The 117,866-nt window shown below is 35.8% G+C and overlaps 1 protein-coding gene across 1 annotated transcript; it reads right to left on the bottom strand.

Annotated features, from left to right (window-relative positions):
• Positions 1–1,243: 1,243 nt before the first annotated feature.
• Positions 1,244–106,758, bottom strand: LOC140154417 (uncharacterized). The gene is given in 8 exon segments (XM_072176984.1): positions 1,244–3,849; positions 9,114–10,470; positions 14,678–16,774; positions 19,991–20,245; positions 20,248–20,739; positions 24,207–24,365; positions 26,822–27,062; positions 106,290–106,758. Coding segments are annotated over 7 exon segments (4,692 nt in total). The 5' UTR covers positions 106,388–106,758; the 3' UTR covers positions 1,244–3,849; positions 9,114–9,120.
• Positions 106,759–117,866: the final 11,108 nt, after the last annotated feature.

Here is a 117,866-nt window from a genome sequence, read left to right as displayed (position 1 = left end):
CATTAGCAAATTATAGAGGTCCTGCATGTGATGTATTCCCCACAATCATGGGCAAATGCTCAATTCTGTTCAACAAAAGCATACCGTCGTTGGGCAGGAAAAACCTGCTATGTGCTAGTGGCCCCTGAACATGTTTAAAACAAAACTACCAGCACCAGCAGGTTACATAGGAAGTTTTGCTTTAAACATGTTCAAGGGACAATGACAAATGTGAGGTGTTTCTTGCCCAAGGATGATACCAATTATATCTCTAATATTGGGTTATTCCAGTTGAAATCCACACACTCCCTTTAGAAGACATGACCTTAATTTTCAAATGGGGTTACCTCAATGGATGACTCCATTTGAACTTTTGAAGTCTACACCCTCTGTGTGGGGGATTAAGGTCATGTCTTCCATAGGGGGTGTGTGAATTTCAACTGGAATAGCCCATTACACCAGAGTTCAGATGCAAAAGGATATAAACACCATTTTTCAAACTTTTTGAGTTAAGGCCACCAACCAATATCTGCCTTATTATAATGCTTGGTTTTAAGACAGCCTGCTTTAAAAATGCCAAGGTTAACTTTTAAAACTATGATCAAAAGTAGCAAAGATTTTCTTATTATTTTCTTTATATGTGTACATCTATATCAAAACGATGCAATTGTCGGCTGCTGTTACAGAATGTTCTCTGTATCCTAAACCATGTGACTTGAGGATGATTTGAAGTGACCACCACTTGAGATGAGTCTGGTATTTATTCCTAGCAATTATGTAAAAAGAGACACATGTAGCAGCCGACAAGTGCATCCTTTTGATATGTATGTACACATATCTGACTAGTTATATTTGCCTATTTCTCAAATTGAGAAATATGAATTTTGCATCTGAACTTTTCAAATCGTTTACTTGAAGTAAACTAGTAATAAAGCATGCAGGACCTCTATTGCAGGTACTTCATGATAACCATTTTTCCATGTTTTGAAGTCAACAACTGTAACCCAAACGCCTGCTACATCCATTACCTCTGGCGTTCTTCCCCATCACACACACATACCTGTATATTACATCATGACCAAGTTCTTTATATTATAGGCTTACACTATACACATTACTCCTAGCTCATAGATCACTGCTGTGTTTTTGAAGCAATTTATACATGTTGTTTGATAGTAAACAACTGAAACATTAGCAAATGTGTTACAATTCAGCTACAGAAGAATGTGTTTAAAAGGTTCAGTACAAAATTGGCTAAAATCTGTCACATAGGGTTAGTTGAAAGCACAGATTTTCCACAAACATGCACTGTGTAATGCTACACCCCTCCATTTACACATTGTGTAAAAGTAAGCAATTTGAATGATTAATTCTGTTGTGCAGAGATAACTGTAAATTATTCAACTTTCAAAATTCCAAATTCAATTATGTAAACCTATACACAAAAGAAATGAAATTGCATATTTTAATTTTTGCAATAGCTGTCTGCAGTGTGAGAAGAAAAAGGCCTTGAAATACCGTCACCTTTACACAACATAGTAAATGTACTCACTTTATACATTCAATTGAATTTGAATGACAATACAAAGGCCATTGATCTATTGAACTACATTAAAACACATATGTCATGACAACTACAACCTCATATTTTGCACCTGTTTGAATACTATTTCACCTCTTTGTTGCCATGGTTATCACACATTCTGATATAAAATTGGATCGATTGAGCCCATATTTATTGGTCGAGCTACAAGTTTTAAAATATTGGACGAGATGTAGTCGTGTCCAATATTTTAAAACTCATAGCGAGATCAATAAATATTGGGCGTAAAGCATCCAATTTTATCATTATTATGTTTTGGATCCAATATTTTCACACACTTGGACTCATCAAAACATAATAATGATCAGAATTGTTACCCAGAAACAACCAGTTATTTAGCTCAACTGGTGTTCCTTTTCCTATATCCTGCATGAAATAGCAATTTGCCTGTTTGACGTTACCATGGCAACATATATGTTGTTTACCAAACTTCAATGGAAAATTTGAATGCCAAACAAAATGGAAGCATTACACCGGAACAACAATTATGCCTATTCTCTCAGATGCTTTGTGAATATTAATGATTGATCACTGCTAAGTAATTGCAGGCTTACAACTCCTTTTACACATTCAATATGAATTAATTGTAATATTTCAGGAATTAGTAACACACTGACAGGCATATAACAAGTGATTAATCAAAGAACATGTATTACAATGTAAGGGAAAAAAGTGACAAAACATAATGTTGCAGCAAAAAACATTATACACTTGTGGTGAAGTAGTTGATTTGACCCAGATAACCAAAACAACTTGTTACACCCCAGGCAAAATGGGCAATTCCATTCGAAATCCACACTACCCCTGTGGAAGATTTTGGAAACATGTTCCACAGAGGGAGTATAAATCTTAAATGGAATTACCACATTAGGCAGCTCCACTTGAATATCATTCACCCTCTGAGAAAGATTCAACCTGATAATCTTCCACAGAGGGAGGCTGAGTTTTAAATGGAGCTGCTAATGTGTTCATTCCATTTGAAATTCATACTCCTCCTGTGGAAGATATTTTCAAAATCATCCACAGGGGCAGTGTGAATTTCAAATGAAATACCCCATTGTTTTTGCAAGTTATTCTTTAAATAGAACTAACATTAATGTAAGAGTGGTTATGTAACCAGGCCAAATCAACTACTTGAACTGGATAATTTACAGAGACAATACAATGGTAGTAGTATTACTTGCAGCAATGTATTTTACAGATTACTTGGTGTGGGAGTAACAATTCAGCCATATACCCCACAATGATTTTGAAAAATAGAATGTCTTTTATACATGCACGAGGTTTCACAATATGACACTTTATTTTGTAAGGAATCATTTGACACAATTTTCCTATTCAAATTAATTGCATCATATTCCTCTAGGCTTCAAAATGAGTTCTCACTATTAAATGACTAGTAAAACTCAGATTTAGCCTAACTTAACTATGCTAAATGTGGCTAGTACTTACATGTTAGGCTTTTAATACAATTGAAGAATTCCTGAATTTTATTACACTTGATCTTTTAAATGAAAAGCCATTGAACTTTTGTACGGACCTGCCATATTGCTCCCAAAACGAGGTTTTCCCTGCAAATGCATGCGCAAAAAAAGTATTTTTGTTTTTTGCATTTTTCTCGCGATGTGCCAGAAGGCTTTTTGCAAAGCATATGCAGTAATTAAGCACACACTTGGGGGTAGAACCTCGTTATGAGATGACCATGCAAAGAATTACCACATAACCATTTACTAAGAAATCTATACCTCAACACAACTTTCATTCCTAATATGAAATGTTTTTCACAGATCGTATGACATCTTTCTTGAAAAGTGCTCACTAAGTGTTGAGATAAGAATTCTTTGCTTTCATAACATCACCAACAGAGATGAACAATAATCATATTCCTTCTTTGAATTTAAATATATATAAAAAAAGCAATTCTAGCATAAAAAATAAAACTATACACATATATAGTTAGATTTCACAGAAAAAAGGAAATCCTCCAAGCAGTCCAGGGGTTCTGAAACTGCTAAATGCAGCTCATTGACTAGATGAAAAGAAAAGGAAATGTCAACGCTGCCTGTACGTTGTTTCATATCAATATGAGCTGCAAGGCAGTTTGAGAGTCCCTGGCATACAGTGAGACAAGACTTGGTACTTCTCTGTGCTATTTACATACATTCAATTGCTATAGACAATGGATTTATGGCACCTCTGCAACTGATTTGAGGTAAGATCATCCAAACTCTGAGTCAAAAAGAGTGTGTTATGTATTTGAAGTTTCCCTGTGAAAATAGAAAAGAAAAAAAAAAAAAAAAAAAGAATGTGTCAAATGTTGAGTTGAGGCAGTTAAAATAAGACAGGTCAGTTTCCATTACTATACTATACTATATTCAGGTTTCCTTTTACAAATTGAGCGTACTGCTACCCGTCCAGCTCGTATTATTTTGCACAAGGTCCAATGCACACGCTTGACGTCGCGCACGTATAAGCGATGGTTAACGCTGTCAAAGGAACCTTGGAAAACATTATATCCACTTGACACAAACTGGCACAATCCTTTCACACTTCCTGCTTTAACATTTGCTTGTTGCACAGTTCAATATATTAGCACATGCTTGTTCAAAAAGCTTTAAACAAAGGTAAATACTTGTTTTTTAATTTTCGGATGTTCAAGGCAACCCAATCGCTGCACAGCCGGCACAATAAGTTTTTTGAATCAGATGTACACTTGTGAACTGGAGAGCGATAATATCAAGACTACTTTCACAAAGGCACTAAGGCGAGTTCCAGGACAGAGAAGATATCTTACACTTCCCACGATGCATTTCTTCCCTGTACTGATTTTCTATTCATTGCTGATACATTGAATAGCAAACCAGTACAGGGACAAAATGCATTATGGGAAGTGTAAGATATCTTCTGTGGCTCATAATTAATAATGAGATTTATGGTATGATATAACCTCAACCTGTACAAGTATAGCTTAGCAACCAAGCAGACGCAGAATCCCCAATTCTCTACCTCTCGAAATCTGGTCAAAATTGACCTTTTTGGTAAATTCAAAAAGCCTTTGAACCCCTACATATTTCACCCCGGGATGTCACTCCAATGCGCACATCGTTAGCAAACATTGTTACAGCATATTTTATCGTCCAATAACTGTGCAGTAACAATGTACGCATGGAAGCGATGTGTGCAGGATACAATCACAAAGGCTTATAGGATTTACTGAAAAGGTCAATTGTTGATTTACTGCAGCCATTGAAATAAGGTACAGCTACATGTAGATCCATCCAATAGCATTCGGCTATTCTGCTTGAAATTCATACATCCTCTATGGAAGATATGACCTTAGTCTTCCACACAGGGAGTATGAATTTCAAATGGGTTTACCCGAATGGGTGACTCCATTTGAAATTTCCTGAATGGGTGCCTCCATTTGAAAATTCCTGAATGGGTGGCTCCATTTGAAATTTATACCCCCTGTACAGGAGATTAACTTCAACTTCAACTTCAACTTCAACTTTATTTCCATAATCAAACAAACAGACAAATACTTATTGGATACATTATTACAAAGAAAGATTAAACGAAACGATTATGGAGGGAATGATCGAAAGGCCAATAAGGCCAGAATTGACCACCCCCTTTTATAAGACGGAAAAATGAAAAGCAAAATAAAAAGACTATCACACAAGACACATAAAACTTAAAAATTTGCTCCAAGAATTAAATGTATGATAAGAAAAGATGCAATTTGTATTTTTTTTGATTTTTTTTCAATGATTTAGCTTCTTTGACATTTTCGTTTAGGGAGTTCCACAGGATTGGGCCTGTGGTTCTGACCGCTTGATCAGTAAAACCTTTTTATTTCTTGTTTGATTATAATTGTTGCTGTTTCTTGTGTGATAGCTGTGGATATCAGAACGTTTAGTAAAGAAGTTATTAAACGAGTTTGGTAATTGATTAAGACAGTATTTGTACATAAATACACCTAGTTCTAATTTGTAGGTGTCAAATACGTTAAAAATCATATTTATGAAAAAGTGGCCCAGAATGACTCCGATAGTGGCTATTGGAAATGGTTCTCACAGCCCATTTTTGAAGCTTGTGTATTTTCTCAAGATATGTTTTACACGTGTTCCCCCAAATGAGAATCCCGTAATTAATATATGGCAAGACAAGAGTACAATATAATGTTTGCAAAACCCGTTCAGGCATGTAAAATTTCAGTTTGTTAATTATGCCAATATTCCTGGAAATTGTTTTGATATTCCATCAATATGACATTTCCATGTAAGATTTTCATCCATTATAACTCCTAAAAATTTGGTCTTAGTTACTCTTTGTAGTTTAACATTGTCTAATATAATATCTGCATTTTTGTGAGACGTACCATCATCAGAGTTTTCCATCGAAGTCATTTTTGGGGTACCCATAATCATATAATTAGTCTTACTAGCATTAACCGAGAGTTTGTTTGACTTGAACCAGTTGCTTACTTCTGATAGTTCCTTATTAATCATCGATATGTCATTTACAATATCATCACTTGAGTACAAAATTGTTGTATCATCGGCAAATAGTGTGAAGTCTAACAAACTCGACGCATTAGTTATATCATTGATATACAGAATAAAAAGTAGAGGGCCTAATATTGAGCCTTGTGGGACACCACATATTATACTTTGTAGTTCAGATTTGCTGGTATTAAAATTTACATACTGTTTTCTATCGCTTAGATAACTCATGAACCAGTCATAAACTATACCCCTGAATCCATAGTGTTCCATCTTATGAAGTAAAATATTGTGATCTATTGTATCAAATGCCTTTGATAAGTCTAGATACACGCCAATTGTGGTTTTATGATCCTCTACTGCATTGTTTATTTTATCAACAAGATGCATGATCGCCATATGGGTGGAATGATTGGCTCTAAAACCAAACTGTTTTTCATTTAAAATATGGTTTTTGTCAATAAATTCAATCGATCTGTTGAAAACTAATCTTTCCAGGATTTTAGAGAAACATGGCAAGATTGATATAGGGCGATAGTTTGACAGTATTTCAGCATCATCCTTTTTGTAAATGGGAATTATTTTAGCTACTTTTAATTGACCAGGAACATTTCCAGTAGACAAAGACAAATTAAAGATATTTGTAAGAGGCCGAACAATTTCATTTGCAACCTTTTTAATAATAAGGTTGCCTATATCGTCGTGACCTGCACTTTTGTTTTGATCAAATTTAGCAATTATCTTCAGAATCTCCGATTCAGCTATTGGTTTCATAAATATACTATTTTGGGAAGGTGTAGTAAGATAATCATGATATCTGTTACCAGAATTATGGATTTCTGACGCCAATTTAGGCCCTATGTTAACGAAAAAATCATTGAATTCATTTGAAATCAATGATGGATCAGTAATAATAGCGCCGGATTCACATTTAAACTGTTCTGAGAGACTTTGTTTTTTTTGTTCTTCCAATGACATTGTTAATTGTTTTCCAGGTTTGTCGCATGTTATTTTTCACTGCTTCAAACTTTTTAAAGAAATAGGCTCGCTTTGCCTTTCTCATTAGGCCATGCAATTTGTTTCTGAACGCTTTGAATTTCTGGTTGTTATTTTCGTTTGGACTTCTTAGGTATTGTTTATATAACTTGTTTTTTTTGTTTATACTTTTCAGGAGACCTTTGGTGATCCACGGAGACCGTGGATCTTTTTTTGATTTATTCGTACATTTTTTGAGTGGTATACATTCATCATATAGGTCTTGAAAATATTTTACAAACTTATTGTAATCATCTTCTGCATTGTTATTATCCAAGACTTCCTCCCATTTTACCTTAGACAATCGGTTTTTAAACCTTGCTACATTATCTTCATTATGAACTCTTCTGTAATAACACTTAGGCTTACTTTTGTTTTTACTTTTATCATCCAAACTCAAATTACATATCACTGCTGTTGGCAAATGATCGCTTACATCTGTAACCAAGATTGCCGATTTTAATACGTTATCGCAATTCGTATTATGTTGTCGATGATTGTTGCCGAGTGTTCTGTAATTCTGGTTGGTTTATAAATCTTTGGAATCAGCGAATAAGAATAAATGAGATCCAAGTAATCATGAGTAGGTCTATCAGTATCATCTTTAAGAAGGTCTATGTTGTAATCTCCCATTATATAGGACATTTTATTTTCAGCATTAATTTTGTTGAACACTTTATCAATATCTAATATAAAGTTGTCTATGGATGTATGGGCCCTGTAGACTACTCCTACTAATATATTTTTTGCATTCTTTCTTTCTATTTCAATAAAACATGATTCGTAATTTGAGTTTGCATTACATAGGTCTTTTCTTAATTTGTACTGGATTTTGTTAGAGACATACATACATACACCGCCTTTATCGTGGCCAATTCTGTTAACGTGTTCCATATTATAGCCAGGAAGATTGTAGTATTCATGTGGTTTATCTTTAAGATGTGTTTCCGAGAGGCCTATGATAGTAAAGTCATGACTGACAGTTTTAATACATTCTTTGAGTTTATCAAAGTTTTGGAAAGACTCGAATATTAACATTTAGAAGAGTAAATCCACCATTACTTTCAGGTGCATATGATTTAAACTGTTCGAATAATATAAGAACACGCATTATATTTATGATTATCATAATATTCATTTTTCATAGTACTTTCGAATCGCAAAGGATTGAACAACATCTTATCAAATTTGTCTAAATCTTTGTCAGTTACATTATGATGATTTAATTCACATTCATTATCATCATCACTGGTATCATTAAGATTGTCAGAGGTAGCAATACATTTGGGACATATCCATTCAATATGGCGTACACTTTTTAACTCCCTAGGTTTCAATTTGGTGCATTTTTTATGAACATAAGATTTACACTTTTTGCATGCTATATTTTTATGACACTGTTTGATAGTCTTGGAGCAAACAACACAAATATCTAGATTTGAAACAGACATAGAAAATTATATATATATATATACAACTATAAATAGATTTTAAAAAGAGTTTTCTGTAAAATAAAATAATGAGATTTGTAAGCGGACAAGGTTAAGCCGATTTTGAGGTGTTGCCACCGCAGCTATAGATTTACGTATTCAATGTACAATGTTTTTAACGGGTTACTGGTGGTTATTCTACTACATAATTATATGGATTTTTGCTTCACGGTTGTAGATCACTTTATAAAGCATTAAGTGCAAAGATTGTCAACAAAATTATTAACGGATCGAACATTTATCGATATATAATCATCGCAACAATTACATTTGTAAGACACATTTTAGTATATAGGGCCTACAGATCATGTCTTCCATAGGGTTGTATGGATTTCAACTGGTACAGCCCAATATACAACCTTTAGTTAACATGCAGAGTGGCTGCATGCGTGGATGGCAGCAGAGACTTCTGTCCCATTATTGATCCACCCACATGCTCATACAAGCTAATGTTTAATGTTTTTAATTGAGTCACAGTTATGTGTTCTTAGTCAAACTCACCTGCAGTTTAATTGGCACTTGTAACTTCTTGCTTAATCACCACAGGCGATGCTAGCTGCTTCTTGCTTGGCTGCAGTTCTTGACTAGTCCTATCATTCTCTCTTCCACTGTCTTGCGGTGATGACAGAGCCCTCCTGGATATCCCTGTCCTCATGACCGGCAACCCATCAACATCTGATGAATTCTCCCCTGGAGTTGACCTGATACCAGGAGATGACCTCACCCGATGTTGCTCATCGATTCCTCCATTACTTGCGCAGGGTGTAGGTTCATCTCTATCGAATGGTTCTTCTTTAATACGGATATGAGGAGGTTCTGGAGTCTGTGGCTCACCGCCACTGAAAAGAACCGTTCTAGAATGAACTGGAGGGTGAGAATCTGAGGGCTGTATGGATATTGTGCCCCCTTGATAATTAAGTACTCGATGTGGTGAAACACCTAAGTTTACTAATCCTGGTGGTGCTCGAGTCAATTCAGTTGTTGGCATGTTAGATGAAGAAGTAGTCCTTGATTGTGACAAAGGTGGACGAGAAATAGTACTAGCTGCAGCTACACCTGCTGGAATGTTAAGCATTGGTGGTACTGATGTCGCAGTGTCTTTATTACTTGTCTTGGTTGACGGAGTTTCTATTGATTTCGCCTCTTTCGCGCCTCTGCTCGTCCTTGCTGCATGCTGCATGCTGAATGCAAGGAATGGATTAGTCGTTATTTTTGATGGTGGAGGCACGTACGTGGATGACCGCGGAAACGGCCATGGTTTGCTAGTGGAATTACTCAAGGTATTTGTTTGAAAACGTGACAAGTCAATAGTAGCTGGCGGTCTTTCTAGAATATTGCCCAGATTACCCAAGCTTGAATTTGATTGCACAGAGTTTGGCCGTGAAGGACTGTTATTTTCTGACCATGGCCCATGAGTACTATTTGGTGTCAGATCCAGGGCCTGTTGTTTCTCTATAACACTACCAATATTACCCAGTTTATGGTTCAGAACATACTGGGCCTCAGAAGTTGGAATATCTTTACCGCTAAAATTACCCGGTCTGCTATATCCAGAAAGATCCAGTGGTGTTCCTTCAGTAATAGAACCTCTTCTATGACTAACAACAACGCTTTTTCTCCACCGCTCCTGTAACATTTCATTTTCACGTTCGCCACTCAAGTCTAATGGGGCTGGACGCTCCATCCCTGGGCTGAATGGACTGGAGCTTAAATTAGGGGTTGGGCCTCTTGTTAGAGAGTCTCTTCTTGCATTACTTGATCCAGTACTGATGACACTTGATGATTTAGTCCAGCTTTCTTGATCTTGATGACAATAACGACCAGGGCTAGGGTAGTTCTCAGACTCGTGACGACTTTCCTGTAAGGGGAATCAAAATGTGCATGATGGTTATTGGAAATAGTAGGAATCAGTCTAAAGCTTGATTGGTATGCAGTACACCTTACATTTGTGACATGATCAAGAGGAATGAGTCAGACATCGCTAAAATTGTTTTTGAGACATTGGCAAAAACATTGTTTAAATTACCAGATGTCTGATTTTGATGGGGTTTGCGTCAAAATGTAGCATTTGTAAACTGCCAGAAAATGATGTAAAAAACTTCTAATTGAAAATTGCCGACATGAGACTCATTCCCCTTGATCATGTCACATAAGGGCAATTCCACGTTACTCGCGTTACATTTTTGATAAAATCAGCACATTCAATGTCATATAAATACAATTGAACAAGGAGTTGGTTTATTCATCTTCTCTCCACATGTACTTACTGACCCAATGTATCAAATCACATAAATTTAATTTTGTAAATAACTAGATGAAACATTTATTAGCAAAAATTGTGATTGTGACTCGCGTAACCAAAAATTACACCTTCAAAATTAGGCTTTTACTTGTTCAATATTTCTCCTCAAACAAACAGCTGCAGACAAAAGTTTATACCACTAAGTAATTACCTTATATCTCAGCTGTATTACAGAAACAAACACCAAGTATATTTGAGATTGGTATTTTAAAATGGCCAACTTTAGCTAAATTGAAGCGTGACTCACGTTACGTGACTCAAGCGTTCGCTCACTATTTTGATTACATGGTCCCACTTTGAAAGCTTTAAACACGCTCAATTTCATATCCATTGTGGTCAGTTTTACTTTAGCACTATAAAAATACTGTAATTCAGCATTAAAAAGGACCCTCTCCTCTGGGGTGGGGTGGTGGTGTGGTCTGGTGGGGTGGGGTGGTGGTAATGGGGGCCAATGATGGAAATTAAAAAAAACTGGCAATTTGAATAAGAATACAATTTTCATATACATTTATTACATAAAATGCATTGAAAAACTGTTATAGAAACATTCATGTACACCAGGCACAAAAAGAAACTTGTCAGTTATGGTCATCCTTGCTGTTCAACAACCTGATCATTTTGGATTATTCTGAAATATACATTTTGTTAATTGGACTTTGCTTTCTCACTTGACACCCTGTTCGTAAAAATTGAAAAAGAATTGACCACAACATGTGCCTCCAAACTCTCAAACCCCAAAAGTTGCAATTTCAACGATTTTCAATGGGATGCATCGTTGTGTTGAACACAAGCACCATGGGCCGATCAATAAAGCACACAGTGTAACAGGCACAATTGAATCGTTAAAATTGCACCTTTCAATTTGGGGGTTTGGGGGTTTGGAGGCACATATCTTGGTCAATTCTTGCTCGATTTTCATGAACAGGATGTCAAACGAGAAAGCAAAATCCAACTAACAAAATGTATATTTCAGAATAATGCAAAATTATCAAGTTGTTGAACAGCAAGGGTGATTATAACTGACAAGTTTCTTTGTGTGCCTGGTGTATATGCAAAACTGATGATAGACCATTTAAGGTTTGCAAAATGGGTTCCTAAAATTTTCCATATGGGCAAAGAGGGGTAAGGATTTTTTGGCAGGCCGAGAAGAGGATCAAGCAATTTATGGCAGGCTGAGAGGGGAGGTCTGCTTATTGCAGAGCCCCTAGTAGCAAAATATAAAAGGCTGCAGCTGATCAATGTGGAACACATTCCCCAGACTTGATTTATTCATCTTCTCTTTACATGTATCAAATCACGTAAACTTGTAATTTGTGAATAACTCTATGTAACAATATAACTCTATGTAACTATGTAACATTTATTGGCAAAAAATGTGGTTGTGACTTTTGTTGCTAAAATTACCCCTTCCAAATTGAGCTTTTACTTTTTCAATATTTCTCCTCAAACAAGAAGCTGCAGACAAAGTAATTACCTTTTACTGCAGCTATACTACAGAAGCAAACATTAAGTACATTTGAGTTTGGTTTTTTTTAAATGGCCAACTTAGTGCGTGACTCGATCGCGTTACGTTACATGACTGTTACACTCACTATTTGATAACACAGCCCAATTTGAAAGCTCTAAACATGCTCTATTTAATTTATATTGTGGAATTCAACTTTAAACATGACCTTCTGTTCTGGGGTTAGGTGGAAACTGGGGTGGAATGGTGGTAGTGGGTGTTTATAATGGGTGTTTATAATGGAAAATCAAATTGTGAATTTGAATTCACAGATGGGGACAAAAACGGTTTCCAGTCCTGCAATTTGTGAAGTGATGTACAATAATTATGAGTCCTGGTGAGGGTAAAATTGGGAGGGAGAAGTTTTAGTGATTATTTATGGATTATTTTCTAGCCCTACTGTATAGAGAGCTGTATAATATGTGTGACTCGCGTTACAATATCGTGACTCGCGTTACATTGTGACTCGCGTTACCATTTTGAATAGTCTGTCTCTGGTGGTACAATTGTAGCAAACCAAAAACCTTATAAAATAATTATGAGTTATGACCTAAACCAGGAGGAAAATGAAAGGGAACATTTATAACCCTTTAGATTTTTTACTGCATTAAAAAGTTGTTCTTTTTGTGACTCGCGTTACATGCTTAACATTATACAACTTGCCGTGCCATCCTGACCATTACCAACACGGCTTCCTAATTTTTTATTTTTTATTTTGACAATTGTATCAAACAACACTATCACAAAAAAGAATTGTTTTTGTTCCATATATTAATGAGAAAAAAAATTAATTACTTTTGACTATCTGCTATTAACAAAATGTAGAAAAATACATTAAATCCTTCAAATCAATGAAAAAAAAATACTGCAGCTGATATTCATTTGAAAATTTCTTTTTTGTTAACTTTAAAGGGTGTATAATCAAAATATATCATCAATCATTGCCAATTGCAAAGTTCATATTTTTGAAAAAATGTCATTTTAACATGGAATTGCCCATATGAGGTGAAATGTTTCATTTCTGTTGTCACTGCTACCATCTTGACTCTGGCATTACTAAGGGAACCAACCAAAACAAACATATATATACTATGATCAGCTTATATTAGGCGAGATTCTTAGTATCATCGATTTATATACACACTGCTTGGCGCAGCACCTAGGTGAACTGCACGTTGCATTATGTAACCTCAGTGTAACTTAGTACTTTATTGATCCTCGCAGTAACAAAAAAAAATAATTCTTGATTATTCTTGATCATAGTACAGGTAAATTGAGCGGTATTTAGCAGAGTTTACCAGTTTTTTCCTAGTTTAAGTTACCATACCATCTAGTCAGACTCTAATCGCCCAAGAAAGATTTTAAATCACAAAAGTCCACTAACCGCACCACCCGAAAAAAAGATCCTTCAATTTTGGGCAGTTGTGTACTACATGTCTGGTTTTGAGGGCAGGACCACTATGGCCAGCACTATTTGAATGATGTCATTTTCAAATCAGTGACTTGGGTAACTGACCAATATTGTAGGACCTTTTTTCCGGTGGTGCGGTTACTGGACTTTCATGGTTAATCTTTCTTGATTGATCAGAGTCTGAATAGTTGGTCTGGCAACTAAAAAAAACAGGTCCTACTACTTGGACTAGTATTAGTTTCATCTAGATTGTCCATAATTTGTTGAGATTTCATACCAGCAAATCTATACTTTTATGACATACCTTAGTTATAGTTTTTAGTTGCAAAGAATCTCTCCATGAGAGCAAGTTTTTTCATATGAAAATACTATTGTTGATGGTGCTGCAAGCTGGTCAAAAAAATTTGGCGAGACATAATTTACACCAGCTTCCAGCATCTTCAATTAGAGTATCTTCAGGAAAAAGTAGGGCTGCTAGTGTCACAATGAGTTTTAGAGCTATATGTTATCCAAGTATGTATATGCTGGTATAGATTCATGATAACCGCTTCAGTTGAATTTACACTCTTGAGTTGCTTTGGGAAAAGTAATGTACAACATTGGTTGCTTTGGGAAAAGTGCTGTACGACATTGGTTGCTTTGGGAAAGGTACTGTACAACATTGGTTGCTTTGGGAAAATTGACTCCACAACATTGATTTGAATAAGGTCATCAGTGATAAAGTGTAAATTCAGCTTTACAGTCAGACCATTTTGCAGTAATGCAGTTGGAATAAACATTTTGGGATACAATCATAATAAGAAGTTGGAACTGTTAACTTGATCTCTTAATAATAACTTTCTACTTGCCTCGTGAAAATTTCTAGGTGAATTGGCCTCAGTCTCCAAATCAACAGATTGGGTATCCACAGATGATTGTGACATGGTTTCATCATTGCCGTCATCTTGTATCTCCTGATCTGTACCATACTGATGTGACGATGATCCTGGCTCATCTCCATATTTGAGAACATCTGTCGCAGCTGCTTTCGCTCGACTTTCAGCATGCCTCTGCGCGGCTATGTGTAATTCCATACCAAACAGGTTGTTGCAAACAAAGTCACAATCAGGGCATTGCAGTAGCATAATCTGCCTACCAGAACAAGAACAGTAAAATGCTCTGAATCCTGGTTTGCCGTACATCTCTGTTAGCTGCTGCTTAGGTACTTGACGAGATGGGGGCACTGATGCATAAGGATCTTTCAGATCATTTCCAACTGTAATCGAAGATGATCCTGCACAATTTGTTCCTACTATCACAATAGAGTCCGGTCGATTTTGATTATCAGACTGGGATTCCATAACATATTTACCGTCTGAAGAGATATAATGAGGTTGCTTTGGCACGCCTAGTCTAGGTGACATCGCAGAAGTTGGAATGTACTGAGATTGGCTCAAGCCAGGCTTCCGTATATTTGAATGTTTTGGCACAGGAGAAGTTTTGTTGGAACCAGGAGCTCCCATTGCACCTGGAGAAAACGGTTGAACCAGAAATGGAAAGGCTCCGGTGGGATGATAGCCTGGATGGAGGGTATTCACTGCGGGTGAAGATGATGTTGGTGTTCCACCATATGACATGACCGGTATAAGATGCCCACCTGCTGATATCATTGTAGGTGTGTTGGGCATGGATGAAGATGATGGTTCTCCTGCATGACTTGATGGAATTATCAGAGGGTGAGGGTGAGGGTATGGGGACAAATTTGATCTTGATGTATGTGCTTCACCTCGTTGCAAAACCACAACAGGGACTCCACTGCCATCATCTGTAGGTCTGTCAGCCTGCCTACCCAATTGTAATAAGGCTCTAATAGTGGTATCATCCTGTTCTCGACCAGGTGGTAAGGAAAGTCTTTCTGAGCTTGTGGAAGATCCAGGGGATTGTTCGTATAGTTGGGGATGTCTAGGACTTCTAATGCTAGCATTTGCATTGAACGCATCAGTTTGTTTTTCTGGAGATTCGTGAAATGAACTAGATCCGGCACTCCCTGAAGGGGATGGCAGTCTTGGTGCAAACACAGGACTCATTGGAGGCATGTTATGTGGAGCAGCATTAGGCGAGGCTGGATACGAATGATAAGCCGCTGCTTGGGGACTTGCCGGCATGGAACAAGGTGACCTTGGCGGTAGAGACATTGGCGACCTTGGTTGAAGACAATGAGGAGATCTTGAATGAGACTTTGGCGATTTAGGTGCAACACCACCCGGTGAACGAGGAGGAAGAGAAGCTGGAGAGGGCGGCATCAAACCTGGTGACGGTGGCGGCAAGGAGCTAGCAGACTGTGGGAGGGGAGACTTTGGCATGTATGTCCCTGGAGATCGAGGGGGTAAAGAGGCTGGAGAAAGAGGCATTGGGGATCTTGGTGCTGGAGATGACGGTGCTGATGCAGAGACCACTTTCCTTGGATTTATCCCCATAGCACGTTGTTGAGCAATCTTTTTTCTCATCCTCACATATGCTTGTGCTTTTCGTAATTTTCCCATCTTTTCAGCGAGTGATGCATTGCAGGCTGTTGGAAACTTTGGAATTGGTTCAATAGAGGTCTTTGCACTGCCGCCAAATGCTACTTTCTTACACCGACTACATGTTACAATACTAGTAGGCCTTAAAGGGAAGTCTTTACTACCAGGCGGAATAGATAAACGACATATAAAACATTTGGCTCCTGCTACTGCTTCAAACTTTTCAATGTCCGGTTTCTTGAAGGGATCTGATTGGGGTGGTCTGCTTCCGGGGGAAATACCACGTCTTGGTGATAGCATTCTTTCATCACCTTTATACTGAATGGATGGGGGTAAATGTCCTGGAGCAGGGGCAGTTGTTCCAGGTTGAGGTAGCTGTAATCGTGGAACACCGTCTGGATACGAAGTCACAACAATATTGGGATGAACTGGAATGTGTCCGGGCTGTAGAAATAGAAAGAGAGGTACAAAGAAAACCATGTGTTATTATACATTATAGCACAAGTGTTCTGTGCAAACAACAACAAAGAGGTAATTAGGGATGGGGTTTAATGTAGGTAGAATATGATTTTGTAATAAGACCTTATAAATCATACTATGAATTCTGCACATACAGGGAGCACAAAAAATAATGTAGCAGTTCATGAACCATGGCCCTCATTTCCAAGGGTCGAATTCAAGGCAAGAAAATTAAGTTAACCATAATAATTTGGGTCCTCGTGACCTCGTTCATTGAAAATTGTTCACAATTAAGGAAACTGTGATGAAAACTTCAATATACAAAATGAAAGTTGCATTTTCAAGTCTATGTCAATGTTAAGAAATGTGTAAGTATTTATATTAATTAAATTTTCATATTGCTTACTTGCTTGTGAAGTCCTGCAAATTAAGAAAACAAGTTTTTCAAAAAAAAAAACACTCAAAACTAACTAAGGGTGTGAGTGAGTCCCGGGAATTTGAGTCCTGCCCGAGAATCCTATTACCCGGGCAGGAAATTCCCTGCCCAGGTACCCAAAATTATAAAAAAAATCCAGTTGTTTGAATATGGCTATGTCACATACACCCGTATTTGTGTGCATTCATAATGTATACAAATCAATAGGGTCTGCTACGGTTAACATTTACAGAAGAAATGAAAATTGCAACTTTGGAATTTGTACCTTCAATCGCTTACCATTTCATAACTCCATGATTTCTGCATCATTTGGGGTCGCTGATATCTCAAATTAACGAAAACATCGTTGCGGGTCATTTTGGTTTCCTTGAAGTTTGGAACCGTCCCTAACTTTGGCTGTAATATCATGATTCGTGAACTACTACCGTATTTTGTGTGTTCCCTGTACATTGTTTTAGCTCACAATGATTACTATAATTGATTCCATAACACATTGGATTATTGGGAAAAGGGCATTGGTCCTCGACTATTGTCCGAAATAGGTAACAGAATTAATTATCATTGATCTCCTCCTAACTGTATAGTGTGGAATCAGTGAGTACATCAATTGATAATATACAAAAATAAAGGTTACTCCAAACAGTTGTGGAGTGTATAATAATATCTATTCCAATCCCATGTGACACCTCTTGCATATTGCCATGGGTAGGATCAGGCTGATGTTCACTAGCAGGGTATGACAACTAGCACTAACAGCCCCAATATATTGAATTTTTTCAATACACCCGAAGGTCAGGGATATAAATGAGGTGTCACTGGAGCTGGAATAGATTAATGCAGCTATTTGGTGTATAAATCAATCAATGCATTGTAAAAAAGTGTCATGAACAGTTTTATTAAGGGATCTGGAATGAGGCGTTTTGAGCGTTTCGACAGTATTTTTTGTGGGACATGAGAGCACATCAGACATATCGATTGCATTCTGAATCGAAGAATGTCTTTCTGATATCAAATAATTTTCATTTTTGAAATTCACGATATAATACAAATTTTATGACAAATTATTAAAATTTGATATTTTTCACATTTTTGATATATATCAGTCCTCGAAGTAAATTTTATAAATCTAATGATATATTCTTAAAGTGTATGTAGCTGGAAGGAAAAGCCGATCAATTGAAAATTTTGACCTTTCATATTGAAGATATGGATTTTTTCCCAAAAAGACCTAATTTTTTTTGTGTTTTTGGAAAAAAATTCATATCTTCAATACGAAAGGTCAAAATTTTCAATTGATCGTCGGCTTTTCATCCCACCTACATATACTTTAAGTATAAATCATCAGATTTATAAAGTTTACTCGAGTACTGTTAAATATCAAAAATATCAATTTTTAATGATTTGCCATAAAATGTGTATTACATTGCGAATTTCAAAAATCAAAATTATTTGATATCAGAAGGACATTCTTCGTATTCAGAATGCAATTCGATGTGTCTGATGTGCTCTAACAATGCTAATGTCCCACAATAAATACTGTCCAAACGTTCATACCCCAGCCCTTAAGGTCATAGTAATGGTTGTGGAAAGTTACGCCCAAACTAACTGGATTTTAAATGTGTTGGTTACATTTATCTAAATGTAAGCAAGGTCGCTAACATGAAAATTCTGTGAAAACAGGTAAAAGCACAATCTAAATTCATAAAATAAAAAAAAATGCCAGGAAATCCTGGCACAATACAAATTGATGGGTATATTGCATTAAACATACAGAAATAGTTTCAAAATAAGAATGCACTTTATTTTGACCTTTTAGTAGCACATCTTGGCACAGTGATGCACAGTGATATCCACTAATACAAAATCATCAATTATGAAGTGTGTTAAATCCACAAATAAAATGAACACATGAGCTTGTAATAATTCTGTGTACAAACATCTCACATGTGACCCATTGCAGGTTTGTGACCAGAGTTGTCAACAGGTACACTTTACAGTATTATTGTGTTTTCAGAATCTTCCTTCCTACTTTGCACAGTTCAATATAAACAACAATTGGACTCAACACTGGGACCAAGTGTTGTGATTAAAGGAGGATTTCGTGATCCTAGCATCTTCTTCTTGTCAGTAGATATCCACGAAAAAAGCTTATTCCCAAAATTTCAGTTGATTCAGATTTTTGTGAGTTATGCATGATGATGTGTATTACACTGCTCCACAGGCCACTGTTGTAATTTCGTTCTCGTATACCAGAACAAAATTCAAATTTGACGATATTTAAACTAAAATTAATCTGTAAGAAATTTTGGTACATAAACATTATGTAGCCAGAGGTTTCCAGTGGTATAAAAATCTCAACTTTTTTTGAGAAAAGTGGGGGATGAGGCTGTGGATCACGAAATCACCTTTTAAGTGTTGGATAGGCTCTTTTTATTCACCATCACTTTTTTTTTCAATTTTGACCAAGAAAAGATTCTCAAATCATAATAATGATCAAATTTTTTTCACCCAATACAAAATTTATTGGTCTCGCTATGAGTTAAAATATTGGACTCGATTATGTCTTGTCCATTATTTTAAAACTTATGGCTCAACCAATAAATGTGTGTATTGGATTCAAACCATCATAATTGGGGTACTTCTAAATGACCTGCTATGCCTTCAAAAAAGTGGCAGCATCTTGAAAAAAAATTCAGCCCAAATAATAGAAAAGTCACCCAATTTTGTTCATAAGCATTGATTGATTTTACTGATCAACTACCTACCCTTTGTTCGGGAAGTAAATGTACATTTCTTCTTGCTCCTTGGGCCAGCCTTTCCTCTTCTTCTTGGGAAAGTTGATGTTCAGCACTTTGTGACTGCTGTTGCCTGTCTGACAGACATTCTAGTCTTTGTTCGATGGGTTTGGGAGGTGATACTTTTGGCACAGGGATTTCAAAGTTTAATATAATTGGTTGAATTCTACTGAGTTCCTTTTGATGTGGAGTCATACCACCAGCTGCGGCTAGATCTATCATTCCTTGATCTTTGTCCGGTATTCTTCTTCGCTTACTACCTCCTGATCGCTCCACACCCACTGGCCGTTTATGCCTCGAACAGCCCTATTGATCCCTAAAATTCCATCTACACGAGCTCCTGATTGAGCGTTTAGTGCTGGTGACAGGCCTGAAGAAACCGAGGAATAGGGAGACGATATGGCAGCCATTGATGTTACAGGTGTTGGCATGGAAATGATTCCTGGAACCATGGATGTAGCTCCTGGCATTCCAGGTGGTAAACCAGGAGACAAAGTCAGTCCAGGTGGTAGGCCAGGTATGAGGCCTGGTGGTTGTCCAGGTGGTGCTCGTATACCTTGGTCTAATGGAGACATAGCTAGTGTGGGTGGGTTCATCCGTACTAACATCTGATGCCACATATCTTTGGGATGAGGTAAAGGATGAGGTGTGCTGTGTGGTGGTCTCGTTGGAACATCTGAGCGGGGTGGTAGTTGTTGCTGGGGCCATGGACTAACAACCTGTATTTAAGACAATAAAGCATGAGAAAAACTTAGCTAGGTAATGATATTTAAAATGGTCACTTTCTCAAGGGTTCCCACAGACTTTCAGTTTAAAAATTCATTGATGTTTCAATGACCGGAATCCCAAATTCAAGAACGATAAATTTTGCAACAAACTTGAACAGTCATCAAGCTGCATATCGTCAGCCGCTACACTAATTGCCTAAGTCATTTTTTGTAATTTTGAGAACAAAAAACAAAATGTGGTTCAAGCATGCATCAGTAATGTAAATACCCTAATTATTTCCGATTGTTCTCTTTCAATTGTATCATTATCAATATCATTTGTTCTTGTGCAAAGATTGGTGAATAAATATGTTTAAATGCATGCTTGAACCATATTTTGTACTTTGTTCTCAAAATTACAAAAAATTACTTAGGCAATTAGCATAGCAGGCTGGCGATATGCGGCTTACTTTCAAGAGAACAGTGTATATTTTATTTTCTCACTTTCTCTTTGAGCAGAATTCCATCCTGAGGGAACCTATTCTTTGTTCCACAACCTTGATCACTTTCATTACTCAGTGAATGTATAAGTAGAAAACAGCATACAAATTATACGTCTTTTCTTATTCATATTACATGTATCTAATAAACAAAAATTTAAGAATAGATCAAATTCTTCTAATATTAAGTTTCACTTTTGGCATTAAAACAGTTTGAAAGGCATGAAGGATATCGAGATATTTGTCAACCAACCAATCACCCAACATTGAAGATGACAACAAGTTGTAACCTTCCCATTTTGAGTTTATGCACACAAAATATTTTTATTTTAATCAGAAACAGTACACTTTTTATCTAATAAGTAATATCTATTTTCTGCATCAATGTACATTGTGCGTGGACAAAACTACCTAGTTGGTCAATTTTGTTTTATATCCAGTTATTTTTCTCAAATAGTAGGTTGTCATGGTAACCAAAGGGTCCTGTGTCTCGCTTCAATACGCAGTTTCATGCTTGTTTTCAGTCGCTTCTTTTTTCCTAGTGAAAAGAAAGGATGTCTTTATGTGGCTACCAGTAAATTTTAAATGCATATATTTATCTGTAACTTGTGGCATTGAATTAATATATCATTAGTATACTTATCCATATTCTTCACCTAAATGTAGGTTTTTACTCTGTATGTATGAGGTCTATGGGGAATTAGGGAAGTATTTTAAAATGCTGTTGTTTTCTTGTTGTTTTTGTCATTTTTTAAAAACGTAATTTAGGTCAGAGGGTATTTGATTCAGGCCTTATGAGTACCACCCTATTCAATTAGGGATGGACACTAAATCAGGACACCCTATATTTTATAATAAGCCCAATCGCCATTCTCACTTCCGGTTTTTGAGAGCAGTTTTGGGACACTTTGACCTCTGACATATTAGGAAAATTTACATAATTATTATTCATTTTCTTATTATTGTCATAATGTTGATCATTAAAAATACTAAATAATTAATTTATAAAATACTAATATTTTTTGTATTTGTTTTAATTATTGTAAAACATTTTAGATTATATTTTGTACGTACAAAAACCCAATATTTCTGAATTTTCTGAAAGGTCAAAGGACAAAGTGTCCCAAAACTGCAAAAACTGTCCTACAATGCATTGCAAACTTCCAATGTCGATTTGGCTTATTCAATCAGTCAGGACTTTCATTTTGATTAATTTTACGACTTTTTGTATATATATCCATAAATTACCATTCATGAAATGATTAATGAAGTTGTACATTCAGTATAGTCTATTTGACACGTGCATGGGAAGTGTTAAACAAATCCACAAGTATAGTTTGTTGGTAAGGCAATTAAGGAACAATTATATAGTCAGGTTTTAATTGATTTCTTCACAAAAAATATTAATATGTTGTAGGGTCATCATTATGTGAAGTAGTAGAGGTGAGAGGTCCTCAGAGAAGACACATTTTGTTTATTTTTGTTGACCATGTGGACATTCAGCTATTCCATTTAAAATCCCCACTACCCCTGTGGAAGATTTTGAAAATATCTGCCACTGGGGAGTATGAATTTCAAATGGAATGAGCATATTGGGCAGCTCCATTTGAATTTCATACACCCTCTGAGAAAGATTCAACCTGAATCTTCCCTGAGGTAGAGTTGGTTTCAAATGGAGCTGCTATGTGATAATTCCATTTGAAAATCATACTTCCCTTGTAGAGGATATTTCCAAAATCTTCCACAGGGGTAGTGTGGATTTTAAATGGAATAGGCCATTATGCAGATATGGAATTGGTAAAAACCATCCCTTTTGTGTCAGTCCGCTGATATTTATTAGTTCCACACACTAATTACACTCTCACAAGTACAGAAACAGTTACGTCAATGCTAGGTATCCTCAATCCACTGATCAGTTTGAAGACGTGTTACATTTCACGGAATCAATACAAGCAGGGACGGAAGAGAGGTGTCACATTTCTGTCATTATAAATGACTGAAACGGGGGCCATATTCAGTTGAGCTATAATACGATGTACAACGATAATCCTAAGTTACATGATTTGAAAACAAATGGTACTAATTAGAATATCCTGTTACTAGTGTGTGATGTAGTAAAGGTGTTAGCCGTTTCATTTAATCATTGGTTAGCACTAGGATCCACAACAGGTTCATCTATCAGGGCACAGTTCTTTAACCCCAATACATCTGTACATTCATTGAATGACCTTGAAAAATTTGGACAAAAACTCATACTCTGCAACTTGAGGTCAAATTTTGCACTATGAGTATTTAATTGAAGTTATTGAACTATGCCGTTGGGCTGAGGCTGTTGTGGTCCATAGTGTAGTCTAGGTGTTGTTTAGCCTGGATCAATGGATACACTAACATATTTCTATCCTGTTCAAGCCTAATTTAACATGTAGTAACACATGATATCAACTGATAGTGTCCACCCATGTGTATTGTTTGTATTCAATTCAATTTAATTTCAGAAATAATCCCAAAGGCAATTTACATTAGAAATATTCAGTCAGAATTTATACATTTATGCTGTTGAAAACTTTTCTTCAAGCACTCAATCAATAAGGGGCTGAGTAACATTTTCAAATGGCATGCCAAAATTGCTCACTCTCACCCCCCAATCGGTCTGTCATGAATTGCTTCCCCAATCTGAATCTGCAAACATTAGCATTATATAAATCTGTGACTTGTTTCGCTTTTTCCTGGACCTCAATAAGCTTGTAGCTAAAAAATACTGTAAAAGTGGTCATTTTCGTAATTTTTTGTTATTTTCAAACTTCTTTCCATGTTTTCAAATTGGCAATTTTGAGTTTTCATACATAGACCTATGCATAAAATAAACATATTTGCACATTTTTATTTTTGAAGTAGTTGTGTTGATCGCAAAAGTTAATATTTCACTGAAACATCCACTTTTACAGTACTAGTATGTGCAATGCACATATATTTTCTCACCGGCGGTTCTTGAGGTGGCCTCTGGGGATGGGGCACCTCCTCCACTGGTGGTTTTTGCTTGCCATTTTCGTTTCTCCATGCCTCAATAGCTCGCTTTTTCATTGGTTTCAACATGTTTGGTATGCCACCACTGTTGTTATCTGGGACAGCTATGAGACTCTGAAAAGAACAAAAACATTGTAACATCTGCTGAAAAATTATTGGCATACTCAGTATTATTTGAGATTCTACCAACACCTTGTGCTCCTAGAGCACAACTACTTTACTAACCTCATAGGGCAGCCATTCATTATCTAAATTTAATCTTGATTCTTCCATTTAATAATGCTATCCACTTTCATATCCTATACCATATCTACCAAACAAAATTATGTAAAAGAAAACAGGAATTTAAGTGAGATTCGAACAAACAATCCAGTAATTGAGTAAATACCTACTTTGCAATACTTTTAAAATACATGAGCTTAAATTGATCCTGTATAAAATAAGTATCACATGTATAATTATTAAATGGGTACAATAATGGAATAAACGCCTCTAATACTATGAAGTGAAGAAACCAGTTATGCTCCAGGAGTAAAGGTTATTGACAAAATCTCAAAATGCAGTACTATTAGTTAATATGGGCAATCTAACATAGGATTTCAATATATGTGGCACAAATAACAACAAAACATTTGAACATATTAGGCCATGGAAAGTCGATTTTGAGTTTCCCGTCACCCGCCCTCACTTCATTTTCTGACCCTCACTTGAATTCATTATTGTGATTTTCCAAAACAAACCAATGAAAACTTTACCACAATGACAGTACATTGGTAAGATCCTTTGATTGGAAAGTGGAAGTGGAGAATTGAAAAATCACATTAGTAGATAGTAAAAGGGATAAACACACATACAGACATGTTGTGACCAGTTATGAATGTTAAAAGAGTAAAATGCAATATTCAGATAACAAAAATGGATCAACTATAAAAATAAAATATTACTGAAAGCTGGGTAAAAAGGTCTCTGAAAGGTGGGTGAAAAGGTCTCTAAACCTTCTCTGTATTAATTAAACCAATCATAACATTCAACCCTGTTTATACAACTGTCCTGCTACATAATGTACAGGCCTTTCTTTTGTTACGATTATTTGATTGTTCACATGAATGCAGATCAATAAACCAATGATGGTAAAAATTGGTAAAAAATTGCTCTGCAGTACACCCATTTTGCCATTTATATAACATAAAACATGAAGTGAGACAAAAGATATAATTAACATCTGGAGAGAAATCTGCGTCCTATTTAAGGCGACTCACTGCTGTTTTTGCATTCGATCCTCTTCAGTCTCAAGGATACCCATGTGAGTGTTATCTATTCTACTCAAGGACACTACATTCCTTATAATGAGTTGTTCTGGCTAAATAGGGAAATCCCCTTCCTATGTTATCGAATGAACATCATGCCTGACCAGATCCATATTTTGTTTTCATGTTCTGAAACGGCTGCTAGCATTATTACACTTGGGATGCTATTTGGAAAGAGTGCTTGCTTAATGTATTATCAGAACAAACAGAACAAATGAGCTATTCCAGGTGAAATCCACACTACCCCTGTGGAAGATTTTGGAAATATGTTCCATGGGGGAGTATGTTTTTCAAATGTAATTGGTCAGGGTTAATAATCGTTACTCATAATCCCCCTGTATTATGGCTTTACCTTTATCTTCCAAAACTGGAGTGAGTATTTCAAATGGAAGTTATCCAAATGTCTATTCTATTCGAAACTCATACTCCCTCTGTGGAAGACTTTAGCTCAATCTTCCACAGGGGTAGTGTGGATTTTAATTGAATAGCCCAATGAATGATGCACAATAATGTGTGTATGTAAGGGCTGATAGAAAAGATTCCTACTCAAGGACACTACATTTATTATAATGAGTTGTTCTGGCTAAATAGGGAAATCCCCTTCCTATGTAATCGATTGAACATCATGCCTGACCAGATCCATATTTTGTTTTCCTGTTCTGAAACGGCTGCTAGCATTATTACACTTGGGATACTATTTGGAAAAATATCGCTTGCTTTTAATGCATTACAAACAGAACAAATGTATGTTTGACAATAATGCATGGCACTGAGGGATGATAGAAAAGATTCCAATTGTAAAACAATATTTATAGTTTTACAATAAATTTGTACATTTTTTTTTTATAAAATCTGTTTTCTATTTTTTTTTTTTTTATTATGCATTTAGTTAAAATGATTTCTTTAAAGAAAAACCCAGGCCTCATCCTGGTAGAAGAACTTTCCATTACAGAGCTGCTGTACTGTGGAATAAATTACCACCGCACATTCATTCAAATCTTAAATGTCCATGAGTTTGTGTGAATCTAAAAATAATATTGCTGCTTATAAATTCTAGAATTAAGATTAATGAATTCAATCATTTCATTGCTATTAAGTATTATTTTCATATCCTCATTTTGTATTAATATATTCTGTTATTTTGTTAATTTATATGCTAAATCAAAATATGAAATAATTTTCACCTGCATGTGCCTTTACAACCAACCCCATATCTTTGATTCATATCATTATTCTATTTATATCTAATGCTAGACACAGTACCTGTGAATTTCTCTGCAGTCCAACAGCCACATCTGTGGGATGTTTGCCGTTAACGCCAATTCCTAAATAGTACTTCCCTCTTCGGGTATGCCTGGGGAAGGCCTGACGTAGCAGCAGGCCTACCTCAAGGTCACTGATTGGTCCACCAAACTCGGTGATCAACAGGGCTCGCACATCTTCACGGTATATTCTCAAGCTGTCTGGGCCAGTAGCAGGACCTGAGTGCAGATTTTGTTGAAGCCTGAAACAATACAAAAGTTTACAATAATTAAAAACAAAATCACTCAAATTTGATAAAATATTTGATGCATCTATGAGCTATATCACTTGACCAGTACACAATTTGTGGAAAATTACAAAAGCAGGAGAAATTCTGCAGACCTCTACTTTGTATTTGACACAATAGTTGGATAATCTGCAAATGAAAGAAGAAAGTTAAGGGTAAACGAGGTATTGTTGGTCGAAGCAGTGAAGCACCCATAAAAAAATTGATTTTCAGTATCTAAATTAATATATTATTGAAAAATAACACTTTGATGTTTTGCAAAAGTGCATTCTACAAATCACATACTTTGAAAACTTGCTTGATTCATTTTTCTTATTGTTGTTAATGAGTTATGTACGTTTTACTAAAGTATTGTTGTTTCAGCCCTCTTTATATAACATAACTAAAGAACCACAGGACCTACAAAAGTATATCTGTGATATTTGAATTCTTCTACACATTTGTTATGAAATGATCAATGCAATTTTCGCCAAAGCTCACTACCATTCGCAAGATGCTGTGAACTACCAAACCGCAACAGTTTAAAGTAGTTGCTAATCTTAAGAATTGCAATTCACAAGTATGCCGATCCTCACGATTTCTATGATGACCGTCTAAACTTGCCTTGACATTTGGACTCGGATAATGACGTACAAAAATTCAAGCCATAATTATTGTCTATTGACCGAAAATTACATAAGAATCATCAATGCACGTGAAATACTACAAAAACAAGTGATTTAATCACCTAATCAATCTATAGTTGACATCTATTACTATAGTAGCATATAGAAGTGACGACACTCGAGTGAAGTTTATCCTGGCACAGGCTTATACAAGGAGATAATTAAATTCATTCAAATGGATGGATCCTATACATAAAGGATGGTTAAGACCTTCAAAAGACAATCAACTAACTAGCAAGGAATACAATATAAGCATTGAACACCTACTCATTATCAAGAGATGGACCCATATGGATGGATATGGTTCATTTGATAGAAACACACATATTTTGAGGATTGAGGATGCATTGTCTCTCTATCCCATTGCATTTATTAGAGAAATTCACAAAATACTTTGATTGTACAAAAACAAATGAGAAAACTGATTACATATAATTATATACAGAAATTTTTGCTCTGGCTTTGTGGCCTCTGATCTCATCTTTCGTGCTAATATTATGGGATCACCAAACAACAAACAGAACTGAAACAGTTCTATGCGAATTAAAATATTCAAGCAAAAGCAAATTTGTTTACAAGCCTTTGGCATGCATAAAAGGTTTTCCATTTTTTTTTCTAGTTTTCCCTGGGAGTTTTCCCTATTCATTTTCTTCCAAAATGGCCATAAAAGAAATAAAAATAAAAATAATAGTAACTATATCTCAAATTCTTCATTTTCAAACTCTGAAATGAGATAAATGAACATGAATATACCTACCCCGGTACATACCGAATATGTTCAACATGTAGTAAATATCAATATTCAATCACAGAACACACTAAACAACTTTTTTTTTTGTCATTATGTTTTGTTAAAGTGCTTGATTGTCATTGTCATGGAGTATACAACATACAAGTACTACTATCGTCTAGCCATGACAGAAAATCAAAATTCCGAGCCCAGTAAAGAACCAGTGAGTGTGACTTTCAACCATTAAAGATGCTTCTGAATTGAAATGAGAGGAGAAAAGAAGATGGGGAATTCCCTACTAAGCTTTGACATTCAAAATAACATATTTGTTTAACAAAGTACATTTTGTTATTTTTTAAAATAAAACACTTAAAAGTGTCTAGGGTAAGGGCTGAATGTGGATTGAAAGCTGCAGTAAGTGAAATCTTGTAACAACTGCAAGCTTTTGTCTTCTGTTGGCTTTCCAACATGCATTACTAAACTGAACAAGGGCTAATCTTAGACATGAAAAACTCATGATGTAACAATAGACAAATCATTTTCATTGTACAAGTTGTTTTCCTTGTAGCAAATGAAAAGTAGCAAATCATATTTTTCTTTTTTGTATATTTGAGATAATTTTGATCTTTTTCAATAACCATTGCTCTCATTTCTCAAGTCTTCCAGAATGTTTTTCCTGTTTCAAGTCACATTTTTCATGTTTCCATAAATCTGGACTTGTTCATTTTCTTAGTATTGACTTCTGCTAAATATTTACATGTACTACAATCCTCTATGTTCTCAAGCAAGATACTGGCCTGGAAGCTACAAACTTCAGGACAGCAATGCAGGACAGAAAGCTGTAGAAATCCATAAAAAAATAATAATTTGAGGACAATGCTCCATATTGCCTAAGCCCTTTAAATATAGCATAATCAAAGACGCTCTGAAATTGATGGACGGGGAAGGGGGCAAGAAGAGGGGGAAAGAATTCTCACTTGGGGTAGCTGTCCCCCCTTTCCCCCTAGTTACGCCACTGCCTTGAGCACCACTAATACACGAAAGTTCCCATAGTGCATCCATGTCCTACATTTGGTTGTAATAGGATGTTAATTGTTCATATGAGCAGGGTGCGAATTTGTTAAAAATTTTGCATAGCAGTTTTTGGCTAATTCCTCATAATCGTGATACTTCCATATACTAAAGCACTATAAAAAGTGCTATACAAATGCAAAATTGGGTAGCAGTTAACAAAATGTGGAGCAAACTGCTATGTGATACAGCCGAATTCGAACCCTGCATATGAGACCAATTTTAACTGAAAGTCTAACATACAAATGTATTTGTTGCAGACACACTCACATCCCAAATGACTCATGCTGCCATATATGGCCTCTTCTTCAGACGACCTAAAAATGTTGATGTTTATTAAGCAGTTAGGCCTATACGTGTAGGCCTATACGTGTAGCATTATTATACATTTTTAGAGTAATTTTTAAAGCAACGATTTAGATACTTTGATGTATTTGTTAACTATTTGACGGTTTCTACATATACAAAGCATGAGTTTAAGGTGGTATTGGATGCATTTTCTAGAAATTAGAAAATGCTTTGAGCTTGTTTTAAACAGATTAATTGAGTAGGGTAAAGTACACTAATCAATATGCCTTTTGTTTGAGCAAATCGGACATACGGTTTCAAAATACATCAATTTATATTTTCTTTGTATCCTATTGTTTTTGTCAATAATTAATATTTTTAATGAGCTCATTAATTTGTAATTTTTGCCAATATTTTGCTAAAAATCAATGCATAAATGTTCAGGGTACTTTTATTTTGCATACTTTTGCCTGAAACTTGGTCAAAGTGTTTCTAATATGTTCTAATGTATTATATAGTGAAGCCGCCTCTAATTTGCATATTTGCATAATTAATGAGCTAATTTGCATAAATGCTAATTAATTATGCAAATTAGGGGGCGGCTTCACTATATAATACATTAGAACATATTAGAAACACTTTGACCAAGTTTCAGGGCAAAATTATGCAAAATAAAAGTGCCCTGAACATTTATGCATGGATTTTAAGCAAAATATTGGCAAAAATTATATGTAAATGAGCTTCTCCAGTCATTTTAGCTCATTAACTTGATTGATTATTGATAAAAACAATAAGATACAAAGAAAATATAAATTGATATATTTTGAAAACCGTATGTCCGATTGACTCCAAACAAAAGGTATATTGATTAGTGTACTTTGCTCTATTCCATTAATCTGTTTAAAACATGTTTAGAGCACTTTTATAATGCCTCCATAACCACCTTAAGTAGATGGTATTGACCTCCCTTTAAATATCGAAATAGACATGTGACATCAATTTAGCATAAAGTCATCATATTAAAGTGTGTTTTAAATTGGTGACAAAATTCAGCAACCTCTGAATCTCTCATTTTGTAATCATCTCAAAAATCAGTAAGATATTCTCTTTACACTGTTCTGCCTTTTCCACAAAACACTCTGGCTCAACCTTGGTTTAAAAATAAATGAAACAGAAAATTATTTTAAGAAAATCGACTGGCACTTGTTACCTACATGCAAATTTTCAACATGCAAACCCACCTGAGCTACGCTGCTTATGGAGTAACAACACACGGAGCAAGTACATACAAGCCAACTGCCTTTTTCCCCTTTATTTGTTCATGCAAATAGCTTTTTAACAAAATACAATATTTCACTTGCTTCCCTGAAATTCCTGGAACTGCACGGCTGTGAGGCACATATTGCAAGGGCAGTTTACTATTGAATTACGTAGTCACATGGACAGTGAACTCTGCGTACATAAACAGAGGCCTGAATAGCTGACATACAATCTGTTTATCACTCAGCCAGGTAAGTTTTAATAGTTTAAGGGATCCACTTTTGTTTACCATGTTCATGAGAAATGACAGAAAATATACGGGGAAAATATGGGTGGGGCATTTTGGAATTTGATTGGATATGTACTTATTGGGTATCCATACATATCAAATACCAGGATCAAATATTATTACAATAAAAATAAAAACAATTAGAGCTCTTGTGCTTATTTTTAGTATCTATGTTCAAACACAAGTTTCTTAAAATAATTTTCCATTTCATTTATTTTTTAAACCAAGTTTGAGCCTGAGTGTTTTGTGGAAATAGTAGAATGCTAACAAACATGTGGTGTCCTCTGACCCTTACGAACTTAACATGACATCTTTGTCAAAATGCAAAAAGTTTCAGACATTGGGGGTGGGGTGGTGTGGGTGGGTACTAGGGTGGTAGTTTAGCCATATGACCTCAGATGACCTCTGAATGACACTTGACTTCATATACCACATTCAAGCCAGCAATTCTACAGAAAAATTCTTTTGCATGCAACACCGCACAGTGTAGTAATTAGCAAAAAATAGGTCATTTTATCTATCATGTGGAGGGACTGGTCTATCGATATGCTTGAACGAACTGCTACACTGATATAGGAAATGTGGTGGGCGATTTAAAATGCACATGCCCTAAGCAAACTATGATGCGTACGCACACTGCAGGGCAAATAACAATGAAAATTGCCATAATATGTGCGCATACTGCCGGGCAATGACGTCACATGTCAAGTGGTCTGTAGACCTACTGTTCTATAAGGCCTTTTAATCATGGCAATCCCAAAAAACAACACGCTTACTGATTTTTTATATTTTTTTAATTAAAAGAACATCAGATTTTTTAAATTTATATAAATTTTTTCCAAGAACTGCTATACAACATACCCCCTGTCTGAATTTGACAAAGTGATCCAGGTGGTCTTCAGACGGTGACTTCTGAAGTCGAATTCAAAATGCGGTAACCCTGTTTACACACAAATGAAGCCGAGTTTAAATTTGACTAAAGTCGACTTCAGGCTCTGTGTAAATGGGGTTATATGTATGTATGGAATGTTCTCAATTTATACAAAGGCAATGACAAATGATAACCTGGGTTTGATATTAAGAGTTAATTAGTAAAGAAAATCAATGATTAATATTGGGATCATCAAAGGGCACCACCTGATTTTCACTAAAGATATCAAAGAAAATAGAAACTAGTGTTTAATATTATAGACCTACTATAGGACCTTTTGACTGTGGCAACCCCCTTCCCCCCAAAAAAAAACCCCAAACAAACAACAGTGTATATCCAGAGAACTACTGTTAAACACAGTGACCCCTTCCCTTGAGGAGCTGTCACTGAAATTGACCCGGGAAATTGAGCAATTCTCGGAGTATAGCGTGTCTCAGACAAAAGTGTGTTTACTTTGGCCTAGGCTTAGTGCTCCCTTCAAACCAGTGGTGTAGCATCATATGGACACAGGGGGGCATATGCCCCCAATCGATTGCAAAATTGAGAAATTCCCATAGGAAAATTGCCAAAAAACAGCTTGTGCCCCCCAATCAGACCCGGTTGCCCCCAATCATGATCGGTGCCCCCCCCCAATCGGATGACCCACATTACACCATTGCTTCGAAGTGGAGAACTATCATACAATATACCATAATGTTTCTTGAATTTTCATGTAGGTCTAGATAGGAAATGAAAAATGAAGAAGATATACAAGCCCAGCATGAATGATTGAACCACAGATCCTGGAAAAATTTCTTTCCAGGATCTGCGATTGGAAACTAAAAAGGAACTAACAAAACATCCCAAACAATGTGTGTCGTGTGATATCATTTGATCACAGACCATGTCCAGTTTCTATCCCTAAAATCATTTGTATCCTATAGGCCCAAATTGTTCAAATTCTCCCAATATAGTCAACCAGTGAAGTATGACAATTGGATAAGTTTATAATTTGTAGCATCAACAATCACTCAAAACAGGTGAAATTATCATACATGTTACACAGTCCTGCTACACATACAAGCAAATAGGCCATACATATGATATATACACTTAACTGACACTGTCTACCGAGTAAAAATGCTTACTTTCCCAGTCTGATTTGATCATAATCAATAGTGCCACTTATTCTCTGATTCAATACCTGATGAGACACAAGCGTCTGCAAACACGGTATGCATTTACGGCAAGCACCACTCACCTTATCACTCCTGTACATTGTACATGTAGATATGCAGCCCATTATATTTTGTCTGTTCTCCATTCTCTTATCACGGCCATGTTACTCATTAACTGATTTAATATTAAACTTATATTGAACCTCGCTTAATCAATTCAACACAAAAATGATACGCATACTGTTATATTATCGAACCCATGCCATGTTTATGTCCCATCAACCATCATTTACTCCGCGAAACCTCTCCTTTCCCTGTGATACCGAGCCAAGCTCATGCCCAGGGGCACAAGTTCACAAACACAACAAACATGCATGAATACCTCTTAAACCTAGAATGCACGGTTTGGAATGATACAGTTCACAGTGTTAGGAATTTCACCCTTGGGGTACTAGACGGCATTCCATCATACATGTGTGCATAAACATGCTCACTGCCGTGGCTGGCATCGCTCTATTCCTAGAATTGCCTGTGCTCTATATTTCAGGTTTCTAAGAAATGGAATCTGGAACGTGGGTCTGCTCAATAATGCACAACTAATGTAGCTTGAAGCTTTAACTTATATTAACATGGCTGGCTGGTCCAGACGACAACATCTGCCTATATTTAACACATGATCTTACGACGGATGACGTTTTTTATTGCTAAATGTTAATATATCTATATGTGTCTTGCCTAAATTCAACTGATTCTCAAGTACATGAAAAAATATCAAAGGTGACATTTAAGCTCTATCAGATTATACTGCAATAAGCAATACATCATCCACTGTACTGTAGACAGAATTTTGTACTGGGCTTGTTCATGTTATTATCTGTGTGCATTCTTTGCAAAACAGGCCAGCAATTGATATTTTAATTATTATAAATGTATACCAGGTAAAATGCAAAATCTTGTCCATTCAAGCATATCACCATACACTTTGGTACAGTACAATCCTACACTTGATTATATTTCCACCCAATATGATAATACTTTTTGCAAGAATTCCAGGAACAGTTACAGGAGAGGAATTCAATATGGGCACCTTGAGAGAATAGTGCCAGTGCACCTGATATTAAAAGACCTTTATATTTATAAAGACCTAATTAAAGAACTAAAGGCCTAGTAAATAGAGACAAAAAGATAAATAAATAAATAAAGACATAAATAAATAAATAAAACCATAAAGACATAAATAAGAACATAAATAAATAAATAAATCAATAAATTAATAAATAATAAATAAACATAAATACATAAAAATAAATAAATAAATAAACATAAATAAATACATAAAAATAAATAAATAAATAAACATAAATACATAAAAATAAATAAATAAATAAACATAAATAAATACATAAAAATAAATAAATAAATAAATAAATACAAAGATAAATAAATAAATAAATAAAATATTGTTCCTTATACAATATGAGCGTACACATTTTCAAAAGGGAGACATAAAAGGAAAACATTTATCTAAGTCATATTTTTGACAAAAAATGTGATATACGCTTACCATAAAAACAGGCAAATACAAATATTAAGATTTTGTAAATTGCAATTTCATGATCTACAGACATGCTGCAAATGCTTATGTGATAAGGCATAAAAATTTCTGCTTTTCGGGGGTGTTTATTAGAGCGGGGGCGATTTTTAGGAACAATACGGTATTACACTCTATATATTTCGTACTCCAACGCATTTCAGACAATGGTTATTTTCACTGATGTTAATTGTGTTGTCATGTTTTTGTTCACTTTAAATATTTTTTCCCTTAGGCGACCTAAAAACAAACAAAAAAACACCCTCAAAACATGTGTGCTGTAGCACAGGTGTTTTGAGGGTGTTTTAACCGCCCCAGAATTTTCGCTTTAAGGATTTCTGTATTTGTATTGTGCATATTAATCAGCCGGTATTTTGGCAAAAGGGGATTGATTTTCACTGGGACCCCCCCCCCAAGAAAAAAAAAAAATTCTTTTTAATGACTTGTATGATATCTCTGATGCTTCATAAATTCAAAGGAAACAAATCAGAGTGGCAATTCATGGCTTGTATGTTGTGTTTCAGTGGTCTGCCTATATGTGACCCGGCAGCACAAACGAGCCGTAAATTCCCTAAATTGTATTCTGAGTTATGGTGTAAAATGTGTACGAAGGTCGTATTCATCGGTCACTTAAGCTGGCGCGACATCTGTCTTATTTGGATAGTCACAACACCAATCAATAATCCTATTATTGAAGTGGATAATAAGCTTCTACCTTAGATGGCTATAGAACTTTTAATAGCTCTGGTCTTTGTTTGCTTTTGCTAAATCCTTTTCAAGTGGTGGGTTATTTGTATAGGTATGCATGACCAACAATTAACAATGAGAGAACCTTCTTAAACCTCGTTGACTTGGGGATGATTTGAAATGACCGCCAATTATGACTGTTTGATATTTATTGCCAGCAATGTGGAAAAAGAGACACACATAGAAACGAAAAAAGCTATAATTTTGTTGAAGGAGCAAAGTTTAACTAACCATAACTCTGCTTCTGGATATCGTTTGAAGTCAAATGATATACCATTTTTAAGTTTATGATGTTTATTTTTTAAACACGAAATAAAACAAAATTGACCGGTGGAGGAATTTACGGCTCATTCGCCGTGGGCGGTCACATATTATTTATATTTTTTCCAGCAAATTTAAAGGCAAAATGGATGGCTCTAAAAATGGGAGAATTAAAGTACTTTAACACAGTAAAATTATACTTCCACACTATGTTGATTTTATTCAAATAAACCATCTGGTAATTATGCATAATTATGACGGGCATTTGTTTAAGCATCAATTTATTTTATTTTATCAAATACCATGTAATCATATGTTTGTGTGTACAGTCTCTGTATTTTTCATTAAAATGGAAATATGAGGATTATAGCGGCAAATAGTGATTTATCATTCTGAATCTGAAAAAAAGAAATGGCATTTACATTTACAAATCCTTAAATATCAAGATGAAGAAAGCTTGAAGAAAAACCCCTTTTTTAAAGGAAATCACCTGACATACAAAAGCATGAGGTTCATAATTCTTGGAACGAGTATTGAATACTGATGTATGTCTTCAATGTGTTTGTTGCTGTTACTCTTAGTCTCTAACCTAAAAGTACCAGTTTTGAGAAACTATGAAAGGACATGGTCTAGTTAATTTAAATATTAGTTTCTTTTCTTCGGTTTGGTTTGCTTGTTCTGCGTATTAGATTGGTTGATATTATTTATAGATACTACATCCCAATATTAATTCCATTGAAAATAAGTAACTATAATTTAGGTTTATACGGTATACCAATCAAAAGTTAAAACCTTTATTTTGTTTTTAAAATGATACTACTGTGACATAAAATCATATCAGGTTCAATAATTAAATGCAATGTGTCAATACATTGAAAGGATTTTTTCAGACAACAGAAAATGAAAGTACATCACAGCATTTACTGGCAGGCTTCACACAAAAAAGAAGTGACTGATTTTTGACCTTTCACATAAAGCATCTCGTTAGTGAGATTTTTCCTAATTATTTACTACTACTACAGAAAATCACCCATCTTTTGTAGTTCGTAAATGTATAGAGTTTGAATTTTATTGTTGGCAAAATTTACATGAAATATTTGCATGTTGTGACCTTTCAACTTGCTGAAGGCATCAGGGGAGTAAGTCCCCTCCCTGTAAAGAATAAAAGCCCCCACACCCCTGTACAACTACACAGTCAGGACTACTGTTAAATCTCCTACCCTGTAGGACTAAACAGTACAAGGATCCTCCTGTAGGAACAGTACCCAAGTCAAAGTGTTCAAATAATTTTGACCAGGATTGTAGTTGTGGTGATTGCTTGAATGAATGAATAATAATAATAATAAATTAACTAATAAATAAACTCATGACAGACCTAATTTTTCTATTACATCCGCAATATTAGGATAAGGCCTACGGTAAGTAGCGTATAGCCCTCAGTTGTCTGATGGTCGCATTAGCGTGAAACTCAGAGTTACAACTTTCGTTCCACAAGTTCTACTCACGAGTATATTATATATTTTATACTAATATAAAAATAAATATTTGCGGGAGGAGATAAGTTTATGGTTCAATTTCAACCAGCCTAATCATGAAGCTCCTGTGGCCCAGTGGTTAAGATGCAGGTCTCGTAAATCTTGAGGTCCTGGGTTCGATTCCCAGGCGGGATCACTTTTTCTATTCGTCTCCTTTATTATTTGCGACACCGAACCTGGTAAAAAATTGTGTTTATTTATATAATCCCTGTTGATCATGCCACTGTTTTTCCATGTAATAATAATAAAGATTTTGTGGTGAACTTTCTCAGATGTGGAATATCTTCGTTACTAAGCCAATTACCAAATGAAAATGTGGGGGAAAGGTTGAGCAACCTTTTCATAAGATTCAGGTAGTGCCCCAAACCAGGGACTGTATTGTGGGTAATCGGATCGGATTACATGTTCCAGTAATCTTCTTCTTTCTCATCTTCACTGGTTCATCAGGTCTCATGAGTAACAAAATATGTTTTAAACAATAGGAATATTTGAAATGTAGTCACTGTGTCACAAATCTTTTGATCTATTTAATAGTATTATATTCACTGGTATTAGTTAAGTGGTACTAGGAGACAGTGCTTTGCCTTGAATGAACAATAAAGACAGATTAACAGTCAAAATCCTGTCATGTCATGTTACTCTATTTTACATATAAAGAAAATGGACAGCAAAGAGTTATTGTGTAATAATAATATCATATGTGAGGGTGGGTATAATTATAATCTTTGTATATCATGCAATATTCACAGAGTTTGGAGATCAGCTATATAGCACTTGTTAAGTGCCTGTTTGGGACCATGACAACCCCTCTCTGACATTACAAAATCCACCAGTCCTATCGGCGCGTATATCGGCACTACACGCCTCGATCCCAGCCGAGGAACTAAGGGCTAGTTTTACTATAGATATTGAATTAACACCAAGGGAACAGAATAGAGTACATCCATTACAAAGGTTTGAGCATATCTTTGTGTATTGAGAAGGCTAGCATCAACAGCACTTATAGCCTATACGTTATTGGGAAACGTCACAGTTCCTCGAAGGGGGTAGGCGCAAAGCTATGTGGGAGAGAGGAACTGGAAGTAATTTGCAGTGTCAGAGAGGGCCTGTCATGGTCTCCTCGCACTGAGCAAGTACCACGAGTAGCACAGACTTCATATCAAACTTGGCCAGGCACATCGTAAAATAATCCCTACGACCTATGTTAAGGCTACTCCATTTTGCACTCCTGAGCGACACCTTGGATATAAATTCAATTAAAATAAATATTAAATTAGTTACTTGTTACTTAAGATAACAATCATATCTGTTTATCAGCAGTAAATTCAGCCTAAAGAAATTAAAACATAATTAAATATAGAAATTTGAACTTGCATTTATCTATTAGATAAGTGCAATTTAGCGCAAATTCTCAGAAATATTAGCTTTGGAAAGAAAAAATAAATTGGGAGAACTTTGCACTACAAATAACTATGAAGATAAAAACATTTGTGGAACATTTATCTGCACATTATCTCCAGATAACACCTAAGTCACATGTAATGAGTCCACATAAATGTACAAAGGGCATTAAAAAATTTGTATTGTCCTTTTTGACCGAGCCTAAAATCTGAAAATATAGGGTCACATTTTTTTTTCATATTTGAATTTTCATATTTGGTAAATATACACAAAAATGTTGTGAAAATATTTTGCCTGTTTGTATTCATACTGCACAACTCTGATAATAAATTTATAAATAAATAAATAATAATAAAATTTAAATAAAAATAAAAATAAAACAATTTCAGATTTATATAGGGCCTTTTTCCAGCTAGATCTTGAAGGATTCAAAGCGCTGTAATTTCACTGCCATGGTGAATCATCACAATCAGATCGCATCATCTAGGCCAGTTGCAGCCGAACCTCAGGCGCAGATCTATCCGCACTTAGATTGTAATATCCACCAATTATCTGTGCAGCTCCCCAAATTCCATTGGGTGAAGGAAGTTTTTGATAACCAAACAACGAATCACCGATTTTTTTTTTGAAAGCAGGAGGAAACCAGAGATCCCGGAGAAAACCTGCGAGAGCGAGCATGGAATCGGGATAAACCAAGTGCACATGAGTCCTTGGGCACACCGGGCTTGAACCCGGGACCTCAGTGGTGCAAAGCGAGGAACTACCGTTGTGCCAACTCGCCCTCCCATATAAAACAAACCTAAGAAACCCTAAATGAATCATTGTTTACCATGGTATTTTGTGGTGAACTTGAATTTCTAGATATTCAATATGGCAAAAAAATGAATAAACCGACCGACCAACCCCGACTTTGGAGCGAGGAGCAATACACAAATTTTTTAAGGCCTAATATTTTAATAGGTGACATATTAAGTAAAATCAGCTTAAAATATAGAACTGAAGTATATGTTTTTATCAACAAGTAAACAAGCCCATGACCATATCCGTTACAAATTAGGTCACTAACCTATTACAAGGTTACATACCCTGCTTATGCGTCTGACATAGAAACTGATATTAGTGTTGTGCTGTCAAGCATTCAATGGTGTAAGAGAACAAACAAAAAGATCCATGCTGTCCTTATTTAAAACAAAACAAGTTTCATTAGGTACCATGATTACTACCATGTTGAAGAAGGCGGTTAAAAATATTTGATTAACTCTATAAATGTCCGAAGGGCAACTGGAAGGGAAAGAAGGTGTTTGCTTTTGGTGGGATTCGAACCCGAGACCCCATGCATGCCAAGCACTGGGTCGGCGATGCTTAGCCACGGTTCTTTCACTGACCAGGCCAATGAAAGTGTGCCTATATATCACTTAGGGTGATTGCATCATCACATCCCGTGGGATGCACGATATTGCACAGTAAAAATGTTTGTAGTATTGTGTAGTACTCAGGCCTGTTAGGGTTAAGTTTGACCAACTTCTGGTTTGGTTTCATAATACAGACAAGGAAGAAGGATTCAGCTATGAAACCAAACTAGTACAGCTAAGTATTCTAGCCACAGACTGTACAGTCAAAGTCCCCTTGCATTGTATGCTGTGAATTCTCGCATATTCATGAGGGCTGATCGTTTGATTGTGCAGTGTCTAACAATCACATCAGCGTTGCATGCCTTCGCATATATGCGATAGAGCTTTGCATGTCTTCACGTTTAAGCAAAAGACCTTCAAAATATGCGTTATGTGCATAGCAGTTTCGCCTGTTACATTTCATGGAACAATCAGCCCTCATATATTGTTTCTGTTATTGTTTATAATTATAATGTCAGTTTCTATTACTTTCTATTATCGATTCTAGCTCCAGTGACACCTTATTAATTTCACTGGACTTTTGGATGTATTGTATTATAGGTATTAGCATTTTGAAAAATCAATATCAAATCCCTGGACTAGTAACTTTTTTGTCCATTCAGTGAACATTAGAGTAATCTAACCCAGATAATAGAATATGCATGAGGTGTCACTGGAATATTAGTAATAGATAATTTAGTAAAAGGAAGAATTTGAATGACCACATATTCAACAACTCTTCCTTTACTTTTGTACAGGAGCCAACCGTTGTTAATCCATGATGAATCCACACTTTTGCAGTAAGCGTATACGTGAACGCCAGCGCACATCCGTGTTACGTGTGAGCGCGTAAATTCGTCATGTCTGGAATCTGTGTGCGTATCACGCTTACAAGTTGAATTCGGTATTTTTGCAGTATCGGATAAAGATTGCCGTTTTATTCAGTTTTATTGCTGATATTTTTGTAATCACTGATCTTTTTGTAAGGCTGACTGTCAATGATTAACTGACATTCCTCATGAAATAATCGGGGAAATAATCATGTGAATTAAACAATCTTTAGCTTGTTTTTGTTGTTTCAACGCATCTGCATGGTTTACTTCGCTCGGGCTGCCCTCGCATCGTTGTTAATCGGTGATGAACAACAGTGAAACATGATTGAATCCCTAATGGTACTGTGAAAAAGTCATACTATGGCTGAGGAAAGTAAGAATTAAACATTATTTTGTTACTATTGATATGAGAAATATTATGCTAAGTTGTACACATTGTTAGCATGCAAAATGAATTGATGGTTCAATGATAGCTTTGTTGAATGTATTGCTTGACATGAAGAATGAACACATATAAAATCAAAAATTGTCACCTTATGATATTTTTATTTCAATACTTTTTTCGTAAAGATTTCATTTTTATGGGTAATATCTGACTCTGGAATTGAGTACTGGTATTATATTGACACTAACCACCTACAAGCTACAACCTGGGGTCCCGGCCTGGGGTCTCCCCTGGAATGGGAGGGGGAGACAAAACAGGACACCTCCAACCATATGGTTAATACATGTACAAATTTTTTTTAATTTAACACATTATTATTGTATAAGAAGAAAACTGGGCAGTGTACATAATGCATGTTTTCGATGTTGAGTTTTATGCATTATATGTATGCAATGAACCATTAGGTTTTGAAATCAATGGAAAATTACAAAATTGGTCTTGTGACATTCTTGCTTCTATAGCTATGATAGCAGTGATCAAGGATGGATCAAGCATGGAATCGAGACAGGGACTATTTTCTCCGGGGAGGGTCACTCCCATTGTGGCTGGTACACTATCCGCGATAATCAACTTTTGAAAAGCACCCTAACCTTGGCTAAAACAATACCCTAAACAGGTAACACATGCTTGTTTTCACACCCTAAACAGGGATTTTATTCCTTGCATCAAATTTCATACCCTAAAGAAGGATTGGCTCACAGGCCCCATGGCTAAATTTATATTTTCGTAAAACCAAATGCATTTTGAAGATCATTTTCCCTTTAATATTTATCTCTCCATCTGTCCAATTTACATACGCTTTTTGCATATTAGCATATTGCAATTTTGCTACCCTTTTTTCCCCTCCAATTTTTCATGTTTTTGACACCCTAAACACGATATCCGCGTATCATGCCTACCCATGAAAAAAATACCCTTTTTACGCATTTTTATTATCGCGGATGGTACAGGCCACAATGGGAGTGATCCCCGGGTATTTTCTGCAAGAAAACTTGCCTAATATATCTCTTTTTTTCTTTGAAATCACTTGTGCCAGTTGTGTGTGAAATATTGAGAGTGAAATCAGGGGTAGACATAAGGAGCAATAGTCAGCTGGCTATCGGGCCAGCTGGGAAGGTTTCCAGCTGGCCCAAGGGCAAATCCCCTTCTACCTCCATGATCCACTGGCCCAGATTCTACTTCATTGTGTTTCTAATATTGTAATACATTCATAATTATACATGTATGCCAAAATCCCAACTGGCCCATCTAGACTGAAAACCTCCTGGCCCAACAAGAAAACTACTGACCAGGGCCAGTGGCTAAATCGACCAACTTGCATCAATTATTTCAATCGTATTTTACCCTCACACAAAACAATGCACAAGACGGCCCTCTACAACATTCTATAAAATGTCCATCACGTCTAGATTTCTTACAAATTCCCCATATCGCAATGAATGGTGCATTAAATAATGTAATTGCATATAATTATGACATGTTACACAGCAACATGGGTTGCTTCCGCTTTGTGATCCCACAGAGTTACATAATTCAACACCTGCGATAATAGACTCAATTAGTATCATTTTGAATTATTCTATTCCGTTCTTAATCATTTTTTAATGCATAATGCATATTGATTAGTAACAGATATGGGTACTTTGGCGTGCACTCACTCTGTACTGCATAATAATGATTTGCCTGATTTAAAATTTTAACATTTAAAGTGGGTTGGTCGGTTAGGCACACATTTTTTACTTAACCCTACTGCTTTTTGGGGAGATGAAAGACAGATGAAATAAGAAAGGAGAAACATTTTTCTCGGGTACGGTTATGAACCACAGACCCCTCAGATGCCAGAAACACAAACGAGGTAGCACGCCACAGTGGTGTACCTTGGCCGATCAAGTTTTCTGTGACCATATGTGTGTTTGCATGATGATCAAGTTTTCTGTGACCATATGTGTGTTTGCATGATGACGCCCCAGGATAATGCAATCGCATCATCTGGGATATGTGTGGTTGATTTATGCAATGAGGGATTTTTGATGTTTAGTTCGATATAACAGTCACAAAAAATTTGAATTTGTCGGTCACTTAAGGTCGTGCGCCATGAATTGGGGGCCAAATGCGTTACGTACTAAAAAATTCAACCATTTACATGTTTTTGTACTTAAACTGATCTAATTCATATTCTGTTCATCAAAACCCTATAAAATTATATATCACTGTAAAGCTTAGAGTACCAGGAATACACACATACAAACATTTGGTCAATATACAGGGTGCCCCAAATGTCATATAGGGTGGAAAAGTTAAATTTTGGTTCAAAAAGTATACAATTTTGTTCCTCTCTTATTTACTAACACAAACACCTGGTCTGTTAAAACCTTTTTAGATGTGCTAATAACATTGTAGACTTTCAAAAAAAGCAAACTTGTAAGGATGAGTTATGTTGCCTAACTGAGATACAGGGTGTTCAAAAGTTGTACAACATTTTTATGATTTTTATTATATTTTCAATCAAAACTTTTTTCCTTCATGCCCTACACAAAAACCAATGGCATATTTGAATTCCTCATCAAATTTCCTTCTAAGAAATGATAACTTTTACAGAAGTAGGGTAACTTATTCAAGAAATATGACATTCAGAACATTTCGAGCATAAATGCATGCTTAGTACAGTAACGTATAGGAAAAGCCTAGAACCCATGACACAAAATGCAGCACATTTACAACAAATTAAACTAGCTTAAAGTAAAATTGGTCACATTACCTACTAGACATAAATACCAAAACAATGGTACATAATCCATCTTAATACCTTGCTGGGTTATGAAGTTACAGTAAAAAATATATTTGAGAGTCACCAAAAAACAATATTCCCTATACTTTAACACATGCCTCATCCGTAGGGCTCCTCATCCGTAGGGTCCGCCACCCCTGACTTAACATCCTTTGATTGGCAATATCTCGCAAAGTACAAATAGTATGAAAGTTTTACCTTCCACAATTTTACCCAGGTAAATTAGCAAGAAAATAAGACCAAAACCAGTTCAGTACACCTATCCATTCTTGAGATCTGTGACAAAATGTTTGTGAAAAAATAAAAAAATGTAACACCGCCACCTTTTCCTATACCCCAAATCATGGCGCGTGACCTTAAGTATTTGTTTGTGTCCCATCCAACAAGGTAGAACAAAGAGTACCCACTCTGCAATGTTTATATGTGTAGTCATGCACGCGATAAACTTCAATTTTAAGTGTGTGGCTATGTTCGCTGCATGCACAAACATCTGTAATGCTCAAGCTTAAATATACCAAGTATCATTCCATTTCAGGCTTTAATTGATATATGCGGAAAGTACACTATTTGCAACAATGTACACAATTTGCAATAGGTACACTATTTGCAACAAATCAAAATCTGAGAACTCGTTATTTTACGTCACGCTGAGCTGCGCATCATTTGTCGAACATCGTTACTGCGCATTACAAGTCGGTGTGACATAAAATTACGAGTTCTCAGGTGCACTCGCAAAGGCTTATGGGATTTACTGAAAAGGTCAATTACACATGGGTCAATTTTGAGTTGATACTCTTTGGGTATAATTTCTTTAGTAACAACCCCATCACTTACCTGTCTACAGAACATTCTTTATTGAATATTATACAAATATTGACTGCTATGAGGGGCATGGTTAAAATTATAGGCCCAAGGTGATCTCAAAACCATGACTATGCCCCGAGGCGTAAGCAGTCAATATTTGTTTTATATACCAAATCTTAAGATTCTTGTCATCTGTTTGGTTAAAAGCATCGATTTGGGGAAGAGAAATTAATAGTTTCAATGCGAACGGCACACAGATTGCAATCTGCGATTTCTGCGTAACTATAGCACCTGAAAACATTAACGCGTTCGTAATATCATTTTACGCTGGGAAAACGCGCAGTTTGATCGTGACGCATATGACCGGTCCATAGTTCATTTCCATGGACCGGTCCATAGTTCATTTTATGGGCATAGTTAATTCAATGACTGCACTTTCAACCAATCAGATGACAGGAATCTATATATGAGGTATATAATATACAAATATTGACTGCTATGAGGGCATGGTTAAATTATAGGCCCAGATCTCAAAACCATGACTATGCCCCGAGGCGTAGCCGAGGGCATAGTCATGGTTTTGAGATCACCGCTGGCCTATAATTTTAACCATTCCCCGAATAAAAAGCAGTCAATATTTGTTTTATATACCAAATCTTACGATTCTTGTCATCTGTTTGGTTAAAAGCATCGATTTTGGGAAGAGAAATTAATAGTTTCAATGCGAACGGCACACAGATTACAATCTGCGATTTCTGCGTGATTATAACGCATGAAAACATCAACGCGTGTGTAATATCATTTTACGCTGGGAAAAACGTGCAGTTTGATCGTGACGCACGTGACCGGTCCATAGTTCATTTCCATGGACCGGTCCATAGTTCATTTTGCGGGCATAGTTAATTCAATGACTGCACTTTCAACCAATCAGATGACAGGAATCTATATATGAGGTATATAACATGTATTATGTGCAAAATGTAATGCAATTGCTAAATTTGAATGTGGTACATCAAAAATAGTGAAACACTAATACGTTAGTGCTTATACGTTATAGTGAACATTAAGTTGGCAAGAAAGTGCAATTACACAAAAGTAACATATAATACAAAACTTAACAGTTAAAATTTACATTTAACTTCAAAATCAAACAAAGCATGTAACTTGCAACCAAGACAAATAAACTCCAACACAAACCTTTCAAAAATGTAGTTTTGCCTAGATTGCATCTACCTTTTCTACCACTTTAAATTCCAAATAAAAAGGGTCACTTATTTCTCTCATTTGTGTGATCTATCATTTTGTGTTTTCTTTCTTTATATAGTTATAACATGTAAAACATGCAAAGTCAAATGCAATGCAATTGCCAAGGTGGTACATTTTGTGAAATACTAAATAGGGTCTATGTTAAAGTAATATTCAGATTTCCTTTGACAGCATAACCATCGCGTATACGCGCGCGACGTCAAGCATGTGCATTGGACCTTGTGCAAAATAATACGCGCTGGACGGCTAGCAGTACGCTTAATTTGTAAAAGGAAATCTGAATATTACTTTAATAGTGAACATTACGCTAGCAACAAAGTACAATTACACCAAAGTAACGTATCACCAACTTTTACAGTTAAAACTTGCACTAAAAATAAATAAGCATGCACCTTGAAACCAGGATATGGGGTACTATACTATACCACAGAAGTACTCAAGTATCTCTGCCTACAAAACTGACAAATAACCTTTTGCCAAAAATGAAACTGCTTAGATTGCATACCTTTTCTACTACTTCAAAAGGGTAACTCCCCCGATCAGATTCTTTAGTAATTTCTCCCATTACATTTTCTGTCTTTATGGGCATAACATGTTTTAATTGTGCATAGGGAAAGTTTGAAGGTGAAATAGTGAAATACTAATTATGTTGTAGTGAACAGTATGTTAGCGAGAAAGTGCAATTACACAAAAGTAACATAAAATGTAACACCAAACTTTACAGTAAAACTTACGTATCTTCAACAACAAATAAGCATGTACCTAGAAACTAAGATACGGTGTACACTATTCACTGATTGAACGGCCACCTCAAAAATTGCTAGAAAAGCGCGAGAAACAAAAATGCACATTTTGTGCATGCGTTTGCAGGGAGAACCTCGTTTTGGTAGCAAGATGGCAGATCTGTGCAAAGGGCGAATACCACAGAAGCATCTTTGCCAACAAAACTGACAAATAGCCCCAACATAAACCTTTTGCCAAAATGAAATTGAATAGTTTGCCACATAAACCTTTTGCCAAAAATGAAATTGAATAGCTTGCATCTTTACATTTTCCACTACTACTAACTCGCCAGACCAAACTCTTTAGTAATTTCTCTCATTCATTTGTGTTATCTCTATCATTTTGTATTTTCTGTCTTCACAGTCAGATGAAGTAGACAGTAAACAACAAAATATATCTCTTACATGTGGTACTGCAGAATTACCTTGGTCTCCAAGGTCCGATGTTACTTTTTCATTGTGATTATTTTATGGCAAGTAACACAAGCTTTTAAAAAAAAAACATCACAGGATTTATGTTTTTCATTCTTTAAAAACTGAGTGTCACAGGATTTGGAACAAAAAATTAAATGATAGGCCTACTGGGTTGTTGAAGGGAAAAAACACTAAATAATCATGCCTTTATTTATTATAAGATATAAGAGGTTTTTTTCCATCTCATAAAATTTGGTATGTTTTGATTGCATTTTCTCAAGCTTACAAAACAAGGAATTTTCATTGAAAATGATAATATAATATTTGAAAAGCACACTAAAAATGTGAACTTAAAATTTTTTCACCAAAAATAGTTAAAAAATGCTCAATTTTGCAATGAAATCATAAAAAACACATTTAAAACTACCACCACAACATGTAAGGCATTTGGTGAGGTGCACCCTGAATATTGGTACAGACAAATAAAATTTAAACACTTGACTTAACCATCCAGTTATTACAAATTATTTGTGGACTTGTACATGCAATATGAAAACAAATACATGTAGTACAGATTTTAGACATCATCATTATTACGAGTATTTTCTATCACAGTGAGTGAGAACAAATTGGTTAATTATTAAATACTAGTGGAACTATTACCAAACAGAAAAGGTTAAATGCAAGTCAAACACGTAACAAATGAGACAAGTATCAAATGATGAAAATCACCGCACACAAACTTAACTTACACAAATAGGGGCAAGGTATGTATACATGCACAGTAGGAAAAATGATATCAAAATTGTATAATTACCGTCTGCAAAGGATAGCCCATGGTCGGAAAAAGAAACAAAAATAATAAGAGAAACGTTAGATGTGTTTGTACTTGAAAGGTTTTGAATGTCGGCAAACCTGAAACATGATACTGGTCATGCTTTAAAAAAAGATGTACAAACGCTCCAGACAGTTTGTTGCTGGTCTAAATCTAGGTAGAGTTTCAATTTACTCTCAACACAGAACTCAACAACACAATATCACTTATAGCGTGTTTCTGTTATCCGGAGAATTTCTCCACCATTATCCTTCTGCGAGAATGATAAATTCCCAGAAAAACTCTCGCTGCTATTATCTGGAGAATAGCGGAGAATGTCAGTTTCTATTGGGTAAAATTAATCTCTTAATGGACCCCAATAGGAACATGCTATATGAAAAACTTAGTTCATATTTTGCTATTAAAAAAAAAAAAAATTAAAACAGCTACCATATTTTGCCTCAAGTACTGCCCAGTTCCATAGTTAAAACAATATTTTTTTAAAATAAAAAATACCAAATAGATTTGCACTACAATTTGCTTTCCACAAAAAGATTTTACTATCAGATGCCCTTTTAATAAACTTTGTATTTTGTCATTAATACAGCCCTTTTTTTAGGCCTTGATTTTCGCAAAGTATTTGAATTCATGCAAAGTGCATAAAAATCAAAATTCAGAAATTTTAAGGAAAAGATGGAGGTGTCCTCATTGAAAAGCAAAAAAGTAGGCCTACACTATTTCTTTAAATAGTGCTTTGCAGACTAATTGAAGTGGCCCTTGATTATAATTTTGGATGTAAATTGGGTCAAAAAAATTACATCACAGGAAAAGAATCTGGCCTCAAGTTGCAATGGATGTGACCACACTCTAAAGTTCCTTCTTCTACATCCTGAATAACAATAGGCATGTCCACATGGAGGGCTTTTTGCTTAAGCAACATGGTTCTCAAGCAAAAAACTTGGGGGAAAATCTGCCGTGTGAACTGTCTCAAGGATTCCAATCCCTAAGTTTGCCCCCAAATTTATCCCCAAATAATTTAGGGAATTTCCCAATTTCCCCATGTGTTCCATCCTCTATTGGTCCTCGTGTGAATAATACATTTTGTGATTCTGGAGTGCTGAGCTTAACCCATGACCTTGGTTTACTTATATTTAATATGGCTCAAATTGGCACGGCACAAGATGGGTCACAGTAAGCTTCCGGTTAGAATTCCAGCTGACATCATTGTAAAACTCATGGATTCCAGGCTTCAGTTGAGTCGTGTGACACGCACTCTGGGATTGACTTGGGAATTGCAATTCTCAAACACACCAATTCTCGAGAATTCTATGATCGTCTGAACACAACTATTGTCTTTGTTTTTGTGTGGAAACTGTTAATGTCCAGTTTGATATTCATCAGTACAGAAGTTGATATTAGCACCCCTTCAAATAATTTACTTTAGCACTAACAGCAATAAATGGAGGAGTGGGAGTGGGACAAGTAAAAATTTATAAGCATAATAGGCACATTTCTAATTGATACAACTTGGAAGGAAAATGTTGATCCTGTTAATGCCAAGAGCTCTAATGCCATGGTTCAATGCTAATCACTTAAAGTAAAAGAGTGAAAAATGCAGTCTCTAACGAGTAAGAGTGAAAAGTACCAACAGAAGTCTCTAGCATGTTCAGTATTAATTATTTCATACTGAAAATCAGTTAGCCCTGTTAATGCGATCTCAGTCACTGTGTAAAGTTACACATCATATAATGTTTTATTCATCAGAATTTGTCTTCATGAAAATATGCAAATTATGTATTTATTTGGGTTATTTTTGGATAACAGTCAATAATGGATGCAGAGTAGTGAATTGCTTCAGGTAATCCGGAATCACGTCCGGAATATTATGACAAACAAACACTTGATGGTAGTTGAAGAAATATTTTCTCAATTGTCTACAGCCTGTTTCATAATAAATAATTAACCTAGCTTTGATGATTGATTGTTCAATGCATGTACTTCCAGAAATAGCAAATAAAATGTCACTGTTTTCGAGAGTATCATCACTTTCATAAGTATAACACTCCTGACAGTGTTAGCTTTTCTGCATAACAATTAACATGTATTAAATTTGAAGGAAACTGACCCAAAAATATGTTTGTCCATGTCTTATTTGCTGCCCACCATTGTGATTGAAATTAAATCATAACCACTAACCTCATGCAGTGTGACTCAAAATGATTCTATAAATTCTGACGATGATTCTGTTTGACATTTTACTTGATTATGACGTTATTGGAACATTCATGTTAAGCTATTGGAACATGAATGCAAGCATTGCCGCTACACATATATGCTGCACATGAAACATATTTCGACATTTTATGCGTGAAAGCATGAAAACATCCAATGATATGGCTGCATTAGGGGCCCTGTGAAAATAGTTAGACTGCAATTTTCCATTTGAAAATGAAATTTTAAGATGAAATATCAATCAAATGGTTCAGACTTCTGTACGGCATGGAAAATAAAAAGCTGGTTTTTTAATGCTTTACATGCCTACTATCAGTGCTATTATCTTTAGTACTAATCCAATAATGTGATTTTATTCTAGTTTTGGTTAATTTCATGATTTTTTTCCCAAAGAGATTGTGGTGTGTCCTTTGTGTAATTATTTTGTGTAAGCTAATCCTAATCCTAACCCTAACTCTAAGCCTAATCCTAACCCTAATCCCAACCCTAAAGTAACGAACCCTAACCTTAACCCTAACCCTAATTTTGTGCATAATTATATGAAGGAGTAACCAAGATTGTATAGTGCATATGTACATGTATGCATGTTCTAATCAATTTTTTGCCAACATTTGGATGACTTTTTCATAAATTACGTTCCAGCACTCTTCATCTTCTCAGCCTATTGTTGAATTTGATGAAGACAAAAGCAAAGACTTACTGGTACTCATTAAGTCAAAGTTATTTATATCCGTCATTGAAAATGAACTGTAAAACATGCTGGTATAACTTGAATTGCGTTTGCAACACAGTGAATGAGCTATAAATGGCAACATGAAATATATAGACTATGGTCTATGATGATATTGAATCCTAAAAATTGACACACTTTGTTATGTAACCTAGGTAACAAAACATTATAACACATTATTCTTTGTTTACATTGTTTGTACAAGAAGAACATTAATTTAAGCATTCCAACTAAAGAACCACACTTTAGATCCGTCCACGCTATGATGCAACTGATTTGTGGTTCAGTATCGCACTGCATCGTACTGCAAAATACTGCATTGCGGTATCATTTTAACTTGGAAATTTTTCACATTTTTAATCAATTGGACATTAATTGCTAATTTGCAATACAATGTTCATACAGAATGATAGTTGAGATAGGTTTGTTAAAAAATGTCCATAATAATTATGTGACATTTTACTAAATTTACAAAAGGCATAATTTATCAATTATCATCATTTTTATTGAGAAAATAACATTCTACATGAAAGAGAAGATATGAAGGCACATGTTTCTGCAAAAAAAATAAAAAAATATGTTTTTCAATATCACACATATCCTGGGCCTCTACCACAATTTGCATTGGCTAACATCCACCTAAATCTGATCCAATTTACTAAATACAAGTAACACAATGTACCAACCTGACTGAATCCATGGTCACTAGTTCTATGCAAACTTCTTTCTCATATCCATATTATTATCTGCATTTATTATCTGTTCTAACTTCAATGACACCAGTCACTATCAAAGAGGTATTAGAGCGATTTGATGAGACAGGTGCCCTGTTCAACTCTGGCCAAATAGCCAATCAATGCTGTATTGATTGCAGATTTATTTGCTCATGTTGCAATCACACTCACAAACCTGACAGTGAATGGAATTTATCCCGCGTGATATCATGAGATGTCCTAGTAGGTGTTTTATAATAGGTAGAAATCTGCCAAGTATACTCCAGTAGCCAAAGTCATGTTCAAAATACAAGTACGATCTCTGAACATTCCATCTATTCACTGCACTGCATCAAAATCAAAACCCAGCAGCTTTTGAGCTCTTATATTAATGATGTGCTGCTGAGCATACTGGTGTAAAAATTACATTGTACATCTGCATCTGTATTGTTCTGGGCAGTGATGATGTGTAACACTAGCCAATGAAATTCAAGAATATTGTTGTGATGGGAGAGAACACGAGTTGTATTAAATAAAGGCCTATTTGATAGATGTTATTCAAACAAAACAAGGATGTGACAATGTGCATTTAACTCATCATTATGAGCATTTTTACTATGACTACTGATTCTGTTTTTCTTTTCTTTTAGAGGCCCATTCAGTGATTTGAGGTTGTGACAATGTGCATTTAACTCCTCATTATGAGCATTTGTAACTACATGTATAACTACTGATTCTGTTTTTCTTTTCTTTTAAAGGACCATTCAGTGGTTGGCTCATCCGGACGATCGTAAAAATCATCAAAATTCAGATTTGGTACCTTTGTCATTGTCATAGATGTGCTAACATAAGCCTGCTAGTGGTTCAGCCAAAAGCCATGTATTTAAGACAAAATAAGGCATTTACATGAATCTGTAATTTATATGTACTGACAGTACAGTTAGCTACAAGTATTTGAATGGGGCTTCAACTTCGTCAATACAGATACTGCTGTTTTCTTTGTTTTTTGCCAAATTTTTCAAAATTCCGAAATACCAAATAACATTTTGAATGACTTATCCTTCACTTTTAAGCAATTTATAAACTATTTTCATATTTTTTTTACACTTTCCCTGGGATCACTGAATGGGACTTTAATTTTTCCCCATCTCGAACTCACTACTGTTATTTGGCAAATAGAACTAGATAGACACCTGTATTCCACTGCATGCTGGAATCCTCTCTGACCAATAATGTATTTATTTATGTACCAAACATAATGAAATGAAAATATGCAACAGAGTTTGAATTTTAGATATTTTCCTCACCTACTCAAGATATGTGAAATTTGGAATTGAATCAAAATACTGGACTTTTTTTAGCAATTGCTACTTTTTTAGCAATGCTATTTCAAAATACTGGACTTTTTAGCAATGCTACGTTTAGTATGATACCATCACACTTCATCAGGCAACTGACCCGCTGGACTGGTTGACAGACAGGTCAGTTGCCTGATGAAGTATGATGGTATCACATGCAACATAGCATTGCTAAAACTAGTAAGTCCAGTATTTTGATTCAATTCCAAATTTTATGTTACTACAACTGGATGACTGAGAACATTCATCAACTTACTCAAGATACGCTTTTGTACACCCAAATGTCTAATATAAATTATCACTGAATGGGCTTCTAAATCATGCAAAACCCTACAGACAGGGTACCTCCACCATATGCCTCCACTCAATTCAGCAGGCGGGATGGACAACACATTTTTAACGACTCTCTTACAAAATACAATTTATGTTGTTCATCATGTACGGAAATGATGAATGAATTTTATGTACATGTATATCAATGTAACAAAGGTGATAAATCATTTTAAACAATACCCAAAACCGCATAGCACAAAATGACTACAGATGAAATAAGTCAGCACATATGGCAAAAAAAAATAACATATATAACATTACTGGCTGGATGTAATTTATTCATCATTATTTTTCAGTAATTACAGCAGTTTTTTATCTGGATAATGAACTAATGAAAGAACTGTATCATCGGAAACTAAATTTGTTGGTATTTTAATGCCCGAACCAAACAGAGCTATAAAGTTGATGTGGTTGAGGAATAAAGCAGCTATCACATAATTTTCTAAATTTTGGCAATTGACCGCTCCATTCTTGAAATATATAATTTTTTTTTACATAAGTAACTCATTTTCAAACCGTTCAACTGATTCAAATAGCAATCAATGATCTGTATAAGGTACCAATCACTGTGCATTAATTTAATGATGCGTCTATAATTGTCATTCATTGATTTGGACCTTCGGTACATTTTATCATTTTTTATCATAAAAAGTGAAAGGGTTGGTCCTGTTATTAATTTTGATTTATTCAGCCATCCCATGTTTTTCCTCATAGTGTTACAACTTATGAGTCTTCCTTATTTTTAACATAAAGCATAAGTGTTACAAATGTTTTCAGTGGTAAAATGAAACTTGCATAAATTGTATTGTAATCTGTATCAGGAGAACTAATCACAGTGCATTAATGAGGTGTCTATTGTCATTCATTGATTTCGACCTGGGGTACATTTCATCATTTTTATCATAAAAAGTGAGAGGGGTTGATCCTGTCTACATTAATTTTGATTTATTCAGCTATCCCATGTTTTTCCTCAAAGTGTTACAAATTATGAGTCTTCCTTATTTTTAGCATATATTAAAGCATAAGTGTTACAAATGTTTTCAGTGGTAAATAAAACTTGCATAAATTGTAAATTGTAATCTGTATCAGGAGAACTAATCACTGTGCATTAATTTAATGATGCGTCTATAATTGTCATTCATTGATTTGGACCTTGGCTACATTTTATCATTTTTATCATAAAAAATGAAAGGGTTGGTCCTGTTATTAATTTTGATTTATTCAGCTATCCCATGTTTTTCCTCAAAGTGTTACAAATTATGAGTCTTCCTTATTTTTAGCATATAAAAATCATAAGTGTTACAAATGTTTTCAGTGGTAAATAAAACTTGCATAAATTGTAAATTGTAATCTGTATCAGGAGAACTAATCACTGTGCATTAATTTAATGAGGCATCTATAATTGTCATTCATTGATTTGGACCTTGGCTACATTTTATCATTTTTATCATAAAAAATGAAAGGGTTGGTCCTGTTATTAATTTTTTACAAATTAAGATTCTTCCTTGTCTTTATAAAGCATGGTAATAAAGTGTTATAAATTTGACCTATTAATATGATTGCTTGCTCCAAATGTTTTCAGTGGTAAAAATAAAACTTACATTGTATGACATGATATTTATAAACAATAATGGAATCAAACAAGGTCATATTTACATGATTTGAATATAAATAATTGAATTAATATAACAAAATTAGCAATAATTTAGTTCCTTATGCCACTTCCCAAGATAAAAATAAAAATAAATTATAACATTGTGATAGTAGGGTAAACTGACATACACAATGTAGTATTGTGGGCAGGTTTTGGTAAAAATAGGACTTTGAGACCTTTCAGACCTCCAGACCTTTTTTGTATGTAGACATTTATCACCATAAACTCTTGACTTTTATCACATTCTCATTTTTTTCAAATAATTTTCATATTTTTTACCCATTAACTCAGTAAGGATTAATATAACGGAAACAATATTTTAATGATAAAATTGAAATTAAACCAAGAATGGTTCAATTTATGTCAAAATGGCATTAGAATTTGAAACCATAGTGAGTGTATAATATGGTTTATTTTTCATTTATTCAGATATTATCTTCAATATATCAAATACAAAATAAAAAACCATTTGTAAAAAACTAAAGCAGTAAATAGAAGTATACACAGGAATAAATAGAACATTGCATACTGTAAAACACTTTAATTTCGCTGGTACTTTATTTCATGCTGAATCGCTTATACTACGCCATTTTCATGCGAGTACTTAATTTTATGAATCCAGGATTTTGTATTTCACGTCCGAAAGTTTCCAAATTCTTATCTCTGCATGGCCAGAAGCTTAAGTGAAAATTAGCCTTACTTTGCTGGGTATTTCCGCCTTACCTTCCGTAAATTGAATGTTGGGATAGCTCTCAAATGAAATATGGCCATTATTTTGTAGGAAATAACATGCAAGTTATGATAAAATTACAAAAAACTTTTGCCCAATCAACCAACGCCATTTATGGCCCATCATGGGGGCGGCCATTTTGTTTCACAAACTTTTATTTCTGTCGCATAATATTTTATTAAAATTACTTCTAAACAATTTAAAATATCTTTTTAAATCATAGAAACAAATGAAAATAATATTTTGGCGCGTTGTTCGAGTGTTATAACGTGAGAAAACAAAGTTCAAAACAAAAAAGCATAATTGATTGATTGATTGATAATTGGTCATTATTTTCTATGCAGCAAATGGATAAACAAATATCAATTTCGCGATTTTCTAGCGAGTTTTATGTGGAGGTTCAATGCTTTGTGGAATTTATATGATCCTTATAATAATATATGAGGCTATTTTGATGATGTTTCAAGGTAAATAAATAATCTACTAATGAAAATTATGTCACATAGTCACTCACAAAATAACTTTGAGGTGAATTCTGTAATGGAAGTTGCCGGGGATGTTGCTCGAGTTGAGTTGTCAAATTCGGAACCAGTGTGCAAATTGTCTGTGATAAAATTCGCGAGTATTTAATTTCGTGAATCAAAAGCCCTCGCGAAATTAAATACCTCGCGAAATTAAGTGGTTTTACAGTATTCCAGCACAGTTTGCCACATAAGAAGGCTATGTGATGGGACATGAGCATTCAGTGAACACCAATGTCACATTTTGTCACATTTTAAGAAGACAATGTTATGAGACCAGAGTGTTCACTGAACACCAATGAATTATTAGTTTTCTACATTTCGGCTAAGTTATGGGACCAAAATGTTCAATGAACATCAATGAATATCAGTTTGTCACATTTAAGAAGGCAATGTTATGAGACCTGAGCGTTCAATGAACATCAATGAATATCAGTTTGTCACATTTAAGAAGGCAATGTTACAAGACCAGAGTGTTCACTGAACAACGATGAATATCAGTTTGTCACATTTAAGAAGGCAAAGTTACGAGACCAGAGTGTTCACTCACTCAAACACCAATGAATATCAGTTTGTGAACACTCTGGTCTCATAACATTGCCTTCTTAAAATGTGACAAAATGTGACATTGGTGTTCACTGAACAGTCTGGTCTCGTAACTTTGCCTTCTTAAATGTTCATCGAACACTCTGGTCCCATAACATGGCCGAAAAGTCATGAGCGATCCCGCTCACAAGCAAACTTTCTACTCCCACCAATTTCCTGTTTTGGGGTAAAGCAGCTAGGAGGAGTGATTGATGTATCAGCAAAATGATGCTTGTCGCTACTGTTGCTGGCATGACGTGAAAACATCGTCAAAGCAGAAAATGGCATGACACTATGAAAATCAGCATTAAGTCTGATTCAGACTCCACATCGCAGCGAGATAAGATGCTTTTTAAAACATCGCCGCATCGAGCGCTTAAATGAAAAGGTTCATTTCAATTTCATCACGCAATGCTGCGATGTTTTAAAAAAAAAATGTGGGTTCAGTATCTCCTTGTATGAGCATTCTGCCACCTTAATTTTCCAGCAGCCTATCACAAGCATTCATGGCCACGATATCGCAATGCGATGCGAATTTCATCGCCGACGAAATTTCCACCACACAATGAGAATGAATGTTCACCGCCGAGCTTAAAAACCTGGCTCGGATTTCAGTGTTCACTCACTCAAACACCAATGAATATCAGTTTGTCACATTTTAAGAAGGCAATGTTATGAGACCGGAGTGTTCACTGAACACCAATGAATATCAATTTGTCACATTTTAAGAAGGCAATGTTATGAGACCGGAGTGTTCACTGAACACCAATGAATATCAGTTTTCCACATTTCGGCCATGTTATGGGACTAGAGTGTTCGATGAACATTTAAGAAGGCAAAGTTACGAGACCAGACTGTTCAGTGAACACCAATGTCACATTTTGTCACATTTTAAGAAGGCAATGTTATGAGACCAGAGTGTTCACTCACTCAACACCAATGAATATCAGTTTGTCACATTTTAAGAAGGCAATGTTATGAGACCGGAGTGTTCACTGAACACCAATGAATATCAATTTGTCACATTTTAAGAAGGCAATGTTATGAGACCGAAGTGTTCACTGAACACCAATGAATATCAGTTTGTCACATTTTAAGAAGGCAATGTTATGAGACCGGAGTGTTCACTGAACACCAATGAATACCAGTTTTCCACATTTCGGCCATGTTATGGGACCAGAGTGTTCGATGAACATCAATGAATATCAGAATAACATTTTTAATCAGTATTGATATAGAAAACTATCCAACTAGTAATCCTGCCAATATTATATAACTATAAGGCCAAATAAAAAAATAAACATGTTTCACGTCCCCTCCCGCTTCCTTTTTTGAGGTTTCTTCAATTATTTTTTTTATTTTTTGAAATTCAGTTATAACTTTTCATAAAATATGTCTAGGAAGTAGAGATGCTTTCTATAGCCTTGCTAATATTATACAAGAAACACTTTTGGAAGGTTTTGAGATAATTAGAGGGGGCCTACATGTACCTCTCAGAACAACAAATAAAAAGAGGCCTCCTCCTTTTTCCAAAACAGCTCTAATTATGGGTATTTACACCGATTTTGAGATAAAAAATAAAAAGCCCCCTCCTCCTCCTTTTTTTCAAAAATCCGGACATGAAACATGTTTTTTTATTTTACTTGGCCTAAACTACAGGCAACATGTCCTTTTTAGTCCTTTCAGACAAGTCACATCCCTGTTGGTGGCACTAATGGTTTACTAACAAAAAACATTATTTCTTGTCTGGTGAACACCTGAGGGCAGTGGTGAACATGCTTCTTGTTTAACAATGTTTTTTATTTTTAATGTTAAAATTCCTCTCAAAGTAATAAATAGCATAGGCCTTCAAACAACAAAAAATAAAGTATTGTAAAGAAAATAATAATACATTCATTACATAGTAAAACTATAAATACTATTATTTACCTACTGGACCACAGACAAAATTTGATTAACACACACTGAAAATGACAGCCACATGAAAAACTTGAATATTGATTGCCCTGCCAATACTGGATTTTTTTCCAGTCCAATGCATTCAAATTTCTGCTGCAATCCAATTCTTTTCATGGTAAACCAACCATATTTGTGGAAATCTTTTCATGCATTACAGGGAATGGCTCATGCATTACAAGGAATGGTTGCTTTTTCTATGAACGTCCTTGCTGTGCCGCACTATGACACATCCCTACTAGCCAGTTGTGTAAAATACCAACCATACCACTCTTACTCATCCTATATATTAGTCCTGCTGCTATGTTGTACATACATGTATTAGCCCTTTGCTAGTCCATACTCAACTCAACCCTGCTAATAAAATGTAGCACTATAGTAAACATACATTTTATTTACACTTACAACTATTTTCCTAACTAAATTTACTTTTCCCAATAGTCCCTATACACTTGCTAAAACACAAACTTCAGGATACTCACCGTCACTCATATTCAGCGTTTAAATCTACAGGTATAATATCCATCCACTTTTCTATGTACATGTTCAAAGGCACTATAGTATAGCCTGGTATTACTTATCAATGGCCTCGTGAACCTACTTTTTTCATGGAAGTCTGCAGTTCTGACTCTCTTACCAGGAAGCGACCAATTGTTAACAACCCAACAGTATTCAGGAAACTGCTTCTCAACTTAGTAAAGTGGGTTGCCAGTTCAAAGTACATGTTTAACTTTGCTAACATGTGTGTTCCTTGAACTGGCTTGGGCAAATACCTGGTTCATCGCAACCTGTGGGGCTACAATACTGCAATATCAAAAATTCTTATCATCAAAATTAATATCAGTAATACATGTATGTAATGAAGAGATGATTATTTTTCTGAAAAAGACAGTTGTACCTGGGTATTTCAAACTAAATCCTACTGACACAATCTTAATTATGAATGGCTTCCTTTAATATTAATTTCAAAATATTTTTGGAAATAAAGCCCCAAAACCTGCATTTTAAGGGTGTTTTTCATATGCTGTGACAATCAAGCCCTAAAAATTGTACAAATAAAAGAATATTCTATATTTTTGGGAAATACTTTTTCTGATCTCTTTTATTACCAATTTCAAAATTAAAATAAAAAAATAAAATTATGAGTAAACTCTCAATATACTCAAGATTTGAATGTTCACGACTCATACCAAGCCTGTGAATTATGTGCCTGCAATTGTAGGAAAACATGCAAAATTGCACTTTGTTGGAACTTTACCCGCACTTATTTCCAAACATTGACCAATTACAATTTGACTTTATTGCCAGTTGTAAGCAAAGGATTCAGATTTAGCTATGTTTCATTTGACAAAACAGGATCACATTTTTTAAGAAAAACAATTTAAAGTGCTGTTTTTTTCTGGAACTGGGAGTAAATGGTTACAAATATTCCTGAATCAGTAAAAACAAGGGGCATTTTGTGAACATGTCCCTCACTACAGTGTACGTCAATGAAACCAATCAATCACAAAACACATTTATCTGTGAACTCAGAATTCCTGTAATCCTTGATAGCAACTTTTAAGGCATGAACAATTTGCTTCTAAAAAGATTAAAAAGTTGAAAATTAGCTAAGCACAAAAATATTGTATCATCCTTGAGGTCAAGAGCATTATCAAGTTTCATATGAACGTCATAGTTTTATTGATATCACTCTGATAAGTAATTCTTGCACAAACAACAAGATTCCTAGTATTTCTGATTTTTAAGATGACACGGACTCTGAGTGCCATACACGTAAGCCTATCAATTTTCAAAAAATCAAAATTATTTGATATCAGAAGGAAATTCCTCCTATTCAGAATTCAATTTGATATGTCTTATGTGCTCTCATGTCCCACAAAAAATACTGTCCAAATGTTCATACCAGAGCCCTTAACCCAAGGCTAACTAAACATAAAGCTGCCCCCCCCCCCCAATCCCACCCTGTGCCCCTATGACTATGACGCTACGCTACTGAACTTGAGCAATACCTTCACTCAGAATCTGCACTTCAGGCTAACTTCAGGTAGAAACCTTTGCTCAAGATATGTATAAATTGAGGCTAAAATCATAACGAGACAAATCATATACGTCTACACAAGATCTCCACTAGAGGCTAACTCAAGGTGTAGGCCCTAAATACCTAGATGCAATATCCCCAATAAAAGTTCTGCACTTTAGAATAACTTTGTGCATATACCTTCACTCAAGATCTGCAATTTGGCAGCTAACTCCAAACAAACACTGATGAACTGCTGATGCAAGCGGCATTCACCATGACACCCTGAAATCAGAGTTGTTGGTCTCTGCTCATTGGTCAAAACTTATGACCTGTGCCAAAGTCATGAGCGATCCCGCTCACAAGCAAACTTTCTACTCCCACCAATTTCCTGTTTTGGGGTAAAGCAGCTAGGAGGAGTGATTGATGTATCAGCAAAATGATGCTTGTCGCTACTGTTGCTGGCATGACGTGAAAACATCGTCAAAGCAGAAAATGGCATGACACTATGAAAATCAGCATTAAGTCTGATTCAGACTCCACATCGTAGCGAGATAAGATGCTTTTTAAAACATCGCCGCATCGAGCGCTTAAATGAAAAGGTTCATTTCAATTTCATTGCGCAATGCTGCAATGTTTTTAAAAAAATGTGGGTTCAGCATCTCCTTGTATGAGCATTCTGCCACCTTAATTTTCCAGCAGCCTATCAATAGCATGCACGGCCATGATATCGCAATGTGATGCGAATTTCATCGCCGACGAAATTTCCACCGCACGATGAGAATGAATTTTCACCGCACGATGAGAATGAATTTTCACCACTGAGCTTAAGGGCTGGGGTATGAACGTTTGGACAGTATTTATTTTGGGACATTAGAGCACATCAGACATATCGAATCGCATTCTGAATACGAAGAATGTCATTCTGATATCAAATAATTTTGATTTTTGAAATTACAATTTAATACACATTTTATGGCAAATCATTAAAAATTGATATTTTGATATTTAATAGTACTTTCGAAGTAAACTTTATAAATCTGATGATTTATACTTAAAGTGTATGTAGGTGGGATGAAAAGCCGACGATCAATTGAAAATTTTGACCTTTTTCATTATTGAAGATATGGATTTTTTTCCAAAAACACCAAAAAAATAGGTCTTTTTGGGAAAAAATCCATATCTTCAATATGAAAGGTCAACATTTTCAATTGACCGTCGGCTTTTCCTCCCTGCTACATACACTTTAAGAATATATCATTAGATTTATATAATTTACTTCGAGGACTGTTATATATATATCAAAAATTTGAAAAATATCAAATTTTTATAATTTGTCATAAAATTTGTATTATATTGTGATTTTCAAAAAATGAAAATTATTTGATATCAGATAGACATGCTTCGTATTCAGAATGCAATTCGATAGGTCTGAGGTGCTCTCATGTCCCATAAAAAATACTGTCGAAACGCAATAAACGCTCATTTTAGATCCCTTAAAACCCTGGCTCAAATTTCAGTTTTCAAAGCATCACATCACACTGTGATGTGGAGTGGAGTCTGAATCGGACTTAAGAACTATGTAACACTAAAGGCCAACTGAAAATATTAACACTTTGAGATATGGATAATGGTGCATTATTTCTCAAGTAAGATGTATGTCAAATCTGTTCATTGACATAATTTAAGAAATTTTAAAAGGACCAATATGGTCAATGCTTGCAGACACATGAAAATGTTTTATATGAATTTTGTCTAGATATTGTTTTGACAAATTCAGGCGCTGACAATACAAACAAGTCAAGAGGGGTAGTTGACATCAATTCATCAATACATGTGATTTGCAAAAACCACAAAATCACCTCAGCTAGGAAGGTTCTAATTTATTATGGAATTATGCAACATGTGCATGTAGTATATATATTTCTTGATGTTCAAACTAAATAATTAAATAGTATATAACCTTTCAATTCACTGCTTGTCTAATACGTTCTTTCTTACTATAATTCTGGCATTTGTCATTGTACCAAGTTTTGCAGATGTTTCTTGAATTAAATTAAATTGATAAAGCAACTAAGCTATTATTATATCTTAGCTTTATATATGACTAGCGGGACACCCGCTAGATGAGTAAATGGAAGCGTTCACTCAAACAGGAGGAATTACTGTACAGGTAGACTCATTGAAAATTCATCATTCATTCCGAATCATCTTGGTAATCTAGTAACCCCATCCCGTACCCTAAACCACAACCCCGTACCCGTAGGACCTATAATCCATCCAAAGTAGGCCTACCATTTTGTGTACTTCTTTCTTTTTTTTTTCCCTCCCGTACCCTTTACGATATTTATGTCTTCGTGAGGCCTAATCCCGTTATCCCGTATCACCATAACCCCGTGCATAAGTTGGCTAAGCGCCGCTGCGACACCCGTCGTGCAAGTCAAGCGGCGCGCGTCAGATATCTGCCGACGCGCTAATGGCGCGATTTATGCTAGACATGTGGACGCATTGGTTGGCATAGGCCCTAAACAAACTACCGCTATAAATTTGCCCGAAAAACTCACTTTTTTACTTATTTTGAGGCCAATACTTGACCGTTTTCAACCAAATAAACTTTAAACACATTGTCGTCTATTCCTCGATTTCCCGTGTGAATTTGGCGACATTTGGATCGAAACTGACGGAGCTGGTTCGTTCACAAATATACACACCTACAACATTCCCCTATTTATAGTAAGATAAGTAGAATTTAAGCTAAAATATGAGGGGCGCTGTTTATCACTGTGTTACCAAAAATTGGACATTTACTCGGGGAGCTAGGACACTTGCTTTGCACCCCCACAGGACCAAACCAAGCCAAACCAACTTTTTTAGGTTCTTAAGATGACCGTAAAACCACAGATATTGGAACATAATCAGGATGTTCCCAAAAATATAAACTGGCCCCAAGGGGGGTAAAAGGTCATCGAACTTTGCACAGGGTCAAACTTGCTCAAATTGTGTTTAAAACCATTCCAATGTATTCCTCTGGTCATAAGGATTCAGAAAATGTATAGTTTGACCTATCTAGGACATACCGCTCTTGAGTTATAACCAAACAGGTCAAAGGTCACATTTTTTGCCTCTTATTTCCATAAGGTATACTGATAGTGATCGACAGGCAAATGTGATGCATGCTGGGAACGAAAAGGGCTCAAAAGCTATCAAATTTGTCACCTGTGACGACAGATTTGAGCCCTTTTCGTTCCCAGCATGCATCACATTCGCTATCAGCAATGTACCTTGCCAAATGACTGTTTACTGAAAGGCAAGGCTATTAATAACAGAGCTATAAAAATTAAATTCCAATTTATTAATAAATGGGAATTCCCTGATACTAATTGGTGATGCACATGTTTTATACAATTGCAACAGTTGTCAAAAGTACATTCACAGTCACCTCTCAATAGCATTCCAAACAAAAATTTACTCACTGTATAATTTCAACCAAAACAACATGATCTAGGCCTATATTTTCTGCAACATTTTTGTGGGATAGGCTTTTTTTCTGCAACATTGCCTACAAATTTGCCATACAAATTTAAGGCAAAAAAAAAGTTTTGATTGTCCTCATTAGTTAGACCCTAATCTGGAAAATCTGGAAAAGTTTTTGACGGTCATCCTGAAAAATTTCTTTTGGCGTAAGTCAGTGTGAGACAAGTGTGAGACGGTGCATGTGTTTAAACTGGAGTGGCAAGTTTTCTGTGTCACAGAAATACGGACAAATTCACAGAATTTCAGAAAAAAAAGGAAAACACAGAAATTCCTGAAAAAAACACGTTTTTTCCTTGAGAGAAATAAAATGAAGAAAAAACAATGAGATGTGAGGTCAAAATAATGAAAATGAAGTCCATCTTCAAAGATATCAGGCTTAAAACAACTAAAGAAGATAATGCAAGTAACTTCTTTTTACCCCGAATGTGAACACGGAATTGAAATTGCATCACAGAATTTAGTACTTAAAACCACGCACGGAAAATCACGAATTCAGTGTCACTCTAGTTTAAACACCATCATCAAGGAAACACAAAACTTTGGTGTATTGTGTATCATGTCCACGGTAAAGGCCGCACAAATTCAACGTGTCTGTCCATGTTTGCTGGTGGTTTACAACATGTGGGCGTGTGTAATCGCCTTCAATCAAGGACACACACATATGCTTCACATTCCAACCGTGGACCACTCGGCAATGGGGGACCGTCCTCTGTTACTGGAGGTCTGCGAACGACCGCAAATGCATCTATAATGTATTTGCGAAAATACGTCATTATTGTTTTATGACGCAGTTGCTAGGTTAAATTCCATAACCACAAAAATACACACACAAAATGGGGAAAACGTCCTCGGTATGTCGATTGAGTATGGATTCGGATGTCCCCATTTGCATAGTCCTAAACAGCGTCCACATTTGGAGTCGATTGCACATAGGGGCGTGTGTGTCTGTGTATAAGCATAGGTATAATTAGTATTCATGTGTACAATTGTGCATATGTGCTTCCCAGTACTGGGGCTTTCAAATGAGTGGGCAAGCTCATTCGTATGGTAACTCCCACAATCACAAACAAGCAACTCAATTTATTATATTAATATATTTTTAACAGTGCCCACAGGTTGTTCTATTTTGGGATCCGATTTGTTTATATACCCTTTAATTACTCATATAAGTAATGCATCTTCAAAAACCACAGGCAAAACCACAGCCAAACTTATGCATTATGGAGAAGTAAAAATAAAACATGTTTCAAGTAAGGCCATGCATTATTTAAGTACACTGATGTTAAATTGACTATATCAGAAGCGCTCCAAATTCAAGAAAAAGTGAGTATTAAAGTTGTGGGGAAACTGAAACATACAAGAAGCAACAGTTGTCGAAAGTGACTAAATGTATGATATAAAATTATAAAACTTGTGAAGCATGTGAAAATTGATCAAACAATTCCTAAATGAAATATTACAGTGCACTTTATCTTTATAGACCTACACATTAAAATGATCCCAAATCTACATGTATGAAAATAACAACTAATATGGCAAGTTGAACTTCTTGAAAAACAACTTGTACTCCTATGGTTTCCTGTGAGGGACTAAGTTTCTGATGGGTTGAGGTTAATCGAGGTCACCAACTTCCTGGCATCCACAACACTACACCATCCAATTTCTGATGCACTATAATTTTCACATACGCTTTTGAGTTCTTATCCCATACAGAAGCAACGCTTATTTGGATTATGTCAACAATCTCTAACTGGACAATGCAACTAGTGCATGAACTTTAACACATCAACTCCAAACAAGAGTTTTTATTTTAAAGTATTTACTTGCTATTGAATCTGGGTGCCTTGGCAACATAAACCACCCACGAAAAACTAAAAGTTTTCAATATTCATTCAGACAAGTGGTGGGTGTTCCCTTGGATCCTAGCTATTGAGTCATGTTTCCCCCTAGCAACTGGGCAACCTACATGCTAAATGCTATATGACATCCTAGAGTTGCAAATCTTCTATACTCTGTTTAATAGGACATTGACAAATTAATTGATGTTATATCGTTAGATGTACTCCCATAATATAAATATATTGTATTAGCAGTTTTCAAGGCACATATTAATAGCTCAAAATGTATTGTGAACATTACACATACAACCTGAAGTTATGATATCAACATTCCTTGCCCACACAGACAAAAGCCCCCTCACCAGTCTCCAGACACCTATTAAGATACATGTAGACTTCACATTACCACAGTAAACACCCTGTCCTATTTGTCACATTCTATTTACCAAACATTAACATAATTGTGGTCTATATGCATGGAAAACTGGATGACAATGTGTCACCCAGAACTGACACATATGAAATGATTTTGGCTTCTTTCTGTCACATCCTCAGTCTAGTCCTGGGTGAGGAATTTAACACATCTGTACGTAGAGTACATTGATAATCTGGTGTATGCACTGCATTATTCCTAGAAAAAGAGTCCAATGAGAACCTCTTTTTAATAAATTTACATTACCAAGGTAATCATTCTACAGGTACCATGTAGCTGGAAACAGTAACTCAACAATTACAAGAATCTGAGAAGAGAAAAGGAGGCAATAATACAACCCAATAACCAAATCCACATGCCCCAGCTCAACACATAAGTTCTGATGACCAATATGGCCCAAATTTAACCATTAATTAAAACTCATTCATGGATGCAGCTCTATGTAGGTACAGAATCTTAATCAGCCTAGATCTAGGAATAAACCATCGCAACCTGGATCAGCAAAAACAGTTTTCACACTGATTCTTCTTCTTTTGAATACTTCCCAACATCCTGTATTGGGGGTCGAATGAACAGGGTTTGTGTGTGCATTAATTGGATGTATTGGCTGATTGCAGATTTGAATTTTACTTCATCCTTAAAGTAAGCGGGTGGTGATGAGCATTTAGAAGTCCATTGGCCTGGAAGCTGGATCTTTCACACTGGTATGGCAATTTGATCACCCTGAATGTGCTTGTTGATCACAAAGTGGGGACAGTCTTCCTTTGTACTCTATTTTTGGTAAACCAAGACAACAAGCAGTTAGTTCATTATTCGGAGGAATCATTTCATGAGAATAAACTTCTGTAGTTGCCCAAATGCCCAGGCTCAAACTTCCATTACCATCCTACAAACACTAGTGCACTGAAGTCAAACACTTTATCGACTGAAGAAAGCAGTCTTGCTGTAAAACAAAATCTTAAAATGAACAGCATGTGTAAAAAACATATCTGTAATTGTAAATATTTGTCATGTGCATTCTCAAATTGCAAACTTGGACAGACTCCAGTAGCTTATCAGTTTATATTTTGTCAAATATGATTATTAAATTATACAATGGATGATGATTTTCCAATCCTATTCATATAAGAAAAAAAATCAGCTCTGGCATCAAATATTATACATCCTACATTATGCAACCATTGTAGGGAAGCATCTTCTTACACAGCCCTCGAATTAACCCATGGCACCCATGGCATTTTGCTGTGGGTGCCCATCCCCACTGCCGTAATGCCCTCAAAATATGTCCTTTACCCGTGCCCTCTAATTAAGTTGCCGTTGGTGCCCCAGCCCTGGCCCTTCATTATAAAATCTTCCATCTATGTTTGTGTGTGTTTTCTTCACTTTTGAGAAACTGCCTTGGTGCCCTTCTCAAATTTTCAACAGTTGCCACGATACCCTCTTGAAATATTACAAACTGCCGTACTGCCTTGCCTTTTCAGTGAAAATCCAAGGCAATTATCAACTTGCCCTAAAAAAGTTGCCGTGCCCCTTCAGATCCTTAATTCAAGGGCTGTTCTTACACTAAGTAAAACAAATTCCTATTGCTTATAATCAAATCGAAATTTATCAACAAATATCAAAATTGTTCTTGAATTTAAAAAAAACCACCATGGTAACTGCTCAGTCCAAAAATATACTAAAAATTTTCATTCTTGATCAATGAAATATGATCCACTTATCATTGGACACTGACCTATATGGATGAACATAATCCTGTTGTTAAATTTTGCTTTTCCTTCTTGATTTTGCTGCGTACGAGTCATACACAAATAGTCGGTCAAAATTGTACTGTTGAAATAAGATAATGACGGCATTGAGACAGGAAGTGATATTATGATGATGCAGCTATACTGTGCTTTCAAATCTCGACCTCATCCGAGGCTGCTAAGCTGGGTACAATTGTTTGACTATCTTTCTTGTCACCTAAGTTCTATTCACATTGCTACAGGTAATTTATTGATGCACCTTTGTATATAATTTTAATCCTGCAAACACATCTTCACAATATGAATTAGATTAATAATGATGTTATCTAGGCGGTAATTGAGTTTCCACAGTAGCTCAATACAATATTATACTTTCTGAAGAGATTTTCAATGTTTTTGGCTATATTTTTCTGAAATAATAGGTCATAAATTTTATATTTTGCATGTAGGCTTATATAGTTTTGGAGGGTTGCATAAAATGTTTTGATCATGTTGTATTATCTACCGGGGGGGGGGGGCCACTCAAATATGACATTGTACGCATGTGTGACCAAATTTTTTTCAAACACCCCTTAAACGAGTTTTACCCTACCAGCAAATTTAGCCCCTTAATAAGGTAATTTAAAATAGAATTTCCCCCCTAATGAGATTTTGGCTGGTGAAAATACAACAAATGTACCTTTTTGGACTCGTAATTTACCAAAAATTTGAAAAGGTACCCTAAACAAGTTGTCCAGTTTCAGAAAACTACCCTTATTCCTGAAAATCAGTGTTTTTAGACCCTAAATGCGTCACGCTACGTAACTTGCCTTGCCTAAAAAACACCCCTTTTACTTGTTTTTTGGTCACGCATGCGTACAGACCATTTATGTGAGTGATCCCCCCGGGATTATCTATTTGCATTGGGGTTTACATTTTTAGGGTTACACACGCCCCCACCCGACCCCAACTGAGTCTACTGGCAACTGAGAACATTGTGTATTGCTATCAAAATGAGGACATCTGAACAAACCGAGGACCAAATTGGCAGATTTTCATGTGTATGGGTATGCTTGATACGCAGTATGAAAGAAGCCTACATGTACCAATGGAGGTCACTGAATTTAATGCACTACCCTTTTGTTTAGCCATATCAATTTCAGGGAATGATAACTCACCTAGATCTAGATTTCAACAGCTTGGCAAACAATTGCTATTTTTTGATGATTTTTGAACTTTGAAATGAGGGTCCAGGATCCCTTTTCTGCTCTGATGGTCTCCAATGATTTTGAAAATTCTACTTGTTCTAGTCAAAAAGGTATATCCAAACAAAACACTAACAGGGAAACATGCTTACATTGTATACAAAAACTAACAAAAAAAAACAATACCAGGATTTACACCACAAAAGCGATATTCGGGGCCACAGAGCCGGGGATTTCAAATCATACTGCTGTCGCACTAGTAAAATATCCTTTATGTACATTATTTTAATCCTAAAACGGACCAAAATGAGTATAATACCCGGTGGGTTCAGTTTGTATTTAAAGGTAGGACGTATGACCGTTCCAGGATTTGAAAATGACCCCTATTTCACGGGGAATCGAGGACATTTGCAGCAATTTTACCCCCTATTTTGCGCGAAATCAAGGAAAATTTGCCCCAAATACCTCCCCTATTTTTATCATTTTGAGGACGCATTTTCATTTCACCCCTTATCACGAGGAATCAAGGACATTTTCCAAATAAATACCCCTATTTTTACCATTTCAAGGACGCTTTTGAATTTTCCCCCTATTTCACAGGGAAATGAGGACAATAACGAAAACTATAGCGGTAAAACGCGGACGTAAGTCCTAGAAATACACCCTATTTTTCATTTCAAGGACAATTTTGCTCCAAAACACCCCTAATTTGGACAATCGCGAACAATTTTGTCCTCGAAAATTCCGCGGACATTTCTTGAAAAGTACCCCTAATTGGAACCATCATGCGTACACATTGTCAGTGAAGACTGAACCCACCGGGGTATAATAATGTCATCTAAAAGATACAGGGCACAAAGTTAGATGCATATTATAACTTTTGTACAGTTTTGAGCCAGGTCTGGGGGGGGGACTTTCCCCCTGCCAACCTATGCCATAGTGTGCTACATGAGAAACCTGCAAAATTAAGAAGAAAACAAGACAGAGGGGAAGAAAGCATTAAAAAAACAAGGAGAAAAAATAACATAAGAAAGCAAGCAATCAGGAGAAAAAACAAGAAACAAAAAGAAAGCAAGCAAAAAATGAAGGTAAAAACCAAGAAAGAAAGTGAGTTATGGGCTCGGATAGCGGCGTTTTCACATATTTTTTGTGGGACCTGAGAGCACATCAGACATATCAAATTGCATTCTGAATATGAGGAATGTCCTTCTGATATAAAAGAATTACTGTGCAAATGTTGCTATCTGATTCCTTAAGCGAAAAATAAAGCAAAAAGCAAAAATGCAAGCACGTAGAGAGAGAGAGACTTCTTGCATTATGTTACTGTATATACACAAATGAATTTAACAAAGCAAACAGAAATAAAAGCTGAATTGTCATTTTTTCTCTGCAAACAACATTATAATCACGCCAGAAACTTAAAACTTGGGGAAAAACAACACAAACAATCCTTGCACGAAAACAACTCGCAAAAGCTTTAACTTTTGACCATGCCATGTGTCCAACAGTCTTCGACATGTTTGAACAAGCATGCTGGCCAAAGTACAACCCAGCTATGACTTACTGTATAGAACTCTTACATAAGCTTCTCTATGTGTGTGACTATTACGTATTTCGGCTAAATATAATAGCATTTATTTAGTTTGGGTCATCATCTACCTGTAGTTACCTACTCTTTCAATAATTAATCAGAATTGAGATAGCCTATTACCTGCTTATCAGATCAGCATTTAAAGGGCGATAACAAACAATGCATAAATGTAGCATATTGACACTAGCTATATTATTGTGCAAATTTTAGACTTAAATATATCACACATTCATTGATAAATGAGACAACTTACCCCCAAGGTTTCAATAAAAGAATAAATACAACTTGTATATCAATTTAAGACCTTAAAATAGACCTGCTTCCTTTCATCAAAGACTAATGAATGGACAATTTATATGACTTGGATATAACTGCTCTTTTGTTTTCCGCATTTCTGGAGGGTTTTGCGAGTTAAATACAGCATCCAAAATGATCTCTATAATAAACTAATCTATTGTGTATTTATTTTGCCTCTTTACCATCTCTGTGCAACTTAATAAAACAATAGACCTGCCTTATGAACTTTAAGGGGGTTCGAAACGATGTTTCTGGAAAACAGAAACTGAATTTAGAACCATTTGAATAGATTGAATAAGTTAAGCTAAATACACTGAGCAAAATAGTTTTTGTTTGAAGGAAATGGGTCATATGGTTGTCAAGAATTACATGTTTTTAGTTTCTTTGTATTCTATTGTTTTTGCCAATATATTGATGAAGTTAATGAGGAAAATTGGCATAATGTGCTCATGAATATTCATGTTTGCCAATATTATACCAATATCTTATGAATAAACCTTCATACTACTTTTATTTAATAATTTGACATGAAACTTTGCCAATGTGTTTCTATGGCCTAAAACATTAACATGTGATTTTCCCGCCCATCTAATTTGCATATTTGCATAATTAATTAGCATTATACTTAAAGCTAATTAATTATGCAAATATGCAAATTAGATGGGGAAAATCACATGTTAAAGGTTTAGGTCATAGAGACACATTAACAAAGTTTCAGGTCAAAATTTTAAAGGTAAAAGTAATATGAAGGTTTATTCATAAAATATTGGGAAAATATTGGCAAAAATTAATATTAATGAGCACATTTTGCCAATTTTCTTCATTAACTTCATCAATATATTGGCAAAAACAATAGAATACAAAGAATCTTTCAACAGCAATATCTCAAAAACCGTTTGTCTGATTTGGCTCAAATTTTGAATTAAGATTATTTTGCATATCTCTCTGCAACAAGTCTATTTTAATCTCAATCGGAGCAACTTGATTTTGCCTTTCGTACCACCTTAAGACAACAACCACCTATACTAAAGCCCAAAGTTTTCTGTGTTGCAGATTTTCTGTGAAAAAAGCAGAATTACGATGAAAAGCAGAAAAGGCAATTTTTATAAAAAGAGAATAAAAAAACATCAAAACCCCACAAAAATGAACATATTGAACAATCTTATCAATAACATGATATAAATATTAAAATTGGCTTCAAAAAGTAACATAATAAAGAGTGTTTTACCATAAAATGTGGACTATGCATCAGACTAAAATTGTAAAGATACATCATACTGGGGATAGGTCAATCTACTTGGGTTGTGTCATTTAGTTGTGATTGACCAATGAATTGGTGTCATTCTCTCATGAATATGTACGAGGTGAAATAATTATGGTAATTAGTTAATCATTGATATTTGTGGAACATAGATGCAAAATCAATTTACTAATTATAAAAACAAACATGAATTTGAACTCAAATCACAGTAAATCTGTATCGTTACCTATATAAAAACTCCAAATATACATGAATTTGGTTACTTCTCTGAAATAACCTAATAACTGAATTTGTTTTCTCACCATTATTTTTTACCTTTCCTCACCAGTTTTTAGAACAAGGCAATCCTTTCTCATGTTATGTGGCCTGATTGCATAAATTTAAGTTGACAGCTGTTAAAATCAGCAACTGAGGGGGAGTGAGTGTTTTCAAGCTTTTTTTCTAGACTTACTCTTTGTGTATATTATGAAACACCTTTTTTCTACTTCAATGTATCCATACTTAAAAATGGATAGAAACCTATTTTACTTTTCATATGTTAATTATCACATTACTGCTTTGTATAGTAATTAAAATATGTTTTTTAAACTCTAAATTTCAAAGCTATTTGTTAAAATGATTCAAATAAATGTGAATAATTCCAAAAATTATCTACAAAATTAGCGTGCTCAATCATAAGGTTAAAATCCTTGTGATCGCCTACGTACATGACCCAATACAGTCTAGAACTTGCGAGGAGGTTTCGTTTGATGTGTTAAACATAAATGCACATTTCAGTCAATGAGTTCACTTTCGTGATGAATACTAACATTGCTATGGAATCAAATTTGATTTTCTTTATCAATTTTTTGTATTTCTGCAATAACTGTGATATATTTGGTCATTTTTGGTTTAAGATTATCCTCAGGCCTCTAAATAAGCCACATTTTCCCAGTACCATTAAGCCCTTGATTTTAAATTATTTGTTTGGCCCTCACAAATTGTTTAAAGCTACGGGGCCTAGGACCGACTTTATTTCGAGCCCTGATTATCCTTCTTACATCAAATCAAACCAGCAACTTATCATCATTTAAGGGGTCATATTTTGATATAAAATTGGATCGATTGAGCCCATATTTATTGGTCGAGCTATGAGTTACGTCTCGTCCAATATTTTTAAACTCATAGCTCGACCAATAAATATGGGCGTAAAGCATCCAATTTTATCATTATTATGTGTTGGATCCAATATTTTCACACACTTGGATTCATTAAAATATGCTACCAAAACGAGGTCTTCACTGAAAACGCATGCGCTAAAAGAGCATTTTTGTTTGTCGTGCTTTTCTAGCTACCACATACCACATGGTGGGAAACGGCACATTATATCATCCCATTTTTAATAAAACCAGTGTATATAGTGTTCAATAATTATGTTTTTAACAGATTAGAGCATACGTTTTCATCAGTAATATTCTCCTTTAAAGTCTATGGATGTGTGAAAATTCGTTTGTTGCTAACATTTATTTTGAGATGTAGTATTCAACTTCCTTTGTATTTTATTGTTCTGAGCAACACTAAATTTACCATATAACTGATGAAATTTTTGTCAAAATAAAGCTCTGAAAATGACACTTAAAATGAAATTGAAAACTGAATTTTGGTTCTACCTGACAAATAACATGATTTGCTTGATTGCATCACATTAGATTGTCAGCTTTCTATTGTGGATTTGGACTTGCATGGTAGGCCTTTTGTGAAAAATGGAATATATTATTACCTTAAGCTTTGTAACAAATCACCAGACTTGAACCAAGCCGCAAGCCGGTACATAATTCCTACTTAAAGGCCTATTCTGTAATTTGATCATCCAGAAAATAACAAACATCATCAAAATTCAGTTTTTGCACTTTAGCATAGATGTGCTATTAACATAGCTTGCTGATGGTGAAGCCGAAAACCATGTATTAACCCTAACACCCAACCCTGCTTTTTGATATCGGAAGTTATGGAAGATACGAAAAAGGAAGATGATATCGGAAGTTATGGAAGATACGAAAAAGGAGAGAAGATGAACTAAGAAGTTAATTGGCACCCCCAGGATTCGAACCTTTGACCCCCCCCGCATGCCAACCACACAATCACGGACTGGTAGCTACACAGGTTATCGCTGCCCAGGCAGCAATTCTGTGAGCATATAAAACTTAGGGTGATTGCGTCATCGCGTCAGCCCAGCATTTTTCATCATGGTATTTTGTGGTATTTTTGGGTGTTAGGGTTTTAATTAAAGACAAAATTGGACATGGTACATGAAATTGAAATATCTCTACTGAAGCAGTAAAATTAGCTACATATATTTGAATGGTGCTTCAACTACTGCTGTTGTTGTTGGGGTTTTTTTTGCTGCTAAAATACCTTTAGATTGACAAATTTGATTATTTATCCTTCACTTTTAGGCAATTTATAAACAATTTTTTTTACACTTTCGCTGGGATCAATGAATGGACCTTTAATGACAACTGATTAAATTTTGTAACTTATTGAGTTTACATTTTCATTTTCACTTAATTTGTTAGCAAAATTCATTTTCACTGCAGAAGTATGACATCCAATATTATTGACTGCTGTCATTTAAAATTGAACATTATTATTTAGCCTGTCTTCTGTCATAATTACATTTTGACACATTTGAGAAAAAAATAGATACTATCAATTACATCACAAAATATATACATTGATAAATTAGTGGATATTTCATAGCATATGACTGTGACATATATTGGAAATTCATCATGTCTCTTGCAAAGCTCTGCTTTTATTTTACTTTACTTACCGGGGCGTGAAAAAGGATTAATACTCATAAATAGTGATAATTGTCATTTGCCATTTACATTTTTCTTGATGAATGACTATCAATTATGAATTTGAGTCATGACTTTTTTACAAATTGTGGTATACCTGCTGATACAATAAAGAGAGTACTTAGTTAATGATATTTTAATGTTCCATTATGTCCAAGTCCTGTCAAGAAATATGAACCTAGGCTATACTGCTTATGAAAAGAAATTGGCCAAAAGAAAGAAAGAAAGAAAGAAAGAAAGAAAGAAAGAAAGAAAGAAAGAAAGAAAGAAAGAAAGAAAGAAAGAAAGAAAGAAAGAAAGAAAGAAAGAAAGAAAAAAAAAAGAAAGAAAAGAAACTTATGAAATGAATAAAATGAATGAATAAAATCATGAATCAGAAATAACTAAATAACTAAATAAACAAACTTATGAAGAAATGAATAAATTGAATGAATACAATGAATAGAGTAATGAATAAAAATAATTTAAATAAATAAATAAATAAATAAATAAATAAATAAATAAATAAATAAATAAATAAATAAATAAATAAATAAAAAAAAAATAAAAACAGACAAATAAAAAATAAAATAAAAGGCAATCACACAAGATGAAGTAAGACACCAAGATGGTATACTTAGACATACGGTTCTTGTTTAGAACAATAGGACACAGAGCAAAAAAATTAAGAGAACAAGAGAGAGAAGGGGCAAGACGGACAAATGTGGTACATGGAAAGATTTTATCTTGTCTGACTCACTACTATAGGAGTTAGGAAAATAGAAATGTAATACCGTCAATACTTAACAATCAGCATCCTGATTGCTTACGTATTAAAACATGTACTATTTTCTACGTACTGCACACTACTTCAATGAACGCCACAACACAAAAACAAGATCGTACCAGGAGGCATGCATGCGTGGATTAAATTTGCGAAGTTATATTAAATGCTTTTCTTTCGCTCTTTTGGTATTCATGGTATTTACACTCGCATATATTCCAAATAATCTGATATATCATATCCAGTGTCATATTAATAATAAGAATTTAATTAATACTCACTTGATGGATGATAATTATGTTGGACAAGCGCTATATATTCCAGAGGTACACGAGTCCAGTGAAAATATGAAGCATGTGAAATATCCTGCACTACTGGGACATAGAAACTAGCACCTGACTTGTAAGGACGAGGTGCTTTCTTGAAATAACTTATAATCATTCATCACCAATCAGAAAAATGAGGCAATGACGTGGGACATGCTGCTGCAGACAGGAGCCTCAAATTATCTTGCGGTAGACATTATAGAGGGAGTCCCAAGAATAAATATTCGTGGTGGGAGAATATATAAAAGTAAAAGGTCATGAATATGCAATTTGCTTTTGTTGCTTGAGTGGATATACATGTTTATTTCTAGTTAACATCTACATCTAGTCTGTGGAGAGGGGGCAGAATTACTCAAGAACGATGTGTCATAATCAACAAGCAGAACCATGAAGGAAAAGGGTATGGTTTACCAATGGGATGGGTCCCCCATGTTATTTCTCAGTATTTTGTGGCAATTGCATTTTTGTTTTCAAAAGTCACTTATGGGAAAAGTCTTATTATATGTGATTGGACACTACGAATCAGCCGTAAAGTCAGCCCCCGGTCAAGTTTGTTTTATTTCATGTTTAGAAAATTTATATCATAAGCTTTAAAATGGTATATCATTTGACTTCAAATGATATTCAGAAGCGGGGTTATGGTTTGTTGAACTCTGCTCCTTCAACAAATTGGTACCTTTTTTCGGTTCTACATGTGTCTCTTTTCCCACATTGCTGGTAATAAAGTCATAATTGATTAATTGGCGGTCATTTCAAATCATCCCCAAGTCAACGAGGTTCAGGAATGTCCTCTCATTGTTAATTGTTGGTATACCTAGACAATTATGCAATGCAATTGTAACCTACCAATTGAACAGGATTTAGCCAAAGCAAACAAAGACTAGAGCTATTTAATGATTCTATAGAAATAGGAAGAAAATTATTATCCTCTTCAGCAATAGGATTACTGATTGGTTTAAACGCTATCAAATGAGAAACATATCGTGCCTATGAATATGACCTTCACACACATTTTACACTGTATCTCAGAATACAATTTACCAACTTTACGGCTCATTCGTAATGTAGGCTCACATATAAACTGAGCTCAAAAAGAAACTTATAATTTTTTACAACTTGTGAATCACAAGGTCATATCTCAAAATACTGTCAATCAAAATGAACCAAAATTACACACAGGATTACCTTAATACTCTACTCAAAGCACATGTCAGTAACCAAGCAGTTGTCCAACTGACACAACAGCAAAATGCACTGTCATGGGACAGCTTCCTGGACTTCCTTCACTTTCACAGCCCAACATTTGGCACCCAGGACAAAAAATCTGTGAGAATGCACACAAGATCCTTGCACAGATTTCTGCTTTTCATACACTTTTTTCATGAAACAGGGCTGGGCTGTGTGGTCCAGGACGCTGTCCCATGTCAGTGCATTTTGCTGTTGTGTCAGTTGGATAACTGCTTGGTTACTGACATGTGTTAAGAGTAGAGTATTGAAGTAAATCTGTGTGTAATTTTGGTTCAATTTGATGGACAAGATTTCAAGATATGACCTTGTGAAAAATTATAAGTTTCTTTTTGAGCTCAGTTTATTATACAATACTAAAGAAATCTTGTCAAAATAGGTTGAAACTACTTCTCAAACTACTGCCTACATTGCATTGAAAAATGCAGTGAAAAGCGCAGAGCCAAATCCAAGCATTTTATAGCAAATTGTTTTTCTATATAGCTGTGTTCAGAAGATCGTTGGTAACTTGTACCATCTATGCTTGTACATAGGTAAAGTCATAGTTAGCTACCTTCAAAAGTAAGCTCATAGGTAGTGCCCGCCCGTGTTGACACGGTCATTTTCAGTTACCTATGAGTTACCTGCGATGATTTATCTACAAGATGTCTTGTAGTTGGTATGTTACCTCTGATCGATTGTCATTGATAACACCAATGTGGACAACCTTACCATCAAGATCTATGGTACACATCATAGGCTCTAATTTTCCAGCGAGAGGCGCTACACATCGGTAAATTTACATATTCATAAGCCACGCTACTGCTCACTTGTGAAATGGGCCGATGGTAATTACCGCTTTTCTACTTTAATTGTACGTGTGTAGTTATTAATAAATGATTAAAAGTTACAGTAAGAACATGACCAGCTAATTTATAATTATTAATAATATGTATAATAAAGTACATTGTACATTGATCAATTTGCCTTCTGTTTGGAGCAAATTGGACATACGGTTTTCACAATACATCAATTCATATGCTTTGAACAATATTCCACATACAATGTATTTAATGAGCTAAAATGACTGAAAAGACTCATTAACATGTCATTTTTGGCAATATTTTGCTAAACATAAATCCATCCCAATATTTTGCCAGGGGGGATGGTCAACACAATCATCCCACAATGTTGATGCCTGTATTTGGATTTGTAACCAAATTAACCTCATATTTGGCCATTTTAACACACAATTTTATTCCACTTTTGCACCCTATCTCACTACTTTAGCTTCAATATGGCAACATTTTTCGCGCGCATAAACTTATTCTGTCGCCAAAAGGTGCTGGATTCGCTATACTTCATTAACTTCAAGAAATATTTCCAACCCCATCCACCCATGTCAAAAAGAAATCTACGCCACTGTGTATAGTCTAAGGTAGGGACCGAGTCCCGGGAATTTTTTTTTTTTTTTAAAGGTTTTTTTTAAGGTTTTTTTTTCGGTTTTGTAGTGTCCCTGGACCTAGACCTAAATGCTAGGATCATTCATGGTTGACCTAAAAAAAAAATTCAAATTCAATGCATTTTGAAATCATTAATAGACTATGACATGAATACAAATGATCAATTTTCATATTAAAAATACAAAACATCTTGAATTTTTTTTTTTTTTTTTTTGGTCAACCATGAATGATCCTAGCATTTAGGTCTAGGTCCAGGGACACTACAAAACCAAAAAAAAAAAATTTAAAAAAAAAAAAAAAAATTTAAATTTCGGTACCCGGTACCACCGAAAAATAAACGGGTACCGGGCACAAAATTACCGAAAATCCCAACCCTAGTATAGTCTACTTTAAATGCATGAAATGACCAATATACACAAATATATGGGCATGTAGGTTATAGTCACCATTACTGTACTGTTACTTACAAGTCACACATCATACTCTAATAGATTTTAAACATGCATCTTTATAAAGAATAATATTACACTGAACCAATAAATCTAACTAAATCTGTAAAACCATGAGTTTTAAAAAGCTGAACTGGAAACTACATTATGTTTCTGTGCCTAGGCGTGGGTTTAGAGAGTAATATGTCGCCCACGTAATATTGAATCAAGACCCAACAATGATCTTACTCCTTAAGCCTGATGTGCTACTTTCAAGTTGTACTTACAGAAATGAGAATTGAGTCATTGTTACAGACAAAACATAAGAAATTGGAAACAAAAAAATATATACATGTCCACAAGGGGAAGGTATAAATTTACACATATTTTGTTTAACTTTTCAAAGTAACGATGAATATATAGTGAAGCTCTACAGGAACCTTCTTGAATGAACAATTTCTATACAAAACATTCAATTAAAATTAGGTTTTCTTGCATGATTTTCTGTATCCTCCTGGCTATTTTTTCTTTTTCTTTTGAACTTAGTAAAATATGCCACATGAAGAAATAAAGGCTCTTTGTTTTTACCTACTGTTCTTTTCAAAATTTGTTTTAATTTCTGAAAAGTGATATGAATTTTATTTTTTCAATGATTTATCTCAACTTTTATAGAGTTTTTACCACTGAACGCGGAATGCCCTACATGTACCCATCCCAACTGCAGAGGTTGTATATGATGCTTATTTTTTTATTGACACCAACCAGCAAGCTCGGACATCCTTGGTTACAGCATGTCCACTGTTATACAGTAAGTTCTCATGTTTGCCCAGTTTGATGGTATAGGCCTATTTTAAGCACACAACCCTTCAACCCCTACCTACATACACCCCCACATTCATTGGCATTCTGCTACAACTGCGCAATGTATATGGAGGGCATTTTGATAACACAATATATCGTACTTCTTTTTCATTGTCATAGATCCCGTTTACACAACAAATTCAGATTGCAACTTACATATTTGCATCAATTACTTGTTGACTGGGTGTTTACACCACATAAATATACACCAAGCCAATAACGGTATAGTCGACTTCAAAACAAATTCAAATAACCATTATGAACCCTACTTCTAATTCCGTGTTCATTTACACAGTAAAAATCGTGCTTTGAAGTCCAGTTTGAATTCAATAAAAGTTGCTCCAGTTCGTCATTAGAAGTCAACCGCTGAAGTCAAGTTCAAAACATGCCAACCCTATTTACAAACAAATGAATCAAACTTTTGGAATTAGCAGGAGAGCATTAAGGGGGTACTACACCCCTGGCCAATTTTGTGCCTTTTTTGCATTTTTCTCAACAATTATAGCGCATTGGTTACAAGTAAGATATTTTAATATTAAAATATTGTAGGGGCAAGGACTACAATTTAGTGCTGTAATCGATAAGCTTTCTGGGTATCGATATGTCAGGAGGCAAACATCCGACATGTCGATACTATTATCGATACTCACGCAGTTTGAAACACGGATTTGAGTTTACCAATTTTATTATCAGTAAGTTCCAGAAACAAGTTAACAACAAGTGTATTGAAGCCTAACAGCTAAAACTATATGGATCATGCATCAAACAAACGAAAGTGGTATTGCAAATCCGCAATTTGAGATAATCTAAGCATGTGTGCCATGTCGTTTGTGTATCGATACTGACATTGAGTGTTTCGACATGTCGGAAGTCTATGTATTTTCCGACTATCGATACTTACGACAATCGATTACAGCACTACTACAATTACTGCACTGAAAATTCAGCAACTCACGGCAAGTAGTTATTGATTTATTGATCAAATATTGGTTTCCCCTCAACTCCACAACTGTTGTCTGTGTTGAAATAAAATTTCCAGTGCAGTAGTTGTAGTCCTTGCCCCTATAATATGCATATCATACTTGTCACCAATGCGCTATAGTTTGGTACAACTATCTTTTATCATGTTTAAAATTATGTACATTGGCAATTTGGTTTTTAAACATTATTGCTGCAATATTTTGGTTGTTTTTTGATTACTTTTAAGGTGTTGTTTTTAATATACAGTGTCAATTAATTTTAAATTGTATTTTTTATGTATGTGCATTTTCTTTTTTTAGTTGTTAATTGTAAAGCGCAATGGGGCATCTGCGATGCAAATTGCGCTATAGAAATATTGGTTTATTATTATTATTATATCAGATTTAAGGAGAGCAGTAGAGAGTGATTGCTCTTGCTCTTCGCAAAAGGCAGTCCCTGCAAACTTGAATTGGACTTCAGGCTCTGTGTTAGGCACCGGAATTTCGCGCGATTTAAAACGGCAAAATGCGCGGCCGTTTTTTTATAAAGCGCGAAAATGTGATTTAATATGACGATACACACGTACCCCGGGTCTACACCTCATCAAATGTTGATTGTTAAAAAATAAATAAAAGTGCATTTTCGCCGTGATATTCCATCTCCGTTCGCTATGATAATTTTTCTCATTTCTGTGTCAGTTTTGGTCCGAAACGTGGTCAAAAACAGGTGCAAAAACATGAGCAAAGTCTGTCCATCTTGAGCAATTTTCGTTCGTACTTTCACTTTCGCATTTATTTTTTAAATCAACGTGTAGTTGATGCTACAAAAACTAAAACACGCGCTACCACAAATAATACGAAAAAGGGGTTATCATTTGGATTTTGTCTTTAAAATTGCTTTTATTCATCGTAACAATAATACTAATAAAGGAAACCTAGATTATTTATGAGAAAATAAACTTAAAATATTAAAAATTGAATATTGTCAGGTTGTGATAAAATAAACATTAACCGTACGTTAGCGGCATGTGCTTGGTTGTAAACAAATCAATCGGGACTTCCCCAGGCCAGCGATCGTTCGAAAGCATGCAAAAAGTGTACGATTTCCTGACGTTGCATTTACAAATATTGCAGAATTTACTTCAATTCTCAGCAGGTGGGTCAAAATTTTGGGGCTTTTATTATCTTAAAAATATAAAAGAATAAAAATTTAAGCCTGTTATGTTGTAAAAAGGTTATTATTGGTGAATTTACATTGAAAAGTATTGTTTTTGGCAAAATTCTCAAAATTCACGATGGACCACCAAAATCGCGATGGACCCCCAAAATCGGTCATAAATTCTGTTATTTTCTTAATTATGCAATCCATCAAGTTTCCATTACCCTGTTTACCAACCATCCTGTTTCCTAGTTTTCCTAGTATATCCCTGTGTCATACAATCGCTAATTAATAACCATGTTTCTATAGGAAATGAGACTTGTATGATCTCACACCATCACGTCATATAAGGAAATCTAGTTTCCGTTCAGTCCCTGGAATTAATACGTTTGTCAGTTCACTCACAAGATATTGCAGGATGACTTAAGCGCACATGTAAGAACACATGTAAGTCCCGAAAAATATTGGTTGTTCTCAGTGCTTGATTGATTCATAGGCCATCAAAAAGATTTGATTAATTCAATATCTATTCCAATTTTTTGACACCTCTGTATCTTTCAATTAGGTAGTAGAGTGGTTTTTATAAGACAGGTGCCCTGTTCAATTCTTAGCCAATCAATGCTGTATTGATTGCAGATTTATTTGCTCCATTGCATTCACACGCACAAACCTCCTCTCACAGTGAATGGAATTTGTTCAGTGTAATGTCATTATACTAAAATGCAGCAAACCTTTTACGAGCGCGACTACCGTGATGTTGCAAATTCGGCGCTAACAACGCGTACGGCGCACAGTTCATTCATAAATTTCCACTCAGCAACAACATATCGCCTTAGCAGCCAATCAGAGACAAGTGCGTGCAACGCAGTACATACGCGATGTATCCTTACAATACGCGCTCGTCAAAGGTTTTCTGCATTTTAGTATAACAGCATGTTTACAGTGGGAGCTGATGTACGGTACATTGGCGTATAAATTATATCCGGTCAGAAATTGCCCGGAAACTTGCCCACTATAAACACTAGCTGAAACGGGTATGTATCTTATATGATATCCTTCTCAATCGGAAGATATTGGTGAGAGATATTGGCACAATTAACACACAAGGATAAATTGTGCACTGTATTACCGGAAGTAGCAAACCTATGCTTTGAGGTGCGCAGTAGGAGTGCCTGCGCGATCCCGCTCCTCAAAAATAAAGGTCTGACTGTAGCTGGAACATATAATGCACCATATTCATTCAGTGATTCAGCTACGTGATTTTCAAGAAGAGACAAAATCAACAAATTTTGCACAAAATTACAGCAAAAAGTGGAAATTTACATAATTTTGTGTTTTACAGGTGAATGGAACTGGGGAAAGAGTTCTGACTGTGGGGGCATTTCCCCCATGGTGCCACCCAAATATCTACATTTATTATATTCATTCATTAAATGCCCATTCCCTTATTTTTCAGCTTGCATAACATCAAATTATATTCTAATACCCCACCATCCCTTATTCATGCACTGTGATAGTCCGACGAGTAGGACCTGTTTTTTTCTTAGTTTACCAACTATAGTGCTCAAGAAAGATTAACCACAAAAGTCCACTATCCTCCCGAAAAAAAAGGTCCTACAATAAACGTCGCTTGCCCCCCACGTTGGTTGAAAACTGGTCACTGCTTGCAATATGAAACCATGATGTAATCACCCCAAATATGGAATAACCCTTCCAAAAGTCACGCCCACTGGATTTGGCAGCGACCACCTGTTGTGTATATCACTCATCTCGGTCAGTGATGGTCTTCCAGGGTCTATGCCGATACCAACCTTGGAGCGCAGCACGTGTGATCTAGGTTTTATATAGATCAAGTTTACAATTTTGGATTCAGCCTGCATGCGTGTTTTAAACATTTGATTTAATTATGTTGTATTTAACCATTTATAATATTGCGATTTTAAAAAATCCATTTAACAATATCATGGCCTTTGAATATGTCATGAACTCCGGATGAAAGATATAGGCCTATAGAAAAAAATATAGGCCTATTCACTTTTTTGTCAGAATATAAAAACAAGTTGAAATGAATATTTAAAATTTTGTTTCTACTCCCGGTTTCTACTGCGAGTTGTTTGCTTCATTATTTTCTTACTTTGTTTGAGAAATGAACATCAACATACGAGATAAGATCTTTAGGCCCATGAAAGTCAATTCCGAGTTTATCGTCACTAGTAAAGGACTAGAAAAGAGCCTGGTTTTGCTTCCAAGTTATGAATATATGTTTTCCAATAAAAAATATAGGCCTATGTTTCACTAGTGAAAACACCGATAGGGCCTACTTTGAAAATAATGAATTATTTTGGCATTTTTGACAATTTTTCGCGGGTATTTTTGGTTTCCAAAAAGCTGAGACCATAATACCTAAATTTGTCAGATATAAAAACAAGTTGAAATGAATATTTAAAATGTTGTTTCTACTGCGAGTTGTTTGCTTCATTATTTTCTTACCTTGTTTGAGAAATGAACATCAACATGTACGAGATAAGATCTTTAAATAGGCCTATTCACTTTTTGTCAGAATATAAAAATAAGTTGAAATGAATATTTAAATTTTGTTTCTACTGCGAGTTGTTCGCTTCATTTTCTTATCTTGTTTGAGAAATGAACATCAACATGTACGAGATATTAAAAGATCTTTCTTCCATGGTTTGAATACGCCGCTTTTTTTTTTCTAAATTCTGTTTTGCCTTGACCATGACTTCATGAAAGATGGGAAAAAGTGATGAATTTGCGGCTCCTTCCAGAGAAATATTTATGCCTCGTGGGAAATCCGGGCGCCGGCAGTCAAAAAAAATGGATCGATCACGATGATCATGGAAGAAAAGAAAACACAAATCATCCCGAAATCATCACTGCATTGCACAGAATAGCAAATAATATTGGAAGTCTTTTTCCAATAAAATAAGTTTGAAGAATATTTCCAACCCCTGAGAATTTCTTAGAAAACACAAAATAAATCTTGAAGTTATTTATTGTGTGAAAAGGAATTACAAAATAATGTACCTCATCTGAAAGTCATCTTCCATACGCACCTGAGCAATACCGTAATTAAAATTGGGAAACCCCATTGATTCTACCACTGTAGCTGCTTTCCCAGGGGTGTTTTGCAGATTTAAGTATGTTTACATTCATTTTCCATCACAATTCTAATTTGATGAGAACTAGTAATTAGTCATAGTAATTTTAAAACCATCATGGAATTACTTTAATTAAAAATATATAATTATAAATGCATATTTTCCCCATTTTTATAGAATTATCGGTAATAATAAAATATATCACCCCCGTCAGGTTAATGTAACATTCCAAAACAATTTCCCATTCATATGGTAATTAGAAGTAAACAACTACACAAGAGGTCCCTGGACAGAAATAAACAAGCAAAACTAGTGAAAAAAAATTAAAACTAAAATATTTAAAATCCCTACAGGCATAGTTTGGAGGTAGAAATTGTTAAAACTGTATTTTGGATATTTTCATAGATTTATTGCCAGTAGTTTGAGGGGAAAATGGCGACCCAGAATGGCGACCGGCTTCACCGGCGGTCGAACTTTGAAAGTAATTTGCCAAATCAGGGATCATGCAGCTACTTTTGTCTTATTTTAATACCATGAATACATTTACAGGATCCCTGTCGACATGCAAAGTCAACATTTTCAGAGGATTTAAGACCCAAATATCAGTGAATGTCAGGTGAATAGGTGTTAAGCTTATTGAATTAAAAAAATTCTGTAGTTTCAGAAAGTGGTATTGATTGCAAGGAAAGGTGTTTGTTTTAAAATTGTGTGTACAACTTCAGGGTCAGTCCATTGCCATGGACATGCTCGTTTTGCGGTTGGGGTGTGCATCGTGACTGACCTCGGAGGGAGACCCGGGGACAGCTATAGGTGTCTGGCTGATAATTCCAGTTACGCAATTGGAAGCCCCTCGGCATAATTTGTCTCAGATTTTAACCGTCGCCTGTCAAACAAAAAGTTGGGGATTTTCTATTGGTCGTCAAATTGTGATGTCACCACTGGTGTCAAGTTAACTTGTACCGAAATTCCGGTACACCAACAACGAATATTGTAGGACCTTTTATTTTGGGGGCGCGGTCACTGGACTTTCGCGATTCGTCTTTCTTGCGCCATGTGAGATAGTGATCATAGTGTGAAAAGTGTATAGTCTGGTAACTTAGAAATAAAAGGTCCTACTCGTCGGACTACACTGTGATTAGTCGAAATACATGAAAGATGGGGTGGTCAGCAAACTCTTGGCCTACATTCAAGATTTTGAGTGGTTCAACTTATTCCAAGTGTTTAAATTTTATGATTACAATTGTAAGAATCTGGTCTATTTCCCTTCAAATACCAAAAATAATAAAATTTGACTAATTATTGTCAGTTACATCTAACTAAAGAATTAAGAATTTAGCTATGTTTCATTTGGCAAAACAAGATGTTATTCTATTTCCAACAAATTATTACGGCTATATTTGTCTAGAATCAGGAGTACTGTACAAAAATGTGTATGGTCGTGTGTTTTGTTGTATCTGAGAACATACCGTGTACTAAATTATGAACATAATATATAAATAGTATAGTAGTGTATCAGTGCACACCAGACACAGATCAATTGGCATTGATTTTGACAGGAATACCTTCACCTTATGGTTCTTTGAAAAGTAAAAATACAAATGTTCAATAGCTTGCACATGGCAATGTCGTTTTCATGTTGCACTGATAAACGGTTCCATATTCAGGGACAGTAATGTTCAGAGCCTGAATTCAAATGAATCAAAGTATACCAGCAGGCTATATTTTGGGGGTACTACTATGAAACTGATAATTTGCTACAATAGGACATTCCATTTAAAATCCACACTCCCTCTGTGGATGATTTTGGAAATATCTTCTACAGGGGGAGTATGAATTTCAAATGGAATGAACACATTAGGCAGCTCCATTTGAATTTCATACAACCTCTAAGAAAGATTCAACCTGAACCTTCCACTGAGGGAGGATGAGTGTGGTTGATCCTTCATGTAATTATTTCGTGTAATCTAATCCTAACTCTAACCCTAATCCTAACCCTACGCCTAATCCTAATCATAACCCTAATCCTAACCCTAATCCTAACCCTAATCATAAACTAACCCTAACCTTAACCCTAACCCTAATTTCGTGTAAAATTACATGAAGGAATAACCATGAGTCAAATGGAGCTGCTTGTGTTCATTCCATTTGAAATTCATACTCCCCCTGTAGAAGATATTTCCAAAATCTTCCACAGGGGGAGTATGGATTTTAAATGGAATAGCCCTATAAAACAACTGTTTCTGATATCTCGGATGCATTTCTCTATTCACCACAAAATTGTCCATATCTGTAGCAAGGTTTTGCAGTAACTCCCTAGAAATTCTTTATACAATGTATATTCGCCAAAAATGGCTTTAAAACATAAATCTGTAGCAAGTTTTTGCAGTAACTCACAAGAAATTCTTTATTCGCCAAAAAGGGCTTTAAAACATAAATCTGTAGCAAGTTTTTGCGGTAAACTCACATGAAATTCTTTAATCGGCCAAAAAAGGCTTTTATACCAAACATTTATCCCACGATTTCAGTAAATAAATAAGCCCTCGGTCAGAATCGACACAAAGCTGTTGATTCCATCAAGAAGTCAACCAATCAGATTGGCTTCAATCTAACACATTTCCTAGAAATACAAATAAATTGTGCTAACTAAATATAGCTTCAATCATAAATATAAAACAAACAGACAAAGTGGTTTGGATTGAGAATTGCATAATTCATTTATAAGTTGTATTTAAAATACACTAAGTATATAGGATAGTTAATACTTACCTGTTTTTTTGCAGCAAGGAATATTATGTTAACAGCCATTCAGGAATATGAAATGAAAAAGAAACAACAATAAAAAGTTAGTTTTATGACAAGACCTTTAAAGGCCCATTCAGTGATTTGCTCATCCGGACGATCGTAAAAATGATCAAAATTCAGATTCAGATGCAGTGCCCTAATATACTGATAACTCTCAAATTGTACAAGTCTGTACAAACTCAGGCGGCCGTATCTACAAGTCCCTGAATAATGGTTTATGGATAGATTTTGGGCCACGGTGGTCAGAACCAACCTGTGAGGTTTGCATAGGTCTTAAGCAAAAAAACAAACTATGTCTCAAAGCTGCCGCACATGTTTGTTTTTCTTAGTGCGTCCGTGTCAGCTGAAACAGCAAATAAATTTTTTACTTTTTTACTTTTTTCCTGTAAAATCATGAAATTCCGAGACAAATTTTGAAGAAAATTTACTTAAATAGATACTCACATTGTTTAAGGTATAAAACAATTGACATTTGTTCTTCAATTGCTTAAATCAGCCACAATTTTATGTTGCGTAGTTTTGAACACTCAAAATTGACATAAAGTTTGTGAGTGGGCTGAAAACCTGTTGACTTGCTTCTAGTTGATTAAAGCCCAGGCCATACAGACAATATTACAATGTATCAAAAACAAGTTTTTGTATTGAAAGGCAAACAAATTATTAAATCTCACTAACAGGAGCATAAGGTAAATAGTGCAACAAGGGTCTTTATTACCTGGACTTGCCTACTTATCAGGGAATTCCCCTCCCGGGATTTGCCGGATTTCCCTCTTCTATGCATACATATTGTTGAATTATTTCCACAAATATTCTAGAGTATCTACTATACTCCTAATCATAAATTAGTGGGAGTGGTCTAGTTCGTAGACACATAATATGATTGGATAAATCGCATGATTTCGGGTCCCATCTATCAGGCTGTAGACGACCCCACGTCATCATGAGCATTGATAACGCGTAACACACTTGTATAGGTACGCGTATGTATCACATTGTATGTGTATACTAGTGCTGAATATGTGCACAAGCTAGCAGTACGTGCAATAGAATGTGAAGTTGTAAACAAGTTTCGTTCATTTTATAATAAAGGAAGTTTTTATGACGGTAACTTAATTTCTGCTTAAAAAATAGTTATAGTTATTAACATAATATTTAACTAAATAAGCATATGAATAAATGATAGGAATTTTTGTTTTTTCTATCCTCTACCTATGATAGAAAACAGGCAGGTCCAATATTTTTATCGTAGTACGCCGGCATCTACTACTCAAAATATTGGACCTGTCTGTCGTCTATCACACGGTCGATGATAGTAAAAACAAAAATCCCTATCGCTTATTCTCTAAATCTGCATGCTGTCCTCAGTCCACGGTTAAAGAAAGTAGGATGGCAGGCATCATATTTTTCCAGTTAACCTAAAAACTGCAATGCACCTTTTAATATTAATTCACTGATTTTATAGGAAATGTGTCAAGGAAGTCAATAGTTACATTAATATTTTACTTTCATATAGGTCTTGCAGTTCTTGAGTTAAGGCCAATAATATATCAAAACTTTTGGGTGTTTTCCCTCTGCCGAGAATGATCAGGCACATGTGGCAGAAATGAGTGTCAGCTTTATTTGTCTCAATATTTGATTGCAAACACCTGATTTGACAAGCTCCCCTCTTAACATTACAGTCTATCAGTCAAATCCTAAATTGCCCCTAAAATATATGAATTTAAAAAGGAAGTTACCAGATTCCACCAAAATCAGTCAAACAAACAACAGAATGATAAAATGATACAAATTGACAAATTATAAATGATTAATGAGTGGACTTTGCAAGTTCAAGTTGGCACACTGAACTTTGTTCATGTTTGGAAAAACACAAAAAAAAGAACCTATACAATGTAGATCAAATAGAGCAGTGTCACAACCCACAGACCCTTTTCTAGGGTCTGTGCACAACCCTATATAAATTAAAATCTAATATTTTCTAAGGATATTATCCCATATAGCCATATATGGTCATCCATTAGTAATTTCCCAATTCCCAATATACTAATAATAATGTTTAGTGGTCACACATGCGAGCTGGTTTACCTAATATTACATAATTGTTTTGTACACATAACACCTTTTATGTTGATGTAAATAAGACTGCATCATTACAACAGGCAGAAGGACATATCTGGGAGTAGGCAGCTACACATGGGGCAGAAGTCCATAAAGAAAGCTGCCATTATCCTGCCTTTCCTGATTCTGGAACACCATCTGGTGTTTTACGCATAATGCTCACATATACACAAGACTCAAGTCAAGCAATGCAACATCACCAGCTGTATCCACACTTTTAAACTTTTTTGAAGAGGTTATTTTATTAATGATTATTAGGGAATGTAAAATTGATCAAATACATTATTATATATATACTCAATATAGATTCCTGTCATCTGATTGGTTAATAGGGGCATTGATTGTTTTAACTCTGCCCTGTATTTGAGAGAATTTCATTAAAAATGTTTCCAGTGCAGTTGCAAACAAACTAAATTGACCAGCGTATGTCCCAATCAAACTCGACGCAATTGCAACATCCATGTACATCCATTTAACGAGTGTATCGAGTGTTGATAATCAGTCCGTGTAAGAGATTGATATTACTTGCGGTCGCAATTCTTTAAACCCGCAGACGACAACATTGCATTGGTACAGGATACTGGTACAAAAACACAGAAAAGTAAATAGGAGTAATTCAAATCAAATATCCTATGTCAAATACTCAGAGTCTGTACGGTCCTTAAAGGCTTAGGATGGGATTCAGGTAAACAGACCGTTTGTGCCGTATCTGGCCCTTACATGTAGTCCCTTCGAAAGAGAGATGGGCACCCGGTCTGTAAAAAAAGAGCTAACCGAGGCATTTGGCCTGTAAAAAAAAGGAAAAAATATAATTGCTACTATTGTTCCACCCCAATGGTACAAGCTGATGTAGAAAACAAACCAATAAGACAAAAAGTGACAGTAGGATGTCACAGGTGTTTGTTTTTGTATCTCCTATTCTCCATAAAAGCATTCAAGTAGGAGGATGTACACACATTTAAACATGGCTGATCAATTACACTTGCTTTTTACACTGAATGAACTCTCCAGAGAGAGATAATTTAGAAAATGCAGTGAGTTCTGTATTGGTCATCATTTTGCATCTTTAGATGAAAATAATCAATTGATAAGATTACTGCAGGCAAGTAAACACCCACCTCACTTTTATTACTCGACTTGAAAAATTTTATAACATGGTTCCTACTCACAGGTAAATTAAGCAATTCTTGGCCAAGCTCGAATGTCCAAGCTCGAATGTACCTGTTGCATCCATGTAGAGTACAAAGCGCGTACGCAATGCAAGGCGAGTGCATGCTTTCTTCTGTACCACGCTACATGTATGTGCGAATGTGTTTATCACGGAGCCACTAGTGTTCTGAGTGTTCAAGCTTGGCCAAGAACTTCCTAATTTACCTGTATTGTGCTGTTTTGCTTCAAGACACAATTTTTAAAATGCCAGATGCACTATTTTGTAATGTGTATCTGTACAGATCTGTGCATTACCATTTTATTTTGATCCAACAATGATCGGTGGTTTGGACCATCCCCTAGAAAATGGACTTTTTGCTGACATAAATAAAAACAAGCAAAATTTTCAATAATTGCCAATAATAATGTAATTCTTTTATTGGGGAATTATAAATTTTTGGAAGATTAAACTTTATTTTGACTAGTGATAGATAAGTTATGGACGGAGGCTCACAGAGCTCATCATACTTTCAAGTTTTGAAATGCTAACAGGCATGAATGCGCACACCTTTAGAGGCTAGTGGGACCCCTGCATGGAACTCTTCATTCTTTCCAGGATCTGTGATTCAAGTAATAAAGACACTTAGACAAGAGGAATTTTAAGAACAGGGCTGGAAAAAATGTTTATTTCTCAAGACGATAAGCTAAATTTCACTCCAAGATGGCAATATTTCCCATAATTTCTTATGTATTTCTTATTCTTACATGAGGAAGCAAAGTTTCCCTCCAAATTCCAAACTTTCCCTGGATTCTATATTTTTCCAGTAAATTTGGGACTTATTTTTAGTACGCTTTAATAAGGCGATAGGGTCTAGTCTAGGTTTACTGAGTCACCGAAAATTCAAGTCAAGTCATTTGGACAAATTCTTAGCTCCAGTCAAGTCAAGTCACTCTACAAATTTGATGGGGTTGAGTCAACAAATAAAACTTGAGTCAGTCTCTGTATAAAACTTGAGCCACAAGTCGTGACTTGTTACAACTCTGTTTAGGGTGATTTGTACATGTAGTGAAATAAGAAGTCATAAGAAGCTAAATTTGCTTCTCAAAATACAATTATTAAGGATCCCGCGATGGTTAACGCGTGTGCGACGTCAAGCGTACACATTCATAGGTCATTGTGGAAAATAATACGCACTGGACAGGTGGCAGTACACTTAATTTGTAAAAAGCGTAAGAAGCGTATGAACAGTGGCTACAGACCAAGGTTCCTATAATTTGGTTCACCTCAAGTTCGGTAGTGACGTCAATGCTTTTTCGTGGTTGCACTGCAAGCGTGCCGACATGCAGCCCCTGTACGCGTGCATGGACACTCAGCGCATTTAACATTATGTGCACGACTGCACGATTCGATAATGTGGCGAGCAAAATATGCACCTACGTCACTACCAAACTTATATCAGCAGCATTGCTCCCAGTAAATGAGGGATATGTTGTTTTGGATAGAATATTGCAGTTCCATCGTGTCGTTGTCATCATCGTCATCGTCATCATCATCATCATCAACAGTGGCTACATACAGACCAAAGTTCCTATCAGTAAATAAAAACACATAATGGTCCCAGGAAATGAGGAAAATGTTGTTTTGGATTTGCAGTTCCTCCCAATGAAAATATCCCCTTGTACTAAGATTTTCATATTAAACTTAATTAGTAAGGCTTAAAAAATATGGGATGATGAGGCCACTCATCTTCGCAATTTCTACTCTAAAATTTTTGAAAACTAATACTGCTCTAAACTAGCTCCTGTAAAATGAGCAACATAAAATTGACAACGGTGATTTTTCTGACAAAAATTGATGAAGTATCCCATAAAATATAGTACGTATGGCAATGGCAAGGAGAATTCCATGGGATCAAGGAATTCATCAATTCTACAATCAACACATATATGTTCTGAGATTCACAATATACAACATACTTGAAACAATTTCATATTCAACTTATGATGTAAGATACATTTTAATTTTTCACCAGGCACAGTCCCAATTTAATGCTGATCCAGGGATGCGTTCGGAGAAAACTGTCTGGCATTTGGGTATGCACATCGCCTTTATTCTATTTTCATGATAATGTGAGAGAGCTAGTGGAACATGAATTTAGACAACAAGAGGGGGAAAAAAATCATTTTTGAAGTGAAAATGTGTAAAGCAACATTTGTTTACACACAGATATAAATGTCAAGCTACTAGTACTCAGTAACTCAGTAGTAGCAATGTTGCAGGAGAGTGCAAGGAATTTATTCATCTTCACATAAAATTACTACTTTTGAGGAAGGGCACATCACATGTATTTGCTTTTAATGCATTTGTTTCCTTATCAATCGTAAGATGGGTACAATGTAAGCATGCAGTATGCTCCTTCAGTGTTTATGGGAGTACTGAACATATTCATTTAAGCCAGCCATATTGTGGCATTTGCTGAGGAGGACGCCCTCCATGTTTTATAATGCAGGTGTATATGGCATGTTCCTCCAGTGTTTATGCCAGGGATATGAGACATATCCCTGGTTTATGCACAAGTTTAAAAGCCATATTGTAACATTTGCTGAGGAGGGTATCCTCAATGTTTTACACTGTAGGAATGTAGCATGTTCCTTCGGTGTTTAAATGCATGAGTTAATAAAGCCGTAAAATTTGTAACATAAGCAGTTTCTAGCAGCTCCTTTTAACTTAAAAGTATTGTGTTATTTTACTCCTTTTTAATAATTTAATTGTAGTCTCCTGGGAGTGAGGAACTACGGCCTTATTCTCACTCCTCCATTTTCTTTTACTTTTTGGTTGCGGTAATGTATTTTTGTATTTTCATTTATAACCAATTTAAATTGATTTGAAATATATAGATGATTGAGGTCGAGGATATTTTAATTCCCATTTGTAAAACATTTTCCATACGTTCAGAGCTTTTTAGTCCAAAAGTAAAGGATGTATCATAATGGTCATCAGGATTTTTCAAAAGAAAATTTTTACACAAAACAAGGAAAACAGCATTATTGACAAAGTTGAAGCCCATATTTACAATGTAGATAATTTCTCTAAGTATCGAAATTAAAGATTTGTGTAAAATGTCTTATTTTTTCTTTCTACTTGATGCTTTCAGCTTAACCACTAGTATGTTATGTTAGTACCTCTACAGCATTAACCAAAGATGCCAAAATCTGAATTTCAATGATTTTTACGATCCTCCAGATGAAGAAATCACTGCATAGGCTAATAATAGCATATATACCCCACATGTAAGCTTCAACTAAAAACATGGTCAACTTTGGCACTGCACATCCCTTTTAAGGGGAATTTTATTTACAATACTTATACCGGTTTGGTTGAAGAAAGACAACTTTATAGTTGAAAAGAAAGCAATTGTTCATCCATCAAAGCCTTTTAAAGTGGTACAAGGGGTATGGGTACCAGTGGGCGTACTGAATTACTGTTGAAAGGAAAAGATAGATACAGAGCCATCATCCATTTCATAAATGTTCAAACATGTGTAAATAATAGGATAAATTAATTCATCATATCAACCTTCAAATTTGCTATTTTTACTTTCATTTTTGTCACAAGGCCTTTTCTAACTTTTTTATTGTGCTGTATCCATATGGTACCATTGTACATAATCACTGTCCATAGTCAGATTTAGAACCATAATCCAGTTCATTATGTTCAAACGGAAGCACCGGTGAAAAACATGATCACGTTTTTACGTGGCCGCAATTGCGTTTTTTTTGGGTGTCAATGTGTTTCCCCATCGCAGGTTCAACCTTCAATAGCAAGTAATTTTTAGGGTCTATAACTTCTTCTTGAAAAAAATGATAAAAAGCACTATAGGAAAATGTGATCGCGTTTTTTCGTGGCCGCAATTGTGTTTTTTGGTGCCAATGCATTTTTTTTCAAAAAAAAAAAAAAAAAAGTACTCAGTATTTCGCAGAGGGCTAAAATGTGGTGCGAAAAGCAATTAAAAAAAGAAATACACAGGTACCATTGCATGTTTAATTTGGGGGAGGGGAGGAAAATAAAAATTTCCCTCCAGATGTGTACTTTATATCTTATTAGCACCCCTGGATGTATACATGTATGTACCAGTAGGCACTAATATTGCTTTATCAGGAGTTGTCAAATGAGTGCTACATGTAAATACATCTATATTTGCAGGAAGGGGCAATCATTATACATACATATGCACAGTACACACATAGGTAGGCCTAGGCCAAATTTTTTGATGTAAAAAACAAGATACAAAATATCAAAAAGCGAGAAAAGCACAATTTTCCCCCAAAATGGAACAAAAAGCTTTAAAAACGCCCGAAAATATGAAAATTTATCCAAAAATAAATAAAAATAAAAAACCCAAAAATCTGCCCTCTGTCCTCTATAGTTCAGAATTAGCAATGTTTAGATTACACAAATTTGCCGACCGCCGTAGAAGAAAAAAAATGACAAAAATTTGCCCCTGAATTTATATGTTAGTCAAATACTTCAGTAATTCAATAAATATCATGATATTTGGCCTAACCTTGAATTCATTTGTGATGAAATTAAAGTAAAGCATGGCTTTTTCACTGGTCCATGCGGTTGCAATGACTGTTGAATTCTGCACTTTGCCGAAGTTGAACTGCATTTTATGGAATTCGGCTAACTTTTATGGTAAGTAAGTACACTGCTTGGGAACTTTCTTAAGAAGCAAGATAGTTGGTTAATAGCGAGAATCACAGCCTGAAAAGCGAGATTGCGTTTTTTTGCCGGGCCTTACACATTGGCCTACATGTACATGCATACCCTGAATGTGTTGAATTCCTGCCAGTGATTATAGGATGTTCAAATTTCTCCAAATGCAAAAATAAACTGAATTTATCTAAAAGCCAGAATCTTTTTTATCATGATATGTATACAGGTATCCTATGTTGTGGGTTCAAAGTTTGCCAGAATTGGGCTGGGTTTCAAATTTTAGTTTAGCCTGGCCCTGGAATTCAAGGTATTAACTCATAATGTCATTAACCTGAAGCTGGGAGTATAAAATTATGTACATTATTATAGTTGGCTGAATCCAAGAGTGTGAAAATGAAGAGCTTTTTCAAAACCCTTACATCCACTTGCCCAATTTTGAGAACACATCAAAAAATCATCAAAATAATCACTGATATAAGGTGTTTTTCAACAAAAGCAGTTTTGGGCGGGATGCTCATCCTACCCAAGCATCCCGCCAAAAACTGATTTTGTAGCAAACCCCATATATATATCAGTGATTTTTTTGATGATTTTTTGATGTGTTCTCAAAAATGGGGAGTTATGTAAGCTATCCACCAGTGGAGCTTCTGCGACCCCTACGCAGAACTTCCGATAGTGGATTATCTGCGCACGGGGACGCAAGGAATCCACAGTCGGATTTTTCAAGACGCAGCACTGAAAATCCCCTCCGATATAGTTCCGGTGGAGTAATTCTGCGCTTGCGGTCGCAGGGAATCCACTGACGGATTTTTCTGCGCGCGCGCTGAAACTCCCTCCGTATATAGTTCCGTGGATTAATTCTGCGCGGGTCTTAGGGAATTCACGGACGGATTTTCGGCGCACATGCGCTGAAACAAACTCCCCTCCGTATATAGTTCAGGAAGTAATTCTGCGCACGGTCGCAGGGAATCCACGGACGGATTTTCTGCGCACGTGCGCAGAAACTCCCTCCGTATATGCTGAAACTCCCCTCCGTATATAGGGAAGGCCAATATTAAATCATAACAATTCAAGAAAAACATGCGCCGAAAATCCGTCAGTAGATTCCCTGCGACCGTGCGCAGAATTACTCCACCGTATTAAAAATAAACTCTAAAAATGTATACATTTCATACTTTCTATAAGTTATTTTTTTTAAACACGAGACATTTGATGCGCAGAACCGTAACTTCTGACTCTAAAAATATAGGCCTAAATAATATTTCTTACTTTCTACCAAATACTCCACCGTTCTGACTCTAAAAATATATATAACTAGATTTCGCGGTTCTCGGGTTGTGCGGTTCTCGTAATAGGCCTATCTGTGGGCCTATCTCTAATTGCCCAACACCCGTTACCCATATAGCTGCCCTGACCTAATAAGGCCTAATATTACGGGTTATAGGCCTTACCTGATTATTTTATTAACAGATTATTTTATCATAATGTTAACCATTCTGGAGGACCTCGGGAATAGTCATGTTCTGCTAAAATAGGCCAATGCACGCTTTCCGTATTGAAATAAGTGTTGAAAGTAGGCTTAATGCTTTCCGATGCACGCATTGCTCCCGCCGCACTCCAGCGTGATACTACGCGATAGCGCCCATGAAAGCACGGGATTGTACACCGCACTTAACGCGAACCGCAGGACGCTGAACGCGATAGCCAGCCGGACAGAGAGACGGACGGACGGACACGCCATAATTAGTATTATGATATTTCTTACTTTCTAAGTTATTTTTTAAACATGGTTTTTAAACATGAAACTTGATGAGCAGAACTGACTCTAAACATAGGCCCTAAATAATATTTCATACTTTCTACCATTTAATAATATTAAATCATAACAATTCATTGATTAAAACGTGCGCCGAAAATCCGTCCGTGGATTCTCTGCGACCGTCATGCAGAATTACTCCACCGGAGCTATATACGGAGGGGAGTTTCAGCGCACGCGTACCGAAAAGTCCGACTGTGGATTCCCTGCGACCGTGCGCAGAATTACTCCACCGGAACTATATACGGAGGGGAGTTTCAGCGCTACCAAATACTCCACCGTTCTGACTCTAAAAATATATATAATATTTCTTACTTTCTAAGTTATTTTTTTAAACATGGTTTTTAAACATGAAACTTGATGAGCAGAACTGACTCTAAACATAGGCCCTAAATAATATTTCATACTTTCTACCATTTAATAATATTAAATCATAACAATTCATTGATTAAAACGTATACGCGAAAATCCGTCTGGATTCTCTGCGACCGTCGCAGAATTACTCCACCGGAGCTATATACGGAGGGGAGTTTCAGCGCACGTCGCGCCGAAAGTCCGTCTGCGGGATTCTCTGCGACCGGCGCAGAATTACTCCACCGGAGCTATATACGGAGGGGAGGTTCTGCGCACGGGCGCCGAAAGTCCGACTGTGGATTCCCTGCGACCGCGCGCAGAAAAACTCCACCGAACTATATACGGAGGGAGTTTCAGCGCACGCGTCGCGCCGAAAAATCCGTCAGTGGATTCCCTGCACCGTCATGCGCAGAATTACTCCACCGGATACGGAGGGGATTTTCAGTGAACGTGCGCAGAAAATCCGACTGTGGATTCCATGCGTCCACCGTGCGCAGATAATCCACTATCGGAAGTTCTGCGTAGGGGTCGCAGAAGCTCCACTGGTGGATCATGTACATACATGAAATGGGCAAGTGGATGTAAAGGGGTTTTGAAACAAAGCTCTTCAAATATTGGATCCAAAGCATGATCTTGTGGCACTTCCCTGATAAAATTGGATGTTTTACGCCCAACATTTATTGGTCTCTCTATGAGTTTTTGTTTTAAATAGCAATGGTGTGGTTAACATGAACATCCCATTTTTTAGGGAACATTCATAAAATGCCTCAGTGGGGAGGGGGTGCTGAAAAAATCCAGGGGAGTCAAACAAGTTTTAACCTTCCAAAAAGGGGGTCAAACAGTTTTTGACATGGCAAAAGGGGGGTCAAGAAAGTTTTGATACCCATAAGGGGGTCAAATTTTTTTTTGTTTTTTTTTAATATCAATTACTGAAAGCCTGTGGGTGAGCATTCGTATGCAGGGAATGAAGCTTATGTATGTGGGAGTTTTCTACCGCTCGCTAGTTAGTGTTTCACAAACTCGCCATATTTTGTGGAAAGTGTAGTGGTTATTCCTGGTATTAGCGATCATGAAGCGGTGATTGTGAATGCTTCTGTGAAACCAAAGTTAGTACGGCCAGTTAAATGCAAGATTTTTCTCTACAAGAAAGCCATGTTTGAATACATAGGGGACAAGATCAAGACTTTCGACGAGAAGTTGACTCCTGACTATATTAACACAAAGACTGTTAATGATCTAGTGACAGAATTTAATTTAAAAGTTGTCCTGAATTCTTTGGATGAATTTGTGCCTTCCAAAATGACTTCATCAAGATGGATGTTACAGTGGATCAACAATTCAATAGAAAGATATTTGTAAAAAGAAACAGCTTTATAATAAAACAAAGAAACATGGCTCCACAGCTGCCTGGGATGCCTTCAAAAATTTTGTAGACACACAGGTCTACCGTAAAATCCGGAAAGCAAATCGAGAGTATATTCATGATATTAACGGCGGGAGCCTAGAGTAGAAAGCAACAACACTAAACCATTCCTGAATTTCATCAAATCAAAGCGGCAGGAGGTGTTTGGCATCTCATCTTTGACTTCTTCTGATGGTACCAAGGTCTGCTCTGCTAAAGACAAGGCTAATGTGTTTAATGACCAATTTTGTTCAGTTTTTACTGAAGAGGACAAAATAATTTTCCTAATATGACTGACTCAGATTTTCCTGATTTACCAGATATTATTGTTAACATGCAATGCATGGTGTTGAGAAACTTTTGCAAGATGTGAATCCAACTAAAGCTTTGGGTCCAGACGCTAGCCTACACCAGCGAAGATCTTGAAAGTATGTGCCTCTTCAATAGCTCCTGTGTTAACCAAGATTTTTCAAAAATCGCTTGATTCGGGATGTTTACCTGATACCTGGCTTGATGCTAACGTAACTCCACTTCACAAGAAAGGTGATAGAAGTAACCCAGGAAATTATAGACCAATTTCGTTGACATCAATTCCATATAAGATTTTGGAACATATCCTGCATCACCACATCATGAATCATTTTGATCAACAACACATCTTAGTTGATGTGCAACATGGTTTTCGCAAAGGACATTCTTGTGACACTCATCTGCTCTTGTTGACGACCATGTTAAGATTTTGGATGATAAAGGCCAGGACCTAATTAATATGGATTTCAGCAAGGCTTTTGATTCCATGTCCCACCAACATCTCTTGATGAAGCTTCACCATATGGGAATTAGGAACAACACATTGAAGTACATGTAGCTTGAGTCTTTCCTTTCTAGTCGTCACCAACAAGTGGTTTTGGAAGGAGTTTTGTCTACCAGAGATAGTGTTACGTTGGGGGTTCCCCAAGGTACAGTCTTGGGACCCCTGTTTTTGGCATACAGCGTTCGAAATAAGTGGTTGTCCGGGACAACCACAATGAACGTCGGACAACCCAAAATGCTGACGGCAGTTGTCCGAGGGACAACTATAAAAATGTGTACCAATGTTACAGAGTAAGCTTACCATAAAATGCATTGCATAAATTAGTGTTGGCCGATACCGATCTGTGAATCGGAGATCGGTGCCGATATGGACTGCATCGGCCTTGAATCTGAATCGGCAGATGAGCTATCAGCTGCCGATCTAGCTTACCGATCTCTGAACTTGACAGTAATAAAAGTACACAACAATTCTTTTATTTCTTTAAGCTTACCATTACTTTCTTATGTAACATTACTACTACTTAATGCCAATATATTTCCAAAAAACGTTGTTACCACCGCAAGAATCATGTCGTTTCATACTGTATTTTATAATATTATCCACTCAGTGACAACACTCCCGACTGTACAGTGCATCCCTGGGAAAAATTTGTAAACACTTTAACACTCGACACGTGCGCCCTTCAATGTCGGGTTTCCCAAGGTGAATTTGAGGGCATGTTATTTTTAGAATTGCGCACATTCGCTATTCCTCCTCACACGGACGATTTCATCTCTTAATCTCCGAACACGTGAATTCTTTCTGTAAACAACTCTGCACAACTAATCAGGATGGGAATTCCGCGCGGTATTCCCCAATACGCCATATGCATAAATTATTATAATATCGATGGAGCTGATTTAGCTGCAGGGTCATCGAATCAATTCGCGCAGTGATTCCCCTAACTTGGTACACACGCAAATCAAAGTTGATTCGCGGAGAAGAAAGAAGAATAAAACAATCAAGAGAAATGGATTCATGATTAAACTTCCGACAATCGGAGGCACTGAGTGAGTAACGCTGGGACTTGGGGTGTAAAATGGTATTTTATTTGGGTTGATATTGACATGAAAAACCTCTAAAAACGGTCATCATATTACATAGTTACAGGTTTGGGGAATTAAGCTTTGACCGTTAACATTACTGGGGTCCGACTTGAATGAACTTGTACTGGTTGTAGAATAACATTTAAGGAATCTGAATCGGGATCGGATCGGCCCGATCTGCTAATTTTCAGATCGGAGATAGGCAGATCCGATCTTGGGTTGGATCGGCCAACACTAGCATAAATCTTGAAATGTTCAGAAGAAATCATGACTAAAAATGTTGTTTTCCCATAAATTTGTAGCAAGTATTTTATAAACATCATGATAACCTTGGCCTTTTATATCAGGTGTGCAATATCAATCGGTGCACGGTACACAAGCTAGCTAGCACATGGCGGCCAGGCCGGGCCCCTGGTAAAACCTCATGACCTGACCAGAGTGACCTGACCTTTGACACCAGTCTCTGACATCACAGCTTTCAAGACCCCCCTAAAGCTATACCCTGACATGCATAGAAAATTAGAAACCCATAGAAACCCAATGAGCTCATGAATAATTAATGAGATACTTTATCAATGGAGAATGTTTACGCTTTTGACTTCTTGAAAAGAATGAATTCTGCCAGTGGGAATTCTGATGCTTTTAAGCATAAAATCCAGCACAAATATGAATTTATTGATGATAAATATGATGGACATTAAACCTGTATTTTCTTGGATATATTTTGATGTTTTATAATAGCAACAAGGTGAGTTTGGGAAAGGTGTGTGACATGTGAATACTGAGGGCAGTGTATGTTTTTTAAACTTGCAACTTAATTTTTACGGCACAAAAGTTCATATAAATTTCGGACAACCAAAAATATTTTCGGACAACCAAATATCTTTTTTAGGTTGTCCGGCGGACAACCTCAAAAAATTTCTTAATTCGAACGCTGTTGGCATATGATTTGCCGTCAAAAGTCCACTCAAAGGTCAGACTCTTTGCGGACGATTGTATTCTTTACTAGAATACAATCCTCCAAGGATTCTGGGAAACTCCAAGAAGACCTTGATCATGCTTTAGTCAAGTGGGAGAGAGATTGGCAGAGATGTCTTTTTCTTCCAAGTGCTTCAGTGAGAGGAATCCTGTTATCAAGAATTACAAGATGGGTCACCACATCCTTGAGGAATCACCCGTACCTCGGAGCTGAACTTAGCAATGATTTGAAATCGTCTATCACATCAATCAAACTGTTACAAAGGCTAATAAAATGCTGGGCTTGCTGAAGAGAAATGTTTATTTGTTCACACAATGTCCACTGAACTCCATTTCTTAACTGTCTTGTAGTTGTCTTCATTATCCAGTCGATGACCAGAAGAAACAGGAAAGGGGTGAACAGACATCCTTGCCTGACACCAGTTTTCACTTCAAATTGTCTGGTGAACTGCCCTTCATGTAAGACCCTGCAGCAAATACCATCATAGCTATTTTTTATTAGATTGACTAGTTTGGTTGGTATGCCATAGTGTCGTACATGTAGGCAGGCCTCGATATTTAGAAGAAAAATCCAAGGGTCCTCTGGACCCTTCCCTTTGAAATTTCAAGGGTCCTCACCCAATTTTCTATGGTCCGACCCCGGACCCTTGCCATTGAAATTTCAAGAAAGAGAATTAGCTATGGCGATCACAGTATGTAGATTGTAGAAAATTGAAAACTTGGGTTGAAAACTTGATGGGAACTAAAATGAAAGTGTACCCCCAGGGAGCTGGACGTATTATGTGAAACAGATTTTCCAGTGGAACAACAAAACTAGGAATTTCTGCTCTTTGCTTGGTTCAATTTTTACTGGCCTTACGAAATAAGGCGTGTCCTTGCGTCAAATACCTGTGAAAGCAGGCGTGGACCCTTAAATTTCCTGCGCCTGCTTTCACGGGTATTTGACGCAAGGGTGCGCCTTATTTCAAGCGCTGCATGTAGGACTAAATTATGCTTGACGACCATCTATAAAAAACTCACGATATGCCAAGTAACATCAAGTGCATTGAGTTACAAATTCATCCAGTCAACCCAGGACTAAGCAATCAGGAGCTTTAACTTGCAACATTATCACCACAAACAAAGACTGTTACAGGCACTAGCTTTATAAATCCAAAGACAATTTGCGAATGGAACCAACTGGACCAGGACCTATGCACCGCACCCGACGTCAAGACCTTGAGTGGGACTCCCTAGCTACCAGACATCTGCTCAACCAGAACACAATGTTAAGATACATCATGGGCTGGTAAATATTCCTTTCCCCTCGACGGTACTACCATCTGTTCGTCAGGGTAGAGCATCCAACATCTTTAGCTACCAGGCCATACAACCGAGGGTCAACAGCTACCGTCACTCCTTCTTTGTTCGTACAATACCAGTTTGGAACATATTGCCATCTCCAGTCGTATCGTCTTTGACAGTTAGCCATTTCCAGGCCCTGGCGTTACAACTTCTCCGGGATAAGGCAGCTACACCGACCCACCAATCCTTGTAGTCTTTGGGGCGTTGCCCTTTTTTATTCACACTTTTGTTGATGTTTTTGAACACAGCACAGCTGCTCTCCTAGGAAAAGCCTCGCTTAACAGGAGTTTATCACTCAAGAATCAAGACTCAAGACAGACATGCAGTTTTGCTTTTTAATGTTGGCTGAATGCTTTTGATGAAAGCAGGGCCTAGATTTCGACGAGAATCACAGAATCGATTCTCGTAATGATTCATGTAAGATTCCGTTGCGAGAATCAACTTGTCTCATTGTATCATACAGTCCACGACTATGATGGATTTTGACTCTCGCAAAAAACGCAAAACCAAGACAAAATCGAGGCCCTGGAAATTCCATTGAGTTAAAGGAGTATTTCGTGATCCTAGCATCCTCTATGTCATTTTTCATTTATATCCACAAAAAACCTATTCCCAAAATTTCAGTTGATTCCGATTTTGCGTTCGCGAGTTATGCATGATTATGTGTATTACACTACTCCATAGACAATGCGTTGTAATTTCGTTCTGGTGCACCAGAACGAAATTCAAATTTCACGATATCTTTGCTAAACGAATTAATCTGCAAGAAATATTTTGTACATAAACATTATGTAGCCAGATGTTTCCAGTCAGTGTTCGAAATAAGCGCTTATCCTCTTGTCCTCTTGTCCAAAAATCACCGGGGACAACCATATTGAGCTATGTACTTATCCCCTGGACAACTACTATATTTTACCTCCAAAAGTATTACAAATTTTGGGGACAACCAAAATGTAGTGAGGACAAGCAGAATTTATGCTTTAGTTATCCTCGGGATAACCTCCATATTTTCCTTATTTCGGACACTGTTTCCAGTGATATAAAAATCTCAACTTTTTTTGAGAAAAGTGGGGGGATGAGCTAGGCTGTGGATCACGAAATGAGATGCAACTTGGTCTTTTGCTGCGGAAAGTGCTACACCGTACATGGCTTTCTTTCACTCAAGAGCTTTATTTTGATATATAATATAAAATGATGAGGTTTGATGGAAATTTGAATTCACCTTTAAAATTTTATACCTACAATATGGCTTTAACTTTCCAGCTGAGATTCATACTCACCAATCAGTTTTGAGCTCTATATCGTCTTTTTCTTCAGGATGGTTTCTACTTATAGCAGACACACTGTGTACAAATCCCGGTACAAATGAGGATTTCATCGTGCGAATATCGGTCTTGAGGCAAACATTGTATCACGTTGATTACTAGAGCAACCTAGCCAACGTTGAAGTTCATAGTTCATGAGTTAGTGTACAGTGACAAGAGTGTATTTTACAAGTCACTTGAATTGAATTCATTTCAAAAACAGCACATACAATTCAATGTTAGCACACACATGACACACAGAGGTACGTACGTAATCACACAGATAATCGATCACTTCTTCACGGAAAGTTTTTCATCTACTAGACTGTCGTGTCTTGATATCACACTCGGGGCAGTGAAATGAAACTTAAGAGCCGTGTCATCTTCAAGAAACGGCAAAATGCTCCCAAAATTTTGTCAAACACGGCAGTATCTTCGCTTTTTCTTGAACAGTACCAAAATAATGGGTCACAACCTCTAGGTCAAAGTTCATACGTAAGTCCTACAACCAATGCTATACTGTGACTGCGGCTGCCTGTGCACTCTACGATGATACTGCAATGAAACGGAGACATTTCAGTAGAGGGAGACAATCAGTGATTCATCTTGTTCAGGTGATCTTGGATCTTGTTAGCAATCCCTGAGCAATTCGTGTTGGAGTTGGAGGACGCTTGAGCCCGTACTGAGCGCTTGATCAAAGATCTTCAAAATAAATGTACGATGCATTTGACTGTGACGTCATATTATTCTGCCAATATAGACATAGGCCTAGTATATACATGCAACTCTAAAGACCTGCAGTCAAGTGTTTGGTTTGAAATTGTTAACCCCTCTTTGTGAACCCAAAACTTTTGACCCCTCCCCGGACCCCTCCCCGGACCCCTCCCCGGACCCCTCCCCGGACCCCTCCCCACCCTCTTAAGGGATCTGGAATGAGCGTTTTGAGCGTTTCGACAGTACCTGGGACATGAGTATGTTATTTCACTCCAGAAAATTGATTTCAATTCTATTCAAATTCAATTCTTTCTACACCTGGAGTCTTGCTATTCAATTCCAATTCAATCCACCTTGCTTTAGAATTAATTTAATTCGATTCCAATTCAATTTTTCATTTTTTAAATTATTTCAATTCAATTCCAATTCAATGCAGTGAAATTAACAGCTAATCAATTTCAATTCAATTCTGAGCATTCATTTCAATTCCAATTCAATTCCAATTCCAATTCCAATACAGTTGCAGTTTGTGTTAATTGATCAAAATTAAGGCACACTGCAAAAACTGCGTCGAGAGATTGAACTTTTTTGTCCTCGATTTGTAAACACATGTAAAATCTAAACACAAATGTCAAACTTCAAAACATCAAGTGTTTAATATTTAAACACAAGGCATTCTTCAATACAAAAGGTCAAAATTTTCAATTGATCGTCTGCTTTTCATCCCACCTATACATATACATTTAAGTATAAATCATCAGATTTATAAAGTTTACTTTGAGTACAGTTTTAAATATCAAAATATAAATTTTTAATCATTTAATTTGCCATAAAATGTGTATTACATTGCGAATTTCAAAAAATCAAAATTATTTGATATCAGAAGGACAATCTTCTTATTCAGAATGCAATTCGATATGTCTGATGTGCTCTAATGTCCCACAATAAATATTACTATACCTCATAAATATTTATTAGGTAATCCATACATCTTATTGGTTAATAACGCCAGCGTCCGAGTACGGTATTTTGACTACTTCCCCGCGCCTGTGCAATTACCCGCACGCGGGGAAGTAGGAAAAACTTCCGCACCCTACTACCACACGGTGTATCGACCCCACGCGTCACCGTTCCTTTTGACGTAGCATTATGCTACACAACGGCGATTCTGCAGATGCGTTTATCGTGAAAATGGCGTCTGCTGCAGTTATTTTGCCGAGATACCGATGGAAAATAACACGCGAATTTGACGTTTTATGAAACAAAATGTTATTTATGGAATGTTAAAAAGAAAATTCTAATAATATAGGTCAAAATGTAGATTGATTGAACAGAAATCCTCCAATAAAATCAGGTAAGCAAAATATTAAGCTTATTTACCATGCCGGCCGGCACGTTGACTGGTGTGTGCTTGACTTTTGTTTACGATCTTACCGTGATAGTGAAAATATTTATGAGGTATAGTAAAACAAATACAACATGTTTCATTTTCGGGAAGTAGTCAAAACTGCTAGTCCCTCGGTGTTGGATGATTTGATACTTCCCTCCGCTGACGCGTCGGGAAGTAGTCAAATCATCCAACACCTCGGGACCAGTAGTTTTGACTACTTCCCCTCAAAACATGTTGTATTTGTATACTGTCCAAACGTTCATACCCCATCCCTTAATGGTTTTCTCACAATTTGTTCAAATGTACAATGACTTTTGAGCATAAAAAGCTATAAAAATTAGGAGCTTGAGAAAAATAGGGGCTTTATATTAGTGCCAAAAGTTTGAGATCTTTGGCAAGTTGGGGGATCTCATACTCACATTATCAATCATATCAAGCAATTTAAAATATTGGAAATGCTAAGAATCAATTTGCATCATACGGTATTAGAAGATATTAGTGTATGAACATAGAACCTATACTTTTTCCACATGACGAGATATTCTTCTAAAGAAGAACTCCAAAAAAATCTCAAAAAGTTTAACTATACCTGTGTATGAGAAATGATATCATACTTTTAATTTTCTTCAATATAATGTATTTTATGCTATCATTTTTAAATGAAAGCTTTCCAGAATGCTTAGTTGCAATATGTTTTGTGAATTGAAATGCTGAATTGAAATCAAAGCTGAATTTCATTTCAATTCCACTTCATTCTTCATCACTCAACATGATTTCATTTCCAATCCAATTCAATTCTTCATTGCTCACGCTGATTTCAATTCCAATCCAATTCAATTCATGCCCAAGCCCACTCATTTCGATTCCAATTCAATTCCAATGCATTGAAATGAAAATCGCCCAAAATTAATTTCAATTCAATTCGATTTCAATGCATTGAATTAACATTAGACATGAGAGCACATTCAGGCATATCGAATGTCTTTCTGAGTATCAAATAGTTTTCATTTTTTTAAATTCACGATAATATACAAATTTTATGACAAATAAATTCAATATTTCACATTTTTGATATAGGCTAACAGTCCTCGAAGTAAAAATTTTATGAATCTAATGATATTCTTAAGGTGTAGGCCTATGTAGCTGGGAGGAAAGCCGACGATCAATTGAAAATTTTGACCTTTCATATTGAAGATATGGATTTTTTTCCCAAAAAGACCTAATTTCTTTTGGTGTTTTGGGGAAAAAATCCATATCTTCAATACGAAAGGTCAAAATTTTCAATTGATCGTCGGCTTTTCATCCCAGCTATAGGCCCCTATATAGGCCTACATACACTTTAAGTATAAATCATCAGATTTATAAAGTTTACTTCGAGTAGGCCTACTGTTAAATATCAAAAATATCAATTTTTAATCATTTGCCATAAACATGATAAAATGTGTATTACATTGCGAATTTCAAAAAATCAAACTTTTTTGAAATCAGAAAGACATTCTTCGTATTAAGAATGCAATTCGACATGTCTGATGTGCTCTAATGTCCCACAATAAATACTGTCCACACGTTCATATACCCGCCCCTTAATGGACCTAAAACTTTTTGACCCCCACCCCGGGGGGGGGGGTCACTCGCATACCAAAGTGGTACGCATGCTCGTCCCCAAAAACGTCGAAAAAGGGTTGATATTTGGCCTTGTGGCGGCGTCGACGTTTTTAGAAAAAAGGGTGCTTTTCAGGTAAAGTTTCGACGTTTAGGGTATATTTTTTCATTTTCAGTGGGTTTGTTTTAGAATTTACGCCATTTAGGGGTCCATTTTAGTGTCTTACGCCGAATTACGCCATATTTTAGGGGTAAGATTTACAGAGCCTTACGCCAATAAGGGGTAAAATTTTTCCACACAGATTACGCTATTTAGGGTCCATTTTTAAGGTGCTGGGACGAGCATGCATACCACTTTGGTATGCGAGTGATCCCCCTGGACCCCCACCTCCTCATATTACGTTCAAAACTATTTTGACCCCCCCCCCCCATTATAATGTGCCATTCTTCATCAAAGGACTTTTGAGATATTGCCTTGGTCATGTTGGTACCCATGTCATTGATATAAAATATGGGACGTGGAAATGTTTTATCATTTTGTAGCTCATAAGTATACCGTAAACGTTCGCCTAATGGCGCTTTTGGATTCTTAGAATTGTGAGAGCGCCATCCTTGTAAAATCTCAACAGCATTAAGGACACGTGTGTTAAATTGAGCAGCCTGGACATAATGTCTCAGAAAAAAATCGTGACATGACCCAATACTTTAGGTCACTAGGTTAGTTGCAAATGTTTTGGGGTTTCTTCAGGTATTCTTTCTCAAAGTGCCATTGGACTTAATTTGTAAATCGATTCATACGTTATACCTAACTCATTTTGGTAAATCTTTTTATAACACTGTAATTTCTTCATATTTTTTTAATATTCTTCAGTTCAAAAGTACACCCTTCTATTGTCTGACCCGTTAGCTCAGTCGGTAGAGGGTGCGCCTTGAATGGTGAATGCTACTTGTTCGAATCTTGATTTCTGCCCCCACACTTTTATGTGAAGGGTCAAGAAATGTTTTTGGATTTTGTCCCCATTTTACGAACGAAAATAGTAAAAAAAATTTTAATTAATTTTAATTTTCTTATTTTTTTTTAGATAAATAGGCACTGCGAATAAACGGCAACAAAAACAGCTGACAAAATTTGCTCCACCTGCTACCTATTAACGGCCTCAATGTTTCAAATTGTGTAACTATACATTACTTTATTCATTTATGCATTATAAATGATCAGCTATTTTTTCTTTTCTTAAAAGGATCGAACCCAAGCAGATCAGACCATTGATCATATAACTATCTGACCACGAAGTAGTTACGTAACTCGGTGATATGGTATCGGAACCAAGCACTGTTTGTATGGCGATCATTACGATCACGCTATTTTGGTATGCCTTTTTGTGTACTGATTGTTTCGATCGTGGTTCATTACTTAAGCGCGTGATCCCGTTGACATAGTAACATTACGTAACTTCGATACCGGGCTTCGATACTGAATAGTTGTTGAGTGCACATAATATGGAAAGCCATTGGGGTATTGTGTGCCTTCCAAAGCGCCTTATAACATGTTCTCATTGTGTTGTGGAATCCTAGCCCGTATTCAGTGATAGCTAGAGGCCATGCGTTTATCGATTGGCTCCAAACAAAGGATTTGAACTGGTTTCTTCCCCGTAATCATGGCACAGTGCAGTCCATTCAATCAAATGTTGTCATCAACCTATTTGATAGTAGTGCATTTTGTTATGTGTGTGAGACGAACTGTCGCAATCATGCTTTTGTTGAATGCATTTGAGTAGTCCGCCATATTTACGGGATGATACGTCATATGCACAGCCTCTATTCAGTTGGTCGTTGTATGATTTTGTTCGTTCACTCATTCAAATTTTATTTATATCATTTGAAGACTGGGCCTATTATGATACATCCTCCGTGGAACAGTTAAACAAATATACCTAGGGATTATTGGGGCAGAGGTTATCTTTTGAATCCTCTTAGAGGGCTATCATTTTTTTTTTTTTTTTGTCCCAAATTTACAAAAAGTCTGCGTCAATAAAATTGCGCATCCCCCATTTCGGCAACAAAAATGTTATGATCCCAAACCCCAAAATTGTACTGAAATCAGTCTTTTTGAATAAAATAACACACTTTCTGTGGTCAGCGTGTGACTCCCTACATTTTGGTCATAAAACTTTTATGACCCCCTCCTATTATTCTTTCCAAGACTTTATGACCCCCGTATATTTGGGACCCCCCCCCCCCCTTTCGAATAAAATGATATACCTCTTATGACCACTGATGCATAGGCAAGGACACTCGCGCGAATTGAAAGACTTGTCGAACGCGACAGTTCGTCTCTCACACATAACAAATGCCTATACATGTACCAGGCGGCTGACACTGGAAAATTTGCATGGAAAAATGACCCATCTCCTCCGCAGCCAATTTGGTTCCGCTCCATCGAAATCAAGCTGGTCACGGAGGAGTCTACCCTCCTTTGTGTTTGTTCATTTGTGTATGGAGAGCCCTTTTTCATACTGCAGTTACTGTCCGTTTTCCTATACACAATACACAGTGCTCTTTCCCATTGACGCGTGACCTTTACAAATAGCCCTACGTTAACAGTATGGGGATATGACTAGTTAACGTCGCTGTGTGAAAAATAACCGGCCAATATTAAAAGTACTCTTCTAAAGTTCTAGAAAATATAGTTTTTAACATGTCCTAAATTTTTAGCTAATTTAGATGTTTGGAAATATTCGTACTTTGGTGTTTTAGTTAATGTTATAGGTAATAGTACATTGCCTAGTTAACGTCGCTGTGTGAAAAATAACCGGCCAATATTAAAAGTACTCTTCTAAAATTCTAGACAATATAGTTTTGTAACATGTCCTAAATTTTTAGCTAATTTAGGTGTTTGGAGAGGGTCGTACTTTTGTGTTTTAGGAAGGACATGTAAACGACAGATAACACCAAAAATATGAAGAAATTATTTCCAAACCGTGTTAAGTCAAAAATCATTATGTTGCTCATTTTCAAGAATGCTGGTTTACAAAAAGCACGCCATTGTCTGATTTCGTGAACAAAGCCACACATAACATTGTTTCCTTTCGTTTCCTTTATAATCGGTTACCCAACTGAAGCTATGAATACCAGCTTTATTGCGATATCGCACATGAAAACAGTCACTTGTGCACAACCAGAGAAGATCCGATTTAATCAGTTGAGCTGTTTCAATGAGTGTTATCTTGGTTTAATAGCTTTTAATGGGGTTAAGTCCTGCAAAGGTCGAGATGAATTCTACTGTAGACATGACTGCATCATGTGGAGTCCGGAATGACTTAGGCTACGCTTTCAGCTAGAGTCCGACGCTGCATTGCACTAGAAATACCTTTTCTGTGAAATCGCTATAGAGCAGGGATATAAAGGGATAGGCATCGTAGCTATTACGTAACACACCGAATGATGTAGTTTAACTCTAGACAACGATCATGCGTTAATATTTACAAAATGGCGAATGATGTAGTTTAACTCGAACAATAGCGTGACGTAGTTTGTGGCGCTGTTCCTATATGCACTTTCACCCTCCTGTATAGAGCCAACCGGGAGCACGTATTCGTTTTGAAAATATAGCATTAAAATTACTATCACCCTTGTGGCCCCCGTGCAGTGGAAAACCTTAATTCTTTCATTAAAAGGAAATGAAAATTAAAAAAAACACGGATCTACTTGTGCACCAATAAAATTGGCACAGCAATTTGTCTCAAATATGAATGAATTTTAAGAAACATACGGGATATGATGAACATTGACCTGATGCCATGATAGTAGGATCTATTAGTCGTTTTCATATACAATGTATATACCGTATTGTCATAATACCAATATTTGTCATTATATATAATGAGTAATATTTAGCAACGTAAATGTGCAGTTCATATGCACAAACGAATACTGATCTTTATGATATTCAAGTTTTTGTACATCACATATAACATGTCACATATGAGGTCATACGTGTTGACCTTCATCTATTGTATTTGTTCATCTGTGTATGGAGAGGATTAGCGCCATTAAACGCCATTAAAACTCCATCAGTATTAGGGAGTAGTTCAGTGAACTCACCGGATTGCTATTCCAAGTACTTTGATAATACAGATAATATGTATTAATGGGTCGAGGCGATTGCATTGAAAAACCTAATAAATTATTCATAACAGTTACGTAATCAATCGATAGTGCGGACATTTTTCATTTGCAAACCACCAAAATTCGTGATCTTTTAGCGTTGGAAAAGAAACCACGTGAATAGAGTGCCCTCTCAAGAATATCAACTCTCTGCATGTACAATCAAATAGGTTCATTACAACATTTGATTGAATGGATTGAGTTACTCTAAAATGAAACGATAAAAACAAAGAATCTTGAAAAAAGACACATACAAGATAAAATAATAAAATTATATAAACAATGTTAAAGATAAAATCAAGAAAATAGAGAATAATATTTCCTCAAATCAGAAAAAAAACATTGACAGACATTATAATCTGTCAGAAATTACTGCATGAGATTCGAACCATCAATCTTCTCCACATGTTCTCTTTATCTTCGCACTATAGTCTAATGTTCTGCTCACTGTGCCACAACGTATCAGGTGAATGATTACCGCATTATCATGAACAAGTTTGTTCGATCTTGTTCATAATTGTATGTGTCGATAGGTTTCACCTTTAACTACACGTACCCTTAATGATCAGTGATAATAGTCGGCTTTTACAGGGATGGCGCTCTCTCATTTCCATGAACTCCATAGCGCCATTAGGCGAACGTTTACGGTATATGTTTAGGCCTATATGCAACCCAGTATTAATAACATTTATGATTGGAATCAGTGGAGATTGAAGCTATTTTGTTCTGGTGGGACTTTTTGTTGCGGCGAAGGGTGCAAAAATCTTAGAGCGTGTTTCTACAGAGCCAAATACCGTTTACGGTTTCGTGACACGCCTCTTGCAAATGTGACCAAGCCAGAGCGGCCCGTTGAAGCAAAATGTGCATTGGAATAACACGGGAGTTTGGATATAGATCAAGTTTCTCTCTCATAAAAATGTAGGCCTACGGTATGCTCCCCCGTTATTAAAGCTTGTACCGGGTTGAATATTCAGATATTTTGAAAAGAATAAGTTGAAACATAGACATGATAGAGAAAGTACTAAAATCATACGGTAGCTTTTATACTTTTTCATATGATGACGCTAACTAGTTCATCTCGTATATGGTCATTTTCACGGTAAAGGGTGTAACTTTTGATTTTTAGGGTCAAAATTTCAAACCACTTAAATATGTTTCTGTTTACTGAAATCATGCATAGAAGCAACTTAAATTCAAGTAAAATAATGTTTCAAGGCTTAAACCTTTTGATTTCTAATAAAAAATTGACATTTGCATAACATTTTGGTTAAAATCTAAGAAAAATGTATTTTACATAACCTCAGAAAATTTTGACATGAAAGCTGGAATACATGTGAAATTCCATTCCAAAGTAAGTCAACAGATATAAGTTAAATTTTATACCATGTTTTGCTATGTTTGTAATTGCAGTTTTGAAAATTTTTAACATCAAGTGTCATTTACAATGGAAATTTCCAAACCTTAAACATATTTTTTAAGTTTTAATTGGGTTCCTAAAATAATTTGAATGTCTAACTTCATGTACAAATACTACTTGATGAAAGGAACCTCCCATCCAAGTTTCACAGAAATTGGAGTTATTTTTTTTTTTTTTTTTTTCAAGCGATTTGTGTTTCGGAGGCTTCAGTTAACAACACAGGTGATCATAAAAGTAAAATATTTAGCTAAGTACTACAAGTTGACATAAAAAAATAGGTAAAAAATATCACAATTACCAATTTTCATGCTTTGCTTCTAAGTATTGAATTTCAGTTGTGACAAAAATTAAATTATCACAGCAAGTCATTTTTTTTGTTTTCGGAGGCTTCATGTTAACAATTGTTAAAAATTGCAGAAGTAGTTTTTTTGAAAACAACAGTGTTGGGATCATCTAAGCTGTTATTTTCTTGTGTGTATTGAATCAATGATTCTATGCGGCAGATATTGTAGATTTATCACACATTAATTTTTTCACCCATTTGTTAAGTATGGTGTTTTTTGCATGTGAAGCCTCCGAAACAGGCTTTTTAAGGTATCAGTATATTTTTCAAACATTAACCATAATGTCAATTTTTTTTAAATTTATGACATTCTGCACATATCAAGTAATAATTACAATGCAGATATCAGTATGAAACACACCAATTTAGATATGCATAGATGATAATTAAGTTTACTGTTGTTTCGGAGGCTTCATTTGTTTCGGAGGCTTCAATTGTTAACGGAAAGTTTGTATTGGGTCCCATTTTCAAACGGTGATATATATCTCCACGATTTAAAAACATGTGACTTGAGGATCTACTTTGCTACATTTTGATAAATAGATTGGATGAGCTCTTTTATTTATATTTGCACAAGCTTGCTGAACAGTTTGTTTCGGAGGCTTCAAAAAAGTTAACGGAAAAACGGCTATTTGAAGTCAAGATTTTATAAAAATTTTAAAAGCTTGCAAATCGGCTAATTTTTGTTACCCATTTCAAGTTAAGATAACAACTGTTATAAATCAAGAAGAAGTGAAGAAATAACCAAGAATTATGAACCAAAGCTACACCCACAAAGTTTGTTAACAATTGTTAACGGAAAATGAAGCCTCCGAAACGACAAATATCGAAGTCCGGTTCTCAAAAATACAGGGCCGTTCACAATTAAATCTAATGTGGCAGTGTTTACTGAACATATGACTGTACTTTCAGGATAAGAAAAATTATCCATGAACTAACTGAAGAAAACACAGGGTTTTACAAAAATGTTACTGTTTTTTATAGTTTTTCAAAATGGCAATATTAAGTACATTTAAGCCTGCTAAAACTGAACGCAGTAACTCCCAAAGCTGATTATGCTACCCAAGGTAGCTGCTAACTAGATGACTTATGTGGCCAAAAATTATGGAATTCTGTGGCTTTATTAGAACACTACGGATTAAAATGTTAAAAATCCAAAGTTACACCCTTTACCGTGAAAATGACCATATCTATAGACTACTGACTTTGCCTTGCGGTTAAGATTTTTAACACGGGACTCTGTGGAGAGTTAGGCCAATTTCTGGCCTAACTAAAATTGGCCATGATGTAATGCATCTTTAAATGGATCTGCCTTGTGATTGGTCGCCCATATCTCGCTATGGTTTAAATCTTCTGGGCCCGCGCCATTACCCAGGTGGTGTATGACGTGCAGTCCCTAAATTCAGTAAATTTTCATCGTCAACCGTGTAATTGAATGGGATTATTTTGAAATTTTAAAACGCTTGAAATATCACAAACAAATATAGGCCTATGTTGATAAACAATATAAATACAAGCTAAAACCGTTGGGGTTCGATAATGAACCCCACAAAACTAACCGAGTAGGCCTATATGGAAAATGCCATACGGCCGGGCGGTTTCACGAGTTGCCGGCTCGATCATGTCATCCGCCGCCTGCCATTACCATTAACTACACTATGGGCGGCCGTGAGGGCCAAAAGGGTCTCAAAACTACACAAGGGTCTCAAAAGTACACTAAGGTCTCTAAAACACACATAGGTCTCAGAAATAAACACACAGTAATGTCTCAATAGCACAATACGGTCTCAAAAACAGAGAAACGTCTCAGAAACAAACACACAACAATGTCTCAATAGTATAATAAGGTCTCAGAAACAGGGAAAGGTCTCAAATACAGAGAAAGGTCTCAAAAACAGAGAAAGGTCTCAAAAATAGAGA

This window comes from Amphiura filiformis, chromosome 6 (assembly GCF_039555335.1).
Source record: "Amphiura filiformis chromosome 6, Afil_fr2py, whole genome shotgun sequence".
Lineage (NCBI taxonomy): Eukaryota > Metazoa > Echinodermata > Ophiuroidea > Amphilepidida > Amphiuridae > Amphiura > Amphiura filiformis.
Note: the sequence above shows the minus strand (reverse complement) of the source record. Positions and strands in the feature narration are given on the sequence as shown.